The sequence below is a fragment of the Erinaceus europaeus genome, chromosome 15, assembly GCF_950295315.1.
Source record: "Erinaceus europaeus chromosome 15, mEriEur2.1, whole genome shotgun sequence".
Classification (NCBI taxonomy): Eukaryota; Metazoa; Chordata; class Mammalia; order Eulipotyphla; family Erinaceidae; genus Erinaceus; species Erinaceus europaeus.
In genome coordinates, this window is record NC_080176.1 from 430,209 (window position 1) to 565,892 (window position 135,684).

At 63.4% G+C, this 135,684-nt stretch overlaps 6 protein-coding genes and 3 long non-coding RNA genes across 25 annotated transcripts in view; 7 read left to right on the forward strand and 2 right to left on the reverse strand.

Moving 5' to 3' along the window:
* Positions 1 to 24,563: 24,563 nt before the first annotated feature.
* Positions 24,564 to 25,212, forward strand: LOC132533192 (transcription factor Maf-like). The gene is made up of 3 exons (XM_060174085.1): positions 24,564 to 24,611; positions 24,698 to 24,931; positions 25,044 to 25,212. The coding sequence occupies exons 1-3, from the start codon at positions 24,564 to 24,566 to the stop codon at positions 25,122 to 25,124; spliced, it is 363 nt and encodes a 120-aa protein (XP_060030068.1). The 3' UTR covers positions 25,125 to 25,212.
* Positions 25,213 to 25,725: 513 nt separating this feature from the next.
* LOC132532957 (uncharacterized) lies at positions 25,726 to 27,515 on the forward strand. 3 transcript variants are annotated; one of them, XR_009544862.1, is made up of 3 exons: positions 25,726 to 25,810; positions 26,194 to 26,530; positions 27,068 to 27,515. It is a non-coding gene; the product is annotated as an uncharacterized LOC132532957 (long non-coding RNA). The 3 variants fall into 3 exon arrangements; XR_009544861.1 differs by lacking the exon at positions 25,726 to 25,810 and having other exon boundaries at positions 26,080 to 26,530; positions 27,057 to 27,515; XR_009544860.1 differs by lacking the exon at positions 25,726 to 25,810 and having other exon boundaries at positions 26,080 to 26,530.
* An 867-nt stretch (positions 27,516 to 28,382) lies between these two features.
* PRM3 (protamine 3) lies at positions 28,383 to 29,112 on the forward strand. Its single transcript, XM_060172270.1, has one exon. It carries the CDS (start codon positions 28,666 to 28,668, stop codon positions 29,011 to 29,013), a length of 348 nt encoding a protein of 115 aa, XP_060028253.1. The 5' UTR covers positions 28,383 to 28,665; the 3' UTR covers positions 29,014 to 29,112.
* Positions 29,113 to 35,981: 6,869 nt separating this feature from the next.
* Positions 35,982 to 37,865, forward strand: SOCS1 (suppressor of cytokine signaling 1). 2 transcript variants are annotated; one of them, XM_060172271.1, is made up of 2 exons: positions 35,982 to 36,178; positions 36,431 to 37,865. In XM_060172271.1, the coding sequence occupies exon 2, from the start codon at positions 36,481 to 36,483 to the stop codon at positions 37,048 to 37,050; it is 570 nt and encodes a 189-aa protein (XP_060028254.1). In that variant the 5' UTR covers positions 35,982 to 36,178; positions 36,431 to 36,480; the 3' UTR covers positions 37,051 to 37,865. The 2 variants fall into 2 exon arrangements, with proteins under 2 accessions (XP_060028254.1, XP_060028255.1); XM_060172272.1 differs by lacking the exon at positions 35,982 to 36,178 and adding an exon at positions 36,269 to 36,355.
* A 13,810-nt stretch (positions 37,866 to 51,675) lies between these two features.
* On the forward strand, positions 51,676 to 52,072 carry LOC132533046 (uncharacterized). Its single transcript, XR_009544929.1, has 2 exons — positions 51,676 to 51,803; positions 51,843 to 52,072. It is a non-coding gene; the product is annotated as an uncharacterized LOC132533046 (long non-coding RNA).
* On the reverse strand, positions 52,058 to 102,745 carry CLEC16A (C-type lectin domain containing 16A). Of its 2 annotated transcripts, XM_060172379.1 has the most exons (24): positions 102,533 to 102,745; positions 94,412 to 94,540; positions 94,163 to 94,296; positions 93,490 to 93,638; positions 92,158 to 92,263; positions 91,392 to 91,515; positions 90,828 to 91,002; positions 90,061 to 90,114; positions 88,094 to 88,204; positions 83,545 to 83,794; positions 82,004 to 82,130; positions 81,701 to 81,801; positions 80,368 to 80,490; positions 79,844 to 79,953; positions 79,726 to 79,770; positions 79,210 to 79,260; positions 78,924 to 79,052; positions 76,705 to 76,825; positions 66,046 to 66,197; positions 65,188 to 65,392; positions 64,630 to 64,797; positions 56,959 to 57,072; positions 54,514 to 54,616; positions 52,995 to 53,132 (listed from the first exon to the last, which is right to left on the reverse strand). In XM_060172379.1, exons 1-23 carry the CDS (start codon positions 102,610 to 102,612, stop codon positions 54,540 to 54,542), a joined length of 2,835 nt encoding a protein of 944 aa, XP_060028362.1. In that variant the 5' UTR covers positions 102,613 to 102,745; the 3' UTR covers positions 52,995 to 53,132; positions 54,514 to 54,539. The 2 variants fall into 2 exon arrangements, with proteins under 2 accessions (XP_060028361.1, XP_060028362.1); XM_060172378.1 differs by lacking the exon at positions 54,514 to 54,616 and having other exon boundaries at positions 52,058 to 53,132.
* Positions 102,746 to 104,431: 1,686 nt separating this feature from the next.
* Positions 104,432 to 109,279, forward strand: DEXI (Dexi homolog). Its single transcript, XM_060172380.1, has 2 exons — positions 104,432 to 105,091; positions 108,875 to 109,279. The coding sequence occupies exon 1, from the start codon at positions 104,447 to 104,449 to the stop codon at positions 105,074 to 105,076; it is 630 nt and encodes a 209-aa protein (XP_060028363.1). The 5' UTR covers positions 104,432 to 104,446; the 3' UTR covers positions 105,077 to 105,091; positions 108,875 to 109,279.
* A 47-nt stretch (positions 109,280 to 109,326) lies between these two features.
* Positions 109,327 to 135,684, reverse strand: part of CIITA (class II major histocompatibility complex transactivator) — a 46,089-nt gene continuing 19,731 nt past the window's right edge. For 2 of the 13 annotated variants that reach the window (XM_060172374.1, XM_060172375.1), the window contains exons 2-20: positions 128,773 to 128,913; positions 127,803 to 127,898; positions 125,231 to 125,293; positions 125,008 to 125,076; positions 124,549 to 124,593; positions 124,135 to 124,287; positions 123,655 to 123,786; positions 122,971 to 123,144; positions 122,751 to 122,819; positions 119,584 to 121,210; positions 117,810 to 117,962; positions 117,560 to 117,616; positions 114,870 to 114,950; positions 114,510 to 114,602; positions 113,591 to 113,677; positions 112,161 to 112,244; positions 111,972 to 112,055; positions 110,790 to 110,873; positions 109,331 to 109,933 (exon numbers count right to left, since the gene is read on the reverse strand). In XM_060172374.1, the coding sequence (XP_060028357.1) occupies positions 110,798 to 110,873; positions 111,972 to 112,055; positions 112,161 to 112,244; positions 113,591 to 113,677; positions 114,510 to 114,602; positions 114,870 to 114,950; positions 117,560 to 117,616; positions 117,810 to 117,962; positions 119,584 to 121,210; positions 122,751 to 122,819; positions 122,971 to 123,144; positions 123,655 to 123,786; positions 124,135 to 124,287; positions 124,549 to 124,593; positions 125,008 to 125,076; positions 125,231 to 125,293; positions 127,803 to 127,898; positions 128,773 to 128,913 (3,284 nt within the window). In that variant the 3' untranslated portion in view covers positions 109,331 to 109,933; positions 110,790 to 110,797. The other 11 variants (XM_060172366.1, XM_060172365.1, XM_060172368.1 and 8 more) reach the window with 11 other exon arrangements.
* On the forward strand, positions 123,061 to 126,065 carry LOC132533047 (uncharacterized). The gene is made up of 3 exons (XR_009544930.1): positions 123,061 to 123,187; positions 125,075 to 125,119; positions 125,259 to 126,065. It is a non-coding gene; the product is annotated as an uncharacterized LOC132533047 (long non-coding RNA).

The following is a 135,684-nucleotide window of genomic DNA, read 5'->3' on the forward strand; positions in this document are numbered from 1 at the left end:
GCAGGTGTGACAGGCTGTGAGTGAGCTCTGCAGGTGTGACAGGCTGTGAGCGAGTTCTGCAGGTGTGACAGGCTGTGAGCGAGTTCTGCAGGTGTGACAGGCTGTGAGTGAGCTCTGCAGGTGTGACAGGCTGTGAGTGAGCTCTGCAGGTGTGACAGGCTGTGAGTGAGCTCTGCAGGTGTGACAGGCTGTGAGTGAGTTCTGCAGGTGTGACAGGCTGTGAGTGAGCTCTGCAGGTGTGACAGGCTGTGAGTGAGCTCTGCAGGTGTGACAGGCTGTGAGCGAGTTCTGCAGGTGTGACAGGCTGTGAGCGAGTTCTGCAGGTGTGACAGGCTGTGAGCGAGCTCTGCAGGTGTGACAGGCTGTGAGTGAGCTCTGCAGGTGTGACAGGCTGTGAGCGAGCTCTGCAGGTGTGACAGGCTGTGAGCGAGCTCTGCAGGTGTGACAGGCTGTGAGCGAGTTCTGCAGGTGTGACAGGCTGTGAGCGAGCTCTGCAGGTGTGACAGGCTGTGAGTGAGCTCTGCAGGTGTGACAGGCTGTGAGTGAGTTCTGCAGGTGTGACAGGCTGTGAGCGAGCTCTGCAGGTGTGACAGGCTGTGAGTGAGCTCTGCAGGTGTGACAGGCTGTGAGTGAGTTCTGCAGGTGTGACAGGCTGTGAGTGAGCTCTGCAGGTGTGACAGGCTGTGAGTGAGCTCTGCAGGTGTGACAGGCTGTGAGCGAGTTCTGCAGGTGTGACAGGCTGTGAGCGAGTTCTGCAGGTGTGACAGGCTGTGAGTGAGTTCTGCAGGTGTGACAGGCTGTGAGCGAGCTCTGCAGGTGTGACAGGCTGTGAGTGAGTTCTGCAGGTGTGACAGGCTGTGAGTGAGCTCTGCAGGTGTGACAGGCTGTGAGTGAGTTCTGCAGGTGTGACAGGCTGTGAGCGAGCTCTGCAGGTGTGACAGGCTGTGAGTGAGCTCTGCAGGTGTGACAGGCTGGGAGTGAGTTCTGCAGGTGTGACAGGCTGAGTTCTGCAGGTGTGACAGGCTGTGAGCGAGCTCTGCAGGTGTGACAGGCTGTGAGTGAGCTCTGCAGGTGTGACAGGCTGTGAGTGAGCTCTGCAGGTGTGACAGGCTGTGAGCGAGTTCTGCAGGTGTGACAGGCTGTGAGCGAGTTCTGCAGGTGTGACAGGCTGTGAGTGAGCTCTGCAGGTGTGACAGGCTGTGAGCGAGTTCTGCAGGTGTGACAGGCTGTGAGTGAGCTCTGCAGGTGTGACAGGCTGTGAGTGAGTTCTGCAGGTGTGACAGGCTGTGAGCGAGTTCTGCAGGTGTGACAGGCTGTGAGTGAGTTCTGCAGGTGTGACAGGCTGTGAGCGAGTTCTGCAGGTGTGACAGGCTGGGAGTGAGTTCTGCAGGTGTGACAGGCTGGGAGCGAGCTCTGCAGGTGTGACAGGCTGTGAGCGAGCTCTGCAGGTGTGACAGGCTGTGAGCGAGTTCTGCAGGTGTGACAGGCTGTGAGCGAGCTCTGCAGGTGTGACAGGCTGTGAGTGAGCTCTGCAGGTGTGACAGGCTGTGAGCGAGTTCTGCAGGTGTGACAGGCTGTGAGTGAGTTCTGCAGGTGTGACAGGCTGTGAGTGAGTTCTGCAGGTGTGACAGGCTGTGAGCGAGTTCTGCAGGTGTGACAGGCTGGGAGTGAGTTCTGCAGGTGTGACAGGCTGGGAGTGAGCTCTGCAGGTGTGACAGGCTGGGAGTGAGCTCTGCAGGTGTGACAGGCTGTGAGTGAGCTCTGCAGGTGTGACAGGCTGAGTTCTGCAGGTGTGACAGGCTGTGAGTGAGCTCTGCAGGTGTGACAGGCTGTGAGCGAGTTCTGCAGGTGTGACAGGCTGTGAGCGAGTTCTGCAGGTGTGACAGGCTGTGAGCGAGTTCTGCAGGTGTGACAGGCTGTGAGCGAGTTCTGCAGGTGTGACAGGCTGTGAGTGAGCTCTGCAGGTGTGACAGGCTGTGAGTGAGCTCTGCAGGTGTGACAGGCTGGGAGTGAGTTCTGCAGGTGTGACAGGCTGTGAGTGAGCTCTGCAGGTGTGACAGGCTGTGAGTGAGTTCTGCAGGTGTGACAGGCTGTGAGCGAGCTCTGCAGGTGTGACAGGCTGTGAGTGAGCTCTGCAGGTGTGACAGGCTGTGAGCGAGCTCTGCAGGTGTGACAGGCTGTGAGTGAGCTCTGCAGGTGTGACAGGCTGTGAGTGAGCTCTGCAGGTGTGACAGGCTGTGAGCGAGCTCTGCAGGTGTGACAGGCTGTGAGTGAGCTCTGCAGGTGTGACAGGCTGTGAGTGAGTTCTGCAGGTGTGACAGGCTGTGAGTGAGCTCTGCAGGTGTGACAGGCTGTGAGTGAGCTCTGCAGGTGTGACAGGCTGTGAGCGAGTTCTGCAGGTGTGACAGGCTGTGAGCGAGTTCTGCAGGTGTGACAGGCTGTGAGCGAGTTCTGCAGGTGTGACAGGCTGTGAGCGAGTTCTGCAGGTGTGACAGGCTGTGAGCGAGCTCTGCAGGTGTGACAGGCTGTGAGTGAGCTCTGCAGGTGTGACAGGCTGTGAGCGAGTTCTGCAGGTGTGACAGGCTGTGAGTGAGTTCTGCAGGTGTGACAGGCTGTGAGTGAGTTCTGCAGGTGTGACAGGCTGTGAGCGAGTTCTGCAGGTGTGACAGGCTGGGAGTGAGTTCTGCAGGTGTGACAGGCTGGGAGTGAGCTCTGCAGGTGTGACAGGCTGGGAGTGAGCTCTGCAGGTGTGACAGGCTGTGAGTGAGCTCTGCAGGTGTGACAGGCTGTGAGTGAGCTCTGCAGGTGTGACAGGCTGAGTTCTGCAGGTGTGACAGGCTGTGAGTGAGCTCTGCAGGTGTGACAGGCTGTGAGTGAGCTCTGCAGGTGTGACAGGCTGTGAGCGAGTTCTGCAGGTGTGACAGGCTGTGAGCGAGTTCTGCAGGTGTGACAGGCTGTGAGTGAGCTCTGCAGGTGTGACAGGCTGTGAGTGAGCTCTGCAGGTGTGACAGGCTGTGAGTGAGCTCTGCAGGTGTGACAGGCTGTGAGTGAGCTCTGCAGGTGTGACAGGCTGTGAGTGAGCTCTGCAGGTGTGACAGGCTGTGAGCGAGCTCTGCAGGTGTGACAGGCTGTGAGCGAGTTCTGCAGGTGTGACAGGCTGTGAGCGAGTTCTGCAGGTGTGACAGGCTGTGAGCGAGTTCTGCAGGTGTGACAGGCTGTGAGCGAGTTCTGCAGGTGTGACAGGCTGTGAGTGAGCTCTGCAGGTGTGACAGGCTGTGAGTGAGCTCTGCAGGTGTGACAGGCTGTGAGTGAGCTCTGCAGGTGTGACAGGCTGTGAGTGAGCTCTGCAGGTGTGACAGGCTGTGAGCGAGTTCTGCAGGTGTGACAGGCTGTGAGTGAGCTCTGCAGGTGTGACAGGCTGTGAGTGAGTTCTGCAGGTGTGACAGGCTGTGAGTGAGCTCTGCAGGTGTGACAGGCTGTGAGTGAGCTCTGCAGGTGTGACAGGCTGTGAGTGAGCTCTGCAGGTGTGACAGGCTGTGAGTGAGCTCTGCAGGTGTGACAGGCTGGGAGTGAGCTCTGCAGGTGTGACAGGCTGAGTTCTGCAGGTGTGACAGGCTGTGAGTGAGCTCTGCAGGTGTGACAGGCTGTGAGTGAGTTCTGCAGGTGTGACAGGCTGTGAGTGAGCTCTGCAGGTGTGACAGGCTGTGAGTGAGCTCTGCAGGTGTGACAGGCTGTGAGTGAGCTCTGCAGGTGTGACAGGCTGTGAGCGAGTTCTGCAGGTGTGACAGGCTGTGAGCGAGCTCTGCAGGTGTGACAGGCTGTGAGTGAGCTCTGCAGGTGTGACAGGCTGTGAGCGAGTTCTGCAGGTGTGACAGGCTGTGAGTGAGTTCTGCAGGTGTGACAGGCTGTGAGTGAGTTCTGCAGGTGTGACAGGCTGTGAGCGAGTTCTGCAGGTGTGACAGGCTGGGAGTGAGTTCTGCAGGTGTGACAGGCTGGGAGTGAGCTCTGCAGGTGTGACAGGCTGGGAGTGAGCTCTGCAGGTGTGACAGGCTGTGAGTGAGCTCTGCAGGTGTGACAGGCTGAGTTCTGCAGGTGTGACAGGCTGTGAGTGAGCTCTGCAGGTGTGACAGGCTGTGAGCGAGTTCTGCAGGTGTGACAGGCTGTGAGCGAGTTCTGCAGGTGTGACAGGCTGTGAGCGAGTTCTGCAGGTGTGACAGGCTGTGAGCGAGTTCTGCAGGTGTGACAGGCTGTGAGCGAGTTCTGCAGGTGTGACAGGCTGTGAGTGAGCTCTGCAGGTGTGACAGGCTGTGAGTGAGCTCTGCAGGTGTGACAGGCTGTGAGTGAGCTCTGCAGGTGTGACAGGCTGTGAGTGAGCTCTGCAGGTGTGACAGGCTGTGAGTGAGCTCTGCAGGTGTGACAGGCTGTGAGTGAGCTCTGCAGGTGTGACAGGCTGGGAGTGAGTTCTGCAGGTGTGACAGGCTGAGTTCTGCAGGTGTGACAGGCTGTGAGCGAGCTCTGCAGGTGTGACAGGCTGTGAGTGAGCTCTGCAGGTGTGACAGGCTGTGAGCGAGTTCTGCAGGTGTGACAGGCTGTGAGTGAGCTCTGCAGGTGTGACAGGCTGTGAGCGAGTTCTGCAGGTGTGACAGGCTGTGAGTGAGTTCTGCAGGTGTGACAGGCTGTGAGTGAGTTCTGCAGGTGTGACAGGCTGTGAGCGAGTTCTGCAGGTGTGACAGGCTGGGAGTGAGTTCTGCAGGTGTGACAGGCTGGGAGTGAGCTCTGCAGGTGTGACAGGCTGGGAGTGAGCTCTGCAGAATGCGAGTGTATGAGTGAGCCCTGCAGGTGATGACTGATCACACCCCCTCCCGGCACCCCCCACAGGTTGTACTTTTTGCTTCTTCTTCTTGGTCTCCTCATCCCAGGAACCACTCAAGACAAGGCTGGAAGAGGCATCTCCCAAAATTACACTTCTTGTCATCACTTTCTAAGTCATAGCTCACCATCATAGGATAATTTTTAATTGGGTGGGGGCGTGGACACCATAATGATTATGCAAATAAGACTCTCATGTCTGCGGCTTCAAAGCCCCAGGCTCAATCCCCCACACCCCCATAAACCAGAGCTGAGCAGTGCTGGGGAGGGGGATAAAATAAATTTAAATGTTTATAATAAAACATATAATTTTCACTGAAAAAATAACACTTGTAGAAAAATTAGGAATGGAATGTACAATAGGAAAATATGGGGGGAAAGGCTGAGGAGACAGCACTATGGTTCTTCAAAATGACTTCCATGCCAGGAGTCAGGTGGTGGCACAATGGGTTAAACACTGGTGGCGCAAAATCTATGGACCCTGTTTCTAGTCCCCGGCTCCCCACCTGCAGGGGAGTCACTTCACAGATGGTGAAGCAGGTCTGCAGGTGTCTGTCTTTCTCTCCCCCTCTCTGTCTTCCCCTCCTCTCTCCATTTCTCTGCCCTATCCAACAACAACAATAAAACAACAAGGGCAACAAAAGGCAATAAGTAAATGTTTTTTAAGAAATTGATTTTCATGCCTGAGCAGTGCTCTGGGGGAAAAAAAAAAAAAGGTAAGAGACACTCACATCCACAGTTAACCTTTGGGTGGATTAGGACATATGTTTTAAAATATATATGTGACCTTCAGGGGGCTGGGGGAGCTTCACAAATGGTGTGACAGGGCTGCAGGTGCCTCTGTCTCTCCCTCTCTATCTCCTCTCCTCTCAACTTACCTGTCTCGATCAAATAAAATAGGGAAAAGGTCATTAAAAATGTAAAAGTTCAAAGGGGAAAAAAGAAGCCTGCGGGGGTGAGTGGAACACTTACCCAGCCCAGTTCACGGTCAGGACCCAGGTGATAGCACAGGTGGTTCAGCCCTGCCTAGCCGCCCCCCGCCAGAGCCACTGGCCACTCTGCCAGCTCTGCCCATGAAGCCCAGGCAGCTGGGTGTGGTCTCAAAAGCAGCTTATCAACCCTCAAACCCGAGTGGTGTGGGTTGATTTCCGTGAAAATCCCTTTGGGGTGTGGTCAAGGAAGCGGGTGGCAGGGCGTACCTGAAATGGACCCCTTTCCCGAAAGGACGTGGGTTCTGTGAAAGAGGAACTGTTCTAGAAAGTGTCTGTACCGCAGACCCGTCTGCGTCTGCACAGGGGAGAAGAGGGGCACCCGCGGCCGCTGGGGCAGGTCTGTCCCCTGAGGAGTAGTGAGGGTAGCAGATTCCGCAATGCCACTGAGGGCTGAGGTCCCAGCTTCCGGGGACCAGTGTTTGGGGCGTCATGACCCTCACGGCAGGCTCCCCCCTCCCAGGTGGCACTCTGTGACAAGGCCGAGCGCGCCCAGCTGGGTCAGGGCGCATGGAGTGCCAGGCGTCTTGCAGAAGTGCACCCAGCTGGGGACCGCAGCTGCTGGGGGGGGGGGGGATAGGTGCCAGGACCCTCCCACCCCTTCTGCCCAGGTCCCCAGGATGAGCTCTAGAGGCTATGGGTGCAGGGTGCTGGGCCTTTGTGGGGGTGGAGGTACTCCATCTCTGGTCAGCCCCCAGGGACCAGGGGGAGGCGGGGGAGGCTGTGCAGATGCAGCCACTGTGGCAGGGTGGGGAGAGGCTCTTCCTGGGACCCAGGCATGACCCCCCCCCCAACCGTAGGTGCCCAGAGCAGCTGAAGGTTTCTCTCGCTCACTCAGTAAATGTACGTCCAGCCAAAGGCAGTTCTCTGAGCAGGCGCAGCCTCACCAAACCCTCGGCCTGGGTTCCAGGGCTGTTCCCACATGGAAAGGGCTATGGCCCAGCCCCAGGCCATCTACAGGGAGAGGACTCCATCCCTGATAATGAAGGGCCCTGCAGTTGGTGCAGCCAGTCAGAGCAGTGACAGCCCAGGGCCAAGCCGCTGGGGGATGCAGGCATCCTCGACAGACAGAGCAAGGTCATTCAGGAACGACCTGGCCACCCCACCGCCAGGGCTAGCAGGCTGTCTGACTGCCCGTTCCACACCCCAGTTCCAATGACAGGGAGGTGACTCCAGATGCAGAGATGAGTGAGAGAAAGGTAGCACAGCCAGCAGTGGAATAGTACACAGTCAAGAAAGAGGCCTTGCTACTGGGCAGCACAGCTGAGGACTGCCCTGGGGCTTGACCTGACCTGGTGCTACTCCCCACAGCAGGGAGCAGGGTCCCCTCAAGCCTGAGCTTCCCCCCACCGGGAGCCCCTAACACCGGCACCCCCTGGGTGGAGCCTGCAGCTCAGCTGTGCGACCTGCGGCCAGCTCCCGGGGGGGGGGGGGGGGGGGGGCGGGGGCTCCATTCTCCACCTGCAGAGGGCAGCTGGAAACCGTCTCCCAGCATGGGGCGGGCGGCTGCATGAGACCCCAGGCTCCATGCCACACCAGCGACAGCCAGAGCTGAGGGAGCTCAGGCCCTAAGCCACACGCACACACAGACAGGCACAGAGTCACGCAGCACTGAGGCGGGGGGCTCAGAGAGGGAAGCTCCCCAGTGTCCACCCCACAAGAGGGGAGCTGAGATCCGCCGGGGGGCACACCTTCTTCTCTCTGCCATGTGTGCCCACTGGGGTCCCCGGGGTGCTCTGCCCTCCCTGATGGCCCAGAGGGGAAGCCGAGGTCAGCGGGCAGGTCAAGGTCACGGTGCTGCCTGGGGTTTACAGGAACCAGCTTCTGCTGCTCGGAATGTGAAAGCAAAACCGCAGCTGGCCCCCAGGGCAGAGGACACGCAGGGCACATGCAGACTCGGAGCCGCACGTGTACAAGGAGCTCAGGGACCGGAGCCCTGACCCTCACATGGACCCTCTAGGCCAGCCGCCCCCAAACACAGCCCAGCTCCCGCCGCTGTGAACTGGTGCTTGCTGGAACCCTGCTGGGGCCCCCAGGCTCAGGGTCCACGCTGGGTGCTGGGGGCAGAGGAGTCTGGGACTCTAGATTCCTGGGGTCTGGCCTCTGCGTCCCCTCACCAATCACACCCACACTGGGTGCTGGGCACAGAGCCCCTGTGTCTGGCTCCCTGGGGCCCAGTCCCCCTGTCTCAGACTCGCCTGCCCACCTCTCCAATCATGGCATCTGGGTGCTTAACCCCCATGGGTGAGCTGTCCACTACGGCCCCTCACAGCTAAGAGGACAAGGCAGGTGCAAGTGGAAGTGGGGCTGCAGGTCTGAGCACAGCAGGGCCTCAGGGTCACAGTCCTGCCCAGCCAGGGTCTGGGCCAGGTGGGCTCAGGACCCCTCCACCCCCTGCCCCCGCCACACGCCTCTGGAGGGACGTGCAGGCAAGGCTTTCCTGAAGGGACACCCTCCACGGGGACAGTATGACATGGGGAGGGGCAGGGAGGGGGGCAGGTCACCTAGGGGCGGGCGGGAGCACCCTGCACTGCAACCCAGATCTGCAGTCACTGCAACTCACTGCCTGCAGATGTGAGGAGGTGGGCCCACAGATCCCCCCTCCCCAGACCAGCTCAAACCAGCCCAGGCCAGATCAGTGCAGACCAGTCTCAAAACAGTCCAGCCACAGAGAAGCCCTGCTCCCTGCACAGCAGAGCCCACCACCTGGCTCCACAAGGGTGTGGTGGACAGAGAACATGGCCCTGGCTTGTCCCCAGCCCTGTCCCCATGCCCTTCTTCAGAACCATATCCTCCTCCACCAGGTTCTGCAAAGACTCTCCAGCCCCAGGCTACAGGATCAAGCCCCCAGAATGTCTAGGATCAGAGCTGAGCAGAACTCTTCCAATCCTCCACACTGAATCTTCCTTTGAAGATTCACTTTTAGGGGGCTGGCGGTGGCACACCAGGTTAAGTGCACATAGTACAAAGCACAAGGACCTGCACAAGGATCCAGGTTCAAGCCCCGGCTCCCCACCTGCAGGGGGGTCGTTTCACAAGCGGTGAAGCAGGTCTGCAGATGTCTGTCTTTCTCTCCCTATCTCCCTTCCCCTCTCAATTTCTCTCTGTCCTATCCAATAAAAAATGGGGGAAATGGCCACCAGGAGCAGGATTCATTGTGTAGGCACCAAGGCCCAGCAATAATCCTGGAGGCAAATATATATTCATTTTATGAGGTGGTGGGATCAGAGTCCTGCTTAGCGTGGGGGGAGGTGGTGTTGGGGGCTCAGCTATGGCACAGGGCCCCGGGAGAGGGACATCTGCTTTGCAGCTGTGACAGGGAAGACCTTGTGACAGCCGGAAACCCAGGGAGGGTCCACTGGGGCACCATCAGCTGGACTGGGGGTCACACTAATCCTCCACCTCCTCCCTGCAAGGCATCAGTTCTGTTGAGAAGGGGCTTGGGGTCCCAACCCAGCGGATCCCCAGGAACCCCTGTCAGCCCCGGGGTTGAAGGTTGACCCCTGGAAACAACCCCTCAGGGCTCAGCTTCGTCTACTGAAAGATGTCACCTTCCAGATCCCAGAACAGGACTTTCCTGCCTTCCATAGACTGTCCCTGGACTTTTGTCCCCAAGGAAGAGGATGCAGGGACCCAAGGGGCCCAGGAGAGGTGGCTGCTCCCCCTCCCCACCCCTCTTTCCCATGCCCCTCCCCATCCCACCTCCCCATCCTCTCCACAGCTCCTGCAGGGAGAAATCTGGGGCATGTCCCCAGAAAGAGTCCAGATACGTTTTTGTTTGTTTGCCATTGGGATTTGGAGCCAGCAAGAGGAATCCCTACTCCTGGCCACCACCACCCCCCCCCTTTTTTTTCATTTTATTTGCTAGAATAGAGACTGAGAGGAAAGAGGAGGAAGAAGAAGAGGAGGAGGAAGAGGGAGCGAAGGAGGAGGAGGAGGAAGAGAAGGAGAAGGAAGAGGAAGAGGGAGGAGGAAGAGGAAGAGGAGGAGGAAGAGGAGGAGGAGGAAGAGAGAGAATTACAACCTTGCTCCACCTCTCGAAGGTGGGAACCGGGGGCTTGAACCCAGGCCCTCAGTGCCAGCCTGGCCCCTAGGTGCCCCAGTGCTGGCCCCAGCAATCCAGAAACAGGGCAGGACTTGAGGGATGGAGTGAGGGGGGCAGGTCGCCGGCTACAAGGGAGGGGCTGGGGGGCTGGCGGCTCTGGGGGTTGCTGTGCTGCCTTTGAAGCTGTAACCAGCTTCTGGGAAACAGCCAGGGCCCCAGGGGGCTTAGAGCCGGCACCCCTGCAGCAGGGCCACTCATGTTCCTTGGGGGTGGGTGGAGGTGGAAGACAGACCCTATAGGTGGTGTCCTGGAAACCAGGCTGGGACCCCACATCTCACAGCGTCCTGTCCCCCTCACCCCCACCCCCGGCAGGGCTGGGAGACCCGGGTTCGAGCTTGGACAGCCTTCTGCAGCTGTCAGAATCTGAAACCCTACAGCCAGACCCCAGGGGGTACATGTGGCTGCAGAGGAGGTGCTGGTCCCAGGTCGCCCCAACCAGGGTTCCACAGGACACCCAGGGTCCAGCCTGCAGGGAGGCTGTGCTGCCCCCCATCCAGCAGGCTAGGGAGCCACGCCACAGCCTGGAAGGGCCCTGTCCCCGGACCCTGTCCACACACGTGGGCACACCCGTCCTCGGGCCAGCCACGCTCCCGCGTCAGCCGCAGCAGGACGATGGCCACTTGCTGGGAGAAGCCAGGCTGGTGAGGGGGCAGCAGGGGCAGCAGGTGGGCGGAGCCAGGCCTCCCCCAGAGGAGCCTCGCCTGCTGTGGTCGGAACCATTCAGTGAGCCACCGGCTTCTCACACGAAGCCAGTGCACTTTTTTTTTTCTTAAGATTTTAATTACTGAGAAAGATAAGATGACAGAAAAAACAGACATCACTCTGGTACACGTGCTGCTGGGGATTGACCTCAGGATCTCACGCTTGAGAGTCCAATGCTTTATCCACTGTGCCCCCTCCCGGACCACTCCCCTCCCCCAGATCCCTGCTCAGCTCTGGCTGATGATGGTGCTGGGAACTGAAACTAGGACTAGCCTCAGGCAGGAGAGTCTCTTTGCAGAACCATCATGCTGTTTCCCCAGTCCCAGGAAAGCTGACTTAAGACAGTGTCTTTCGGGAGTCAGTTGGTAGCGCAGCGGGTTAAGCGCACGTGGCGCCAAGCGCAGGGACCGGCGTGAGGATCCCGGTTCCAGCCCCCGGCTCCCCACCTGCAGGGGAGTCGCTTCCCAGGCGGTGAAGCAGGTCTGCGGGCGTCTGTCTTTCTCTCCCCCTCTCTGTGTTCCCCTCCTCTCTCCATTTCTCTCTGTCCTATCCACCAACGACGACATCAATAACAACAACAATGACTACAATAGCAATAAAAAACAAGGACAGCAAAAGGGAAAATAAATATTAAAAAATTAAAAAGAAGAAGACAGTGACTTTCTCCCTTTGCAAAAAGCAACAGAACCCCAAAGCACCCAGCAGCTTTGGGAAGATAAAAGGTTGTCCCAGGATTTACGTTCTCTGGGTGCGCAGGGATGAGGTGGGGGCAGCTCCCCAGACCTCTGCTTGGCTTGGTGCCATGCTGCTTTGGCTGAGCAGCCAGGTGGGCCCCAGATCAGCCCTGGAAGAAAGCTCACCAGGACCCCCGTGATGTGTGTGGCCCAAGGACCTGCCACTAGGTCTGGCCCCTCTGACAGGGATCAGGCGGGATGGCCGGGGGCGGGTCTTGACTCGAGGCTGAGCGCCTTCCTGAACCCCTGGGAGCTTCCTTCACGCGCCTGCTTGCTTTCAAGAGTGTGCTGCCCTTGCCTTCTCCTCAGGCACGGGGTCCAGACTTCAATTCCTGGCCTCGTACGTGCCAGAGTGATGGTCTGGTCCTCTCTCTGCTCCATGTATGTATATATATATATATATATATATAGTGGAAAGGGCTGGACCATGGCACACCCGGTTGAGTGCACATGTTACCATGCACAAGGACCTAGGTTCGAGCCCCTGTTCCCCACCTGCAGGAGAAGGCTTCAGGAGTGGTGGAGCAGGGCTGCAGGTGTCTCTCCCTCCCCCTCCCCAGGGCAAAGCATGAGGGCTGCAGGGCCAGTGGGGACACAGCTCAGCAGCCAGAGACCAGGGCTCCCAGGTTCAGTTCTGGCATCCCCATGGCATCTGGTCATAAGCAGAGGGGCCTGGCGGGGAGGGCGGCTTGAGCAGCTCATGTGGGGCACCCGTTGTGCCAAGCATCAGCCTAGGTTTGAGCCCCTGTGCCCCACGGGGAAGTTCCAGCCTGTGGTGTCCCTGTCATTCCGAGAAAAAGTTGATCCAGGGAGTGATTTGAAGGGGAAAAAGGGAGAGGCTTAAGAGGGGTGGGGACCCGGCCCTTATCTCTGGGCTAGACCCTGCTTCCACTTTCACCTGCCTGCCAGGCGCCAGGAGCCAGGAAGCTCTCCAAGGGGGCAGATACTGCCTGCCTGGGTGTCAAGGTCACAACTCAGGCTGGGCACCTGGTGTGGCGCCTGGTGGGACAGAGGACCACCCCCCCCCCCAGTCCCCCGGCCCCGTGGCGACAGCAGTCCAGGCCCCGAGCCCTGAGAACCTCTTGATTTTATCTGTATTATTATTTTACCAGAGCCCTGCGCAGCTCTGACTGGTGGTCCCTGGGGCTCCCCCGGTGCTGAGCCATTTGCACGGGTGGGGGGAGGTGTGGTGGTGAGCACAGGCGTTTCTGAGTTCAGCCCCAGCCAGAGATGCTCTGTGACCCCCACCCCCAATACCACCATGTACAAGGGAAGTCGTTTGCAAATTCACTGTGTCATCCTCCCAGTTCTCAGAGCATCCTTTTAAAAAGGTGAATGTGGGCTGTAAATAGCCCAGTGGGACAGTGTGTCGCCCTGCCATGTGTGCGCAGGGTCTGGGTTCGAGCCCATCCCCACCCCCACCCAACACATTGACGGAAGTTTCAGTGCTGTGGTCTTGGTCTCTCTCCCTCTCTCTCCCCCTCTCACTCTTTGCCTTTTTCTGTCTCTGAGAAAGAAAGAAAGAAAAAAAAAAAATTCATCCTGGACTGGTGAAGTCCAGGCAGGAACAATGAACAAAACAAGCAAACGTATTTTTTATTTTTATTAACAAATTCCACACAGTTCCCACCACCAGAGTGTGCTGAGAGGCCCAGCTGTCCCCCAAGTCCGAGGCTCACCCCCTTCTGTGGGGCCATGGGAACCTTCCCTGCAGCAGGGAGCAGGGCCCAGCGGGGGCTGACAGGACTGGCCTGGGGGAATGCTGGCCAGCCACCCCCCCCCCGCCCCACCCTCCCCATGCCTGGAACCCTCTGGAAACCTGCCCATAGCCTCTCCCCTCCCGACAGCTTGTCCTCACCCCACCAGTAGGGCACCCTGCGTCCTCATGCCACTGTCTGTCTGTCTTTGGCACTGTGGTGCTGGGGATTGAACCCAGGGCCTCACACATGCAAAGCATGCACTCTGCCAATGAACTACTCCCCCTCTCCCCCTCCCTCCCCCTCCTTCCCTCTCTCCCCGTCTGTGTCTCCTCCCTCTCTTCTCCCCTTTCAAAGCCAAACTGTCCCTAACAAAGTGAATCCCAGCAAACCCCAGCCAGACCATGCCAAGCAGGGCCCAGCCAGAACCAGCCAGACCCCTTCCCCGCCTCTCCCTCCGGTCTCTCCCTCTCCCTCTCTCCCTCCCTCCTCCCCTTTCTCCCTCCCTCTCTCCCTCCCCCTCCCCTCTCCCTCTCTCTCCTTCTCCCTCCCTCTCTCCTTCTCTCCCCTCTCTCTTCTCCCTCCCTCATTCCTCTCCCCCTCCTTCTCCTCTCCTCCCCTCTCTCCTTCTCTCCCCCCTCCTCCTCCTCTCCCCCCTCTCCCCTCTCTCTCTCTCTCCCTCTCTCTCTCCCTCTCTCCCCTCTCCCTCTCTCTTCTCCCTCCCTCATTCCTCTCCCCCTCCTTCTCCCTCTCTCTCCCCTCCCTCTCTCCTCCCCCCTCCCTTCCTCCTTCTCTCTCCCTCTCTCCCTCCCCCTCTCCCTCCCCCTCACTCCATCTCTCCCTCTCTCTACCTCTCTCTCTCTCTCTCTCTCTCCCCCCTCCTCCCTCCCCCCATCTGCCTGTCTATCTGTGACACACACACATCTCCCTCACAATGGGGGGTGTCCCAGGGCCAGGGCCAGCTGCTCCCAGGGATCAAGGCTTCCTCACGGGGTGCCCACGATACCAGTGGGCCACACACCCGATGGCAAGGGCACATGATGCTGGGCCACCTGTAGACACCCGGCAAACACAGGCCAGCCCTGTGCAGGCTAAGCTGCTCACAGAGACAGCCCACAGGCAGAGCACCTGCCTCCACACAGGGCCCAGCATCGTGCTCCAGGGTCCTGGGTTCAACTCCCTGCACCTCCATCAGCCAGAGCTCAGCAAGGCACTGGGCTCTCTCTCCTTCTTTCATTAAGTGATAATAATAAAAAAGAGAAAAACAGATGCCCAGCCCACTAACCTCCAACTGCCCATCTGGCAGAAGGTCAAGCCAGTCAGGAAAGTGTCACAGCCCAGAGGAACTGAGTTCAGCTAAAAGCAATGGCCAAGCCCACAGACTCTGAGGACAGTGAGGAGGGGACAGGACAGACAGGAGGGGACAGGACAGACAGGAGGGCACAGGACAGACAGGAGGGCACAGGACAGACAGGAGGGCACAGGACAGACAGGAGGGGACAGGGCAGTGAGGAGGGGACAGGACAGACAGGAGGGGATAGGACAGACAGGAGGGCACAGGACAGACAGGAGGGGACAGGGCAGTGAGGAGGGGACAGGGCAGTGAGGAGGGGACAGGACAGACAGGAGGGGATGGGGCAGATAGGAGGGGACAGGACAGACAGGAGGGGACAGGACAGACAGGAGGGGACAGGGCAGTGAGGAGGGGACAGGACAGACAGGAGGGGATAGGACAGACAGGAGGGCACAGGACAGACAGGAGGGGACAGGGCAGTGAGGAGGGGACAGGGCAGTGAGGAGGGGACAGGACAGACAGGAGGGGATGGGGCAGACAGGAGGGGACAGGACAGACAGGAGGGGACAGGACAGACAGGAGGGCACAGGACAGACAGGAGGGGACAGGACAGACAGGAGGGGACAGGGCAGTGAGGAGGGGACAGGACAGACAGGAGGATACAGGACAGTGAGGATGAGACAGGCCCCGACTGACCTGCAATGGAGGCTCTGGGGGAAGAGGAAGAGCCCAGAGCCTGGAGTCTGGGTCCCTGTGACACCCTAGGGCCTGTGTCTCTTAGGTGTCAGGTGGCCGAGTGACTTTCCGTGTAACAGAAGAGGGAGGGGCCGGGGACAGAGCACAGTGGCATGAGTACCAGACTTTACTGCCTGAGGCTGTGAGGTCCAGGTTCAATCCCCAGCACCACCGTCAGAGCAGAGTAGAGCTCTGGGCTCTATCTCCCCTTATCTGTTTCAAATTAAAAGCTAAAACAAGACAGTGGAAGAAATGGAGAGTGAGGCACCCTCACTCTCCATTTGCACCTGGTTAAGCACACAGACCAAGTGCACAGGATGAGGGTTCAAGGCCCAGGCCCCCATCTGCAGGGGAAGCTTCACGAATGGTGGAGCATGTCTGCAGGTGTCTGTCTCTCCCTCCGTCTCCACTTCCCTCTTGATTTGTCTCTATCCAATAAATAAAAAGAAAAACGAAGGGAGGGAGGGAGGGAGGGGGTAGGCAGTGGTGAACCTGGTTGAGCACACCATAAGCAAGGACCCAGGTTCGAGCCCTCTCTCCACCTGCAGAGGGCAAGTTTCTCGGGCTGTAAAGCAGAGCTGCAGGTGTCTGTCTGTCTCTCTCCCTCCGTATTCCCATTCCCTCTCAATTTCTCTTTTTATCCCAAATAAGATAAAATAGCAAAGTTTATTAAAATAAGACCTCACAGCCACAGGGGCTCAAGGCACAAGGAACTGCTCAGATCACACTCTGATTATTACTTCCTCTTGTCCCCTTTATTTGCTTCCTGATGGTGGAGATAACTCATTCAACTCTAAAGAAAGGAAAGACAGCAGTGACCAAAGCAGGAACCACTGCCCCTCACTTTCTCTCAGACAACTGGGAGGACACTGCCTTCAACTCCATCCACTGCCCCTCACTCTCTCTCAGACAACTGGGGGGACACTGCCTTCAACGCCATCCACTGCCCCTCACTCTCTCTCAGACAACTGGGGGGGGGGACACTGCCTTCAACTCCATCCACTGCCCCTCACTTTCTCTCAGACAACTGGGGGGACACTGCCTTCAACTCCATCCACTGCCCCTCACTTTCTCTCAGACAACTGGGGGGGGGGGACACTGCCTTCAACTCCATCCACTGCCCCTCACTTTCTCTCAGACAACTGGGGGACACTGCCTTCAACTCCATCCACTGCCCCTCACTTTCTCTCAGACAACTGGGGGGACACTGCCTTCAACGCCATCCACTGCCCCTCACTTTCTCTCAGACAACTGGGGGGGGGGGACACTGCCTTCAACGCCATCCACTGCCCCTCACTTTCTCTCAGACAACTGGGGGACACTGCCTTCAACTCCATCCACTGCCCCTCACTTTCTCTCAGACAACTGGGGGGACACTGCCTTCAACGCCATCCACTGCCCCTCACTTTCTCTCAGACAACTGGGGGAAAACTGCCTTCAACTCCATCCACTGCCCCTCACTTTCTCTCAGACAACTGGGGGACACTGCCTTCAACGCCATCCACTGCCCCTCACTTTCTCTCAGACAACTGGGGGACACTGCCTTCAACTCCATCCACTGCCCCTCACTCTCTCTCAGACAACTAGGGGGACACTGCCTTCAACGCCATCCACTGTCCCTCACTTTCTCTCAGACAACTGGGAGGACACTGCCTTCAACGCCATCCACTGTCCTCACTTTCTCTCAGACAACTGGGGGGGGGACACTGCCTTCAACTCCATCCACTGCCCCTCACTTTCAGACAACTGGGAGGACACTGCCTTCAACGCCATCCACTGCCCTCACTCTCTCTCAGACAACTGGGGGGACACTGCCTTCAACTCCATCCACTGCCCCTCACTTTCTCTCAGACAACTGGGGGGGGGACACTGCCTTCAACTCCATCCACTGCCCCTCACTTTCTCTCAGACAACTGGGGGGACACTGCCTTCAACTCCATCCACTGCCCCTCACTTTCTCTCAGACAACTGGGGGGGGACACTGCCTTCAACTCCATCCACTGCCCCTCACTTTCTCTCAGACAACTGGGGGGGACACTGCCTTCAACTCCATCCACTGCCCCTCACTCTCTCTTAGACAACTGGGGGGGGGGGACACTGCCTTCAACGCCATCCACTGGCCCTCACTTTCTCTCAGACAACTGGGGGACACTGCCTTCAACTCCATCCACTGCCCCTCACTCTCTCTCAGACAACTGGGGGACACTGCCTTCAACTCCATCCACTGCCCCTCACTTTCTCTCAGACAACTGGGGGGACACTGCCTTCAACTCCATCCACTGCCCCTCACTTTCTCTCAGACAACTGGGGGGACACTGCCTTCAACTCCATCCACTGCCCCTCACTCTCTCTCAGACAACTGGGGGGACACTGCCTTCAACGCCATCCACTGCCCCTCACTCTCTCTTAGACAACTGGGGGGGGACACTGCCTTCAACTCCATCCACTGCCCCTCACTCTCTCTCAGACAACTGGGGGGACACTGCCTTCAACGCCATCCACTGCCCCTCACTTTCTCTCAGACAACTGGGGGACACTGCCTTCAACTCCATCCACTGCCCCTCACTCTCTCTCAGACAACTGGGGGGACACTGCCTTCAACTCCATCCACTGCCCCTCACTCTCTCTCAGACAACTGGGGGGACACTGCCTTCAACGCCATCCACTACCCCTCACTTTCTCTCAGACAACTGGGGGGACACTGCCTTCAACGCCATCCACTGCCCCTCACTCTCTCTCAGACAACTGGGGGGGGGGACACTGCCTTCAACTCCATCCACTGCCCCTCACTTTCTCTCAGACAACTGGGGGACACTGCCTTCAACTCCATCCACTGCCCCTCACTTTCTCTCAGACAACTGGGGGGGGGACACTGCCTTCAACGCCATCCACTGCCCCTCACTCTCTCTCAGACAACTGGGGGGACACTGCCTTCAACTCCATCCACTGCCCCTCACTTTCTCTCAGACAACTGGGGGGGGGGACACTGCCTTCAACTCCATCCACTGCCCCTCACTTTCTCTCAGACAACTGGGGGGACACTGCCTTCAACGCCATCCACTGCCCCTCACTCTCTCTCAGACAACTGGGGGGACACTGCCTTCAACGCCATCCACTGCCCCTCACTTTCTCTCAGACAACTGGGGGGGGACACTGCCTTCAACGCCATCCACTGCCCCTCACTTTCTCTCAGACAACTGGGGGGGGACACTGCCTTCAACGCCATCCACTGCCCCTCACTTTCTCTCAGACAACTGGGGGGGGACACTGCCTTCAACGCCATCCACTGCCCCTCACTCTCTCTCAGACAACTGGGGGGACACTGCCTTCAACGCCATCCACTGCCCCTCACTCTCTCTTAGACAACTGGGGGGGGACACTGCCTTCAACGCCATCCACTGCCCCTCACTTTCTCTCAGACAACTGGGGGGGGGGACACTGCCTTCAACTCCATCCACTGCCCCTCACTTTCTCTCAGACAACTGGGGGGACACTGCCTTCAACTCCATCCACTGCCCCTCACTTTCTCTCAGACAACTGGGGGGACACTGCCTTCAACGCCATCCACTGCCCCTCACTTTCTCTCAGACAACTGGGGGAAAACTGCCTTCAACTCCATCCACTGCCCCTCACTTTCTCTCAGACAACTGGGGGGACACTGCCTTCAACGCCATCCACTGCCCCTCACTTTCTCTCAGACAACTGGGGGACACTGCCTTCAACTCCATCCACTGCCCCTCACTCTCTCTCAGACAACTAGGGGGACACTGCCTTCAACGCCATCCACTGTCCCTCACTTTCTCTCAGACAACTGGGAGGACACTGCCTTCAACGCCATCCACTGTCCCTCACTTTCTCTCAGACAACTGGGGGGGGGACACTGCCTTCAACTCCATCCACTGCCCCTCACTTTCTCTCAGACAACTGGGAGGACACTGCCTTCAACGCCATCCACTGCCCCTCACTCTCTCTCAGACAACTGGGGGGACACTGCCTTCAACTCCATCCACTGCCCCTCACTTTCTCTCAGACAACTGGGGGGGGGACACTGCCTTCAACTCCATCCACTGCCCCTCACTTTCTCTCAGACAACTGGGGGGACACTGCCTTCAACTCCATCCACTGCCCCTCACTTTCTCTCAGACAACTGGGGGGGGACACTGCCTTCAACTCCATCCACTGCCCCTCACTTTCTCTCAGACAACTGGGGGGGGACACTGCCTTCAACTCCATCCACTGCCCCTCACTCTCTCTTAGACAACTGGGGGGGGGGGACACTGCCTTCAACGCCATCCACTGGCCCTCACTTTCTCTCAGACAACTGGGGGGACACTGCCTTCAACGCCATCCACTGCCCCTCACTCTCTCTCAGACAACTGGGGGGACACTGCCTTCAACTCCATCCACTGCCCCTCACTTTCTCTCAGACAACTGGGGGGACACTGCCTTCAACTCCATCCACTGCCCCTCACTTTCTCTCAGACAACTGGGGGGACACTGCCTTCAACTCCATCCACTGCCCCTCACTCTCTCTCAGACAACTGGGGGGACACTGCCTTCAACGCCATCCACTGCCCCTCACTCTCTCTTAGACAACTGGGGGGGGGGACACTGCCTTCAACTCCATCCACTGCCCCTCACTCTCTCTCAGACAACTGGGGGGACACTGCCTTCAACGCCATCCACTGCCCCTCACTTTCTCTCAGACAACTGGGGGGACACTGCCTTCAACTCCATCCACTGCCCCTCACTCTCTCTCAGACAACTGGGGGGACACTGCCTTCAACTCCATCCACTGCCCCTCACTCTCTCTCAGACAACTGGGGGGACACTGCCTTCAACGCCATCCACTACCCCTCACTTTCTCTCAGACAACTGGGGGGACACTGCCTTCAACGCCATCCACTGCCCCTCACTCTCTCTCAGACAACTGGGGGGGGGGGACACTGCCTTCAACTCCATCCACTGCCCCTCACTTTCTCTCAGACAACTGGGGGACACTGCCTTCAACTCCATCCACTGCCCCTCACTTTCTCTCAGACAACTGGGGGGGGGACACTGCCTTCAACGCCATCCACTGCCCCTCACTCTCTCTCAGACAACTGGGGGGACACTGCCTTCAACTCCATCCACTGCCCCTCACTTTCTCTCAGACAACTGGGGGGGGGGGACACTGCCTTCAACTCCATCCACTGCCCCTCACTCTCAGACAACTGGGGGGACACTGCCTTCAACGCCATCCACTGCCCCTCACTCTCTCTCAGACAACTGGGGGGACACTGCCTTCAACGCCATCCACTGCCCCTCACTTTCTCTCAGACAACTGGGGGGGGACACTGCCTTCAACGCCATCCACTGCCCCTCACTTTCTCTCAGACAACTGGGGGGGGACACTGCCTTCAACGCCATCCACTGCCCCTCACTTTCTCTCAGACAACTGGGGGGGGACACTGCCTTCAACGCCATCCACTGCCCCTCACTCTCTCTCAGACAACTGGGGGGACACTGCCTTCAACGCCATCCACTGCCCCTCACTCTCTCTCAGACAACTGGGGGGACACTGCCTTCAACTCCATCCACTGCCCCTCACTTTCTCTCAGACAACTGGGGGGGGGGGACACTGCCTTCAACTCCATCCACTGCCCCTCACTTTCTCTCAGACAACTGGGGGGGGACACTGCCTTCAACGCCATCCACTGCCCCTCACTCTCTCTTAGACAACTGGGGGGGGGGCATTGTCTTCAACTTCATTTTATGTTTTTTTTTCACCGCTGCCAGGATCACGCCCCGGCCTCCCACAGAAGGCCTGCACTCCAGAGCTGAGCCCCCCACCCCCAACCCCAGGGTCCCAGGACCTCTCAGGGTCTAGGAGGACCCCCCCCCACCCCACCGCCAGTGTCACTGACAGCCCAAGGATGCCCTGCAGATAACCCCTACCATATGCTCCAGTGCCCTGAGCTGAGAGAGACGTCTTGAGGGCCCACCCGGGCTGTGGAGGACAGCCTGCAGACAGATTCTCCTGCCTGAGGCGCCAAGGCCAAGGATTGTCCCCAGCTCCACCATCAGACCAGGCAGGCAGCGCAGGGTAAAACAAAGCCCAGTAAGCACTGTCCCTTCTGTCAGGGAGGCCGGGGCTCAAGCTCACACAGCCTTGGCCTCTCCGCTGACATCCCCCAGCTCCAGCGGGCTGTGGGTGGCATTGTGACATCACACCTGGTGACTTGGCCTCAGGGGACAGTTCTGCTGCTGCTTATGCCACTGAAGAGTGCCCAGGGCCTAGTGCTCCCCTAGCCCCGTCCCCGTCCCGGGCCCTGGCACCTGCAGGGTGTGGGTGTGGGGAACACCACCATTCAAGGGGCTTCCACTAATGGCCGTCGGGCACCGCAGCCCCAGGACCCCGATTCCCAGCAGCTGACACACCACAGGGCTACAGGCCTCTCCTGCCCGGCCTCTGCTGAGCCTGGTCCCACCCACAGCTGCTTCCTGCTGGGGTCTCCCAGCTCCTGGCAGGGGGCAACAGCCCCCCCCCCCCCAAATCTCATGCCATTTGTAGCCTGATGCAGCTAGAAGGTGACCCACAGGCTCGTGGGCCCCTGGGAGACACCAGACCAGCTCGTGGGAGCAGACACAGAGAGGCACTGCAGGGCCAAGGCCGACACAAGCAGGGGCTGGTGGGCACACACCTGGTAGAGTGCATACATTGTCATGAGCAAGGACTAGGTTCAGGGCTAGGGTGACAGCTCATTAGTTCTGCTAAAGACTCCTGCCTTGGGCTCCCAGGTCCCAAGCTTAATCCCTAACTCCACCATCAGCCAGAACAGAGCCAGGCTCTGGTCTTTCTGAATTTTTCTCTCTAAATACAAGTTTAAAAAAAAAAAAAAAAACCCTGAAAATTCCCTTTAAAAAAAAAAAATCCAGGTTCAAGGCCTCCCACCTTCAGGAAGGAAGATGGAGGTGGCCTGGTGACAGGAAGCTTCACCTAGCAGCCAGGGAGTTGGGGAGGTGGCTCAGCATGAGAGCACAGGGCTTGCAAGCCTGAGTTGGATCCCTGGCACCGGTGATGCCTGAGCAATGCTCTGGTTTTCTTTCTTTTTAATTTATTTCATTCTGTTGCCCTTGTTTTTTATTATTGTTATTGCTGTCATCATTGTTGGATAGGACAGAGAGAAGTGGAGAGAGGAGGGGAAGACAGAGAGGGGGAGAGAGAGACAGACACCTGCAGACCTGCGTCACCGCCTGTGAAGCGACTCCCCTGCAGGTGGGGAGCCGGGGGCTCGAACCGGGATCCTGATTCCGGTCCCTGCGCTTTGTGCCACCTGCGCTCAACCCGCTGCGCTACGGCCCCACTCCCTGCCCTAGTATTCTTTTTTTTTTTTTTTTTTTTCTACCAGAGCACTGTTCAGCTCTGGCTTATGGTGGTGCGGGGGATTGAACCTGGGACTTTGGAGCCTCAGGCAGGAGAGTCTGTTTACATAACCAATTATGCTATCTACCCTCCAGCATATGCCCTGGTTTTCTAATAAAAATACAAAGAATGCGGTAGTTGGGTGGTAGTGCAGCAGGTTAAACGCAGGTGGCCCAAAGCGCAAGGACCGGTGTAAGGATCCTGGTTCGAGCCCCCGGCTTCACAGGTGGTGAAGCAGGTCTGCAGGTGTCTTTCTCTCCCCCTCCTCTCTCCACTTCTCTGTCCTATCGAACAATAACGACATCAATAATAACTACAACAAGGGCAACAAAAGGGAATAAACTAAAAAAATATAATTTAAAAAATATATACAAAGAATGCATCTCTCTCTTGGTCATATAGCAGTCTCAGTGCCCAGAATGGTGTCTGGTACATAACATGCTCATTTAAAACCCAAATGAAGGCAGGGAAGATGGCACAGGGGTTCTGCCAAAGACTCTCCTGCCTGAGGCTCTAAGGCCCCAGGTTCAATCCCCAGCACCATCATCAGCCAAAGCTGAGCACGGCTCTGGGGAAAATTAATACTAGAACCCAAATGAATGTGTGGTCTAGCCGGGCCCCGACATCTGGTGTCAGGTCACCGGGCCCCATGTCTGCCCCCTTCTCAGCCTTCTCCCAGTCACACTGCTCCCGTGTGGCTGGTCACTCCTGACTCTTTAGAGAGAGGACAACCACACACTGATGTGAGACTGTATCAACAGCAGGGGAGAAACACACATTTTATTAACACACCAGGAGAGCCGGAGTCCCCCCTGGCACCTGGGATGCCAGGCTCCTCTTGCTCCCCAGCCCAGTGCCCTACTCACTGCACCACCCACCATATGTATGAGGATTTTGCTGATGAGACAAAATGGTCCATGTGCTGCCAGGGACTGAACTCGGGCCCTCAGGCTCTATCCACTGGTCACCTCCCAACAACTTTTTAAAAAATTTATTGAGAGATTAATGTTTTACATTCCACAGTAAATATAGTAGTTTGTACATACATAACATTCCCCAGTTTTCCATATAACAATACAACCCCCACTAGGTCCTCTGTCATCCTTCTTCTGTATTCTCCCCACCCACCACCCACCCAGAGTCTTTAACTTTGGTGCGATACGCCAACTTTTTTAAAAAATATATTTTATCCCCTTTTGTTGCCCTTGTTTTATTGTAGTTATTGTTATTGATGTTGTCGTTGTTGGATAGGACAGAGAGAAATGGAGAGAGGAGGGGAAGACAGAGGGGGAGAGAAAAAGACACCTGCAGACCTGCTTCACCGCCTGGGAAGCGACTCCCCTGCAGGTGGGGAGCCGGGGGCTTGAACTGGGATCCTTACGCCGGTCCTTGCGCTTTGTGCCACCTGCGCTTAAACCGCTGTGCTACCGCCCGACTCCCTCCAGCTACTTTTTAAAAGAATATTTTATATATATATATATATATATATATATATACATGTTAACTGCCACCAAGGTTATCACTGGATCTTGGTGCCTTCACAATGAACCTACTATGCCCAGTGGTCATTTATTTAATTAATTAATTAATTTTAATATTTATTTATTTATTCCCTTTTGTTGCCGTTGTTTTATTGTTGTAGTTGTTGATGTCGTTGTTGGATAGGACAGAGAGAAATGGAGAGAGGAGAGGAAGACAAAGAAGGGGAGAGAAAGACAGACACCTGCAGTCCAGTTTCACCGCCCGTGAAGCGACTCCCCTGCAGGTGGGGAGCCGGGGGCTCGAACCGGGATCCTTACACTGGTCCTTGTGCTTAGCGCCACCTGCGCTTAACCCGCTGTGCTACCACCCGACTCCCTTATTTTCTTTTTAAAAACTTATGACGAGAATTTGAGAGGAGATGGGGAGAAAGAGAGACCTGCTGACCTGCTCCACCGTTCATGAAGCAAGCAGGTGGAGAGGGGGACTCGAACCCGGGTCCTTGCAGGGGTGCCACCACCCCATCCCCAAGAATTCACTTGGCGGCCCTGAGGATGACATTGCCTCCGCGGGTCACTCTGCTGAATGAAAGGCCACTCGAGGTGGGGCGGCCGCTGCCTCTGCCCCGCCCGGCCCTCCCGGCCCCGCCCGGCCGCCGCCCTCTCTGTGAGGCGGGAGACCCTCACAGTGCCCGGGCGGGGCCCCCGTCTATAAGAGCGGCGGGCGGCCGGGCCCCAGCCACCACCAAGTTCCACCTGCTCACAGGCCGGCCGACTCCCCGGACCCCTGCCAGCGGCTCCCAGCATGGCCAGGTACCGCTGCTGTCGCAGCCAGAGCCGCAGCCGCTGCTCCCGGCGCCGCTACCGCCGCCGGCGCTGCCGCAGGAGGAGGAGGAGGAGCTGCAGGAGGCGCAGGAGGAGAGGTGAGTCACCCAGGCCCTGCCCAGTGCCCGCCGCCCGCTGCCCGCCGCCCGCCACCTGCTGCCCGTCAGCCCTCGCCCGGCCTGCCTCTCACTCTCCATCCCTCCCCCGCAGCGTGCTGCCGCTACAGGTACCGCCGGTACTGACCGGATGCTGCCCACCGGCCGCCTCCCCGAAGACCCTCAGTCAGCATGAGCATGCCACCACCCCGCCCCCCACCGTGCAGCCAACAGGAGCCTGCTAGCCAACAATGCCGCCTGTCACAATAAATGTTGAAAAAACACCCTCTCTCGCCTGTGCTTGCGGACGGGGCAGGGACGGGGCAGGGACGGGGCGGGCACGACAGGATGGGACGGGAAAGTGGGCACAGGGGACAGGATGGGGCAGGGGGCAGTGGGCAGAGGACAGGGTAGGGGACAGTGGGCACAGGGGGCAGGATGGGACAGGGGACAGTGGGCACAGGGGGCAGGATGGGACAGGGGACAGTGGGCACAGGGGACAGGATGGGACAGGGGACAGTGGGCAGAGGACAGGACAGGGGACAGTGGGCACAGGGGACAGGAAGGGACAGGGGTCAACGGGCACAGGGGATAGGATGGGACAGGGCAGTGGGAAGGGGACAGTGGGGACAGGACAAGGGACAGTGCACTGGGTGGGCACAGGGGATGGGGCGGGAGGGACAGAGGGCACAGGGGACAGTGGGCTCTGCGGACAGGGTAGGGGGACACAGGACTAGAGCCTGTTGCCCGCTGTCCTGGGGGACTTGGTGGGGGGACAGGAGCTCCCCCCTACAGCAGAACCCCCGGAGCCAGTCACAGCACCCCTGCCCAGGACAGTCAGGCTGGGCCTGCCCTGCTGACCCCTCCACTCGGGCTCCACAGGTGCTGACAGGTGTGGGGAGGGAGACCGGGCAGGAGGCAGGGTCAGTCTGACCACTGGGTCAGTACTCTTGCTGGCCCCATGCTGCCCCTCAGGGCTGTCCCTGCTGAGCTCCCCAGGCTGGCCTTCTACACCCAGTGACCCTCTAGGGCACTCAAGACCACACCCGGGACCCTCCCACTAGAGAAGCAGGTCCCCCAGCCCAGATGACCAGGGGCTGACTGTGCCCTCAGACCCACAGCCCTGGTGCCCTGGCTACTGGACCGACCACCTCCCCGGGCCGGTGTCCCATTGCACAGGCTCCAGAGGCAGGTCTGGGGAAGGCCTGAGTCTCTCTCCCAGGGTGGCCGTGAGCAAGCCAACACCTGAGCCTGTGTCCCCACAGAGACGGTGTGACACCCAGGCGCCCAGTCCAGCAGAGCTACACAGGTCGGTGAGACGGCTCAGCTGGACAGTGAGTGAAACCCAGGTTCGAGCCCAGCCCCTGCCGCACAGGGACAAGCTTCGGGGATGGGGACTGTCTATGGGTGCCCTCCCTCTCCCAACTTTTTCCCCAGAGCCCAGCTGAGCTCTAATTGATGGTTGTGCCAGGGACTGAACCTTGGGGCCTGGGAGCCTCAGGCAGGGGAGTCCCAGTGCTGTGTCCCATGCTCTGCAGTTCTCTATCTGAAGCCCTGGTGATGACAGAAGAAACCCTCAAGGCCAGTCAAATCTGTGGACAGGTGAGCAGTGCCTATCCCCCCCCCATCCCCCCCCACACAGGAGGCTGAAGCCCAGGCCGCAGCAGAGCCCCACAGCTGGAGAAATAAAAATACAGGGCAGACGCATGAGGGCGGCCGGGGGTCTGCTCAAATCCCCCTTGTCCCCCGAGACTCGCTCCCCACAAGCCAGGGCATGCGATGGAGCCGGGACCTCGAGGCAAGGCCTGCCCTCTGCTACTGCCAAGGTTTGAGTTCTGCTTGAACCAGAGCCGGGGACTGAACCTGGGGCTTTGGAGCTCCAGGCAGGAGAGTCTTTAGCAGGACCCTGTGCTGCCTGCCTGGCCTTTAAATGAATTTAAGACGATTCGACTTTTTATTCATGTATTTCCCCAGCCTGCCCAGCTCTGGCACGCACGGTGGTGGGGACCAATCCCGGGACCTCAGCCGGCAACCCAGAGCTTGGTCCATGAGGCAGAGGGCCGGGGGCGCAGGGTGGGGACAATGGGGGGGTGCGGCCGCCGGGTCACAGTGGGCCCCCCTTTAAAAGCGGGTGCCCAGGGCCCCCCTGCAGACGGCCCCACGTCACCGGGAGAGCAGCGGGCCTGAGCACCCACGGCCCAGACAGCAACATGGTGGCCCAGCACGTGCGGGCCCGGCAGAGTCCCCAGCAGACGACGGGGCAGCAGGGCCAGGCTCAGGAGGAGCCGCGGGGTGACCGCAGGGCCCGCCGTCCCCGCCCCCGACCCCGCAGGAGGCCCTATCGCAGCTACTCTGGGGCCCGGCGCCGTGGCCGCCCAGGCAGACGCAGGAGGCTACGCAGGGCCGGGGGGCCACTCCGGCGGCTGCAGAGGAGGGCGGCCAGGGTGTCCTGAAGCCGTGTCCGGAGCAGACGTCACCGCTGAAGCCGCAGGCCCTGCACCCCCTCCAGTGCACGGCCACCCCCATCAAAAGTCATGAAATAAAATGGGCAAAAGTCATGAAAATAAAAGCTCGATCAGAAACATCACAGCATAGCCGTGTCTGTCAGCACATGTGGGAGGCAGGGCCCCAGGTCGCCCAGGATGATGTAGGACGCTGTGGGGGCAGTAAGGGGACCCAGGTCACCCAGGACGCTGTGGGGGGCTAGGAGGCGGGAGGCAACTCCAGGTCACCTCAGGGTGCTGTGGGGGTGGAGGGAGGGAGGGGAGACCAGGCTGTGAGGAGAGGGACAGACCATGTGAGCATATCCAGGGTTCTATTGTGAGTCTGGTCCCTAGGTGATGTCTGGCAAGAGTTCAGGCCGAGCCTCCCCCAAGTCAGCCCCTGAGTCACTGGGGAGCCAGCCAGCCCCAGCCTGTGGGCCTTCAGGATGCTGGACACCTGAACAGAAGAGTCCACAGAAGAGACATCCCAGCACTGAGAGAGGGGAGAGGTGCTCTGTCTCCCTGTCTCTCCCGTGGCGTCTCTCCCTGTCTCTGTATGGGTGCTGTGGCTGGGTCACAGTGGAGACACTGTGCTGAGAGCAGGCCACATAGAGCCACCCAGCCAGTGTCAGGACCCGGAGGGCAGGGCTGTCCCCTGCTCCCGTGTCCAGGCCTGCTGTGGGTGGTCCCTCGTGAAGGCCGCCAGACCCCTAGCTCACCCCCTTCACCATCACTGAGGGAGCTGAGGCCACACTGAAGGCAAAGTCCCAGCTGTCCCCTCCCATGGGGGCAGGGGGTGGTCAGGCACAGTAGGAGGGTCACCTAGAGAGAGGGCAGGCAGGCACTTGAGTCTGCAAGGCCAGTGTGAGGAGGACTCGCCCCAGGCCTGCCACCTAGAGAGAGGGCAGGCAGGCACTTGAGTCTGCAAGGCCAGTGTGAGGACTCCTCGCCCCAGGCCTGCCACCTAGAGAGAGGGCAGGCGGGCACTTGAGTCTGCAAGGCCAGTGTGAGGAGGACTCGCCCCAGGCCTGCCACCCTTGGGCTCAGACAGGAAGAAGCATGTCGGGGGACAGCCCATAGCACCCCACCCGGCATCAGCACCCAAAGACCTCTGTAACCCACCCCAGAGGGCCACCACACGGCCTCCTCCACTGCTCCCTGGCCACGGCAGGCTGAGGCGGGTGGCCCTCTGTGACATCAGCGCTGCCCCTGCAGTCCCCCACAGCCCCCATCCGGCAGAGAGCAGCGAGCGTCATGGGTTCCCGCTGTGCCAAGCTGGGCACGGGGCCTGGCCGCAGCCACGTGTCCTCCATGAAGAAGCTGGTGGCCTGCGTGAGTCAGGACAACTTCTCCCTGTCCTCGGGCGGCGAGGAGGAGGAGGAGGAGGAGGAGGAGGAGGAGGAAGAGGAGGAGGCAGCGGTGGCGGCGGAGCCCGAGGCGGGGGAGGAGCAGGAGGACGGAGACGAAGAGGAGGAGGAGGACGAGGGGGATGAGGAGGAAGAGGAGGAGGACGAGGAGGAGCTTCCCCTGCAGGGCAAGCTGCTGCTGATGGAGCCGGAGCGGCAGGGGGCGCCCCCAGAAGCCAAGCCCGGGCCCCCGTAGAGCCCCTGACCCCCACACAGGCTGGCGGAGGCCCCAGAGTGTTCCCGGGAGGACTTTGCCAATTGTCACTACACAATAAACCCCTGGAGGACTCGCCCACTCTCCTGCCTGGGGCACCTGGGCCCATTGGGGGGGTCTGAGCAGACAGCTCACCATGGCTGGGGGCCACTGACCCTCCTGGGCCCCTGAGCTAAGCGTGAATTCCTGTGCTGTCAACAGGATTTGTTTCTAGTAGTAGGAGTAGTAGATTTATTTATTTTTACCTCCAGGATTCTTGCTGGGGCTCGGAGCCTGCACTACCAATCCATGTTCTCCTGGAGGCCATGTTCCCCATTTTTTGCCCTTATTATTGTTGTTGTCATTGCTGCTGCTGCTGTTGGATAAGACAGAAAGAAATGGAGAGAGGAGGGGAAGACAGAGAGGGGGAGAGAAAGACAGACACCTGCAGACCTGCTTCACCGCTTGTGAAGAGACGCCCCTGCAGGTGGGGAGCCGGGGGCTCGAACCAGGATCCTTACGCCGGTCCCTGCGCTTTGAGCCACGTGCGCTTAACCCGCTGCACTACCGCCTGACAACCAGTCAACAGGGTTTATTTAAGGAGGGAGGGGAAGAGGGCTAGGTGAGAGGGAGGGAAGGGGGGACTGAGCCTCAGGCCCGGGTCTGCAGCAAGTCCTGTGCTCTCTCTGCTGAGCCCCATGGCCTCCTCTATTTTGATTTCTGTTTCTTTCCTTAGCTCCGGCTGACAGGCTGGGCTGGACCCAGGACCTGGGAGCCCCAAGTGGGAGTCTGGAGTGAAGGCTCTGTGCCTCCCAGGATGTTCCCCTGAGGAGCACTGGGGGTGGGGGACAGAGGGAGCCCCTGTCCCGAGACTCACGCCAAGGCCTTGGGACTGTGCACAGGGGATCCCCCCCACCCCATGAGTCTCTCTCAGGACTGTCCCCCTCAGCTCCCTGTCACTGTAGCATCACTCAGACTGGGCCGGGGGAGGCGGGACACAGAGGGAACCAAGGGTCAGAGAGGGGAGGGGAGGCCAAGTGCGGCAGACAGCCCAGACAGCCGGCCGGACTGGCGCCCCGGGTACAACCCCTGTGCCAGCACCGCCAGTAGCCAGAGCCGAGCGGGGCTCCTGCTGAGTGAAGGGGCTGGGGGGCGGTTTCTCCAGGAGAGCACACCCCGTCCTGAGGGTGAACACCCTGGTTCCAGCACCTGCCAGGTGGCCGACTGGTGTGTCGCCTCTCTCCGTCACACTGTGTTTCTTAAATTATGCCGGTCAGCCAGCAGGTGTGGAGCCCAGGGATGCTCTGGTCACCACATGCAGACAGTACACTCACACTCACACTCACTCACACTCACACTCCTGCTGGTCACAGGCTCCATCTCACTTGCCCCACTGGCAGCCCCGGAGGTGGCTCAGTGGCTAGAGCAGGGGACTTGCTGCCTGAGGTCCTTGTCCTGGCCTGGCCTGAGCCAGAGCCACTCGGAGCCCCCCCCCCCCCGCCCTTCACTGTTTCTTGTGAAATAGATCTGAAAAGATGGTTCTGCCCACTGTCCCAGTCCACAACCCCAGGCGGTGTGGCTCTCAGTTGGCGAGGGCCCCCGCGCTGCCCATAGAGGGAGGAGTCTTGGGTGATCCCAGGGTGACCCTCCAGTGACCCCAGGCAACCCCTGGGTGATCCTGCAGCCCCCCAGCAGGGTGGGGACAGGCTGTGTCCTCAGAGATTCCCCTGTGTCACAATGGGCCGGGCTGTACAAGTGGTCGGGGCTCGGGGCCGGCGTGTGTAGGGAGCAGGAGGCCTTAGCCCATCCGGCACGGCTGCCATGGACACCAAGACTCAGATGCTGCCCGGCACCCAGCTACATGGCCCCTGCAGCTGCCCCCACTGCCAGAAATGCTGCGGCCACCAGGGCCCTGGGCCCACCACCACACCGCACGGCCCGGCGGTCCGTGGCGCAGAAGCAGACCCCACGGCACAGCCCGGAAGAGGAAGGCCGGCAGGAGGCGTGGACAGGGTGAGCGGGCCCAGGGGCGGGGGCAGGACTGACAGGAGCCGGGCAGAGGGTGGCTGGGTGGTGGGTGTCTGATGCATGGTGGAGGGGTGAGGGAGGGAGGGTTGGAGGAGGGATGGAGCGAGCTGGAAGCCACTGCGCTGGCGGGGTGGGTGGGGGCCTGTGCGGGGCTCATGGGTCACACACTGGCTGGGCCAGGTGGAAGTGAGGGAGGGCAGGGTGGGGGGCCGGGGTTAGTCAGGAATGCTGAGGTGGCTGCCAGCCAGTGGGGAGGATGGACGGACAGATGGAGTGACTGAGTGGACGGTGAACAGATTTGGCCTGGGAAGAGGAGGGTGCCCACACGCACTGAAGACTCGGCACAAAGCATGGCCGCACTGGCTGCTGGTGTGACCGCAGGAGGGGTAACATCAGGGGATCTAGGTCTCACCGCCTCCCCTGCACTCCCTGCCCCCTGCCGCAGGATGGAAGCAGCTGGCCGAGAGGACACCCCAAATTCCTGTGGAGACCACGTATGTGGGCGGCGTCACACATGGACACGAGGCCACTGTGGCTCCCAGGCGGTGCTTATGGCCTGTGTCCTCATTTCAGGGCTCTCTTGCGGCGGGGGGGCGGGGGCTCTGTCTGGACGCACAGGGTGGGTCATGGCGGGCCTCAGTTAGCGACTGGCCAAGTGCAAGGACAGGCTGGTGGACACAGTAGGGCTTCCTCTGTCCCTCTGCCCACAGTTCAGCCACACACGGCAAAGCAGGGCGGCACTCTGCCAAGTAGGGTCACGGGGACAGCACCCTGCTGCCTCGGAAGGAAGGGGCCCTTAGGTGTGGCTGGCAGGGGTAAGGGGCAAGAGGGGCAAGGCCCAGCCAAGGCTACCAGGAAGGGGGGCCAGGACACGCCCAGAGTCGGCATGAGGACAGAACCCCAGAGACCGCCAGATAGCACGGCGGTCTGGCAGAAGTAGCTGGGGGCAGGGGGGTGAATGGAGCCCTGGCAGGCCAGTCCTTCTGGCCCCTCTGGCCCCACACTCCGCCACGCGGCCTTGGGGTCACAGTGAGCATTGGCGAGGCATGGGGGGGTGGCATCTGCAGGCAGGAGAGGAGCCCAGGAACCACATGGCCGGAGAGGGCTCTCACTCCACCACTCAAGGACCTGGGTTTGAGTCCCTGGCCGTCACAGGGGCGTCCCAAGCAGGAAACCAAGGGCAACTCTGTGAGCAAGGCAGTGTCTCCTCCGCAGATGAGGGTGTGTGAGCTGCGGGCAGCTGGGGCAGTGTTGAGGGTGTCTGGGCCTGCAGGACCCCCTCGGCTGAGCCCCCCAGAAGCCCTCCTGCTCCCAAGCAAAGGTCCCCACCCACCCCTCTGCACTCCGGTCCCCCCACCAGGTGCACCACAGACACACAAGCCAGCGCCCAGCAGAAGGCAGCACGCGGCGGGCACCCACGGGCTCCAGGCTCCCCCAAACAGGCCGCGTGTGAAGCTCTGTGTTCACGCCCCAGCACCACATGGGAGCACCACAGAGGGTACAGGGGGAGCTCTGCGGGGTCTAAGACATGCTGGATACAGACAGGAGGGGTCAGCCCCTCAGTCAGCCTCAGTCACTCCCGGTGCAAGGGACGTCGGGGAGCACTCGGCTCATGCGTGGGAGCACCACGAGCTCCACGCACTTAGAGACGGAGGCAGAGACCCCGGCCCGAAGCCCCCTGAAGTGGAGGCGGCCCTGGTCAGCTCACGTACAGCAGTGCAACGCCGAGCTGAGCCGTCCCACCAGCCCCACAAGGCTTTGGGAGGAGCAGCTTGGGGAAGGGGACTGCTTCGCAGGGAGACGCGTCACTGTGGAAGGCCACAGGCTGAGGGCACCTGGGGGGCGGGACCCCATTGTGCTCTAAGGCTTTCTAGGGGTAAGTGAGCAGAGATTCCTGGCGGGAAAGGAGGCGGTGCCCCAGGAGTGGCGTCTGGCAGGGGCAGGGGGCTGCCCACTCTAGAGAGGAGGCTGGACGCCGGACACGGACCGCCAGAGACAGAGCAGCTGGCAGAGTGCACAGGCCACCCTGCATGAGGACTTGGGTTCGAGCCTCCGGCCCCACTACAGGGGGAAAGCCTCACGAATGCAGAAGCTGGTCTGCAGATGTCTCTGTCTCCCCCACTTCTCTCAATGTCTCTTGTCCTGTCACATCAAAAAAAGTTAAAAACCTCACCAAGGCTGCGCATGCTATCACCAAGGCTGTGGTGGGTGGGCAGGCTCTCCTCCGGGCCAGGGGGCTCCTCTCTCAGTCTCCCCCACGTGTTCTGCAGAACGTAGTCACTTCCTCCAGGAGGCCCCCTGATGCTGCAGACCCGGGACTGCCCACAGTCTTCCTCCTGTACACCCCCAAACTCACCAGCCCCCCAGGAGAGTGGAGCCAGTGGCCCCGGCTGTCAGGAGCATGGACCTGTGACTCAGTGGCCTCCTCACCTGCTGTTTGAAAGCCCTCAAGCCAGGCCACCACCTCCTGGAGGCCTCCCTGACTGTCCTCTCATGCCTCCCAGCCCACACACTCCTTGAACCCTTTCTCCCACTTCTTGGCTCCCGGCTTTGACAGGCAGCTGTGGTGGGGTCACCTCCTTGTGCCCCCCCCCCCCGCTCCCCCTCAGGACTGGCAGGATCCACACCACAGCTTCTTCCAGATGCAAACGGAAGGTTCCAGACACAGCACCTCCCATGCTGTGACTGGGGAAACTGAGGCAGCCGGCCCCTGAGCTGCACCCCCAGCAGAGTCGCCAGCTGTAAAGAGATAGTGACGGGCTCTGCGGCCCCCTGGGACGGGTGCGGGTGCGGGCGTGGGAGGCGGCTGTGTCTGGCACTGTGCTGTGGAGTCTGCCCCGGCCTCCCCACCGACACCCAGCTCTTTCTTTTTCCCTTTTGGCATTTGGATTTGGTTTCATTTTGAAGCCGGGACGTCAGAAAATGAAACCGAAGCTGTCCTGGTGGCCCGTGGTGACAACTCACGTGTCCTGACTCATGGGCTGGGGTGGCGGAGAGCCTGGACCCGTGGCCGTGGGGGAGGGGGCAGGCCCAGGCCTCCAGACGGGTCTGCGGGTCCGGGACACAAAGCGTCTCGGGCATCTGCCCCTTTTCCCCAAACTGCAGACTGAACGGTGTGGTGAGGGCAGCTTTCAGCTCAGTGGATGGAGCGGAGGCTCTGGGCTGTGCTTCCTGGGTGCCGTGAGCCCCCACACGGGAGACCCCAGCCTCACTCTCTCTTGCTGTGGCCAGGACAGTGAGGCCAGCACTCATCTCAAGCCCCCCCCCCCCCCGGGGCTCAGTGACAGCAAGGGCCCAAGGGAAGGGTCCAATGGGCCTGGGGTGGGGAGGCTGCCCGAGGGTGTGGGGCTGTGGCCAGGAGCTGTTTGGCGTCCCTCTGCCCAGGGTGGTCCAGGAGAGCCAGCTGGGAAGAACCCCAGCCCTGGCTAGGCCCAGGAGGGAAGGAATGGGGGGGGGGTGCATGTGCAGAGGAAGGGGGACTCTGCGTCTCTCTCTCCTCTCATGCTAATAAGCGAATGATTATTTTTTTGCCTCCAGGGTTACTGCTGGGTCTCGGTGCCTGCATCACAAACCCACTGCTCCTGGAGGCCACTTCCCCCATTTTGCTGCCCTTGTTGTTGGACAGGACAGAGAGAGATCTAGAGAGGACAGGAAGACGAGGCGGAGGGTGGGGGTGGGGAGACGGACACCTGCAGACCTGCTTCACCACTTGTGAAGAGGCCCCCCCCTGCAGGTGGGGAGCAGGGGCTCGAACCGGGATCATTACACCCGTTGGTCAGTGCACTTAACCCGCTGCACTACCACCCGTCCCCCACGAATGAGTTTGTTTTTTTTTTTAATTTATTGATGAGAAAGATAGGAGAGAAAGAACCAGACATCACTCTGGTACATGTGCTGCCGGGGATCGAACTCAGGACCTCATGGTTGAGAATCCAGTGCTTTATCCACTGTGCCACCTCCCGGACCACACACGAATGAGATTTTTAAAAATATTTATTTATTCCTTTTTGTTGCCCTTTGTTGTTTTATTGTTGTAGTTATTATTTCTGTTGTTACTGATGTCGTTGTTGTTGGACAGGACAGAGAGAAATGGAGAGAGGAGGGGAAGACAGAGAGGGGGAGAGAAAGACAGACACCTGCAGACCTGCTTCACCGCCTGGGAAGCGACTCCCCTGCAGGTGGGGAGCCGGGGGCTCGAACCGGGGTCCTTAGCCGGTCCTTGTGCTTTTGCACCGCCTGCGCTTAGCCCGCGGCGCCACCGCCCGACTCCCACGAATGAGATTTTTTAAGAAGCAGGGCGGAGGGGTGGCTCGCCAGCTCGGAAGGCTGAGGCTGAGGCTGGAGAGGGAGCACACGCAGCATTTTCACTGATGCATTTTGGACAGAGACCGGGAATCGAGAGGGACGGGGAGACAGGGAGAGAGACCCCTGAGCTCCCCGCGCAGGAGGGGGAGCCGGGCTGGGCCCCGGGTCCTTCTGCAGCCCGTGTGCACGGTCCCCTTCGCGCCCCCACCCCGACGCGCGTGCACGGCCGCAGGTGCCGAGCTGCAGGCGGACAACGTGCAGCGGCCGAGCCCCCGGCTGCCCCCAGCCCTGCGCGGCCCCCCGGCTTCCCGGGAACTCGGCCGCGGGCGCCTCCGGGCGGGCGTGGAGATTCCCGCGAAGCCTGCGGTCAGGCCGCCGCTTCCTGGGAAGCCCGGAGGGCGGGGGTGGAGCGGGGAGGAGACAGCTGCGGGCGGCACCCAGACAGCCGCGGCCCGGGACGGCCGTGAGGCTGCGGGGACGGGGGCCCGGCCCGGGGGAAGCGACCGGGCAGGCCGTGCTCCGGGGCGTGCGGGGCCCTGCGGGCGGGGGGCGGGCGGGGGGGGACCCGCGCCAAGGCGGAAAGAGAAACTGAAAGCGGGGCGTGGCGGGGGCGTGACCGCGGGGGCGTGGCCATGGAGGCGTGGCCAGAGGGGGCGTGGCCCGGGGCGTGGTCGCGTCGCACCGCCCGCCTATAAAGGCCGTGCGCAGGGGCGGGCGCCGAGCAGAGCGAGCTGCGGCCCGTGCAGCGGCAGGGCTCGCGGCCCCGGAGCATGCGCGACAGCTGCCCCGGAGTCCCCCGCCGCCCCGCCCGCGGCGCCCCGCGCCCCGCCGCCAGGTGAGCCCACCGGGCGGACGAGGAGGCGGCGGGCAGGGCAGGGCAGGGCGGGGGCGGGGCCGGCGCAGGCCACTAGGGCAGCCCGGCAGGAGCGCGCGGCGCCGCTCTCGGTCCGCTTGGCGCGGCCGCCCGGAACAGGCGCCCTGCCCGGCGTGGCCAGCAGGCGGCGGGCGCCGGGTGCCGGGCGAGCGGGGCGGGTGCGGACCGCCGTGGGGCGCCGCCCGCCGCCGCGCTGACCGCCTCTCCCCGCAGCGCACCCCCGGACGCTATGGCTCACCCCTCCGGCCGGCCCCGCGTGTAGGATGGTGGCGCACAACCCGGTGGCAACCGACCATGCGGCGTCCACGGCAGCCGCGCGCCCCGGCCCGGCCCCGCCGCCCGCGCCCGGCGACACGCACTTCCGCACGTTCCGCTCGCACGCCGAGTACCGGCGCATCACCCGCGCCAGCGCGCTGCTGGACGCCTGCGGCTTCTACTGGGGGCCGCTGAGCGTGCACGGGGCGCACGAGCGTCTGCGCGCCGAGCCCGTGGGCACCTTCCTGGTGCGCGACAGCCGCCAGCGCAACTGCTTCTTCGCGCTCAGCGTGCGCATGGCCGCGGGCCCCACGAGCATCCGCGTGCACTTCCAGGCCGGCCGCTTCCAGCTGGACGGCAGCCGCGAGAGCTTCGACTGCCTGTTCGAGCTGCTGGAGCACTACGTGGCGGCGCCGCGCCGCATGCTGGGGGCCCCGCTGCGCCAGCGCCGGGTGCGGCCGCTGCAGGAGCTGTGCCGCCAGCGCATCGTGGCCGCGGCCGGCCGCCACAACCTGGCGCGCATCCCGCTCAACCCGGTGCTGCGCGACTACCTGAGCTCCTTTCCCTTCCAGATCTGAGCGGGCCTCGCGCGGGTGCCCCTCCTCCTGGCCTGGCGTCCCCCTCCTGGCCTGGGCGCGGGTGCCCCCCTCTCCTGGCCTGGGTGTCCCTCCTGGCCTGGTGTCCCCCTCCTGGCCTGGGCTCGGGGTGCCCCTCCTCCTGGCCTGGTGTCCCCCTCCTGGCCTGGGCGCGGGGTGCCCCTCCTGGCCTGGTGTCCCTCTCCCGGCCTGGTGTCCCTCTCCTGGCCTGGGTGTCCCTCCTGGCCTGGTGTCCCTCTCCTGGCCTGGGTGTCCCTCCTGGCCTGGTGTGTCCCTCCTGGCCTGGTGTCCCCCTCCTGGCCTGGTGTCCCTCTCCTGGCCTGGTGTCCCTCTCCTGGCCTGGGTGTCCCTCCTGGCCTGGTGTCCCCCTCCTGGCCTGGGCGCGGGTGCCCCTCCTGGCCTGGTGTCCCTCTCCTGGCCTGGGTGTCCCCTTCCTGGGCCTGGGGAGCCCTGGGTGCCCCTCCTCCTGGCCTGGGCGCCTCTACCCCCTGGGCCTGAAGAGCCCTGGGTCACCCCCACCTCTGTGGTTCCTCTACTCCCGGCCCCCTCCCCGAGCCTGGTGGCCCACCTGGGCCTCAGGAGGGGCAGACAGCCGTACCCCCCTTGTTGTAGCAGCTTAGCTGTATTCCGGGCCAGCCCGGCGCCTACCTCTTCATGTTTCTTCATGTTTACATTCGTCCAGAATCTTTGCACAGACCAGGGGTTTGGGGGAGGGTCTCTGGCGCCTATTTTTCTGCTGTGCAGAAACCTATTTTATATTTTTTACACCAGTTTTGGTAATAAACTTTATTATGAAAGTTGTTTTTTAAAGAAAAACATCTGGAAGAGTGTGTGCTCTGGCCCAGGGTTCTGGAGTCTGAAGGGGGACTGGGTGCTGGCTTGGGTACCTGGAGCCCTTCTTCTGGGGCAGGAAGCCAGCGGGCGCTCGGTGCCTGATGCACAGCTGCCCCACGCGGTGGACAGCAGGCGGGCCGAGCCCAGCTGTGGTCGCCCCTTCCGCGCCAGAGCCTGTTTTGGCTGTCCACCCAGAGTGAGACGGATGACAGAGCAAACTTCTTTCATTCTGTGACCACAACAACTTCCAGGAAGAGGCGGGGGAGTGGGGTCCACAGAGTTTTTGGAAGGAGCTGGGTGGCACATTCTGAAACTGGGGGGGGGGACCCCACGCTTTCTGGGGCACAGGAGGCGCTCTGGTCTGGCGGCCTGGGGCCTGCGGGAGCCATGCTGGGAGGACTGACCACTTAGGGCCGGGTGCCGTGCCTGCAGCTGTGTCGTTTCAGGGTACTGGGGTGCAGGCACCCAGAAGCCAGGCCGCCAGGCCTCCAGAGGTGCTGGGCCAGGGGAGGCGGTGGCATCTTGTCCGGGCCTCCCAGGGCCCAGTGCTCTTCTCTTCTGGGAAGCCCCTGGCTGCCCTGCCCCCCCCTCCTGCCTCCAGCGGGGGAACCCCACAGAGGTGCCGGGCTCCCCTGCCGCTGTGGGTTAGAGGCCTGGTCCCATGTCAGGTGGGGACAGGGAGGCGTCCAGGCACTCAGCCAGGGGTGGAGCTGGCTCTCCATGCTGTCCCATGCTCCAGGCTGCCAGGGCTGTGCTGACAGCTAGGCCGACAGGTGCGGCACTGAGCACAGCACCCAGGCCCTCAGCTCTGGGGCCCACCCACAGGCACTGTGCACAGCACCCAGGCCTCCTGAGCCCAGAAAAGAGCATCCCCTGGCCAGAGGAACCAACTAGGAGACAGCTGGCAAGACTCGGGCCTCTGATTCCTGCCTCAAAGTTGGAAAATGACAGCTTTATGAGGCCTCACACACGCCCGTCCCAGAAGCCAGCCCTGAGCCCCTCCCCGAGTCTGGCCACACTGGCCTGGCCCCTTGGGAGCACCTCCCACAGGGGCTGGAATCTCACAGGGAGAGGAGTTGGGGCACCCTGAGTGCCTCCTCTCCCCTGTGGCTCGCCACCACCCAGATTCTGTCTCCCCATGTCAATACAAGAGAATGGGAAGTGGAGGGGTACGGTATCCTGGGAGGCACGCTAGCAGGAGGGCAGGGCGGGTGAGTGCCTCGTTCAGCGTGGAGCTGCCCCCAGGAGGGTCACAGGCACCGCTGCATAGAAGTGGCTACTGAGATGCACGTCTGTCCACCCTCAGAGCAGGGCCAGGCCAGGGTGATGCCCGGACACCGGGCCTACCAGGATGTGGGCCCGAGCAGAGTGGCGCTGCTCCCCCCACACCCGAAGCTGGGAAGGGCCCAAGTGGGCACAGTCTGGCCCCCCAGCAGGTTACGCCGACCTCCCAGCAAGCAAACAGAGCTGAGGCACCCAGGGAGACCCACCTGGAGTGACCCCTCAACGTGCTCCCTGCAGTAAGGGCTCCCCAAGACCCCTGGGTGACCTCTTGGATGCCCCCCCAGCCGGCGCCCCCGCCCGTAGATGCTTCCAAAGAACAAGCCTCATCTTCAGCCAAACAAAACAGGGAGCCTGCTGCCAGACAGACACTTGCCCCACACTCACCACGGCCCCGCGGCCTCACCTGTCCTGGCTGCTTCCAGCGGCTTGGGCCCCCATCCAGGTGGGCCTCTGGGTCTCGAGCTGTCAAAGTGCTGGGCCCGTCCAGTGTCCACACTGCTTGGGCTGTCCAGTGTCCAGGTCCCTGAGGTCAGGTCTGTCCAGTGTCCACACCGCCTGGGCCATCCAGTGTCCAGGTCCCTGGGGTCAGGCCCATCCAGTGTCCATACCGCCTGGGCCATCCAGTGTCCAGGCGCCTGAGGTCAGGTCCGTCCAGTGTCCACACCGCCTGGGCCGTCCAGTGTCCAGGTCCCTGAGGTCAGGTCTGTCCAGTGTCCACACCACCTGGGCTGTCCAGTGTCCAGGCGCCTGAGGTCAGGCCCGTCCAGTGTCCACACCGCTAGACTATCCAGTGTCCAGGTCCCTGAGGTCAGGTCCGTCCAGTGCCCACACCACTAGACTATCCAGTGTCCAGGTCCCTGAGGTCAGGCCCGACCAGTGTCCACACCACTAGACTATCCAGTGTCCAGGCACCTGAGGTCAGGCCCGTCCAGTGTCCACACCGCCTGCGCCATCCAGCGTTCACACCGCTAGACTACCCAGTGTCCAGGCGCCTGAGGTCAGCCTTGGGTCCACGTAGGCCTCAGCGTCCAGCCCCGGCCAGGTGAAGGAGCCCCAGGCCCAGCTGCGCAGACGACTGAGCATGGAGGGGTCGCGTGCAGGTCTCAGGCCCGGGACCGGCCATCCGGGTGCCTGCATGGTTGGGGTCTGAGCTGTGCACACACCTGCGTGTCGCCCACCCTGACCACACCCACTCCCGGGAGCACGTGCAGATGACATCATGGCGCCCACCTGCCCCACAGAGTGCCCCGCCCCTCCTGGCCCGGCAGCAGGGTCCTAGTGCTCCCCTTTCCCAAAGGCGGGGCTCAGGGCTGCCATACCTGCCCCCCAGGCAGAAACCAGGGGTGGGAGATAACTCGGGGGGCGGGTGTCCACCCCATGCCAGAGCCCCAGCACCATGTGGGTGGTGTCACAGCACCAGGGAGAACTCTAGGGCTGTGGTCTCTCTCCCTCTCCCTCTCTCTCTTCCAAAGCAGGATTTGAACCAGACTTGAAACCAGTCTCCAACATGCGACCCTCACCCCTCTTTAAACATGTCTTTATTCCTGTGGGAGACAGACCACTGCTCTGCTCTAGGGCAGGGAGGTGCTGGGGACTGAACCTGCAGCCTAACACCTAGCTGCCTTCCTGTCCAGTGAAACCCTCCCCTTCACGCCCGGCCCCTCTGTGCCCCTCAGCAAAGCTTTCGCTGTTCCTGGCTTCCACTTCGCTTGACCAACTCCTGGCAGCTGTCACCTCCCCCAGGAGGCCCTCTGTGACTTTGCCCCCTGACACCCCCCAGGGGCTTTGCTGAAGCCATGTCAGGGTGTGTGTTGCTGCCTTCTGGACTTGGTTTCCCCGGCTGTTCAGCATGGCCAGCACTGGCAGGGGACAGTCGTCCGCAGATGCCCAGACAGAGCTCTCAAGCTACACCAGGGGTCAGAGGAGACGGGTGCCTGGGGAGAGGCAGCCCTGCGTGGCCCAGAAGCCCCTCTGCCAGTCAGCCTGGTGCAGCATGTCCCCAGCGGGAAGGATCTGGGGGAAGGCAGCAAAAGGAAGGCATTGGGGACGGCTGGTGAGGGGAGCCAGCGACAGAAGGCATGGGAGAGGAGACAGGAAGGGCCATAGAGGCAGAGGCAATGGACAGAAGAGAGACAAAGAGGAGTGTCAGGGGAGAAGGGATAGTCCAGAGGTGAAGAGCACTCGGTGGGTGGCAGAAAGGGGCAGAAAGGGACACTGGGGGTGGTTTTGGGGGGCTTGGCTTGGGGGGCCTGGGCTCCTGGCTGGGAGGACTCTGGGCCCATGGCTGGGGGGGCTCTGGGGTCCCGTCCTGGGGTCTCTGGGGTCCTGTCCTGGGGGGCTCTGGGGTCTTGTCCTGGGGGGCTCTGGGGTCCCGTCCTGGGGGCTCTGGGGTCCCGTCCTGGGGGGCTCTGGGGTCTTGTCCTGGGGGGCTCTGGGGTCCCGTCCTGGGGGCTCTGGGGTCCTGTCCTGGGGGGCTCTGGGGTCCCGTCCTGGGGTCTCTGGGGTCCTGTCCTGGGGGGCTCTGGGGTCCTGTCCTGGGGGGCTCTGGGGTCCTGTCCTGGGGGCTCTGGGGTCCTGTCCTGGGGGCTCTGGGGTCCCGTCCTGGGGGGCTCTGGGGTCTTGTCCTGGGGGGCTCTGGGGTCCCGTCCTGGGGGCTCTGGGGTCCCGTCCTGGGGGGCTCTGGGGTCTTGTCCTGGGGGGCTCTGGGGTCCCGTCCTGGGGGCTCTGGGGTCCCGTCCTGGGGGGCTCTGGGGTCTTGTCCTGGGGGGCTCTGGGGTCCCGTCCTGGGGGCTCTGGGGTCCTGTCCTGGGGGGCTCTGGGGTCCCGTCCTGGGGTCTCTGGGGTCCTGTCCTGGGGGGCTCTGGGGTCCTGTCCTGGGGGCTCTGGGGTCCTGTCCTGGGGGCTCTGGGGTCCCGTCCTGGGGGGCTCTGGGGTCTTGTCCTGGGGGGCTCTGGGGTCCCGTCCTGGGGGGCTCTGGGGTCTTGTCCTGGGGGGCTCTGGGGTCCCGTCCTGGGGGCTCTGGGGTCCCGTCCTGGGGGGCTCTGGGGTCTTGTCCTGGGGGGCTCTGGGGTCCTGTCCTGGGGGCTCTGGGGTCCCGTCCGGGGGGCTCTGGGGTCCCGTCCTGGGGAGCTCTGGGGTCCCGTCCTGGGGGGCTCTGGGGTCCCGTCCTGGGGGCTCTGGGGTCCCGTCCTGGGGGGCTTGGGGTCCCGTCCTGGGGGGCTCTGGGGTCCTGTCCTGGGGGGCTCTGGGGTCCTGTCCTGGGGGCTCTGGGGTCCCGTCCTGGGGGCTCTGGGGTCCTGTCCTGGGGGGCTCTGGGGTCCTGTCCTGGGGGCTCTGTGGTCCCGTCCTGGGGGGCTCTGGGGTCCTGTCCTGGGGGGCTCTGTGGTCCTGTCCTGGGGGGCTCTGGGGTCCTGTCCTGGGGGGCTCTGTGGTCCCGTCCTGGGGGGCTCTGGGGTCCTGTCCTGGGGGCTCTGGGGTCCTGGATAATGGGCTCTAGGCCCAGTGACCCCTGCCTGGCTTTGTCAGTGACTCTCCTGTGCAGGCAGGAGCCTGTCAGGCCACCCCCAGCTCCTCCTCCAGCCCCAGAGAACAGAAAGTAAAAGCCCAGGCGCCAGCCGGCCTTCCGGCCTGTCATCTGCTTTCTCAGAAACCAGCCTCTGCACCAGCTGCAGCCAGGTCTTCCGGCCTCCCCGGGGTCAGCACAGGCCACAGGTGGGGCAGCCAGAGGATGTGAAGCACACCCGCTGTGGAGGCTCAGGCTTGGCAGACCACTGGGAGGGTGGCCTGTGGTGGGAGGGAAACGGGCAGGTGTGTGTGTGTATGTGTGTGTGTGGTGATGGTGGGTGCATTCAAGGGAGGCTCCCTGGAGGAGGCACCAATTAGCCCTCTGCAGGAGGGATGCATGGGCCAGGCTGCCATGCCCCACATCTGCCCTGAAGCCTGGGGAGGGGCAGTGGCCAACATCATGCAGCTTGTGGGCAGATCAGGGGCTTGAGGCCCAGGCTGCCCTCACAGAGCAGTGTGTCCCTCCACTTTGGGAAAGAAAGTCCCCATTGGACAAAGCCCTCGCAGGGCACCCAAGAACCCAGCTTTGAACCCGGGGTCACCACACCAGAGTGTCTGCAGGGACCTTCAGAAGCAGGGCCACACTGTCTCCTCCTCTCCATCTCTCCGTCTCTAACCCCCACCCAGGGGAAAGAGGAAAGGGCACTGGAAACGGGGGCATAAAGGGACAGGACAGGGGACAGAGCCAGGCAGGGAGGGGACAGCGAGGGACGGGGAGAGAGAGGACAGAGAGGGATGGGGAGAGAGGGGACAGAGAGGGACGGGGAGAGAGAGGACAGAGAGGGACGGGGAGAGAGGGGACAGAGAGGGACGGGGAGAGAGGGGACAGAGAGGGACAGGGAGAGAGGGGACAGAGAGGGACGGGGAGAGAGGGGACAGAGAGGGACGGGGAGAGAGGGGACAGAGAGGGACGGGGAGAGAGGGGACAGAGAGGGACGGGGAGAGAGGGGACAGAGAGGGACGGGGAGAGAGGGGACAGAGAGGGACGGGGAGAGAGGGGACAGAGAGGGACGGGGAGAGAGGGGACAGAGAGGGACGGGGAGAGAGGGGACAGAGGGACGGGGAGAGAGGGGACAGAGAGGGACGGGGAGAGAGGGGACAGAGATGGACGGGGAGAGAGGGGACAGAGGGACGGGGAGAGAGGGGACAGAGAGGGACGGGGAGAGAGGGGACAGAGATGGACGGGGAGAGAGGGGACAGAGGGACGGGGAGAGAGGGGACAGAGAGGGACGGGGAGAGAGGGGACAGAGAGGGACGGGGAGAGAGGGGACAGAGGGACGGGGAGAGAGGGGACAGAGAGGGACGGGGAGAGAGGGGACAGAGAGGGACGGGGAGAGAGGGGACAGAGAGGGATGGGGAGAGAGGGGACAGAGAGGGCCGGGGAGAGAGGGGACAGAGAGGGATGGGGAGAGAGGGGACAGAGAGGGACGGGGAGAGAGGGGACAGAGAGGGACGGGGAGAGAGGGGACAGAGAGGGACGGGGAGAGAGGGGACAGAGGGACGGGGAGAGAGGGGACAGAGAGGGACGGGGAGAGAGGGGACAGAGAGGGACAGGGAGAGAGGGGACAGAGGGACGGGGAGAGAGGGGACAGAGAGGGACGGGGAGAGAGGGGACAGAGATGGACAGGGAGAGAGGGGACAGAGGGACGGGGAGAGAGGGGACAGAGAGGGACGGGGAGAGAGGGGACAGAGAGGGACGGGGAGAGAGGGGACAGAGAGGGACGGGGAGAGAGGGGACAGAGAGGGACGGGGAGAGAGGGGACAGAGAGGGACGGGGAGAGAGGGGACAGAGAGGGATGGGGAGAGAGGGGACAGAGAGGGACGGGGAGAGAGGGGACAGAGAGGGACGGGGAGAGAGGGGACAGAGAGGGACGGGGAGAGAGGGGACAGAGAGGGACGGGGAGAGAGGGGACAGAGGGACGGGGAGAGAGGGGACAGAGAGGGACGGGGAGAGAGGGGACAGAGAGGGACGGGGAGAGAGGGGACAGAGGGACGGGGAGAGAGGGGACAGAGATGGACGGGGAGAGAGGGGACAGAGAGGGACGGGGAGAGAGGGGACAGAGGGACGGGGAGAGAGGGGACAGAGAGGGCCGGGGAGAGAGGGGACAGAGAGGGACGGGGAGAGAGGGGACAGAGGGACGGGGAGAGAGGGGACAGAGAGGGACGGGGAGAGAGGGGACAGAGAGGGACGGGGAGAGAGGGGACAGAGGGGGACAGGGCAGGGAGGGGACAGAGAGGGACAGGGAGAGAGGGGACAGAGGGACAGGGCAGGGAGGGGACAGAGAGGGACAGGGAGAGAGGGGACAGAGGGACAGGGCAGGGAGGGGACAGAGAGGGACGGGGCAGGGAGGGGACAGAGGGACAGGGCAGGGAGGGGACAGAGGGGGACAGGGAAGGGAGGGGACAGAGGGGGACAGGGCAGGGAGTGGATAGAGAGAAACGGGGGAGAGAGGGGACAGAGAGGGACGGGGAGAGAGGGGACAGAGAGGGACTGGGCAGGGAGGGGACAGACAGTGACAGGGCAGGGAGGGGTAAGAGAGGGACGTGGAGAGAGGGAACAGAGTTGGACAGGGGAGAGAGGGGACAGAGAGGGACGGGGGAGAGAGGACAGAGGGACAGGGATGGGAGGGGACAGAGAGAAATGGGGGAGAGAGGGGACAGAGAGGGACAGTGAAGAGAGGGACAGGGGGCTGAGAGGGTCAGGAGACACAGAGACAGGGACAGGAGACAGAAAGATGGGAAAGAGGGACAGGGAACTGAGAGGGACAGGGGACTTAGAGGTACAGGGGACAGAAGGACACATAGGGACAGGGGGCAGAAGGGACGGGACAGAGAGGGACAGGGGACAGAAGGACACAGAGGGACAGGGGGCAGAAGGGTCGGGGGCAGAGAGGGACAGGGGACAGAAGGACACAGAGGGACAGGGGGCAGAAGGACCCATAGGGACAGGGGCAGAAGGGGCGGGGGCACAGAGGGACAGGGAGAGAGAGACAAAGAGGGACAGGGGGCACTGAGGACCAGGGGATGGGGGGCAGGTGGCAGCTGTGGCCAGGCAGAGTGGGGGGGTGTCTTCAGGGAAGTGGTGAGGCCACAGTTCCAGGAAGCGTGGCTGAAACTTGTCTGTGGTGTCCTTGTCTGGGATCCGCAGGGGGGTGGGGGGGACTGCCTGTCACCCCTGGTCCCCACACTGGCTGAGGCTGAGGTGGCATTCAGCCCCCCCACGGGCCATGGGAGCACCACCCTCTCCCCCAGGTGCCCCCTAGACACTGGTGCACGGGGGTGGGGGGGGGAACACCGGTGGGCCTAGCTGATCAGTGGTTTTCAAAGCAGGAAAAGTCACTGATTTTTTGTGTTTTTGCCGCGGAGATCGACACTGGGGCTCGGGGGTGACAGGAGGACCCCTGTTCCGGAGTCCACTAGTCCTTCTCTGTCTGTGTTTGCCGGAGACAGAGGGAGACACCTGCAGCCCTGCGCCACCATTTAGGGAGCTTCCCTGCAGGTGGGGAGCGGGAGCTCGAACCCAGGTTCTTGCTCAGTGTGATATGTGCACTCCACCCAGTGTGTGGCCTGCAGGTCAGCAGATCTGCTGGGGGGTGGGGGCTGATGGCACCCCCTTCCCAGGCCCTGGGCTCCAGGAACCCACTGCTACGGCTGGAAACTGCAAAGCAGGGGCTGTAAATCAGGTTGCCGGGGACTGGTGGCCGCCTGAGGGGCATGCGGGGGGGTGGGGGTGGGGGTGGGGGGGCTTCAGACGGTGCCCCCTTCACTCTGCAGAGGGCTATGCAGGGGCGAGGCTCAGGGCTGTCACAAGACCCCCTCCCCAACATCTAAAACAAAAAGCAGGTGGGAGGGAGGGGGAGCAGGCGGGGAGCTGGGGCAGGTCAGCGGGCAGGGGGAGGGCTCAGGCCTGAGGGCAGTGGCCCCACAGCCTGTGACAGCCACCTCTGTTCTCTCTCCTGAGTGAGGGAGTGAGGGTGTGAGTGAATGAGGGAGGGAGTGAGGGCGTGAACAATGCAAGCCCAGCCTGTCCCCCAGGATGGGGTGAAAGGTCACACACCCCGGGGGCCCCCAGACCCGGGCCGTCCCCCTCCTCGCCGGGGACAGCCCCCCAGCCTCGCTGATGCATGTCACAGTGGGGAAACTGAGGCAGGGAAGGGCAGGGAAGCCCCCCAGGGACGGGGGGGGGGTTTGTAGGGTGGGGTGGGACCCCCATGAGAGCGCCCCCTTCACCCACTCTCCAGAGGGGACCGGGCCCAGAGGCTTAAGGGGCAGTGTGGGGACTGGAACCTGGACCTCCAGATGTGGCTGGGGTGTAGAGACAGGGAGGATGTGGGGGGTGGTGAAGCTGGGCGCCCCCACCCCCCACAGGAAGAGGCGGAGAGAAAGTGAAAGCCCAGGACAGCTGTGGTGACAGGGACGCGGCCAGACACTAGCGGGGGACACGGGTTCAGCCACCATCGTGGGAGACTGGGAGACTGCGGGATTCAGCACACACACACCCCCTGCCTAGGAAACTGGGGTTCAGTCCTTCCCCCCGCTGACAAAAATAATTCTCTATGAATGAGAGGGAGAGGGGAGGGGAAAGAGGGGGAGAGAGGAGGGAGAGGAGAGGGGAGGGAGAGAAAGAGAGAGGGGAGGGGAGGGGAGGGGAAAGAGGGGGAGAGAGGAGGGAGAGGAGAGGGGAGGGAGCGAGAGAGGGGAGGGGAGGGGAGGGGAAAGAGGGGGAGAGAGGAGGGAGAGGAGAGGGGAGAGGAGGGGAGGGGAAGAGAGGGGAGGAGAGGGGAGGAGAGGGGAGGAGAGGGGAGGAGAGGGGAGGAGAGGGGAGGAGAGGGGAGGAGAGGAGAGGGGAGGAGAGGGGAGGGACGGTCAGTCCCGGAGGTGCAGTGGGTAAGGCACTCGGGTCCTGAGTCCAGTCCAGGAAGCATGTGTACCAGAGTGATGTCTGCTTCTCTCTCTCTTTTTGTCTTTTTCATTAATAAAGAGACAGAGAGGGGGAGTTGGATGGTGGCGCAGTGGGTGAAGCGCACGTGGCACAAAAGGCAAGGACCTGCATAAGGATCCCGGTTCGAGCCCCCGGCTCCCCACCTGCAGGGGAGTCGCTTCCCAGGCGGTGAAGCAGGTCTGCAGGTGTCTGTCTTTCTCTCCCAGGTGTCTGTCTTCCCCACCTCTCTCCATTTCTCTCTGTCCTATCCGACAATGACGACATCAATAACAATGATAACAGCAACAATAAAAAAAAACCAAGGGCGACAAAAGGGAAAATAAAAGAGGAGAGCAGGAAGGACAGTGAGCGAGGCCCGGGGCAGGTGTGGGCACCAGGGCAGGTGCTGCCTGTGGGGGCTCCAGCCAGGCCCCCAGCCCCTAGGACCCCGCCCCGCCCCCAGTCGGCACCCCAGGTGGCCGCCAGAACAGCAGCGGCAGCGAGGGAGGTAACAGGAAACCGGGGACGTGCTGTCCCCAGACTACCGAGAACCGGCGGGGGGACAGGGACAGGCTGTGCCTGGCGGGTGACCACACGGGGGGAGGGGCCTGGGGGGCGTCCAGGGCGCTGCTGCCCCCACCGAGGCCCAGCGGCTCCCAGTCACTGAAGGAGGCTCTCCGTGTCCCCGCGAGGGGCTGCCCCACAGCTGTCCTCCCCGTCCCGGCCCCCACGCTCATGGCCAGTCCCGGGCCCCATGCTTCTCCCCAGGCACAGTGGAGTGTGTGGAGCTCAGCCAGGGATAGCAGCCCCAGGGCCCAGTCGGGACACTAAGGGGGGCTGGGGTCCAGTGGGGGCGGGGAGGCTCCGTGCCTTTTTGTCTGGAATGTCTGGAATGGTCTTTCCAAGGACTCACCGGAGGAGGGCTGGGTGCAGGCACGAGGGTCTTGGGCGCCTGGGGAGTGGTCTGCCCCCGCCCCCGCTGAGCCCCCATGCGTGAGGGACCCAGAGGGCTGAGTCCAGAGGCCTCCTGTGTCTGGGCTCCTGAGAGCAGGTGTGGGGAGGGCTCAGCGGGGAGGGGGCCTGCTTGCCGCCCAGGGTCCAGAGCTCCGGTGCTCAGTCGTCTGCAATAAATAAAATCAGGCAAGTCTAGGCCAGGAGCTGGCACAGCACTTCTGCAGAGACTCTCCTGCCTGAGGCTCTGAGGGCCCAGGTTCAATCCTCAGCACCACCACCAGCCAGAGCTGACAGGGCTCTGGGGAAGGAAACAAACTAAATATGTGAAGAAATATTTTATTTTTAGTTTGTTTTTTTTATTTATTATTGGATAGATAAAAATTGAGAGAGAAGGGATAGATAGGGGAGAGAGACAGAGAGACACCTGCGGCCCTACTCACCGCTTGTGAAGCTTTCCCCATGCAGGTGGGGCCCGGGGGCTTGAACCCGGGTCCTTGTGCGCTGTGATGCGTGCTCTTAGCCGGCCATGCCAAGAAGTATTTGAAAAGAGCCTATCGAGTGACCTGTGCTCCGTAAGCGGGTTGTGGTGGTGACACGCGGAACATCCGTCACTCGGGGCCGTGAGGCCACCTGGACAGCGCCTGACCCGGGTCCGAACCCGGCCCCCACCACGTGGAGGAGGCTGTCTTTCCCTCTCTCACTTTCTTTGTTCTTTCTTTCATCCATTTTTTTTGATTGTTGCAGTTATTATTGTTGTTGTTGGCTAGGACAGAGAGAAATGGAGAGAGGAGGGGAAGACAGAGAGGGGGAGAGACAGACAGACACCTGCAGACCTGCTTCACCGCCTGGGAAGCGACTCCCCTGCAGTTGGGGAGCCGGGGGCTCAAACTGGGATCCTTATGGTGGTCCCTGCGCTTTGCGCCACCTGCGCTTAACCTTTACCACCCGACTCCGTCACTTTCTTTTTCTATTGGAAAAAGTCAGCCTGGAGCAGGGAGGTCCCAGTAGTGACAAAAATACAAACCACATTTTATTCAGAGCTGTGCAACAAACCCAGGGCCTCACACACCCAAGACCCCACTTGGGGGTTGCAGGCGTTCTCTCCTTTGGGGGGGGGGGAGATGTCACAGCATGGATTTCTGCTTTGAGAGAGAGAGAGAAGATGTCACAGCATGGATCTCTGCTGAGAGAGAGAGAGGAGATGCCACGGCATGGACCTCTGCTTTGAGAAGGGGGGGGGGAGAGAGAGAGAGAGAGAGGGGAGATGCCACGGCATGGACCTCTGCTTTGAGGGGGGGGGAGAGAGAGAGAGAGAGAGAGGAGATGCCACGGCATGGACCTCTGCTTTGAGAAGGGGGGGGGAGAGAGAGAGAGAGAGAGGAGATGCCACGGCATGGACCTCTGCTTTGAGAGAGTGAGAGAGAGAGAGAGAGGGGAGATGCCACGGCATGGACCTCTGCTTTGAGGGGGGGGGAGAGAGAGAGAGAGAGAGAAGAGATGCCACGGCATGGACCTCTGCTTTGAGAAGGGGGGGGAGAGAGAGAGAGAGAGAGAGGGGAGATGCCACGGCATGGACCTCTGCTTTGAGAAGGGGGGGGGGAGAGAGAGAGAGAGAGAGGGGAGATGCCACGGCATGGACCTCTGCTTTGAGAAGGGGGGGGGAGAGAGAGAGAGAGAGAGGGGAGATGCCACGGCATGGACCTCTGCTTTGAGAAGGGGGGGGAGAGAGAGAGAGGGGAGATGCCACGGCATGGACCTCTGCTTTGAGAAGGGGGGGGGAGAGAGAGACAGAGAGAGGGGAGATGCCACGGCATGGACCTCTGCTTTGAGAAGGGGGGGGGGAGAGAGAGAGAGAGAGAGGGGAGATGCCACGGCATGGACCTCTGCTTTGAGAAGGGGGGGGAGAGAGAGAGAGAGAGAGGGGAGATGCCACGGCATGGACCTCTGCTTTGAGAAGGGGGGGGGAGAGAGAGAGAGGGGAGATGCCACGGCATGGACCTCTGCTTTGAGAGGGGGGAGAGAGAGAGAGAGAGAGAGAGGAGATGCCACGGCATGAACCTCTGCTTTGAGAAGGGGGGGGGAGAGAGAGAGAGAGAGAGGAGATGCCACGGCATGGACCTCTGCTTTGAGAAGGGGGGGGAGAGAGAGAGAGAGAGAGGAGATGCCACGGCATGGACCTCTGCTTTGAGAAGGGGGGGGGAGAGAGAGAGAGAGAGGGGAGATGCCACGGCATGGACCTCTGCTTTGAGAGGGGGGGGGAGAGAGAGAGAGAGAGAGAGGAGATGCCATGGCATGGACCTCTGCTTTGAGAAGGGGGGGGGAGAGAGAGAGAGAGAGAGGGGAGATGCCACGGCATGGACCTCTGCTTTGAGAAGGGGGGGGGGAGAGAGAGAGAGAGGGGAGATGCCACGGCATGGACCTCTGCTTTGGGGGGGGGGAGAGAGAGAGAGGGGGGAGATGCCACGGCATGGACCTCTGCTTTGAGAGAGGGAGAGAGAGAGAGAGAGAGAGAGGAGATGCCACGGCATGGACCTCTGCTTTGAGAAGGGGGGGAGAGAGAGAGAGAGAGGAGATGCCACGGCATGGACCTCTGCTTTGAGAGAGGGAGAGAGAGAGAGAGAGAGAGGAGATGCCACGGCATGGACCTCTGCTTTGAGAAGGGGGGGGAGAGAGAGAGAGAGAGAGGGGAGATGCCACGGCATGGACCTCTGCTTTGAGAGAGTGAGAGAGAGGGAGGGAGGAGGTGCCACGGCATGGACCTCTGCTTTGAGAAGGGGGGGAGAGAGAGAGAGAGGGGAGATGCCACGGCATGGACCTCTGCTTTGAGAGAGGGAGAGAGAGAGAGAGAGAGAGAGAGAGAGAGGGGAGATGCCACGGCATGGACCTCTGCTTTGAGAGGGAGAGATGCCATGGCACACCTACCCACCGCCCACAGGGCTCCCCTGCCAGCCAGGCCCCTGCACACCCCAAGCTTGGGGCAGTGTCCCAGTGGTCATGTCAGTGTCCTTCTGCACCCCCCCCCCCAAGTGCTTCCAGAAGCTTCTGCAGACCTTGGCCTGAGGGTGGACCCCTGCCTGATCCCAGTGCCCCTGGGGGCCCCCTGCCGGCCGCCACCACCCCATCCCCCCAAGACCTGCGGCCAGAGAGACTGCCGAGGGGGGCACTCTCGGCACCCCCGGTGTTGGGGACCCCCAGCATCCCGAGCACGGCTGGGCAGTGACACAGCTGGCTGCCGGCCCTGGGTTCGAGGGCTCCAGGTGATTCTGCCGAGCACCGGCCAGCCGCCCTCCCTGGTTTCAGGGACAGCGGGGACCCGGGGGTCAGTAAGGATGGCGGGACAGAGGGACAAGAAAAGGGTTTGGGGTGGCAGGGACAGGAGATCAGGAGAGGGGCAGGGGACAGCGGGACCCAGCCGCAGCGTGGAGCACACAGTCCTGGTGACGTGGCGGTTTATTGCCAAGTTCAGCTTCACAGGAGCCTGGGTCCCAGTGCCCAGCTCTGGGGGGAGGACAGGACAGCGTCCCGAGGCCAGCGGCCTGGACAGCGGCTATTGCATCTGCCCCTCCCCCAGACAAGAGTGTGAAGACCTGTTTGGGGGTGGGGGTGACTTCAGGGGTGTCTGTGGGGGGCAAGGCAGGGCACCCCCAACTCCCTCATTGCCCCGCGTGGCCTCCGCCATGGGAAGCCCAGCTCTGCCCCCACGGGCCGCGGGAGGTCCTGGGGCAGCCCTCCCACCGCGTCCTACACAGTTCAGCAGCATCCAGGTGTCCCGGTCCCTCCTGTGAACGTGGTGGTGGGGGTGCTGTGGGGGCAGGGGGGCCACATGGCCCTGGGAGGCAGACCTGAGGCTGGCTGTGACCCCCCCAGGCACACCTCAGGGCTGGGGCTGAATATCCTGGAGGTCACTGTGACAGAGGGACAGACAGACGGCAAGGAGGAAGAGGCAGAGCCCTGCCCACTTCTGCTCACACGACCTGACCCCGGGTCAGTCCCCCAGGGAACAGTGACGCTTGCCCTCATGGACACCTACACTTCACACCTGCCCCGTGTGGGGACCGAGTACAGGGTGCTGCGCTGAGTCCTTCCCAGGTGCTGCTGGCCTGCTCAGGGCAGTGACAGAGCAGGGGTGCTGGTGGTATCTGGGTGTCTGGGCCCAGCTGGGCTTGGAGAAGGGGTGCTAGGGGGCCTCAGGGCTGCACAGGCTCCTGGAGCTGTAGGCCAGTGCTGGGGGTGTCTCCCGCGGGGTCTCCCGGGGCATTCTCAGGGGTGTCTCCAGGGGGGCCGCTGGTGAGGCTTCGGAGGCTGCAGGGGTCCACGGGCAGCACGAGGGTCAGGGCGTCCAGGCTCAGGGCGTCAGCCGCGGGGGCACAGAGCAGGGAGATGGGGGGCTGCGGGGCGGGTGTGAGGCTGGGGGCCAGGCCAGGCTCCGGGGGGGCCCTGGGCGGGGTCCTGCAGGGGTCCGGCGGCTCCGTGAGGCTGGATGGGGGCGGCGTGGCCAGGGGGTCATCTGGGGGGAGAGCAGAGAGCACACTTGGCTGGGGCTCAGCTAAGCACCCAGGGTCCTGGGGGGCGTGGGGGACCTGCCCCCAGAGACGGCACACGGGGGTCCCCTGGTGTGAAGGGCAGGGAGATGGGGCCTGTGCAGTGTCGGGGGGCTGGGGGGGCGAGCACAGAGGGGCGGCCCAGGTTCTGTGGGAGTGGGGGTCTCAGAAGGACCCACCTGGGAGCTGGTCACTCCAGCCACCCAGAGCTGGCGCTGGTGCCACCGGCCTAAGGCAGGGGCACAGGAGGTTACAAAGGGGAACGCTAATAGAATGAAATAAACTGAGGGCTGCGGCCCGCAGAGCCAAACTCAGCCTCTCTCGCGGCATGCTCCCCAAGTGCTGAGGCAGGCAGCACCCCGAAAGGCACTGAGGCGGGAGGTACCTTGAGGAAGGGTCCAGGCTGTGCTGGTGAACAGCCCTTCTCCCCCTCCCTCAGCCTCTTCTTCCTCTTCCTCTACTCCTCTCCTCTCCTCTCCTCATCTCTTCCTTTCACTCCTCTCCCCTCTTCCTCTCCTCTCCACTCCTCTCCTCTCCTCATCTCTTCCTTTCACTCCTCTCTCCTCCTCCTCTCCTCTCCTCTCCTCTCCTCTCCTCTCCTCTCCTCTCCTCTCCTCATCTCTTCCTTTCACTCCTCTCCCCTCTTCCTCTCCTCCCTCCCTTCTATCCTCCCCACCCTCCTCTCCCTCCCACCCTCTCTCCCTCCCCAGGTGCTGCACCTCTCAGGGACCCTGACCGAGGCCCCAGCAGGTGCGTGTCTGTTTCCCTTGAGTCGGGAGCCACAGCAGAGCAGCAAAGCCCAGAGCAACGGAACAGCACCAGAGCAACGGGAGGTGGATGGGAGGACGGACAGACAGATGGAAACGGGGTGGGCCCAGGAGGCCACGCGCTCAGACACGCGTGCACGGGAAGACCTGGCAAGTTCTCTGATGTCCCTCCCAGCACCCGCTCTCAGGGGGAGCTAGCGCCCTCGCAGACCACACCCGTGGGTGGGCTCAGGCCCCTCTGCTTTGAGGAGCGCTGGGGCGGGGGGGGGGGGCGGGGGGCACCCTCGGGAACGGCTCTGGGGGCTCAGCCCTTAGGCTGGGGGTCTGGGTCTGAGTCTGGCAGGAGCACAGGCTCAAGCCGTGCACGGGGGTGGGGGGTGTGTGTGCAGAGGGTGCCGCCCAGGCTGCTACTGGGCCTGAGGGGGAGGGGACTCTAGCGCCTGGGAGGAGGGGGTCTGCAGGGAGCCGAGTTCCAGGGGCAGGGGGTCACGGTCAGGCTCAGGCTGGGTGGGGCCCACTTCCTGGGGGGGTGTCAGGCCGAGTGGGGTGGGCACCCTCCCGGGGTGCTGGGGAGACCTGCCTGCAGAGGCGCTGGCGGGCTGGCCGCTAAACCCAGTGGCTGCCGTGACTGTCGGCTTCCGACAGGCTGAACACGCGCGGCCGTCCTTTCCCGCCAGTCCTGACTAGAGGGAAACAGGACAGTCAGACAGCGTCCAGGGGGACATGGGGACAGGGACCGGACAGACACACGCCTGGACACAGCCAGGGGAGAGGGCAGCAGCCACGCCAAGCAGGGACCCGGGATGCACCCAGAGGGGCAGCTGGGCGCTGGGGGAAAGAGCCGGTGTCTCGCAGGCTTGTGCCCCAAGGATGTGCCTGTCAGCCTGGGTGCTGAGTGCGGGCATCTGGGAAGCCGGGTCACCCTTCACCCTGCCCCCCACCCCAGGCACCTGGAGGCAGTGGGAGCTGAGAGCAGCTGGGGGGCAGGAATGGGGTCGGCACGGGGCAGGAAGACGGGCAGTGCAGTGGGGGAGGCAGGAGCCAGAGATGCACCTGTGAAACACACACACACACACACACTCACACACACTCACATACTCTCTCTCACACTCACTCACACACACTCTCACACACACACACACTCACACTGTCTCACATTCACACACACATTCTCTCACACACACACTCACACTCACACACTGTCTCACACTCACACTCTCTCATACACTCAGTCTCACACTCACACATACTCTCTCATACACTCAGTCTCACACTCAGTCTCACACTCACACATACTCTCACACTCACACATACTCTCTCACACTCACAGTCTCTCACACACACACTCTCCACTCTCTCACACACACTCACACACTGTCTCACACTCACACATACTCTCTCACACACACACTCTCACACTCAGTTTCACACTCACACACACACTCTCACATACATACTCTCTCATACACTCAGTCTCACACTCACACATACTCTCTCACACTCACACACACACTCTCACACACACTGTCTCACACTCACACATACTCTCTCACACACACACTCTCACACTCAGTCTCACACTCACACATACTCTCTCACACTCACAGTCTCACACTCACACATACTCTCACAAACACACACTGTCTCACACTCACACATACTCTCTCACACTCACACACACTCTCAGACACACACTCTCAGACACACACTCTCAGACACACTCTCACACATACTCTCACACACACACTCTCACACACACACTCTCACACACACATACAAATTCTCACACACACACTCTCACACACACTGTCTCACACTCACACACACTCTCTCACACTCAGTCTCACACTCACACATACTCTCTCACACTCACAGTCTCACACTCACACATACTCTCTCACAAACACACACTGTCTCACACTCACACATACTCTCTCACACTCACACACACTCTCAGACACACACTCTCAGACACACACTCTCAGACACACACTCTCACACACACTCTCACACATACTCACACACACACACTCACACACACACTCTCACACACACACTCTCACACATACATACTCACAAATTCTCACACACACACACTCTCTCACACATACACACACACACACTCTCACACACTGTCTCACACATACTCTCACACACACACTCTCACACACATACTCTCACACACACACTCTCACACATACATACTCACATATTCTCACACACACACACTCACACACACACACACACACTCTCACACACACACACACACACTCTCACACACATACTCTCACACACACTGTCTCACACACTCTCACACACACACACTCACACACATACTCTCACACATACATACTCACACATTCTCACACACACACACACTCACACACTCTCTCACACATACACACACACACACTCTCACACACATACTCTCACACACACTGTCTCACTCACACATACTCTCACACACACACACTCACACACACACACATACTCTCACACACTCTCACACATTCTCTCTCACATACACACTCACATACACACACTGTCTCACATTCTCTGTCTCTCTCTCACACACACACTGGGTAGGGACAGGAGCCTCAGTGCCCAGAGGCTGGAGGTGGCCTGGTGACCACCCAGCTGGGGTCTGGGCAGAGGGTGGGGGGACATGCGCTCTGCTGGGAGGAGCGGAGGGTGAGCCACTGAGCCCTGAGGTGTCCCTGTGTCACTGGCCGGTCCTGGACTCTGCAGGGGTGCAGGCTCAAGGCAGGGTGGCCACTGGGGAGGGAGCAGGGCTTGCAGCCGGGGTGGGGTGCTCCTGTCCCCCCCAGCCTCAGCGGAGCCCACGCCCAGGTCAGGGCGGAAGCTGGCTGAAGAGAAAGCGACGCCGGGGACACCTCTGGGGCCCCTCATGGAGCCTGGCCGTGGAAGTGATGGGGAGCAGCCCCCACCCTGGAGCTGGGGCAGACAAGGACACCTGTGCCCCCCACACACACACATGCGGGCCAGGGCCCCGCACGTCCCGTACCTGAGGGGCTGTGGGTGGCCGAGGGCGTGGAGGAGCCACTGGCGCTCCCGCTGGCCGAAGGCGGGGACGGCGAGGATGCGGCTGAGCTGCTGACGCACTGGGCCACCGCGAAGCCTGCAGGACAGGTGGGTGGGGGCAGTGAGGAGCCGGGTGAGGACCAGCGGGCGAGGGTAGCCGCCAAGCCACCCAGACCCACCCTCGCCGCCTCCAGAAAGTGCTGGGGCCTTGCTCTCAGCCTGCACTGTGCACCTCAGGGTGGGGTGGGTGGGGTGGCCCAGGGAGGTAAGCGGGGGCTGCCTCCCCTCACTGTTTCTCAACAGAGAGAGACAGAGACAGACACAACAGCACTGAAGCTGAAGTTGGGTTGTGCACCCTCCAGGGGCTGGGAGGGGGGCTCAGTGAGCAGAGCGCAGGCCCTGGAGTCCATGCCTGGCACCCACCCAAGCCCTCCCAGCTCCCCTAGGCCCCGGAGATCTGGGAGTGCACCTAGGTAGGGGTGACAGAGAGGGAGAGAGACAGAGACGCCTGCAGCCCTGCTTCACCACTTGCAAAGCTTTCCCTCTGCAGGTGGGGACTGGGGGCTCGAACCCAGGTCCTTGCACACTGTAACATGTGCGCTCAGCCAGGTGCACCACCACCCGGCTCCCCAATTGCCTTTCTTTCTCAAGTCCCCCACCCACCCCCGGCCTGGGTCCGAGACCCAGCAGCGGCCAGCGGGTAGCCGGCTCTCGGGCCTTCCTCCCGCCTCAGGGAACGTCTCTTCCACCTGTCCCGTGTGGAGCCCTGGCCTGTTTCGGTGGGAACAACCGAGAGGCTTAAGGTCCATCAGGGCTCAGTGCAGACAGCAGGCCAGGACCCGCACCCAGGGCTGGGGTGTGTGTGGGGGGCTGCCCGCAGTCAGAGCTGCCCTGCAGGTCCATCAGGGCTCAGTGCAGACAGCAGGCCAGGACCCGCACCCAGGGCTGGGGTGTGTGTGGGGGGCTGCCCGCAGTCAGAGCTGCCCTGCAGGTCCATCAGGGCTCAGTGCAGAGACAGCAGGCCAGGACCCGCACCCAGGGCTGGGGTGTGTGTGGGGGGCTGCCCGCAGTCAGAGCTGCCCTGCACACGGACCACTCGGCCATGCGCTAGGGCCGGCGGCTTCTGAGCAGAGCTGGAGGTGCAAGGGGTGGGGTGGGATGGGCGCAGGACTGGGGACGCTCTCCGGGACCCTGAGCTGGATCCTGGGCAGGGACGCCCGACTGTCTTGCCTCCTTCCTCTTCTTCCAGGGCTGTCGCTGGGGCTCAGAGCCAGCACAACAAATCCACCACCTGGCTGTCTGTCGTTCCGTCCCTTTCCCTCCCTCCCTCCCTCCGTTTTTTGACAGGACAGAGAAATTGTGTATTTGGGGAGCGAGAGACAGAGGAACCGTAACCTGCAGACCTGCCTCACCACTGTGAAGCTTCCTCACTGCACACGGGGAGCAGGGCCCGAACTTGGGGCCATGTGCACTCAACTGGGTGCTCACATGCCCAGCTGCCTTGAAATAAATATTTTAAAACCAACAAATGAGAAAATGGGGAGACTGAGGGAGCCTCTGGGGTGGAAGCGGCAGCAACCCAGGGCTGAAAACCCCCTAAGGCCTGACCCTCCAGCCCCTCAGGGCACCCCACCACTTCCTGAAAGGATTTCAGGAGGCTCACTTTCTGCAGCCTGAAGGCCAGGCTCCTGTGCCTGTGCTGAGGGCAGGGGTGGAGGGGGGCAGGATCCTGATGCTGAGGGCAGGGGTGAAGGGAGGCAGGGCCCTGATGCTGAGGGCAGGGGTGAAGGGAGGCAGGGCCCTGATGCTGAGGGCAGGGGTGAAGGGAGGCAGGGCCCTGATGCTGAGGGCAGGGGTGGAGGGGGGCAGGATCCTGATGCTGAGGGCAGGGGTGGAGGGAGGCAGGGCCCTAATGCTGAGGGCAGGGGTGGAGGGAGGCAGGGCCCTGATGCTGAGGGCAGGGGTGGAGGAGGGCAGGATCCTGATGCTGAGGGCAGGGGTGGAGGGGGGCAGGATCCTGATGCTGAGGGCAGGGGTGGAGGGAGGCAGGGCCCTGATGCTGAGGGCAGGGGTGGAGGGGGGCAGGGCCCTGATGCTGAGGGCAGGGGTGGAGGGGGGCAGGATCCTGATGCTGAGGGCAGGGGTGGAGGGAGGCAGGGCCCTAATGCTGAGGGCAGGGGTGGAGGGAGGCAGGGCCCTGATGCTGAGGGCAGGGGTGGAGGAGGGCAGGATCCTGATGCTGAGGGCAGGGGTGGAGGGGGGCAGGATCCTGATGCTGAGGGCAGGGGTGGAGGGAGGCAGGGCCCTGATGCTGAGGGCAGGGGTGGAGGGGGGCAGGGCCCTGATGCTGAGGGCAGGGGTGGAGGGAGGCAGGGCCCTAATGCTGAGGGCAGGGGTGGAGGGAGGCAGGGCCCTGATGCTGAGGGCAGGGGTGGAGGGGGGCAGGGCCCTGATGCTGAGGGCAGGGGTGGAGCGGCAGGGCCCTGAGGGGCAGGGCTGAGGCGCGGAGGGCCTTCCACAGAGGGCAGGCTTGCAGGGCCCTCCTCACAACACTGCTCTGGCAGCCACACCACTGCCCACACATTCAGAGGCCTTATTCTGGGGGCGGGGGTCTGTCCGGCTGTCTGTCCAGTGACAGCTTCTTCTGGAGTCTGAGCTGGAGGCCCAACAGCCTTCGGGGATGGGGAGAGAGTGTCCGCGCCTCTGGAACTCAGGGCCGCCCGCAAGATCACCTGCCCCCATTACCGTCCGCACAGCAGGAATCAGAGGGTCCCACCAGGGTGCCAGCCTCTGCCCACGTGTGGGCGTGGCTAAGCGGCAGGGGCGTCACCTAGAGGCTCGGGGGCGCCGCCCCTGCCTGTGGCTGTGCCTGGCCCTGGGTCCCGGGCAGGGCCTACCTCAGAAACACACCCCCCCCCCCACGGAGCTGTGTCCCTGTGTGTCACAAGTGGGTGACGAGGGAGGTGACACTGTGTGCAGAGGGCAGGCATCCCCCGAGGCCCCCAGCCCCCAGCCACAACCAGAGCCCCCGGCGAGAAACAAGCCACAGCACCACGCTGGGCCTGGCACGGGGAAGGGCGTCCTCTCTTCCTTTCCCAAAGGGCGGCACCCCCACAGGAGGCTTGGGGGCCAGAGGCAGGGGGCCACCCTCCCCCCCCCCCCCCCCGCAGGCCGATGCTCCTGGCCCCCTCCCGCCTCTTTTAGGATGGTTAACATTTCACCAGGAAGGGGCTGGTCTCCTTTAGTCAGGAGACTGCACAGGCTTTGTGATGCCCCTTCCCAGTATACACGTGGCTGAAGAAGAAAGGACAGCTTCCAAGGCCGGGGGCCGGGGGCCGGGGGCCGGGTGCCGGGTGCCGGGCCTCGAGCAGCCCTCACCTGGGAGGAAGCCCTAGAGCGCCGTCTCACAGAAGCCCGAGACGGCCCGAGACACGGCTCACCCGGCAAGGCAGGTGCGGCCCAAGTTCAAGCCCCCGCAGCACAGGGGAGCTCCTGGCAGTGGAGTCTCTCTCTCTCTCCATCTCTCAAAGCCGGCCTTGAGGTAAAAGCTCACGCTCGAGGCCCCAGCTGCACAGAACAGACAAACCCGGGAGGCAGATGAGTGTGGGCACCTGCAGAGCCCAGGTGTGGCCCCAGGATGCCCAGTCAGACGCCTCCATCTCCACAACACCCCCCACCCCCTTAAGAGAGGTGCAGGTGCAGGAAAGACAGCACAGCAGTTCTGCAACAGACTCTCCTGCCTGAGGCTGAGGTCCCAGGCTCAACCCCCAGCACCATCACCAGCCAGAGCTCAGCAAGGCTCTGGAGAAAAGAGACGGGGAGTGGAGCGAGAGGGAAAGAAACTAGAGGAAACACAGCTGGTTTGGGGGGCCTAGAGCCCGAGTCCCGGAGCCTGCACTGTCCCCAGCAGCCTCAGCTAAGAGGGCAAGGAGAGGGGTAAGGGCACTGAGGGACAGTGTGAGAGGGCTGCAAAGGCTTGGACCCGAACCCTGGCGGGGGTTCACTGCTGCCAGCCCTGGGGCTTCTGGGGGCTGGGGGCCCATGGGGGCCCTGCCCTCACACTGCAGCAGCTGAGTGCCGGTGACTAGAGCCATCTCACTGGACACGAGACTAGAAAGAAAAGCTTTAGGCCCTTCTAGAATGCAAGGAGGGCAACCTTCCTGGGGAGCAGAGCCGGATGGCGTGGGGACACCTGCCCTGTCCCTCCTGGGCTCTGTGGCATGAGGAGTGGCCCCAAGCCTCCTTCTGTCTGTCTGTCTCCCTAGGCTTTTATCTGTCCGTGATACTATCCCAAACCACCAGCCTCTGGCTTCTGAGACACATGCTTCCCCAGGAAGGCTGGGAGGTTTCCCCTCCTTGCTCTGCACCCTGCTGCCCACAGCCCTGGCCAGTCCTGTCCCCTTATCCAGTGCCCCCTGGGCCCAACCCCCCATCCAGCACTCCTCGGGTCCAGACCCCTTGTCCAGCACCCCGCAGGCCCAACCCACTGTCCAGCAACCCCCTGGGCCCAGCCCCCCATCCAGTGCCCCCTGTGAGCCCAGCCCCCCTGTGCAGCACCCCTCCAGTGCCCACCGGCCCCCCACCCCAGGGTCTGCCCCTCCCCCAGCCATTCAGCCCCCAAGTGGCCAAGGGGTGGTGGTCCAGACCCCCTCAGAGCCGGGCCCCTGGATGGGGTGGGGGGGGGGCTCCCTGCCCCGGGATCTGGCAGGGCAATGCCTTGCAGGGTCCTCCACGGCAAAGTGAGGTGCAGACGCAAGCTGGCTTCAGGAGGCAGCTTTGTGTGCCTGTGTGACAGTGACAGCTTGCACTGTGTGGCCCCCATACAGGGGCCACCTCCAGGCCCACTGCAATGGGCTGGGGACAGGGGATGCACTTGTCACCAGCCTGGAGCTTCCTCTTCTGCTGGAATTCACCAAAAAGCTCCCAGGGTCAAATTCCTCCTCCCCTGGTGGGGGTGGGGTGGGGTGGGGGCTGAGAGCACCGGGCTTAGCAGCTTCGTGGGAATCAGGACCTGGCTCCCTGCCTGACCCCTTATCTGGCCCCGGGGCTGATGACATCTGGTGGCAGCTGTCCTTGGCCAGCAGCTTCTCCTCTCTGGGGGCTGAGGCGTCCCCCTGTGGCCTCCTCCAGGCCCCATGGCACCCATAGAGAAGCCTTCAGGATCCTTCCCCAACTCACAGCCCTCTGTGCACTTGCCCACCTTCTGGAAGGTTCCTTCAGGCCCCTGACTGGCACTGAGCCGGGGCGGCGGCGGAGGGTGTGTGTGTTAAGACTTGCTGATTCCACACACCAACTGTTCTGACCCCAACAGGAGTTTGGGACAATCAGCATGTGGAGCGACTGACAAGGGACTGTACTGAGCAAGGACTTGGGGCGGCTATGCCCTGACCGCAGCGTGCTCCTGCTGGTTTGGGCTCTGGACTTATCTCTACACGGTGGTCTTGGTGGCTTGGCTGCAGACTTTGGACTTTTGCCTACTTTCTCAACTAGATTTCTTCCCTCACGATCACAGTGACTTCACGAGTGAGCCACTCTTTTGATTCAGCCCTTCCACAGGGCCGCGTGTTGATTGCTGCGACTAACCACCGCTCTTCCCTGTGCCGTCCACCTATGATGGCCCCACATCCAGTTCCTCTCTTCGCTCCACCCCTCCTCTCGTGTGGCAGTGGGTGCAGGCTGCACCCACCCAGCTCGGCTACGGGGTGGGACGTGGGAGGAAGCCGGGGGTGCTGGACAGGAGGACGAGCAGGCAGGCAGGTGTCCGGGACCGTGGGCAGGGCTGGGGCCATCACAGGCAGTCAGGAGACTATGTGGGCAGTGGGGCTGAGGACAGGGCTGGAGGCAGAGGATGGGTGGGGACAGCTGCGCAGGGACAGTGAGCTGGTCTCCCCGTGCCCAGCATCCTGAGACCCACACAGTGGACAGAGGCCGGGGGGTTGCCACTGAAGCCTATCCTTGCCCTGTACCCCCAAGTTGGCCTGGGGTTACTCCCAGCCAGCGGCTACTCCCCGCCGGAGGTCAGCACAGAGCTGTTGTCCTAGGCCCGGGGCAGGGTGGGCTGCGGAGGTCAGCCCGGGCATCAGCTGCCAGGCGCCTGCCTCCCGCAGCACAGCTAGGCCGTGCCCACGCGGGACAGGTGCTCAGCACTATGGGGTTTGCCCAGAGTCCACCGGGGCTGCCCCTCCGTGCTGGAGCCCCGAGGCACCGGAGAAAGCTCACGACAGTGGAGCAGTGCTATGATGCCTCCTCCCTTTTGCCTAGAACCCAGAAAAACTGCTGGCCAGGAGGGGTGGGGCCCTGGGCTGCAAGAAGGGTGTGCGGGGTAGTGGCCCGGGCCCCCCGACTTGGCACAGAGCACAGGGAGGCTCCCTGCTGAACGAAAGTCACCAGAAGGTCCCGGGACACCAAGGAAGCTGCCGCCCGAGAGTGAGGCAACTCAATTCTTAGGAATCCACTCCCGCTCCCTGGCGTGCCCCCAGAGTGTCCGCCCCAGGAGCGCTGGCTCTGCCTGGCGTGTCACACGCAAGAGGGGTTTCCCAGGCGGGCAGCTCCCAGAGTCTGGTGGGCAGCTGTGACCCCACCCCGGGGAGCACCTGCCCACCCAAGCCGTGGAGCCCCAGAGACCCTCTCAGGGAAGGCTGAGGGGCAGGGCGCCGCCAGCTTCATGTCTGAGCCTGCTCCCATGGAGTAGGGCGAGTGGTGCAGCTTCCAGAACCTTCTGAGGAAGGGCCTCCGGTGCAGCCACAGCCCTCGCTGCCAGAGACGCAGCTGAGGTGGCGTCAGTGACAGGGGCCTCGGGGGGCTGTGGCCCCCAGGTGTGGGGGGGCTGCAGCTGTGCCTACTGAGCCGGGCTGGGGGCTGGGGCTGTGTCACACGGGGTCATGAGAGGGCGGGGAAGGCCGTGGCAGCAGGTGCTCACAGACACACACAAGAGCCCGGAGGCTTGGGTCTGAGTGGAGTGGTCAGGTGCTAGCAGCAGCCCAGGCTCCCACCCTAGAGAGGGGAAAGGGACACCACAGGCAGGGGAGACCCCCCACTCCTGTCCTCACTGCATACCCCATACCTGTCATGACCCTGGGGGCAGCCCGGCACCCTACACTGACGACTGGAAATGCCCAGGAGACCCTGCACAGTGGTTTCTGGGGCGCCTGCACGTCCCGTCCCCATCTCCTGCTGATAATGACACTATCCAGACCAGGGCCTCAGGCAGTAGGCGGCAGGCGAGCTGGGGGGGCAGGACAAGGCAGGCGCCAGCTCTGATGCTCCCCCACACAGGCACCGCCTTAGTGACCTGGGGTTGGAGCCCAGGGCCACGTGCAGCTCAGCGTGTGCTCTTGGCGACGGGCTGCCTGCCCTGCATTTTGCCGCCTCTAAAGGCCTCACAGTGTGCAGCCCCACAGAGGAGGTGCCTGCCCGAGGACGCGTGGCCACTGCCCAGCGTGGAATCCCGGGTAGAAAGGGTCATCTGGGGGGGGGCAGGACACATGTCCAGCCATGAGGGCAAACTGACCAACCCTGGAGAAGTGGACTTCCTACTCCAGTTCCTCTGGGGCAGGTGTGGTAAAAGTGGGGAGAGAAGCTTCCAGAGAGAAGGGCTGGCTGCTGGTACGAGGGCTTTCCTGCTGCGTCTTGTGAGGGTGTCACCTGGACTCACCTGGTACCTTGTCCACGGAGGCGAACACGGAGCGCTGCACGGTGGGGTCACTGCAGCCACGCCGGCCGTGCTCGTAGAAGCGGAAGGGCAGGTGCTGTGTGGGTGCAGAGGCGGCCAGGCCAAAGCCCAGCACCTCCGTAGCCGGCTGCGGCGGCAGGTCCAGCAGGGCTGCGGACAGGGAGGGCAGGGCGCTCAGACTCCCGCCCCACACCCGCTGCGGGTGGGCCCGGGCTGCAGGACGCCGCACGTGCCAGGGCCCGGGCTGTGCTTGTGGCCAAGGGCAGCACACCCTCAGCTTCCCAGGGAAACACTTAGCTTCTGCGCCAAGCGGCGGGAAACTGCTTTACATTAAAAAAAAAAAAACTCCTCTGAATGAAAGTAGTTCTCCACAGCATGGGAGGGCCGGGCGCTGACCATCAGGCTGTGTCCCATGTGGCTCCCCAGGCCCCCAGAAGCCCCCAAACCCAGCACTGAGCAGGGGCAGCCAGCACCAGCCTCTCCCCAGGGCCCGCTCAGAGGCCAGCACGCGCCCCAGGCTCCTGAGCCCTTTCTCCCTACCTGCTATCCTCTGCATCTTGACGCGCCGGGCCTGGATGCGGCCCTTGGCCAGCCGCTGCTTGGCGATGATGCAGCGGATGTGGTCGGAGAAGACGAAGGTGGCTTGCAGGATGGGGAAGGGTCGTGAGTGTGGGCTGGACGCCGGCCGGTGGACGGTGATGTGCAGCGCACGGCTGTCATCTTCCACGCCGGTCACCTGCATGTCCTGGGGGAGGGCGTGGGTTCAGACGCAGGTGTGACCGCTTTCCCCCGGCTTCTCCCTGAGGGGCCACCTCTGCCTCGGGAGTTTCTGTCTCTGAAGGTGCTGGGCCCCAGAAGGGAAGGAGGGTCACTTGGTGCCTCTGAGGGCTGAAAGGGGCGGGTCCCCACCTGCAGGGGCTGGGGGCAGAGCTTCACAAGCTGGGGAGCAGGGCTGCTGGTGTCCTTCCTTCTCCCCCCACCCCGGTTTCCTTTTTCCATTTCTACCTCTGTAAAAAGTAAAAAAATAAAAGACATAGATCTGAGTGGCTGGAGAGGTGCCTCAGAACAGAATGCAGGTCTTGGTCTTGGGGGTGTGTGGTCCTGGGTTCGCCCCTGGAACTGCACTCACCACAGCAGGGCTCTGGTGCTCTCTCAGTGTAGTAAACAGTGAGAAGCAGAGACCCCCGGGAGGCTTCCCTGTGGAGAGCCCCCTATCTGCAGCAGACCCCCAACACCCCCCAAGGACCAGCCCCCCTATCTGCAGCAGCCCCCAACACCCCCAACCTCCCAGAAGCCTCTGCCCCCCAGCAGCCCCTGCCCTCCTAGAACCACCCCAGAGGCCTCTGCCCCTGCCCCCCAAAACCACCCCAGCAGCCCCTGCCTCCCAGGACCCCCTACCTGCAGTAGCCCTGCGAACTTGACGACACCCCAGCCCAGTCGGGCCACGTCGGGCTCCACCAGGCTCATCTGGTAGATGTCCACTGCCAGGAAGCGCTGTACCAGCCCACCGTCCTTGGTGATGACCGTGCAGGCCATGAGGTCACTGTTATCTGGGGAGGGCAGAGCTGGTGAGCACCACTGCACAGGAGTGGCGCAGTGGTCAGCGCCCAGCTGAGGCTTCTGTCCACCCCCCAACAGCCCTGGACATGCCCCTGGCTGGGATGCTGCTGACAGATGGCTCCTGGGAGCTGCCAGAGAGCACCAGGGCAAGATGCTGGACAACCGCCTCACTACAGCTCTGGGCCAGCTGGCATGGGGTCTTGGGCAGGGGCCCCTCCTGACATGGCTGCTGTCATGGAGTTGTCTGGAGCGCTGAGTGGGACGGGGACAAGGACTGGGGAGGGGCAGGGGAGGGGATGCAGGGCTGGAGCACTCAGTCCAGAGCCCAGGGCTCCTCCTTGGGGACCTCCCACCTGCTGTTCCTCACTGGCCACCTCCAGGCACAGAGCACAAGAAGAAAGGGGAGGGTCCTCTGAGACACAGAGTGACAGAGTGGGTGTCATCAGGGAGCTCACAGGCCTCCCCGGGAGTCAGGGGGCTGTGTGTGTGTGGGCGGGGTGGGTGGGAGGTTAGGAGCAGGGCAGATTATGGGGAGGCTGGACTGAGGGGAGGTGCTGTCTGCTAGCCCAGGGAAGTTCTCTTCAAAAGCACAGTGAGTGGGGGTCGGGCGGTAGTGTAGTGGGGGGGTAAGCGCACATGGCGCAAGGCACAAGGACCAGCCTGGGGATCCTAGTTCGAGCCCTCGGCAGGAAGCAGGTCTGCAGTTGTCTATCTTTCTCTCCCCCCTCCGAATTTCTCTCTGTCCTTTCCAGCAACAACAGCAGCAACGACAATGATAATAATGACAACAAGGGCAACAGAATGGGAAATGGCCGTCAGGAGGAGTGGGTCTGCAGTGCAGGCTCCGAGCCCCAGCAATAACCCCGGAGCCAAAAGAGCAGAGGCGGCACCGGCATAATCGCTCGCTCAGACAGCACGCCGCTTTGCCGTGTGGGTGACCTGGGTTCGAGCTTGCCCCCCCGCCAGTCTCTCTCTGCTCTCTGTGAACAGGTAAACGGACAAATCTTCATAGCAGCACCCAGCAAGTGGGAGCAAAGGTGTGGTGCTTCTTGTGAGGGTGCAGGGGCAGAGGGTGAGGCAGTGAGCAGGTGGCAGGCTGCCGAGGGCCCCGGGCGCTGACCCCCTGCCAAAGCCCTCTGTCCTCTCCTGCCCTGCCCAGCAGATGCTCTGCGGCACCTGTCTTCCCACAGCTGCCGAGGGCGGCAGCAGCAGGCTGGGGACACAGGCAGGGCCACACCCCTTTGCCGGGACCACAGAGGGGCCAGGAGGCGGTGGGCAGCACCCGAGGGAGCCTGCGTGCAGTGTGAGCGCCACCGCATGACTGTGACACTGGCAGGGAAATACAGGAGCCCCCCCTCTTAAAGCTGGGTGCTGGGTGCTGCTCCTGCTCCAGAGGCTCCCTGAGGCCGCAACACACGGTCCAGTGACGCAGCAGCTACAGCCCAGGACTTGCATCACCCAACGCAGCCTTCGGCCGGGACCCAACGTCAGCACTGTCCAGAGCCCACTGTGGGCGAGTGGCCGCACACACGGGTCAGCTCGGGGCCTCCTGCCTCCAGGCACCCACAGGTGGGGGCCCAGCTGGGTGACAGCCCCCAGGCACCCACAGGTATGGAGGGGGGTGGGGGCCCAGCTGGGTGACTGTCCCCAGGCGCCCACAGGTAAGGAGGGGGCCCAGCTGGGTGACTGTCCCCAGGCGCCCACAGGTAAGGAGGGGGCCCAGCTGGGTGACTGTCCACAGGCGCCCACAGGTAAGGAGGGGGCCCAGCTGGGTGACAGCCCCCAGGCGCCCACAGGTATGGAGGAGGCCCAGCTGGGTGACTGTCCCCCAGGCTCCCACAGGTATGGAGGGGGCCCAGCTGGGTGACTGTCCCCAGGCGCCCACAGGTATGGAGGAGGCCCAGCTGGGTGACTGCCCCCAGGAGCCCACAGGTATGGAGGGGGCCCAGCTGGGTGACAGCCCCCAGGCGCCCACAGGTATGGAGGAGGCCCAGCTGGGTGACTGTCCCCCAGGCTCCCACAGGTATGGAGGGGGCCCAGCTGGGTGACTGTCCCCAGGCGCCCACAGGTATGGAGGAGGCCCAGCTGGGTGACTGTCCCCCAGGCTCCCACAGGTATGGAGGGGGCCCAGCTGGGTGACTGTCCCCAGGCGCCCACAGGTATGGAGGGGGCCCAGCTGGGTGACAGCCCCCAGGCGCCCACAGGTATGGAGGGGGCCCAGCTGGGTGACTGCCCCCAGGAGCCCACAGGTAAGGGGAGGGGGCCCAGCTGGGTGACTGTCCCCAGGAGCCCACAGGTATGGAGGGGGCCCAGCTGGGTGACTGTCCCCAGGCACCCACAGGTAAGGAGGGGGCCCAGCTGGGTGCCAGCCCCCAGGCGCCCACAGGTGGGGCAGTGCCAGATGTTCCAGTGGGGGTTTTCCCAAGCACTTCCTTTTTCTGGAATCCAGTGCACAGGTCAGATGACACGTCACTGATTTCTACAAACGGACCAGGATGATCAGTGACATCTTTGTGCCCCTCCACCCCGGAAAGATCAGGAGGCTTCTTAGCAGAGCAGTGAGAAGCTGTCTCTTCTTGTCCCCACAGGCCCCTCCTCCTGCCAGCCACAGGGTCTGACGCCCACTCACTGCCCGCAGCCCCCGCAGCCAGTCCCCAGTGAACAGACTTCCCAGGAGTGCCACATGCCCTTTATCGAGTGGCACACGTCATCTGATATGCAGGGGTCAGGTGACCACTCTTATCTCGTGCGTGAGCTCAGCAAGTTGCATGACTTCCTGACAGGCGGCTTGGCGTGAGTAAGCCACTAAGTCTGAGGCAGCAGAATGGAATCCCCAAGATTTCCAAGAAAAGATCTGAGGGCCCGGCGCTCCTCCACGCCACGGCCACGCCGGCAGCCTGGGGGTCTTCAGGGGAGGTCACCGGCCCAGGGGCTCCCTGCTGCCTCTGTGGCAGGCACTGGGAGTAGGGGGCTGCTCCCCTGCTCACTGTCCCACCGAGAGCTGGGAGGGCATAGCACTGGGGTAGGGGGGAAGGCCTCCTCTTGGGACCCCCACCCACCCAAAGGGGCCTTCACTGAGGCTCAGCAACACACGGCCTGGTGGTGGGGGCCACGGCTCAGCAGCTACAGCCCAGGACTTGTGTGCCTGTGTGGCCCTGGGTTCGATCCCTGAGCTGGAGCGCTGCTCTGGTCTTCCTCATGAAATACGCTTTTAAAAATAAATGCACAAAACAAGCAAAACAGAAGCCACCTCCCTCTGGCATGAGGGCCAGCCTTCCAGAGATGGTCAGAGGGAACAGGGGCACTGTGAAAGCGGCCTGTCAGTCAGCCAGGGAGGGCAGGCTGGCTCCCATGACAGCCACAGCTCCGCTTTCACTGAGGGCACGCTGGGCTGGGGCTGAGGGGGGCTGGGCTTCCTGGGGGTGGCTGTGAGGCGGCCTACAGGCTCCTTCCACCACTGCAGGCCTGTGCCCTGGGCGAGTGAGGAGGGGGCCACCCTCAGGGGCCTCAGGGTGGGTGAGGGAGGCCACTCTCAGGGGCCTCAGGGTGGGTGAGGAGGGGGCCACCCTCAGGGGTCTCAGGGTGGGTGAGGAGGGGGCCACCCTCAGGGGCCTCAGGGTGGGTGAGGAAGGGGCCACCCTCAGGGTGGGTGAGGAGGGGGCCACCCTCAGGGGTCTCAGGGTGGGTGAGGAGGGGGCCACCCTCAGGGTGGGTGAGGAGGGGGCCACCCTCAGGGGCCTCAGGGCGGGTGAGGAGGGGGCCACCCTCAGGGGTCTCAGGGCGGGTGAGGAGGGGGCCACCCTCAGGGGTCTCAGGGTGGGTGAGGAGGGGGCCACCCTCAGGGGCCTCAGGGTGGGTGAGGAAGGGGCCACCCTCAGGGTGGGTGAGGAGGGGGCCACCCTCAGGGGTCTCAGGGCGGGTGAGGAGGGGGCCACCCTCAGGGGTCTCAGGGCGGGTGAGGAGGGGGCCACCCTCAGGGGTCTCAGGGCGGGTGAGGAGGGGGCCACCCTCAGGGGTCTCAGGGTGGGTGAGGAGGGGGCCACTCTCGAGCACATGCAGGTCAACCACAGGGTCAACCTTAGAATGGCAACACAGGAATGTGCAAAAGACATGAAGACGATGACTCTCAGGTACACACACTCCCATATTCACAGCAGCCTGGGTGGGGCAGCCCAAATGCCTGCCGGCAGGTGAGTGACTAAAGGGGAGGTGGGACACACTCCAGGGAGTACTACTCAGCCACGAACAGAGACAATACTGTGTCTGTCCTTCGGGACAGACTGGATGGATCTGGAAGTGACGGTGTTGAGTGAAGCAAAGGAGGTGAGGGGCAACTCCAAGATGGACAATTCAGTCATGTGGAATACAGGGAACCTGGCAGAGGAACTCGCAGCCGTCTCCTGACACCACGTGAAGGGCCAGTCGTGGCAGAGCAGAGCCGGCCGCAGGCAGCCCCCATCACCCTGAGAACCACCATTAAGGCACTCGTGGACTCACGCGTGCCTCGACATCACAGCTGCCCACTCCTGCCGACCGCCCAACTCTGCTGGTGCAGTTGTGACAGGGTGCTGGGGGTCCCCAAGGCCGCACCTGACGTGGGCCCCTCCCCACCCAGGCCGCACGCTGACCAACAGCACCCAGCCTGGACAGAGTAGCTGAGACATCTGCTGTTAAAATGTGAGAAATCTGGGCAGCGGGCTAAGCGCAGGTGGCGCAAAGCTCAAGGACCGGCGTGAGGATCCCGGTTCGAGCCCCCGGCTCCCCACCTGCAGGGGAGTCGCTTCACAGGCGGTGAGGCAGGTCTGCGGGTGTCTGTCTTTCTCTCCCCCTCTCTGTCTTCCCCTCCTCTCTCCATTTCTCTCTGTCCTATCCAACAACGACCTCAGTAACAACAATAACTACAACAAATAAAAAACAAGGACAACAAAAGGGAAATAAATAAAAAATTTTAAAATGTGAGAAATCTGCACACCCACTCCAGTTCAAAGCCAAGCAAACCACAACGCCCCGTCTTACTCTCAGACTCGGGGGAGGGTCTGGCCCCTCCTGGGCCCCAAGTTCAATCCCCTGCACACCTGAGTGTGAACACACATGCTTGAGGTCATTCTCTGAAAGGGAAACTTCAAAAGCAGGATCTGGTGAGGCCGGAGCTTGAGGCTGTGGGGCAGTGGGGGCAGGCACCTTGCTGGGGCTCAGGGCACCACGCTGCAGGGCCCTCAACTGGGGCCAGAAGGCAGCCTCCCTGGACATTAAAGATTCAACCAAAAAAGCCAAAATAAATAGGGCAGGGAGCAAAATTAATTGAGCACAGCTTCTGAAATCTCTTCTGATGCATCCTGCTCTAATTAAAGATTAACAAACAGCGGCTGCTACAGGCATCCAGAGAGGCTTGGGGCTCAGGGCTTCGGGGGCTGCCTGCCGGGCACAGGGCCTGACACACGCCTGTCACAGCAGCCACCCACCAGGACCTCAGCTGCAGAGTCCTCGTGGGGCAACTTGGCATGAGGGAAGGGAGGCTTCCCTCTGGGCAAGCCCCTGAGCCTGCAGGGCCTGTGGAGGTGTGCGTGCGTGCGTCTGTGGTGGGGAGGGAGGGAACCTGAAGCAGGCAGGAATTCACAGGTCCAGGAAAGCTCATTACCAATCATTTAAAATCTTTTCATGGGGAGCTGGGTGGTAGTGCAGCAGGTTAAGCGCAGGTGGCGCAAAGCGCAAGGACCGGCTAAGGGTCCCGTTTTGAGCCCCTGGCTCCCCACCTGCAGGGGAAGTCGCTTCACAGGCGGTGAAGCAGGTCTGCAGGTGTCTGTCTTTCTCTCCCCTGTCTTCCCCTCCTCTCTCCATTTCTCTATGTCCTGTCCAACAACGACAACAATAACTACAACAGTAAAACAACAGGGGCAACAAAAGGGAATAAATATTTAAAAATAAGATAAAAAAATAAAATCTTTTCATGCACAGTCAGGGAGACAGCAGTCATTCTACAAGACTCTCCTGTCTGAGGCTCTGAGGGCTCAGGTTCAGTCCCCAGCACCAGTCAGCCAGAGCTCAGCAGGGCTCTGTGCTCTCTCTCCTATTTTTAACAGCCTAAGGAGGGTGCTGGGCAGTGGTGCACCCGGATGAATGCAGTTGTCCGTCCCCCTGCACAAGGACCCGGGTTCAAGCCCCTGGTCCCCACCTGCATGCGGGAAGCTTCACAGGTGCGGGAGCAGGGCTGCAGGTCCCCATCTTCCCTCTCCTCTAGATCTCCCTACGTTCTATCCTAAAAAAATATCAGAAGTGAAATAAAAGCCCGGCAAGACAGCATAACGGTCCTGCAAAAGGACTCTCCGGCCCAAGGCTGTGGGGTCCCAGGTGCCATCCCCAGCCAGAGCTGAGCGGGTCTCTCTCGTTACAGTAAAGGCTCCTTTCCGTGCAGCGCAGGGGCTGAAGCCAGGACCTCCCCAGCACGGCGGGTCTCTGGTAAGGGTGGGGGGGCACTGCTCCCCCAGCCCCAAATTCCAGGTGCTGCAGGCAGTGCCGGGGCTGGGAGCCAGGTCTTTCTCTCATCAGAGGGTGTGCTCCACAGGGAGCTGTGCCTGGCCCAGGGGACACCACCGCTGAGGCAGTCTCAGGGTGCTCCCCGCGCTCCAGTCCGGCCTCCCCACAGCACCTCAGCCTCCAGTGCTCATTCTGGAAGGGGGTCTCTGCCATCCAGTGCCACACCCAGCATGTGGGAGCTCCACAGAGGACACTGCCTTGGTGAGCACCCGCACCCTCTCAGGCGCCCTTGGGTACTGGCCAGTTGGTACGGGAGGGCGTGCCCGTAGCCACAGCGTGCAGGTGACCTCGTTCTGGCTGAACTGAGTGGGGCACGGCTGCAAGTGATTTTTAAAGTGCTTATCTCTGTTCCTCTGTGATGAAATGCCTGCAGTCAGCTGTGCCTGCTGCGGCCTCCCCTGCCCGCCCAGCGCTCTGCCCACCCTCTCCTGCACCTCGGACCCCGCCTCCCTGCCTTCAAACAGGCCACGGAGAGTGACTGAGGACCCAAAGTGGGGGGCAAGGCGGGAGAAGGGGGTGATGGAGGCAGAGGGGGAAGGGGAGGGGAGGGGGAGGGTGGAGGAGAGAAGAGGGGGGAAGGGGAAGAGGTGGAGAAAGAGGAGATGGAAGTGGAAGGAGGGGAGAAAAGGAAGGAGTGGGAGATGGTGGGGAAGACAGTGGAGGGGGAGGAGTTAGAGGATGGGGAGGGGAGGAGAGGGAGGGAAGAGGGAGGAGGAGTGGGGAGGGGAGGAGGGGGAGCGAAGCCACTGATGCAGCCAGCCTGTCCCCCCCCCCCCCCCCCGCACAGGTACCTCACAGGTGCGGGACGGGGAGCAGAGCTGAAAGGTGCTTTTTTGTGGTCACCCACGGGGGAGGGGGCAACTTTTCCTGGGGAGGTGCTGGCGGCCCCTTCATCTGGGCCCAACTTCCCTCTGGGGGGGGCTGTGCCCCGCTGCCCCTCAGTGACCCAGATGCCATTTCCTGGGGGGTGGGTCTGGCTGCAGAGTCCACTCCACACAGGGCTCTGCCGTGAGCTGCCCAGCAGAGGCGGTGACAGGAGGCACTTAGGGGGCCAGGCCAGGAGTGTAGGGGTTGGGTATTTTCTACAGGCCTCAGAGGCAAAGGGCCATGCGGTCAGTTCCCTGGAGGGAAACTGGTTCTGTGGCCAGAGGTGGAGACCGGGCCCGCGACCCAGGACAGGGAAGGGAGCTGGGGGGTCCCGGGTCTGGGTTGTCCCCGTGCTGGGGCAGCTGGTCTCTCAGGCTGGGCAGCCCGGGCAGCCTCTTGGGCCTAGAACTCAAGACTCTGAGCCCTGCAGCCCGGCCCCAGCCAAGGAGTCCGTCAGAACTCTCGGAGACACTGGTGCCCTGAAGCAGTGAGGGACAGGGACACCCCTGCAGGGAGGGCTCAGCCTCGTCCTGCCTCCCCCTCCCCTTCAGTCACAGCCGGAGGGCTGGACGCCAGCTCCAGCGCAGGGCGGTTGAGAGTGGAGTTTAGAGAAGGGGAAGGACCAATGAGCTCCTGAGAGCTGAGGGAGCAGGCCCAGCAGACAGGTGCCCAACGCGAATCCAGGCGGGCAGGAGGAGCCCAGCCGTGCCGCTTGCTCCGTGGGACTTGCGCACAGAGCCTCTGCTCGGCAAGACCGGCAGCGGAATGCCAACCACGTCCAGTCCCTCACGGCGCCCAGGCGTCACCTCCCATCCTCTACTTCATTTCTGGGGGCAGTGACATTTTTGAGTGACATTGAGGCCCAGGGAAGCGGCCTCAATGGTGTTAATGCTGCTTTTCCCCGATCTGTCTAGGCCAGGGCCCAGGGTCCTAGTAGGGGAGGCACATTAGCCTTTAGATAAAATAACGTGGGGTAGCTCAGTGGTCGACATGAAGACGACATATACCTTTCAGAAATCGAGGGCCCCGTGTGGCATTAAGATTCGGGGGAGGGGGGGGGGCGCTTAACCAAATCGGCTACTAGGCTTCAGTGTGCGGGCCTACGGGCGCCTCTGTGGCCAGGCTTTCGGGGGAGGGGAGCCAGGTGGCCAGGGCAGGGGTGCTGGGCTGGGCAAAGGCAGCCAAGGCAGGGCCCTGCCGGGCAGCTCAGATGCAGTGGTGGGTGGACTGGACCGGATGCCCCTTAAGGGCCAGGCTGGAGGTCAGGCCCAGAGCCTCCGCAGCACACCAGGCCCCACGCCTCTTGGTGCCACCTGAGGGCCTCACACCCGAGGCCGGGCCCCCAGAGCCAGCAGCCATTCTCCTCAAGCCTGTGTGGCCTCTGCCCCCTTTCCACGAGCCCAGAGACGGGCAGGGGGGCGTGGGCAGCTGTTGGAGCCTTTCATGAGGACGCCTCTGGGCACTGCCGCTAAGCCAGCACACGTGCGGGTGCACACCCTCCGACGTGGACACATACACGCACGCGCGCGCACGCCCAGCGCCCCTCCTCAGCAGCCAGGTGGAGACAGACAGACCGCCGTTACCTCCTTAGCGGCCAACCTCCCAGAAAGTCCAGGAAGTGACCTCAACTAGCGGCCTAACCAATCACGGCGCCAAGGCCGCTCCTCTCCACCTGCTCCAGTAGGCCGTCCACGAGGGGGTGTTCCGGCACACACCTGGGGGTGCAGTCGCTCCCCTCCCCTCCTTCCTAATCCGGTCAGGGCAGGTCCGTGGCTCTTGCAGCCAATCAGAGAGGGCCTGCCAGAAATCCCCTGCGAGAGGCCTCGCAAGATGGAGTGGGGTGGGGGCAGCTCGCTCTGCCCAGAAAGGGAGGGAAGAGGAGGACAGCAGGCCTGAAGAGGGACAGGCAGGACAGCCTAGGGAGTCACTTGGGGGGCTCCCCTGTCGGCCGGCCGTGTGGCCTGGGGGACTTGTCACTGGAGGGGCCTTGGCTGTGCAGCCTGGGGGGTGTCTGCAGCAGGGCTTGCACCACGTGGTGGCGTGGGGGACCAAACCTGGACTTTGGGGCCTCAGGCACCGGGGTCTCTTTGCATGACCATGAGGCCATCCTCACCAGCCCCTACATGTCCTTTTTTTTTCCCCCTCCAGGGTTACTACTGGGCTCGGTGCCTGCACCATGAACCCACCGCTCCTGGAGGCCATTTTTTCCCTTTTGTTGCCCTTGCTGTTGTAGCCTCGTTATGGTTATTATTATTGCCATTGTTGATGTTGTCGTTGTTGGATAGGACAGAGAGACATGGAGCGAGGAGGGGAAGACAGAGAGGGGGAGAGAAAGACAGACACCTGCAGACCTGCTGCACCGCCTGTGAAGCGACTCCCCTGCAGGTGGGGAGCCGGGGGCTCGTTATGCCACTCCCGACCCCCTCCACATTTCCTTTTACGGCAATTTTACTTTACGGCCTCTAGATATCCAGTTAACTCCTCGTTCACTAGAGACACCTGCAGCCCTGCTTCACCACGTGTGAAGCTCCTGCGGAGGGCCGGGGGGGGGGGGGAGGGCGGGGGCTTGAACTGGACCCTGCATGTGGCAACCAGTGGCTCAACCACCACTGGCAGTTACTTTTTTTTAAAATAAATTTTTTATATTTATTTATCTTCCCTTTTGCTGCCCTTGGTTCTTTTAATGGTTGCTGTAGTTATTATTTGTTGTTATCGAAGTTGTCGTTGGATAGGACAGAGAGAAACGGAGAGAGGTGGGGAAGACAGAGGGGGAAAGTCGGACACCCACAGACCCGCTTCACCCCTGCAAGTGGGGAGCCGGGGGCTCAAACCGGGGTCCTCAAGCTGGTCCTTGCCAAAGCACTTAACCCGCCGCGCTTTCTTTTCTATCTGAAAGGGCTGAGGGAACTACAGGAGAGGGTCACAGCTGCGGCCCTCTCACTCTCGTGGGGGAAGCAGGGGCTTGAACTCAGGTCCCCGTGCACCACTCACCGTCCTCGGGACCTCCCACCCCAGCCCCAGCACTGCCTGTGGTGTCCCGTGCGGCGGCAGGGCTCGAACCCAGGGCCTCCGGCAAGGGGCCCGTGCCCCACTCACTGAGATCCAGCACGTCGTCCGTCCTGATCAGGTCCTCCTCCCGCGTGAGGGGCAGCTGGGTCTCGGGCTCCCCGCGCAGCTGCAGCGACAGCGCCCGCAGCATGAACAGCACCCGGATGGCCTGGGGGGACAGGGACGGCCGGTCACTGCCCCGCGCCCGCCCCGTGCCCGCCCGTGGCCGCCTCTCCCGGAGGGAGGGAGAGGGGCAGCTCTGCACAGCCAAGCCGCCAGCACCAGCGCCAGCACCAGCACCAGGTTCCCAGCGGCCGCCCACCCGGGCCTGGGCCACAGTCCTCGCCCTGGGACCGGGCACCGGGGCACCGGAAGGGCGGCCCCTCGGGACTGGGCCCAGCAGACACCGGCTCCCTCCCTGCCTCCCCCCACTCTCGGCACTCCCGCCTCCTGCCCTGGCAGCACCAGGAGGCAGCACCGTCCTGATGACACTGAGGGGGGAGAGGAGCCAGAGGAAGAGAAAGGGGGAGGGGGAGAGGGAGAGGAAGGGGGACAGAGGGAGGGGGAACGGAGGTGGGGAGGAGAGGGGAGAGGGAGGGGTAGGGAGGGGCAGGGAGGGGGAGACGGAGGGGGGAAGGGAAGGGGAGAGGGGAGGAGGGAGGGGAAGGGGAGAGGAGAGGGGGAGGGGAAGGGGAGGGGAGAGGGGGAGATGGAGGGGGAGACGGAGAGGGGGAGGAGAGGGGGACAGAGGGAGAGGGAGGGCTAGGGAGGGGTGGGGAGGGGGAGGGGAGAGGGGGAGAGGGAGGGGGAGAGAGGGAGGGGAGGGGGAGGAGGAGAGAGGGGGAGAGAGGGAGGGGAGGGGAGAGGGAGGGGGAGAGAGGAAGGGGGAGGGAAAGGGAAGGAGACAGAGGGAGAGAGGAAGGGGAGAGGGAGTGAGTGGAGAGGAGGAGGGAGAGAGGAAGGGAGGAGAGTGGGGAGGAGAGGGAGAGAAGGGGAGAGGGGGAGAGGGGAGAGGGGGCACCACCGCCCCCCACAGGTGCAGCCTGGGCGGCAGAGGGCCTGTGGGCACGAGGCAGCGGCTGAGACTGAGACCCCCGCCCCAGGTTGTGGCCAGATGTCCCCGCAGGGAGGAGGCTGCAGAGCCCAGCTCCTCCACTACAGGCCTTGCCCACAACGGAGAAGCTGAGAGGGGAGGGCGTGGGGGGAGGGCCATGAAGGAGGGCTCTGAGGGGGACTGAGGGGGGCTCTGGGGGAAGTCTGAGGGGGTCTGAGGGGAACTCTGAGGGGAACTGAGGGGGTCTGAGGGGACTCTGAGGGGGGCTGAGAGGGTCTGAGGGGGTCTGAGGGGGGCTGAGAGGGTCTGAGGGAACTCTGAGGGGGATTGAGAGGCTCTGAGGGATTCTGAGGGGGCTCTGAGGGGGGCTGAGAGGGTCTGAGGGGGACTGAGGGGGTCTGAGGGAGGGGTCTGAGGGGTTCTGAGGGGGCACTGAGGGGGGACTGGGGGACTGAGGGGGACTGAGGGGTAACTGAGAGGGTCTGAGGGAGACTGAGGGAGGGGTCTGAGGGAAACTGAGAGGGGCTCTGAGGGGGACTGAGGAGGTGTGTGAGGGGGACTGAGGGGGGCTGAGGGGGGCTCTGAGGGGGTCTGAAGGGGACTGATGGATCTGAGGGGGACTGAGAGGTCTGAGGGATACTGAGGGGGACTGAGGGAGGCTGAGGGGGGCTCTGAGGGGGACTGAGGGAGTGTGAGGGGGACTGAGGGAGGGGTCTGAAGGGGACTGAGGGGGACTGAGGGAGGGGTCTGAGGGGTCTGCAGCCAGCAAGCGCTCCTGCTCGGAGGCCGGAGGCGGATTTTCCAGGAAATGGCTGCGCGCTTTCTAAGAAAGGAGGCAAATGGAGCGGAGATAAAGTACCACGAAGGCTCCGTCAGGAAAGGAAGCGAGCGAGATAAGGAAGCCGGTTCCGGGAACCGGAACCGAGACCCAGACCAGCGGGTCCCCAGTCACTCGGGGCTCGGCCTCCCGGGGCCACTTCGCGCCCCCAAACCCAGGCCCCGCCCTTCCCTCCACGGCCCCGCCCCGAGACCACGCCCACAGCCCCGCCTCGCAGGCCCCGCCCCTCCTGGCCCAGCCCTGAACACAAGGCCACGCCCACAGCCACGCCCCGAAGGCCCCGCCCCGCCCCGAACCCAAGACCACGCCCACGTCCCGCCCCTCCGGCCCCGCCCCGCAGGGTCCCCTGGAGCCGGCCACGTGGAGGCCTCTCACCCGCCGCGTCTTCTCCACGTCCCCGCAGGGCAGCCGCTTCAGGAAGTCAATGCCCGTCAGAGGGGTGCCCGTGGGGGGCAGCAGGATGGAGGCATCCATCATCAGGTATTCCACGTTCATGGGCTTCATCTGGAGAGAGGGCGCAGGGGGCTCGCAGTGCCCGCCGGTGCAGGGAGCCTCAGGAGACCCCGTCCCGCAGAGCGCCCCCCCGGCCGTCCGCACAGCCCTGCCCCGGGGCGCCCGGCCTGCGGGGGAGCTGTGCGGGCATATGCCTGCCCTCACTCACCGTCATGCTCCTGTACTCGTCTTCAAACATGTCCAGAAAGATCTCTTCCCCCTGAGCAACAGGCAGGGGCGGGAGGGTCACTCGGCAGCCCGCAGCCCCACCGGCCGCTCTGGGGCTGTCTGCTCCCCACCCGCCAGCTCCCGTGGGCAGGGGCAGGGGCACACACGCTCGGTGGCACCAGTGCCCAGCTGGCCTGTCCACTCCTGCAAAGCCACGCGAGCGTGACTACGATCTGAACGCGTGGCCCGCAGGGCGTGGGGCACCCGCGTCAGCAGCATCTTAAGTTTCAGGGAGCTGGTCAGGCATGCCCGTGCCCGCAGCTGCCCACTGCCCCAGAGGCCAGCCAGCCTGCACTCGGCCGGGCAGCCGCTCTCAGGAGGGCTCAGGACACAGGCCTGGCTCAGACTCCACCGAGGCCACCAGGGCCAGAGGAGGGGGCTGGGACACATGACCCTGAGTGCCAGGCTGGATGCTGGGGGCCCCTCTGGAGGACACCCCAGGCCACTGCCCACTCACCTTGTAGAAGTGCCGCAGCAGGTGGACACTCTCTTCTCTGGCGCCCTAGAGAGAGGGGGCTGGTTGAGGGGACAGACCCCATGGGGGAGGGGACGGGCCACGTGGGGGGCAGGGTCACCTCCAGGCAGGCCAGGTGCACATCCTTGATAATGCAGCCCTCGCCCGTCACCACCTGCTGCCTCAGGAGCAGGCAGCTCAGTTCCAGCGTCGCCAGGCGGATCTTGGCATCTGCAGACACAGGGGTCAGCCCCGCTCCCAGGGGGACACAGGGGTCAGCCCCACTCCGGGTGGACACAGGGGTCAGCCCCACTCCCAGGGGGACACAGGGGTCAGCTCCACTCCAGGGGGACACAGGGGTCAGCCCCGCTCCAGGGGGACACAGGGGTCAGCCCCGCTCCAGGGGGACACAGGGGTCAGCCTCGCTCTCAGGGGGACACGGGTCAGCCCCACTCCAGGTGGACACAGGGGTCAGCCTCGCTCTCAGGGGGACACAGGGGTCAGCCCCGCTCCAGGTGGACACGGGTCAGCCTCGCTCCCTGGGGGACACAGGGGTCAGCCTCGCTCCAGGGGGACACAGGGGTCAGCCCCGCTCCAGGTGGACACGGGTCAGACGTGAGCCGTGGAGGCCCCACCCCCACACACCTGGCTGGGCAGCACTGCCCATGATGCGGATGAGGCTCTCGGCCAGCAGGTGGTTGTAGGCCGTCTTCTCGGCCTCGTTGGGTACTGGGAGCTGGACCCGCCGTAGCTTCTCGGGGTCCATGCCTGGGGAGGGTGGGGGGCAGCTGTGAGGAGCAGTTGGGGGCCACTCAGCCAGCGGCCCCACGCCACCCTCACCTGGCTGCGGGGTTCCTGCACCCCAACTTCCCCAGGCTCTCCCCGAGAAAGTCTAAAGCTCATGTCTGAGGCGTGACAACCCCACCATGCCACCATCTCTCAGTGTCCCCGGCCCCTGCACCCACCCCTTTACCGCCCCTGCCTCACAAAGAACCCTCAGCAAAGCAGAGCACAGCCGGCACCGGGGCGCCCACAGAAAGACGCCAGTAACAAAGCACCCCCACGGAAACATAGCTCCGAGTCCTCAGGACAGCAGCTGCAGCCCTGCTGGGGTTCCCTCCCCTCCCTGGGGTGGCAGAGCAGTCAGAAGGCCAGCAGGCAGCTCTGTCAGTACTTCCTTTATGTGGAGACTGTCCTGCAGGGAGTCTGTGAAGAGGCCGTGCTGGGGGCCTGGAAAGGTTGCGAGGGAGCCAGGCCGCTTGGCCCGCTGCCTGGCCACCACCCACAGCCCTGAGCTCGGGGCACCCAACCGGGCCAGTCTCCAGAGGGCCCCCAGTTCCTGCGCTGCGGGCCTCCTGCCCAGGTTTCCTGCAAAGCCCAGGGCCTGCGCCGGCAGCGGCACCCCCAGCCACGGAGGGCCACAGTGAGGGCCCTGAACCTCCCGGATGCCCTTTGAGGCCCCGTCCATGCTAAGAAGCTCCCCGCACCCCGCCACCTGGTGTCTCCCCCAACAGCCTGACCAGGCTCCCCTGCAAAGCAGACTGGAGAGTTAGCCAGCTCTCCACCTACGGCCGGACCTGGACACACCACAGCCAGCCAGCCTCCCGGGCTCCCTCTGCCCTCGGGCTGCCAGTCCAGCCACGCTCCGCTCCTCGGCCTTCAAGGCCTGCAAGGCCTGGTCCCTGGCCGGGAGATGCTTGCCCTGCTGCCCGAGCATTTGCAGAGCCGGCCCCTTCCCTCCCCAGCCCCGCTCTGCTTTCGCCTGGCCCTCTGGGCAGCCCTGCACTGCCTGGCTATGACCACCTGCTCAGACTGCTCCCAAGACCACCGGAGCCGGAGCCTGGGGGTCAGACACGCAGCCGAGGGCATCTGCGGAGGGTCACCGTGCGATGCGGGGGGGCAGGGGTGCCTGCAGGTCAGAGCTTCAGTCCCGCCCCGTGGCCAGGAGGTCCTGGGGGCTGCCGCCGGGGTGGACTACCTCTGTTGTGCGACATGGCGTAGAGCAGGCAGAGCACGAAGAGTGCGTGGTAGTCGTCCTCCGGGCTGTCCAGGGCGTGGTGCACCATGTCCAGGAAGGGCCTGACAGAGAGCAAGGTCAGCCCCTCCCGCCGCCCAAGAGAGCCCATTCACGCCCGCTCCCCACACTGAGCTGAGGAGCACTGTCGCCTTAGCACAAGGTGTGACCGTGGCTTTCTGAGAGGGGCCGTCCCCATCACCCAAGGACAGACGGGCTGCGGCAGAGGAGCCGCCTCCTGGCCCCAGGACGCCTTACAGCCCCCACCTGCTCCAGGGAGGCCCATCCAGCCCGCCGGCCGCACTCTTCTCCTCATCTGTGGTGTTCTGCTCCTGCAGGGTGGGGCCGGCTGCCAGCTCCAGCTTGCTGCGCTCCATGATCACCATCTCGATCTCTGCCGGACAGGAAGGGCTGAGGCCTGACCCAGCCACACACTGGGCTGGGGTACCGAGGGCCACACCGCCCTATGCAGTGAGGCCACAAGGGAGCATGCCCTGGGTGCTGAGATGAGACATCCCACAGCCCTGCCCACCCTCCATGGGCTCCCTGGGTGCTGTGCCTGGTGCTGAGAGAGGAGACACCCCACAGCCCTGCCTCACCCTCCATGGGCTCCCTGGGTGCTGTGCAGGGTGCTGAGAGAGGAAAGACCCCACAGCCCTGCCCACCCTCCATGGGCTCCCTGGGTGCTGTGCCTGGTGCTGAGAGAGGAGAGACCCCACAGCCCTGCCCACCCTCCATGTGCTCCCTGGGTGCTGTGCCTGGTGCTGAGAGAGGAGACACCCCACAGCCCTGCCCACCCTCCATGGGGCTCCCTGGGTGCTGTGCAGGGTGCTGAGAGAGGAGAGACCCCCACAGCCCTGCTGACCCTCCATGGGCTCCCTGGGTGCTGTGCAGGGTGCTGAGAGAGGAGAGACCCCACAGCCCTGCCCACCCTCCATGGGCTCCCTGGGTGCTGTGCAGGGTGCTGAGAGAGGAGAGACCCCACAGCCCTGCCCACCCTCCATGGGCTCCCTGGGTGCTGTGCAGGGTGCTGAGAGAGGAGACACCCCACAGCCCTGCCCACCCTCCATGGGCTCCCTGGGTGCTGTGCCTGGTGCTGAGAGAGGAGAGACCCCACAGCCCTGCCCACCCTCCATGTGCTCCCTGGGTGCTGTGCCTGGTGCTGAGAGAGGAGACACTCCACAGCCCTGCCCACCCTCCATGGGCTACCTGGGTGCTGTGCAGGGTGCTGAGAGAGGAGAGACCCCACAGCCCTGCCCACCCTCCATGGGCTCCCTGGGTGCTGTGCAGGGTGCTGAGAGAGGAGAGACCCCACAGCCCTGCCCACCCTCCATGGGCTCCCTGGGTGCTGTGCAGGGTGCTGAGAGAGGAGAGACCCCACAGCCCTGCCCACCCTCCATGGGCTCCCTGGGTGCTGAGGAGAGACCCTACAGCCCTGCCCACCCTGTTTGGGCTCCCATGTGGTGAGGGAGCACACCGTGAGCCCTTCATGTACCTGGGGCACCTCCCGCCTCGACAGTGCCCCTATGCTGCTCTGGCTCTGGCTCTATGAACATAACTGCTGGCATTACAAGTCGCTCCCAGCAGCAGGAACAGCCCTGCTGTGGAGATGGAGGCCCTGGGAGAGCTTGGGGAATGGGCCCCTCCCCTGGACTGACCAAGAGCCCTGCCATTGCGGGGACACTGGAAGCGGGACCCAGGGGCCCGTGGGGAATGGACAATGGTCGAGGGGTGGGGGTGGAGGACCAGAGAGAAGCCTTCCTGGGCTGAGGGCTCCTGGGTCCCCTCCGTCCAGTTCTGTCCCCCACCTTCGCTGTCACCGCTGGCCTTCACACCCTTAGGGCCGCCCTCTGGCGCCCTGGCCTTGTCTGCGTCCTCAGGCTCCTCGGGGGTGGGGGTGGGGGCGGGGGCGGGTGGGCGCTCTTCCTCCTCCTCCTCGCCCAGGTTCTTGTAGTTGGGCCTCCGCTGCTGCCGCCTCCGACCCTTATGCTTGTTTATCTCCAGCGAGCGCTCGAGGGTCTCTGTGGGTTTCACGAAGCCACGAACGCCGGGCTTGGCCTGGGGAACGGCAGGCACAGCTCAGACACGGCCCTCCTCAGTGGGCGGTTGTGCCCAGAGACCCCACCTACCAGCCGGCGGTCAGTGCCCCTGGGAGGCGCCCCTCTGTGCCCCCTGGTCTCTGTCACCCACGGGTGAGGCTGAGCAGGGCGGGTGACTGGCCGGGGTGAGAGTCAGACGCTGCGCCAGAGCCCAGGCTCATGTTGAGTCCGTCTTTATCTGGTCTTTACAGGCCAGCTGTCTCAGGTGTGGACATGGGGTGCTGGCCACTGGGGGCAGGACTCAGACTGGACCCCTGCTTTCCAGAGCTCACAGGCAGTGCTACTGCCATCACTACCTTTCAAGACAGAGTCTCAAAACACCGCTGCCATCACTACTGTGCCACCCACCCTCTGAACACCTCACAGCCACGGCTGCTCTCTGGAGCCTGCAGGTTCACACCACAGCAGCGACTGCAGCGTTCTCAAGGGGCAGATTCGTCACAGCGACCCCCACAACTCACCGTGACGACGTGAGACTAGCACCTGCGTCCTGTCCCCTTGGGACTGTTCGTCCACAGACACCACGGAAAGGCAGCACCAGGCACAGGACACAGGCTTTCATGGCCCCCACACCGTGTGACAGTGGCGTCCCACAGAGCCACTCAGGTGCTGCTCACACAATACCCCCGCCCCCCATCTTTTCCTGGAGCCATGCAGCACTGGGCAGCTGAGGGCCCCAGGGCGGACAGGGCGCTTCCTCTGACTACCTCGCAGCCCTGTGGACAGAGCATGTGCAGAGCAATGAGGGGTGGTGCTTCGTAATGGTTCTGCCAACGTTCTCCTGCCAAAGACTCTGAGGCCCCATGTTCGACCCCCAGCACCACCACCAGCCACAGCTGAGCAGGGATGGTGGGGGGTGGGGAAGACACAGTGATTGAAGCCTCAGACAAACGGACCCTGGCCCGCCCCACCGAGATCAGGAGCACAAACTCTCAGGATGGAAGGCTAGGTCTCCCGTGGGGCTCTGAAAGCTGTGAGAACTGGCTGAGGGAAGTGAAGCTGGGCAGGGTGCAGGGAGGGAGGGAGGGAGCTAGATGCCCGCTGACCCCTGTCCCAATGTCCCCGCTGCAGATGGCTGGTCTCTGGATGCAGCAGGGCCAGCGGGCACTGAGGTCCCTCAGAGCTGGGCCCAGGGTCACAGCTGCCGCCACACACCAGAAAGGAACCCTGCAAAATGAATTCTAAAACTTCCGGGGGGGGGGGGGTGTGCTCCCTGGGGGACTTCAGACCCTTGAGACTCAGCCCTGGGGGCAGCCAAGGAGGGCAGGCAGGGCCAGGTGAGGTGACCTGGGTGACGGCCCTGCCTGCCTCCAGGCCACAGAGACAGCAGCCCCCACTCGAGCTCAGGCTCAGCTCCAGGCCACTCAGCAGGCAACACTCTGCACACAAGCACCTCAGATTTCACTTTCCTTTTTTCTTCCTTTCTTTTTCCTTTTCTTTCTTTCTTTCTTTCTTTTTTTTTTTTTTTACCAGAGCACTGCTCAGCTCTGGCTCATGGTGGTGTGGGGGATTGAACCTGTGACTTGGGAGCCTCAGGCCTAACAGTCTGTCTGCATAACCATTATGCTATCTACCCCCCCCCCTTTTCTTTCTATGTTGGGGGAAAGAAGCCCGACCGCCCCCTCCTCCCACCACACACTGACAGCGTCAAAGCCCCACTGAGGTAGGCATGCTGGCTAGGTACAGCAGAGGGCCCGTCCCCTCCTCCCCCAAGGCTCCCCGGCTGCCAACTCAGCAGGTGCCGACGGGGAGCCCCAGAAGGGCTCAGCACGCATTGGGCACAGGGCCTCCAGTCAGAGCATCCCACAGACAGCAAGAGATGGCACGGGGCAGGGGCGGCACTGTGAGGCCATGACCGTGTCCGCCGTGGGGGGGCCTGGCCAGTGACTGATGCTGGGATGAGCCGGGCAGCCCCCCAGCACCAGCCCCACAGGCAGAGGGCCACACGGCCGGGCGGGATGGCACCCTCCGAGCACCCTGCTGCCCTCAGAGTGAGCTGGTCCACAGCCGAGCCAGCCAGCCTGCTCTGTCCCAGCTGGCAGCAGCCAGGCCCAGGGTGCCATCAGGCTCCCGAAGGGGTGAAGGACGGCCCAGCAGGGTGCAGGGCTGAGCTCCCTGTGTGACAGCCTCTGAGATGAGCAAGTCTGAGGGGCGGCCAGTTTCACTCAGGGTGGAGGAGCTCGGGGCAGCCCTGAAGCACCCAGAGGAACCCTACGGAATGCCCTCCCCCCACCCAAGCCCCGCCTGAGCAGATGAGGGGCGCAGGGCCACGCCAAGAGCGGTCCTGTCCTGGGCGTCACGGGGGCACAGTGAGGTAGTGGCAACAAGGCAGGCATCTCCAGGACAAGGTCCCCCGCCCGCCGTCACTGCCCCACTGTTCTTGTGTGTCACTGAGCACAGGGACTCAGGAGGCTGCGCCCAGTGGGAGAGTATCCCTCCTGAAAAGGGAGCCCCCCGGGCTCCCACTGACTCTGTGCCCAGACTGTCCCGGGGAGACACGGCCACCCTGCCCTAGAGTCGAGAGAGGCCCTCAGAGGGTCAGACACTGCCCAGGACAAGGCTGTGCTCCCACCCGGCCCTGAGCGGCAGACGAGACAGCTCCCTGCCCCAGGCTCCTGTGCTCTCAGTCTGGTTTTGGGGAAGGTCTGCTGGGAAGGAAGAAGCCGTGCCAGTAACTCATCTACAGGTGCCAGGAAGCGAAAAAGACCGAGCGGCTGAAAACGAGTCCAGCCAACCACATCCGAGGTGGCAGGAAGCCAGGGAGCCACTGCTCTCGCTCAGAGGGAAGGAAGCTGTGTGCTCCCAGGACCTAGCCTCTGTGTCACCCGGCCCTGGGAGCCCAGCACCCAGCACCTCCACTCTGGCCCGGGGACGGCGGCCCAGACGTGAGGGTGACACCACACTAAGAGTCTCACTTCCAGTCCCGGCATGGGCCACTACCCACGGCAGGCGCAGGACCCCTGCCCCAGAGAGCTCCAGGAGAGAGAAGACACCCCAGTGTCCTGCCATGGGGCTGCAGCAGGTGGCTGCCCCAGTGCCGACCCCACACACCCGCGTCTATCCTGATGCTCGCTCACGGGAGGCAGTGGCGGGTCCAGGGGTCATTCTCTGCTTGCTTTCCATCTACCCACCCCCCTCCCTTCCTTTCTTTCAGTAGAGACAAAAGGGAGAGAGTGAAGGAGACCACAGCACCTAAGCTTCCTTCAGCGCAGGGATGGGCTTGAACCCAGCCCTGCACACAGCAGAGCAGAGCACTGCTCCAGGCAGCTGTCTCGCCAGCCCTGTGTGTGTGCATGTGACAGCCCCTGGGCACCACGCCTGACGTCAGCGGTGACGCCTGAGAGGAAGGAAGTCTCGACGCTGCCCCGAGGGCTGCAGAGCACAGGGCAGCTGTGCAGAGCCCCAGATATCACAGTCCACGGGGCTCCCGGGCGGCCAAGTCTGGGCTCTTGTGTGGAGTTCCCTGTGCTCTCCAGTCACAGCTCAAATGTGTGCAGGCAGTTAAGGAACAAGCAAGGGGGCCATGCTGGCAGCCTGGAGCCCAGCACATCGGAGCAGGAGGGAGGAGGAAGGCAGGACACTCAGAGCCCGGGAGGCCTCAGGAACGGTCAGTGTCTTCCTTCAGTACAGTACACACACACACACACACACACACACACACTCACTCACAGGGACACACACACAGGCAAACACACAGACACAAACACACTCACAGGGACGAACACATGCAAACACACACACACTCACAGGGACACACACAGGCAAACACACAGACACAAACACACTCACAGGGACGCACACACGCAAACACACACACACTCACAGGGACACACACACACACAGGCAAACACACACACACTCAATCACAGGGACACACACAAACACACACACACATGGTTCCGTGTCCTCTCAGGACAGGAGGAGAAGCCAGACCACAGCACCCACCTGAGCACCCAGCAGCCAGGGGACCAGGGCTGTGCTGACGGGGTCACAAGCTCAGGGGTGGCCGCCCAGCACTCCCACTGCCCTCACGGGGCTCCCTGCCCAGTCTCCGAGCAACCCCTCCCAGGCCAGCCCCTGTCGCAAACAGCACCCTTCAGCAAAGTCCCTCTCAGCCCCAACCCCAGGCTCCTCACTCAGGACTAGCCTGCGACCCTCAACCCAGACCCCCAGGCGTCACGTGGCTGCTCCACGGGGCAGCCTCTGGCCGGAGACACACACGCCCTCTGGGAGCTGCGGCCCTCCTGACCCGACTCACACTTCTCTGCACGTCCTGCTCGGTCTTGCCGAAGGTCTGGGACAGGTCACCATTGAGGATGACTTCCGCCAAGGAGTTCACCAGGGGCGCGTGGTGGATGATGAGGAAGACCTGGGGAGCAGGTGGTGGATGTGCCACGTGAGTGGGTATGCCGCGTGAGTGGATACCCGGCCGGCCAGCAGGCACAGCCCTGAGAGGCCGAGGGAAGGTGGCGTCCGGGGAGCCGGGTCCGCCCGTCCCGCTGGGCTGCTCCTTCCCTCGGGCCATCTGCTGCCCGCCCGCTCACCCCTGCTGGCCTTCTGGGGGACAAGTGCACCTGCGTGAGACCGGCCCGGGCGGAGCCAGATCCAGCTGCGGGGAAGCCAGCACGCCACTCCCAGGCCCCCTGGACCCCTGGGTGGATCCCGGTGTGCCCCCAAGGCCTGACCCGGCACCCAGCGAGGCAGGAGAGGAGCAGAAGGCTGGCCGCTCCTGTTCCAGCAGGGACGTGGCTGGCAGGGCTGCAGGGAGCTGCCCGGCTGTGAGTTCTGGCGCCCGGAGCCCACGGGCACTAGGAGGCGTGACTGACACCAGGAGCCGAGACAGATGGGGCTTGGGGGCTGCTGCCTGCAGGCGCGATTCTCTCGGGAGAGTCTAGTCCTGCCAGCCCATGACGACGCCCCGGTTGGTTCTCCTCGTTAGGAAGCAACTGGCCCAGTGCCGCTTTCAGCAAGAGGGAGGTCCTGTCCCCGTGCGGCCAGCGCATACCGAGGCCAGGTCCCCTTGCCCATGAGTGACCTGGAGGGACACTTTCCAGGGCTGAAGTGCGGGCGTGGCAGGCTGCCCTGGCTGGAGGTTTTCTGGGGGGCACTGCAATGACACTGACAGAACAGGGCATCCGGCACTCTGTCCCCCACCAGCCACGTGCTTTCCGTGGGCACTGAAACAAGCACTGAGTGACAGGGCAGGTGGCAGAGCTCCTGCGAGGGGAGTGGCCAGGTGCCTAGTTTTGCGCCCACTGAGCAAAACTGAGGCATCCTGCGTCGGGCTGCCCTCGGGCTCCTGGAACCCCCAGCAGGAACCCACACGGCCCATCCTTACAGTGACAGGCTCCGAGCAGACGGAGCCCCGAGAGCAAAGTGGCGGCTGGAAGGCAGGCAGGCCCCGGGGGACTGCTCCAGAGTGCAGGGCCGGTCTGAGGGCCCACTTCTCCGCAAGCACATGCCCCACACCTGCCCCACACCTGCCCTACACCTGCGGCAGCGAGTGTAAGGACACAGCCCCAGCATCGGGGCTGCTGGCAACAAGAGGCTTTGCAGATGACAGAGCTGGGTTGCCATGGCATTCCCCCTCCTTGTAAATGGCACGTCACCACGAGGAAACACAGGGCGGGACGGGGGAGGCAGACTAATCAGCTCAAGACACGAGTCTGGGAATGGAGGCCACCACCCGAGACGCCTTCCGGAAGGTGCTCTGGGAGCGAGAAGCAGGGCCGCATCTCTAACAACAGCCTGGCTGGTGGGCCTTTGTGAAGCCGGGAAGGCTGTGTGTTGGCACACCGGGTCCTGCGCTCGGACCAAGTTCAGGATGTCACACACGTGTAGGCGTGAGGCCCTGAGGCTGTGGGTTTCACTGGTACAGGATGGAGCAGTGCCCCGGTCTGTCTCTCTCATCCCTTCTCTCTTCTCAGACAGAAAGTAAACGATCTTAAATGCCACGTACAAGAGCCAGGCGGGTGACATTTCCAGGGGAAGCTTGTGTGCTGAGTAAGCACCAAGCCCGTGGGCCGGGCCCGTCTTCCCTCTGGTCCTTACCCTCCACTGCCAGGGCGGCGCCATGGCGCCACCGCTCGGCGTCTGGCAAAGGTGGCTCCCCTCTCCACTTCCTACTTGACTGCAACTCAGGGACAGTCTGCTCAGGCAGTGCGGTCTGTGAGACCCTGGCAGCTCTCGGGAGGGGCCTGAGGGTGGGGCAGATGCCGCACATACCTGGGAGAGAAGGTAGAGAGACACCGGCAGGCTGATTTTCGGCCGTTCTCCTCCCTGGTAAAGGTTGGGGAGACAGACAGGGAGACAGAGAGAGAGAGAGACAGATGTCCAGGTCACACGGTCAGTGGCATGAGAGGTGTGGCGCCAAAGCCAGCTACCTGGAAGAGGACCGTCCCCGACACCCACGGCCGTTTAGGGCTGGAGAGACAGCACAGGGATCCTGCAACTGACCCTCCTGACTGAAGCCCCGGGGCTCAGGGTTCGATCCCCAGCGCCACCCTCGGCCAGAGCTCAGCAGGGCTCTGGGGGGAGGGGAGCCAGCCCACCATTCTGCAAAGCCTACACTCTAAGCCCACGCCGCAGGGCTGTGCGCCTCCACCCAAGAAGTCTTTCCTGAGGGGTGAAGGAGAGGCCGGGCAGAGAGCAGAGGCAGCCTCTCGACGGCCAGCGGCACCGGGTCCTGGGCCACGCACCAGGTGGGCCGGCAGGCAGCCAGTGCTCAGGCAAGGGTGCCGGAAGCCGGCGGAGGCCCGGGGCGGCAGGGCTGCAGACATCCAGGCGGGCCTGTGGAGCTGAGTGCTGCGCCTTGCAGGCCCTGCGCCCCTGCCTCCCAGAGCTGCCCAGAGAACCACCCATCCTGGCCCCGGAAATGACCACGGCGGCTGGCACAAGGCTGCACAGGCGGCTCCCCGCAGGAGGCCCGTCTGGATGAGCCCCTTCGCCCTATCCCCTGCCCTGGGGAGACCCAGCCGAGGGGCCGCGCCCACCTTGTCAGGGTGCTCGAGTGAGTGCACGTACAGCGGCAGGAACAGGCTGTCCAGCAGGTGCTCCGTGAGCACGTCATTGAGGAAGTCGCAGCGGATGATGAGGATGTCGTTGAGGTAGTGCAGGTGGTCCAAGTGCTCCGCCACCAGGTCGCTCAGCTTGCCCCGGTTCCGGTGTCTGCGTGTGCGGGGGGTGTGAGCGGTGGCCGGGGGCTCTGCCCATGGCTCTGGCGTGGCCCAGAGGATGCTGGGCCGGCCCACCTCGAGCTGCCCCCCAAGGAGAGCCCGCTTCCGGCGGTCACTCGCAGGCTCTGCCTGCACGGCTCTCCCAGGCAGACCTCGCGATGCCCTGGAGCGGCACGCGCCGGCCTGCATTCACTTTCAAGAGCGGGGTCATGGTCCCCCCTTCCTGCACGGGGCCCGCCACCCTGCTGTCACTGCCACTGCCAGCCTCCCCCGTCCCCTGATGTGCCCGGCATGGTGGAGGGGCCTCTGTAGGAGGGCTGCGGCCTGGTCCTCCTGGCCAGCCCTGTCCCCGACCCCGACCCCGACCCCAGGGCCACTCACTCCTCGTCTGTCTGCACACAGTTGTCCAGCTCGATCACATGGCTGCCAATGAACCAGACCAGGTTGGAGAAGTACGGCACGGCCGTCTTGTCCCGGATGTAGTGCAGCATGGCCTGGTTGTCCACTGGGGCATTCAAAGGACAAGGAGGTGGTCAGCCATCAGAGGTGGGTGGGGCGGGGCAGGGCAGGCAGGGGCTAGTGACACAAAGGTCCAGGGAAGAGGCGGTTCTCGGGGTGAGCAGGGTCAGGGAGCCATCGGCAGGCAGGGCCTGACTTGACCAGGGGCCGCACCCTCAAGCAAGCTGCCTGCGCTCATGTGGAAGGGTCAGTTAAGAAAGCAGAAAAGCAGAGGTTAATAACTTACATGACACTGGAAGAGTAAGGAGCACGGGAATCGCCATTGAAGGAGAGGCAAAAAAACAGACAACAGTTAACAGGGTTAGAGCCAGGAGAGAGGCAGCTGCAGGCAGAGCTGGAGAGCTGGGGCAGGGGTGAGGGTGACAGGATGGAGCTGGAGAGTGGGGCTGGGGCAAGGGCGGGGAGGGAGTCCTGGTCGGCCTGGCGGTAACCCGAGAGCACAAGGTGCCCTGCTGCCCCACGCCCACCGCAGACACTGCCACCCACCGTGCCCGTGCGACCCTGCAGACACCCCAGACAGCAAGAGGCCGCCGGCCTCCCTCAGGACTGAGCCCCCTGCGCGGTGAGAGCAGAAGCCCGGGAGTGTGAGCCCAGGCGTGTCCTGCCTGGTGGCTGTCAGCCAGCTCACCTTTGTAGACATTGAGCGTGATGGTCCTCACGGCGATCCGCACCATGCTTTCGGGGTGGTTGAAGAACTTGATGGCTTCGGTGTACAGGGCGAAGTCGTTTGTGTGCTGCCGGGCAGAGGCAGTGGCAGTGAGCTCTCACGGGGGCCGGGCCTGCAGCTCCACCTCTGGGCCCGTCGGGACCTCGGCCAGAGGCAGAGACAGGACAGCGTCCCGGTGGGAAACTCCAGGCAGCCAGCTTGTTGGGGGGGGGGGGGCTGGGCGGGACAAGGCACAGCCAGCACGGGGCTCAAGCTCTCCCTCCTCCGCCCTACGTCTCTGTCCGATCCATCAGAGGAGCCCCAGGAGGGTCTCAGGTGCAGGGAGGGTGGGCGCAAGCTGAGGCTGGCAGTGCAGCGAAAGCTGCCATCACGTGTCACTGCTCTCGGCCTCTCACCGTGCCCTCCACTAGGACACGCCAGACCCATGCTGTTGGGAGGGGCTGGGGACACGGCCGCCCAGAAGCCAGAGGCGGGTGCTGGGGCCACGGGCAGTGGCAAGGCCTAGACAGTGGTGCTCTGCTGCCCTCTGCCGGTGGGGAGGAAGCCTGGGGGTGGCTTCCGGGAGCTGAGCTCAGACAGGGTTGTCTGAGCGCTGAGTCGGGCCCCTCTGTGGTGCACATGGAGAGGGAGCTGACCATGCGTCGTGTCCCCTTCTAGAAGTTTCACCCCGGCTGCTCCCTGGAGCCCCCCAGCCAGCCACACCGCAAGGGAGGCAGACTTTGGGAGAGTGCTGACACCTGCCCCATGGCTCTGGGCACCTCCACGGGCACCTATTCAACACACTGGGCACCCAGGCTCTCTCCCAACTGCCCCGCCTGTGTTCGGCAGTGGCGTGGCTTCCCAAGGACAGCTCCGGCCACACCCAGGAGGGACGGGTGGGCTGCCCAGGCTTGAGGCTGTTGGGGTGCTGGCCTGGGTGACGCTTGTCCGAGCCCTGTCTCTGTCGGCTCAGGGTCCCGGGCCCTCAGACCCCTGCCCAGAGAAGATGGCAGCCTGGATCTCAGCCAACCCCAGGAGCCTCCAACCCCACTCTGCCTTCAGCACCTGTGTGCGCAGGACACCCAGGCTGCCCCCCGACCTTGCCTCTCAGGGAGGAAGTGTGACACCACTCTCACCTGTGAGGGTGAGGGGACATCAGTGGGGCCTGAGCTGGGGAAGAAGTCTTCCCAGGACTCGTACGGGACACGGAAGGGCAGTGAGCTCATCGGGCCCCTGGCAGTGGTGTGGGAACACGCGGTGTCTGGAGCTGCGGCAGCCCTCGCGTGGCTGTGCCGGCCGGGGGCTCCCGCTCACCTCGTTGTAGAAGAAGTGGACAGTGTGCTTGTTGAGCTTCAGGGACAGCGTCTTCAGGAACGAGATGTAGTAGGCCATGATCTCCTCATCAGAGAAGTCAAACTTGTGGACGATGATGGAGTTGACGTAGTTGTTGGAGAGCAGGTAGTCTGGGGGGGGGGGGCGAGGGGGACACGGTCAGCCCCGAGAGCCCAAGAAGGTGCCGAAGCAGGGAGAGACAGTGTAGCTGGAACATTCCAGCAGCCAACCCTATGCCTGCTGTGCCCACAGCGAGGAGGCCCCCGGAGTCCCGAGTCAGGGCGGTGCTCGGGCTAGGCCTTCCCTCTGGGAGTCTGAGGAGCCACAGCAAAGGTCGGCACCTCGGGGAAACCTCGAAGGCTGGCCACCGCCACCTGTCCCTGGGCCGGCAGCACCACCTAGTGGGGGACCTGGGACGGAGGGGCCACTTCCCGGCAGATGCCTCGGCCTGCTCCCACTCTGCATGTCTCAGGCACCGCCAGCACCTGCGGGAGGCTCAGCGGCCCCTGCTCTGCCCGCGGACACCCACCCCCACACCCAGAGAGGTGGCTGGCGTCTCCTCTGAATGAGGATGCCCCCGGTCCCCCCCTCGCGAGCCCCTACCGCCCCACCGCCCAGCCGGCACCAGGGTGGGCGTGGGCATCTGGGCCCTTACAGAGAGAGGTCTCGTGGCCGATGTTCTCGAAGAGGATGTTGAGGGTCTGCAGCAGCTGCACGCACACGTAGCGGCCCGACTTCTGCCGCAGGATGTTCAGGAAGAAGACGAACATGTTCTTCTCCAGGAAGAAGCTGTGGAGAGGGGCCGTCAGGGCGTGCCCACGCCACATGCTCACAGGCAGACACGCACACACCCTCACACCGTCTCTCCCTTCTCTCTCTCACACACACACTCAGAAACTCTTACTCAAATACTGAGCTGTCATTCTGATCTCCCCAGATCAGGATTTCTGTGATGGAGCGGATGGTCTCGACCAGCAGGTTCCGGTTCTGCTCCGTGACTGTGGTGTTTTTGGTCAAAACGTGGTACAGGTACCTGAGGGGGAACGGGAAGACCATCGGCTGAGACGAGAGCGCACATTCCACCAGGATGTCCGCGGCTCAACGGCCGGCCAGCGAGGGGGACACCCAGGAGTCGGCCCACAGCTCCAGCTGGAGGCCCAGCCACTCCAGGCCTCTCCAGCTCCTGCCTTCTGGGTTTTACCTTTTTTTCTTCTTCCACTTACTCATTCATTTGTTCGTTTACATTTGTGGAGGGAGACAACTCTGCTGAGAACACAGTGACTAGAGGACCGTCTGCATGGTCACGGCTCCAGGTTTCTGGTTTGCCAGGTGGGGCAGGGAGGGAACCCAGAGTCTCACATGCCAGATGGCACTCTCCCACTGAGCCTCTGCCCACGGGCAGGCCAGGCGTCCCTCACACACTTCCTGCTCTTTGCGGGACAGATGGTGGGAGTCTGTCCTCATGTGATCTGCCCCTTGCTGTGCTCAGTGAGGACACCACACCTGTCACTGTCCCTGGGGCGTAAGCTTTGTCTCTGTCCCCTTGAAGAAACCCTTCCTTGCCCCAGAGTCACGGGGAAATGCTGCTTTCTTATTACAAACTGATGCTCTGCCCTGCAGGCTTATCATCGGTGCACAGTAAAACTACCGTGACTCTTACTGGAAAGAGAGATTTTACACTCTGCTCCATCGCGGACTTACACACCTGGAGCCAGCGTGACCGTGTGTGTGTATGTGTGTGTGTGTGACTGTGTGTGTGACTGTATGTGTGAGACTGTGTGTGTGTGTGTGTGTGTGACTATGTGTGTAACTGTGAGTGTGTGTATGTAATCGTGTGTGTGAGACTGTGTAACTGTGTGTGACTGGCTGTATGTGAGTATGTGACAACTGCGTGTGTGTAAGACTGTGTGACTGTGTGAAAGTGACTTTGAGTAGCTGTGTGTGTGTGGCTGTGTCTATGTGTGAGTGTGTGACTGTGTGTAACTGTGTGTGTAAGTGACTGTGTGTAAATGACTGTGGTGACTGAGTGTGACTGTGTGTGTAACTGTGTGTGAGTGTGAGACTGTGTGCGTGACTATGTAACTGTGTGTGTGTGACTATGTGACGACTGTGTCAGTGTGTGCGTGAGTGTGTGTGTGTGGGGTCAAACTCGCGTTCCCCATGTAGACGTCAGCTGACTCACATCGTTCACAGTAAGTCCTCGCTCTTCAGAGCGCTTCAGCTTCAGCTTCAGCATCACCTTGGCCAGGAGCCCAGGGACACGGAGGAGGCCCCGTCCGGGGACTGCGGCCCCACCGGCCCGGCTGTCTACACCCACTCCCACACCTTGCCGCCTGCAGCTCTGGGGTGACGGGAGCCCCCGCCTCGTCCCTCCCACACTCTCATTATTCTCAGCCGTTATTTTTGTCCTGTGCATTTCCACCTCGGTTTAAAAGTCACCTTTTCAGTTTCCACTGAGATTCCCTCTTGGGCCGCCCTCGATCTGCAGCTGTGCCAGATCCCCGGCGGTCACGGCCTGCGCCCGCCTCCCCCCAGATCTCTTCTGATGATCCCTAACCGGTGGTGTTTGCGGCGCGGGGACAGAAAGGGCGGCAGTCTGTCTCCACAGTGGGACAGACGGGGCTTAGCATCTGAACGCCCGTTTGATTCCAGGGCTCTGCGAGATCAAGTCCTCAGGGACCCCAGGGCCATGGTCTAACAGGCGGGAGTGGAGGCTGCAGGACAGCCCAGATAGCGCCCGCCTCCCGGCTTCCCTCCCCTCTGCCTGGGCAACACTCGCCACTCTGGAGGAAGGGGCTTGCAGGGCCGCACCGACACTGCCTCCACCCAGGCTGCATGCCCGAGGGTTCAAGTGTGCTCCCACCACAGCCCCCCGGCTTCGCCTGCTATCAAGTCACGGCCTGGGAGCGGGCACGGCCGCCCGGTACCCACAGGCCCCGGCCCCATGAAGCGAGGGCACCCAGCTCGCAGAGCTCGAGGAGGCATGTCTGGAGGAGGCATGTCTGGAGGCCTGGGAATGGGAATGGGTGCAGGCTTTCAGCAGTCCTGGGCTGGCCCTCCTACCTGTCTGAGGGGCGTGGCAGAAGCCGCAGAGGGACCAGGGGCACAGCGCCAAGACCTGCACCGAGGATGCATGTCACACCAGGTCCACACGTTATCTGATGTGGATCGTGGCGCTCTGGGGACGCACCTGCGGGCAGGCGGGCTCTGGAACTCTCCCCCAAGGAGTGCGCGAGGGAGAAGTGGGGCGCCAAGCGTGGCGGCCTAGCACCGCTATAACAGATCGTCTGCCCACACTCCACCCAGGCCAAGGGCAGAATCGGCTCAGGGGACAAGAGGGAGGCGTTGAGGGCAGCTTCCCCGGACACAGGCACCCAGCCCCGCCCCGGCCGCACCCCAGCAGACCGTGGGGACTGACCCTGGCAACTGCTCCAGGTCCTAAACTCCACGGGTTCCCGGGGCCGGCCATGCCAGAACCGGGCAGTGTCAGCGAGCTGCCTGGGCCCTGCACCGAGGCCTCGGGGTCCCCACGGGAGAGCTGCCCTCCAGCGGGACAGAGGGCACTAGCACGAGGCCCGACACCCCTCTTCGGGGAGCCGCACGGTGGGGCAGCCGCCTGGATCCCAGCCCAGGACACCCAGCCCTGCACAGCATCGGGGACAGCAGGCCGCCCTCCGTCAGGACCTCGGGGAAAGCTCCTGGGAAGGGTCTGCGTCCCTGCGGGGGCTCCCTGGGGCACGAGCCATGCCAGCCCCGGGTACCAGAGAGCCACAGCGGCCTCGGCCAAGTGACCGCAAGGGGGGACACGCCCAGGAGCTAGGCGCCAAGAGACTGAGACCTCTGAAGCCGGGCGCGTCCTGGCGGTGCAGGTGACGGTCCACCACCCGGCCTGGGCGGACGGCGCACGGTGCCTGCCCACACTCGCACTCGGTACTCAGCGCACGGCGTCTGCCCACACTCGCACTCGGTACTCACAGCGCACGGCGTCTGCCCACACTCGCACTCGGCACTCAGCGCACGGCGTCTGCCCACACTCGCACTCGGTACTCACAGCGCACAGCGTCTGCCCACACTCGCGCTCGGTACTCACAGCGCACGGTGTCTGCCCACACTCGCGCTCGGTACTCACAGCGCACGGTGTCTGCCCACACTCGCGCTCGGTACTCACAGCGCACGGTGTCTGCCCACACTCGCGCTCGGTACTCACAGCGCACGGTGTCTGCCCACACTCGCGCTCGGTACTCACAGCGCACGGTGTCTGCCCACACTCGCGCTCGGTACTCACAGCGCACGGTGTCTGCCCACACTCGCGCTCGGTACTCACAGCGCACGGTGTCTGCCCACACTCGCGCTCGGTACTCACAGCGCACGGTGTCTGCCCACACTCGCGCTCGGTACTCACAGCGCACGGTGTCTGCCCACACTCGCGCTCGGTACTCACAGCGCACGGTGTCTGCCCACACTCGCGCTCGGTACTCACAGCGCACGGTGTCTGCCCACACTCGCGCTCGGTACTCACAGCGCACGGTGTCTGCCCACACTCGCGCTCGGTACTCACAGCGCACGGTGTCTGCCCACACTCGCGCTCGGTACTCACAGCGCACGGTGTCTGCCCACACTCGCGCTCGGTACTCACAGCGCACGGCGTCTGCCCACACTCGCGCTCGGTACTCACAGCGCACGGCGTCTGCCCACACTCGCGCTCGGTACTCACAGCGCACGGCGTCTGCCCACACTCGCGCTCGGTACTCACAGCGCACGGCGTCTGCCCACACTCGCGCTCGGTACTCACAGCGCACGGCGTCTGCCCACACTCGCGCTCGGTACTCACAGCGCACGGTGTCTGCCCACATTCGCGCTCGGTACTCACAGCGCACGGTGTCTGCCCACATTCGCGCTCGGTACTCACAGCGCACGGTGTCTGCCCACACTCGCACTCGGTACTCACAGCGCACGGTGTCTGCCCACACTCGCGCTCGGTACTCACAGCGCACGGTGTCTGCCCACACTCGCGCTCGGTACTCACAGTGCACGGTGTCTGCCCACACTCGCACTCGGTACTCACAGCGCACGGCGTCTGCCCACACTCGCGCTCGGTACTCACAGCGCACGGTGTCTGCCCACACTCGCACTCGGTACTCACAGCGCACGGTGTCTGCCCACACTCGCACTCGGTACTCACAGTACACAGTGTCTGCCCACACTCGGTACTCACAGCGCACGGTGTCTGCCCACACTCGCACTCGGTACTCACAGTACACAGTGTCTGCCCACACTCGGTACTCACAGCGCACGGTGTCTGCCCACACTCGCACTCGGTACTCACAGCGCACGGTGTCTGCCCACACTCGCACTCGGTACTCACAGCGCACGGTGTCTGCCCACACTCGCACTCGGTACTCACAGCGCACGGTGTCTGCCCACACTCGCACTCGGTACTCACAGCGCACGGCGTCTGCCCACACTCGCACTCGGTACTCACAGCGCACGGCGTCTGCCCACACTCGCACTCGGTACTCACAGCGCACGGTGTCTGCCCACACTCGCGCTCGGTACTCACAGCGCACGGTGTCTGCCCACACTCGCACTCGGTACTCACAGTACACGGCGTCTGCCCACACTCGCACTCGGTACTCACAGCGCACGGTGTCTGCCCACACTCGCGCTCGGTACTCACAGCGCACGGTGTCTGCCCACACTCGCACTCGGTACTCACAGTACACGGCGTCTGCCCACACTCGCACTCGGTACTCACAGCGCACGGTGTCTGCCCACACTCGCGCTCGGTACTCACAGCGCACGGTGTCTGCCCACACTCGCGCTCGGTACTCACAGCGCACGGTGTCTGCCCACACTCGCACTCGGTACTCACAGCGCACGGTGTCTGCCCACACTCGCGCTCGGTACTCACAGCGCACGGTGTCTGCCCACACTCGCACTCGGCACTCAGCGCACGGCGTCTGCCCACACTCGCACTCGGTACTCACAGCGCACGGTGTCTGCCCACACTCGCACTCGGTACTCACAGCGCACGGTGTCTGCCCACACTTGCACTCGGTACTCAGCGCACGGCGTCTGCCCACACTCGCACTCGGTACTCACAGTACACGGTGTCTGCCCACACTCGCACTCGGTACTCACAGCGCACGGTGTCTGCCCACACTCGCACTCGGTACTCACAGCGCACGGTGTCTGCCCACACTCGCGCTCGGTACTCACAGTGCACGGTGTCTGCCCACACTCGCGCTCGGTACTCACAGCGCACGGTGTCTGCCCACACTCGCGCTCGGTACTCACAGCGCACGGTGTCTGCCCACACTCGCGCTCGGTACTCACAGCGCACGGTGTCTGCCCACACTCGCGCTCGGTACTCACAGCGCACGGTGTCTGCCCACACTCGCGCTCGGTACTCACAGCGCACGGCGTCTGCCCACACTCGCGCTCGGTACTCACAGCGCACGGCGTCTGCCCACACTCGCGCTCGGTACTCACAGCGCACGGCGTCTGCCCACACTCGCGCTCGGTACTCACAGCGCACGGCGTCTGCCCACACTCGCGCTCGGTACTCACAGCGCACGGCGTCTGCCCACACTCGCGCTCGGTACTCACAGCGCACGGCGTCTGCCCACACTCGCGCTCGGTACTCACAGCGCACGGTGTCTGCCCACACTCGCACTCGGTACTCACAGCGCACGGTGTCTGCCCACACTCGCGCTCGGTACTCACAGCGCACGGTGTCTGCCCACACTCGCACTCGGCACTCAGCGCACGGCGTCTGCCCACACTCGCACTCGGTACTCACAGCGCACGGTGTCTGCCCACACTCGCACTCGGTACTCACAACGCACGGTGTCTGCCCACACTTGCACTCGGTACTCAGCGCACGGCGTCTGCCCACACTCGCACTCGGTACTCACAGTACACGGTGTCTGCCCACACTCGCACTCGGTACTCACAGCGCACGGTGTCTGCCCACACTCGCACTCGGTACTCACAGCGCACGGTGTCTGCCCACACTCGCGCTCGGTACTCACAGTGCACGGTGTCTGCCCACACTCGCGCTCGGTACTCACAGCGCACGGTGTCTGCCCACACTCGCGCTCGGTACTCACAGCGCACGGTGTCTGCCCACACTCGCGCTCGGTACTCACAGCGCACGGTGTCTGCCCACACTCGCGCTCGGTACTCACAGCGCACGGTGTCTGCCCACACTCGCGCTCGGTACTCACAGCGCACGGCGTCTGCCCACACTCGCGCTCGGTACTCACAGCGCACGGCGTCTGCCCACACTCGCGCTCGGTACTCACAGCGCACGGCGTCTGCCCACACTCGCGCTCGGTACTCACAGCGCACGGCGTCTGCCCACACTCGCGCTCGGTACTCACAGCGCACGGCGTCTGCCCACACTCGCGCTCGGTACTCACAGCGCACGGTGTCTGCCCACATTCGCGCTCGGTACTCACAGCGCACGGTGTCTGCCCACATTCGCGCTCGGTACTCACAGCGCACGGTGTCTGCCCACATTCGCGCTCGGTACTCACAGCGCACGGTGTCTGCCCACATTCGCGCTCGGTACTCACAGCGCACGGTGTCTGCCCACATTCGCGCTCGGTACTCACAGCGCACGGTGTCTGCCCACACTCGCACTCGGTACTCACAGCGCACGGTGTCTGCCCACACTCGCGCTCGGTACTCACAGCGCACGGTGTCTGCCCACACTCGCGCTCGGTACTCACAGTGCACGGTGTCTGCCCACACTCGCACTCGGTACTCACAGTACACAGTGTCTGCCCACACTCGGTACTCACAGCGCACGGTGTCTGCCCACACTCGCACTCGGTACTCACAGTACACAGTGTCTGCCCACACTCGCACTCGGTACTCACAGCGCACGGTGTCTGCCCACACTCGGTACTCACAGCGCACGGTGTCTGCCCACACTCGCACTCGGTACTCACAGCGCACGGTGTCTGCCCACACTCGCACTCGGTACTCACAGCGCACGGTGTCTGCCCACACTCGCACTCGGTACTCACAGCGCACGGTGTCTGCCCACACTCGCGCTCGGTACTCAGCACCCAGGCATGACTCCCTGCACAACCGGCTGGACTCGGACAGAAGCAGCACTCGGTGCTCAGTACACCAGCGGGACCGGCCCTGCTTCAGCACCAGACAGGAGAGTGGGCAGGGCCGGACTGGCACCCTCCGCCCGCCCACGGGATTCCCGCACTCCGACCCGCCCAGGACCGTCCCCAGGCGCAGCCTCCTCTGTGGTCCCGGGTGGCCGCCCGCCAGGTCTCTGCCCCAAGGCCCCTCAGGAGGAGGCGGGGGGGCAGGAGGTCGGGGTGCAGGAGGGGCCCAGCACCGGGGCCTCACTCGCCCCTTGGGATTCGAACCCTGGGCCAGGAGCGGAGGAGCGAGGTCACAGGTCAGGGTCCCTGCCCTCCCCAGCCCACGTCTGGTTCCGGCTCCCTGGACAGCCCCCACCCCCACGTCCACCTGTCCTGCCGGCCCTCCCACCAGTCCCCGTCCCTCTGTCCCCCATCTCCCCTCACCCCATCCTCGTCCCCTCCTCCCCATGCCCGTCACTCTGTCCCTCTGTCCCCAGTCCCTCTGTCCCCGTCCCTCTGTCCCCGTCCCTCTGTCCCCATCCCTCTGTCCCCATCCCTCTGTCCCCAGTCCCTCTGTCCCCGTCCCTCTGTCCCCGTCCCTCAGTCCCTCTGTCCCCCAGTCCCTCTGTCCCCAGCCTGTCTGTCCCCGTCCCTCTGTCCCCAGTCCCTCTGTCCCTGTCCGTCTGTCCCCCCGTCCCTCTGTCCCCAGTCCCTCTGTCCCCGTCCGTCTGTCCCCGTCCCTCTGTCCCCCAGTCCCTCTGTCCCTCTGTCCTGTCCCTCTGTCCCCGTCCCTCTGTCCCCGTCCCTCTGTCCCCGTCCCTCTGTCCCCGTCCCTCTGTCCCCGTCCCTCTGTCCCCAGTCCCTCTGTCCCCGTCCCTCTGTCCCCGTCCCTCTGTCCCCGACCCCGCGCTCACTTGAGGTGGTCCAGGGAGTGGATGTTGCGGGAGGACCTGCCGTGGCCGCCGCCCACCCAGCTCCGCGAGCGCCCGAACATGGCGGCGTCCGCGAGTCCGCGTCGCCTCACGGGTTCATGGTCGCGTCCCGGCGACACAGCCAGGCCACAGCGCGACCGCGGGAACCGCCGCACCTTCCTCGGCCGCAGCCGCGCACTGACAGGCAGCCGGAACCGCCGCTCCGCCGCCGCGCCTGACGGCCGCCGCCGCGAGGCACGCCGGGAGCTGCAGTCCACGCACGGGGCGCCCGCCGTGGAGCGGCCGGCGGGACTACGAGGCCCGGCATGCACCGCGCCTGACGGCCGCCGCCGCGAGGCACGCCGGGAGCTGCAGTCCACGCACGGGGCGCCCGCCGTGGAGCGGCCGGCGGGACTACGAGGCCCGGCATGCACCGCGCCTGACGGCCGGGAGGGCGGGGTCCCGGCAACAGCTGGTCTCTCCGCTCGCCGCGCTCTCGGTCTCCGGTGCGTGAAGCCGCGTCATCTCGCAGCCTCGCGCGCGCGGGGCCACGCGGTTATTCTCCCCCACGACCCCCCGGGGCCGAGCCGGAGATGGCGACTGCGGAGGCCGTGGGGTGAGCGGAGGGCCCGGGTTCCAGCCCGGGCCCCGCAGCCCTCGCGGGAGACCTGACCGGACACCTGCGTTTCGGGGAGCAAACCCCAAACACGCTGCGTCTCCGGGGCGGGCCCCGCCGGCTAGGCCGCCTCTGCGCGGCGCATTAAGGCGACAGCACGCTGTCGGTGGCCGTTGTGCTTATTACAGGGAGGAGAAAGCGGCAGGAACGGCCAGTTTTCCGCGTGGACAGGCGCTGCGTGTGGCCCCGCCGTCGCCCGCCGCACCCGCGGCCCCCATCAGCTGCCGGCTCCCGACCCAGGCGCGGGGCGGCGCGCTTTCCCGGCTCCTCCCGGCGTCGTCACCGCGGAGACCCACGGCGACCGGCGCGGAGTCCCGGGGGCGGGGGGAGGCAGTAGACTCCCGCCGAAACCCGCGGTCCAGGTGCCCGGGGCGGCCCGGCCGTGGACTCGGGCCCCAGGTTCGAGCTCCGGAGCCCGTAAGCCAAAGCGGAGCGAGCAACGGGAAGGGTCCCTACGGCGGCGCCCCTGCAGCCGGGGCCAGTGGGAAGAGCAGGAGGCTCGGCCGGGACACGCCTGGCTGTGAAGTGCGACGGGCCCGCCCCGCCCCGCCCCGCCCCGCCCGGGGATCCGCAGAACGCGGGGAGCGGCCGCACGACTGCGCCTGACAGCTCCGCAGCCCCGGGGGTGGGCCGGGGCATCTGGAGGAGCCAATGAGCGGCGCGGGTCATCGGGTGGAAGACCAATAAGCGAGATGGGCGGGGCGTCCGGAGGGCAGCTGGGCGTGGGGGCGGGCCAGTGGGCGGGACGGAGTGGCGGGAGGCAGGACCAATAAGCGAGATGGGCGGGGCGTCCGGAGGGCAGCTCGGCGTGGGGGGCGGGCCAGTGGGCGGGGCGGAGCGGCGGAGGCAGGGCCGATAGGCGAGAGGGTGCAATACGCCAATTCCATTTCAGGTTCTACTTGTGTTTTGTTTTCTGATCTTGTTTTTCAACGTGGCGTATTGCACCAAAGTTAAAGACTCGGGTGGGTGGGTGGGGAGAATACAGGTCCATGAAGGATGACAGAGGACCTGGTGGGGGTTGTATTGTTAAATGGGAATCTGGGGAATGTTATGCATGTACAAACTATTGTATTTACTGTTGAATATAAAACATTAATTCCCCAATAAAGAAATAAATTTTAAAAAATAAAAAAAAAATAAAAGCTTCAAAAAAAAAAGAGCGGGGTGGGGCATGTGTAGGGCGGGCCAATGAACGGCCCGGGGGCGGGGCTGGGAGGGGCGGGGCGCCGCAGGGAGGGCCAATGAGCGGGGTGGGCCTGGGCGCGGCGGCGCTGCGATCGCATCATGGACGTGGGGCGGGCACGGCGGGAGGGACTGCGGGGCCGGGCGGGAGCCGCGGCGGCGGGAGCGGGCCGTGGGCGCTGAGGCTCGGGGCGGGCGGTCCTCGCGGGCAGCTCCGTGGGAGCGGGGGCGCCGGGCCTGCAGCCGACCCGCGGCCTGGATGGCGGGGCTGCCCGGGAGCCTCAGAGGCTGAGCCCGCACGCGCGGGGCTGGACGCGGGGCCGGACGCGGGGCCGGGGCGCGGGGACGCGGGGCCGGAACGCAGGGACGCGGGGCCGGGGCGCAGGGACGCGGGGCCAGGGCGCGGGGCGGGGACGCGGGGCAGGGACGCGGGGACGCGGGGCAGGGACGCGGGGCCGGGGCGCGGGCCCGACCGGCCGCCTATGTTCTACGCGGGGCTGTTCTTCGTGAACGCGCTCATCCTGTACTACGCCTTCCTCATGGAGTACATCGCGCTCAACGTGGGGCTCGTCTTCCTGCCCGACGACCTGGACCAGGCGCTCGCCGACCTGGGCGTGCTGTCCGACCCGGGCTCCGGCCCCCACGACGCGGACGCCGAGCTGGACGCGCTGGACGGCTTCCTGGACTAGCCGGCCGGCGCCATGGTCCGTGAGTGGCGGCGGCGGGGACCCCCGTGACCTTGGAGGGGCGGGGGCGCGAGTGTCCGGGGCGCTGACCGCTCGGCTGCCTGCGGGGCCCGGGGGCTGCGGGTGACCCCCGCCCGCGCCGGCCCCAGGGAGCAGGGGGTCCCCGAAGACCCTGTGCGGCGCTCCCGGTGCCCCCTCGCCGGCCACTCCCGGGCGGAACCCGCGCTGAGCTGAAGCCGCGCGGCCGGTGCGGGGTCTCGGACACGGACACCAGGGCCCTGGCCACGCCGGGCGCCCATCGCAGCCGAGGGACGAGCTCTGGCCACGGGCGTCCGGGGGGCACGGAGCTGCCGGGCTCCGCAGGGCCGTGGCTGGCGGTGGGTCCGCTCGGCCTGGACGGCAGAGCGGCGGCTGATTCGGGGGCGCCCGGGGTCGGGAGCCTGCGGTGACCCGTCCACTCGGGGCCGCAGCCTGGGCTCCCCTGGCGTGGTGGCCAGTGGCCGCCGAGGGCTGGGCGAGGCCGCCGGAACGCAGGGCCTGGCAGGCCGAGTCTCCAGCTCAACCTCGGGCCAGGCCCGGGAGGGGTGAGGGGTGAGGGGTGGGGTGGCCAGCTGAGGTGGGTGCCGCAGTCGGGGAGCAGTGCAGCCCCTCAGCCTGCTGCCGCCCAGCCCCAGCTGACGGTGGGGAGGGGGATGTGGGCACCCTGAGCCCTGCAGGCTGGGGACCCCGCGGGGGAGCTCGGGGACCGGGGACGCGGCTCAGCCTGCTGACGTCCAGGGCTTGCTGGGGACCCCGCCGGGAGCTCGGGGACGCGGCTCAGCCTGCTGACGTCCAGGGCTTGCTGGGGACCCCGCCGGGAGCTCGGGGACGCGGCTCAGCCTGCTGACGTCCAGGGCTTGCGTGCCTGGGACCCTAGGCTGCCCGCTGCCGGAGCAGAGGGCCGCATCCCCACAGGAAAACAGCTGCAGGCTGGGCGGCCCTTGGCCGCAGCTTGGAGGCCCCAGGCTCAGGTCTTGACATCCCCACAAGGCAGAGCTGAGCAGGGCTCTGGTCAGACCAAATACATGTGGGGGGTCGGGGCAGGCGGTGGCGCACTTGATTGAGCACAGGTTCCAGTGTGCAAGGACCCGGGTTCAAGCCCCTGGCCCCCACCTGCAGGGGAACGCTTCACAGGTGGTGAAGCAGGGCTGCAGGTGTCTGTCTGTCTCTGTCTCCTCCTTCCTCTCAATTTCTAGCTAGCTCTATCCAATAAACGAAGATAATAAAAACTTTAAAAAACAAAGGGTGGGGGGGCCAGGCAGTAGGGCACCTAGTTCAGCGCACACACTACAGCGCACAAGGACCCGGGTTCAAGCCCCTGGCCCCCACCTGCAGGGGGAAGCTTCACAGGTGGTGAAGCAGGGCTGCAGGTGTCTCTGTCTCTCTCCATCTCTGTGTCCCCTCAATTTGTCTCTGTCTCTATCCAATAATAAATTAAAAAGGGGGGGAGGTGGGGGCCGGGCGCCCTGCCCTGAGCCCATGTGGAGCGAGGGTGCTTGGGCCTGCACCCTTTCTCCTCTCGGTCCTTCTACAACTATTTGGAGAGAAGTTCCCTGAAAACCTTCGCCTGCAGTCACCGACCGCTGCCATCGGGACCCCCTTTGCTCACATCTGTGACGTGTGCACACTGGCTGCAGGGGTTCTGGAACGTTTGGAACTGAGCGGCGGACTTGGCGCTCCTGTGCCCTGCAGGTGTCGGGAGAAGGGACGTCCATCCACACACCCTCAGTACAGCCTGACCAGCCCAGGCCGGCCCCGGGACCCGTGTTACAGCCCCACCTCTGCGCCCGGAGGGTCAGCTTGGGTCCGCGTGACAGTCCCTCCTGAGACGACCAGGTGAAGAAGTGGGTGCCTGTCCTCAGCAGCCACGGGCTGCCCAGCACCTGGCCAAGGGGGTGTCCGCCGGGCCCCCCACCATGTCCTCGCTGCCTCCCCGTCGCGGCTGCTCCCCTCTCTTCCCATTTATGTCACTACAAAGGAAGCCATTGCTCTGGGCACAGAAGAGTGAAGCCAGAGGCAGGAACCCTGGCCGGACGGCACCACCGGCAATGGCTCGGTCCCGAGAGCCCGACATTGGGCCCTGCCCACAGCCTTCACCCACGGCAGACCCGCCAGCGTGCCCCGCATGCATGGGTGGCGACACCCACGGGCCTGGTTTCCCTTTCTGTTGACGGTGCAGCAGCAGAGCTGGCCGAGGGCTGGCGGGCAAGACGCCATGCTGACGGGAGGGCACGGCTGGTTCCTAGTGAGTGGTGGTGCCGCTCAGGCCCGATCCCGGGGGCTGTGCGCGTTGGGCCAGCTGCCAAGGGACAGCCAGCATGGTCAGCTCTGCAGAGCCTGGGAGAGGGCAGGCCCTGGTGGTGCTGGGCCTCAGCTGTCACCCATGGGAGGGACGCTCCCTTCCCGGGATTCCTGCCTGGCCGGGGATAAAAATAGCCACCTGCTGTCTCATGCCCAGAGCAGCCAGGATGGCCTCCCCAGTGAGGCTCCAGGAAGGGGCGCTGAGGTGCGGAAGTGCTCGTGCCTCACCCTGGCACCCAGCTACGAGGTGGTGGCATTGGGCCTCCCGTGAGGACAGACCGGCCCTGCCGCGCGGCTGCCGCTCGCTCTCCCTTCCAGAGGGCCGGGCCTGGGGCTGCCACTAGATGGGCGGTCTGTGGGCCTGTGGTGTTGCCTCCTATTTATGTCAGATGACTTTTACTTCTGGTTTCTTTTTTTTTTTCCCCAGAATTTATTTATTCACGAGAAAGATAGGAGGAAAGAACCAGACAGACATCGCTCTGGTACATGTGCTGCCGGGGATCAAACTCAGGACCTCATGGTTGAGAATCCAATGCTTTATCCAGTACGCCACCTCCCAGACCACTTTTTAAATTTAATTTATTTTTACTTCTGGTTAGTGATTGTGCCAACAGACTCCTGCCTGAGGTGCTGAGGTCCCCAGGTTCAGTCCCAGCATCAGCCAGAGCTGAGCGGGGCTAGGGACGAGGAGTGACAGTGAAAAGGGCACACTGGGCTGGAAGACGGTCTGCCCAGTGGAGTACCTGCCTGACCGAGTGTGAGTGTGAGGTGAGCGCCCACACCACAGAGTGAGCACCTAAGGCACTCCGTGGATGGTGACAGTGCCAGGCATTCTCCGCCTCAGATAAAAGGAACGAAGACTTTGCCTGGGGGCCCTGGGGCTGTCAGTGCTAGAGGCCGCAGGCCTGGGGCTTGTCCCCCCCCCCCCCCAAGAGGCTTCTGGACGAGACCATAAGCCTCACAGGCAACGGGCATCTTGCCAGAAGAGCCCACCTGCTGCGGTCAGGGACGTCCTGGATGGACTCAGACTCGCCCCTCCCCAGCCCCAAGGGAGACTCCAGGAGGCCCAGGCCCGCCGTGCCCCGCCACCCTCCCTGCACCCGGGGGCCTGCTCCCGCCCGCCTGCCGTCCAGTGTGCTGTGTGCTCCCAGAGGCTGTGTCCCAAAGGCAGGGTGGCCCTGGTGGGGAGGGAGAGGGCTGCTGGGGGACAGCCCCGAGGCTGGGCATCAGTCTGCTTCCTGCTGTGAGGGGCCAATGGGACCAGTCCCTGAGGGTGGTCAGACGGGACGCCCTGCCACTGTCCCCTGGCTGCAGACTCGGGTGCTGCTCAGTCCCTGGCATCGCGGGGGCACGTGCAGGGGGCGGGAGACATCCCCACGACAACCCTGGAGGGAGGCCCCCCTGCTGCTCTGTGGGTGCCGGCCAGCGCCGCCCACAGTGACGCCTCTTCCTTCCTGCCAGGCCTGCGCCCTCGAGAGCTTTGTGCAGCCTGGTGGTTCCCGCCCAGCCCTGCAGGGCAGCACAGACTGACCCCTGGGGGCCGCCCGCCGCCGCCGCCGCCGCCGCCGCCGCCGCCCAGTGACTTCGCCTTCGCACCTGACCCTCGCCACAGCTGCAGGATGGGTGTTTACAGGAACGCGGCTGGCATCGCCCGCCCACTGTGCCCACTTGCCTCAAACCTCACACCTGGGAGCATGGCCTGGCCCGCAGGGACTTGGAGGTGGAGGGGCCTGGCCGGAGCCCTGCTGTCCCCCTCAGGCTACTCCTCTCAGCAGAGGCTTCCGGGAAGTGTAGCGGTGAAAACGCTGGATAAGCCTGTAAAGCAATACTTAGGGGCTGACTTCTCCCATTAAAACGCGTATGCCAGCCAGTGCCCACCTTCCCTCCGGGCTCAGGTCAGGCGTCACCACACCCCAGGGGCCCCTCTCCCCAGCCTGCCCCGCTCCCCCGGTGGATCTCCCGCTCAGTCAGGTCCAGCTCTGGCCTCAGCAAACCAGTCAGTGCAAAACAGCAAGCCCAGGATTGTGGACCTTGGGGCGGGCTCTGTGTCCCACAGAACCATGTCCACAGGAGCTTGGGGCGGCCCTGTCCAGCCTGTGTCCACGGGGCCTTGGGGCGGCCCTGCCCAGCCTGTGTCCATGGGGCCTTGGGGCGGATCTGCCCAGCCTGTGTCATGGGGGAGGCACAGGCAACCCCAGGCTGCCCAGAGAGAAGATGATGAGGTGGGCAGCCCTCCTGTCCTCTGGTGTGGCTCCCTGGTCTCGAGTGTCCTGTCTGGGCCCCTCAGGGCTCTGGGAAACCACAGCCTCCACAGGCCCTCACATCTGAGGGGCTGGGGTCTGTCCTCTGGTGGGCCGTGGGTCCGTGCACCCTGCAGGGGCTGCCCTGAGACCGCGGGCTGAGCCTGGTGCCGGGCTCCTGTGGTGTGGCATGAAGAGTCTGCGAGTGGCTGGTTCCAGGTCCAAGCACGCAGTGTCCTTGGGGAGGGCACTGGGGGAGGCCAGGTGACAGGTCAGGAGGCTGGGAGCGGACAGCTGACCCTCAGGGAGGAGACCCTGACCCTCGGAGGAGATGGGACAGCTGACCCTCAGGGAGGGGACAGGACAGCTGACCCTCAGGGAGGAGACAGGGGACAGCTGACCCTCAGGGAGGAGACAGGACAGCTGACCCTCGGGGAGGGGACAGGGGACAGCTGACCCTCAGGGAGGGGACAGGACAGCTGACCCTCAGGGAGGAGACAGGGGACAGCTGACCCTCAGGGAGGAGACAGGACAGCTGACCCTCGGGGAGGGGACAGGGGACAGCTGACCCTCAGGGAGGGGACAGGACAGCTGACCCTCAGGGAGGAGACAGGGGACAGCTGACCCTCAGGGAGGAGACAGGACAGCTGACCCTCAGGGAGAGACAGGACAGCTGACCCTCAGGGAGGGGACAGGACAGCTGACCCTCAGGGAGGGGACAGGACAGCTGACCCTCAGGGGGAGACAGGACAGCTGACCCTCAGGGAGGGGACAGGACAGCTGACCCTCAGGGAGGGGACCGGACAGCTGACCCTCAGGGAGGGGACCGGACAGCTGACCCTCAGGGAGGGGACAGGACAGCTGACCCTCAGGCGTGTCTGGGAGGTGGGTGGAAGGCTTGTGGGCCATAGAGCGTTGGGGACAGCTCAGTGAGAGTTCATAAAGCGAGTTCCTGTTTGGACCCTCCTGGCCATGAGCCTCCAGGCAGAGTGAGGAGTAGCTGGGAGTCCTAGGAGGAAGATACCCTGTCCATCCTCGACTCCAGGCCAGACCGGGGAAGACCCTCGGGGCCAGTGGGAGCTGGGAAGGTGGGATTGGGGCACAGGCTGCGGGGACTCTGCCAGGCACCCGGTTACCTGTGGGGTCATCTCAGGCTGATCCTTGAGTCTAGCTGCTGCAGGTGCTCCTGGACACCAAAGGGGATGGTGGGCGTCCACATCCTGTGGCGGGGCACGAGGCTGGCTGAGGGCAGGCGGGCCCGGCGACCCCAACCCCTCCTGTCCCAGCCCGGGGCCTGGGATGTCCCGCAGGGCAGGCAGCCCAGCCATTTTCCCAGGCCAGGTCCTGCTCCTGCCGTGCTCTCAGGACAGCTGCAGGCCGCTCCGCCGTGCTCTCGCCCTCGCCCACGGGCAGCCCTGAGCTGCCCCCTGTCCCTTTACCGCTCTGCCTGCTGACCAGAGCCCTCTCGGCTCTCGCTGTCGCCTCACACACGCACCGACCCTCTCCGTCAGAGCACACGGGGCTCACCAAGGAGGGGCTGAGTGAGGAGAGTGGACCCCGAGGCCCGTGCTGACCTGGCAACAAATGGGGGGCCGGCCAACTTGGCCTCACTCACTGTCAGTGTCACTGTTGAAGGCCCTGCCCAGAGGCCGCCGGGAGAGACTGAGAGGAGACGGCGTAGCAGGGAGGCCCTGGTGATCCCAGGCCGTGGGGTGTGTGTGGACAAGCAAGCTAAGTGTACGGTCGCTCACCCAGGCCCTGGTCTGGCCTGAGCCTCGACTTACTTGGCTGCACATGTGTCTGTCACCTCTGGAGGGAGGGAGGCCAAGCCAGCAGGGAGAAGGCCAGAGAGTGGCCCTGTGTGGCTGGGGGGAACCTGGGCTAAGCAGGGAGCTGTCCAGGTGAGCTATTTTGCTGTCTCATTCAAGCCTTTATTATTATTTTACTTGGTAGGTCAGAGAGAAACAGAGGGGGAGACAGGGTGAAGGAATCTGCAGCCCTGCCCCACTGCCCATGAAGCCCCCCGGCAGGAGGGGACTGGAGGTTTGAACCTGGGTCCTTGCACACTGTGACGTGTGCTCAAGTGGGTGGACCATGTGGCTCTAATTTAAGTCTTTAAATCTCATAATAAAACTGGGACAATATTGTAAGTCCCGTTTCACAGAAGGAGAAAATGGAGACCAGACAGGATGTCACTGTGGGGGTGGTGACAGGAAGGCAAGAGCTTGGGCCCACACTCTCCCCCGCCCACCGGGGCCCCTCACGCCAGCGTCTCCAGCCGGCCCACCCGCCCGCCCGCCTGGCCTGGCCCCACTCACGCCAAGGTCTCCAGGTGTGGGCTCTTCTTCAGGCCTGCGGCCAGCTGCTGGGCCCCAGCAGCCGTGAACTTGTTGTACTGGACGCTGGGGGGGAGAAGGCCGTCCTCAGGCCCCTGCAGCCCAGGCCACCAGAGGCCCGCCCTTCCCGGGGTCCCCGGTGCCCCCAGCCCTGCCTCCGACCCCGCTCACTCCAGCACCCGCAGGGCTGTCATGTCTGGAAGCACGAGCGCCAGCCTCTGGGCCCCCTCGTCACAGATGTAGTTGTTGTACAAGCTGCCGGGAAAAGAGTCGGGCTGGGGCCAGGGCGGCACCGCCAGCTGGACAACGGCCCCACTGCATAGAGGGGCAGACTGAGGCCCAGAGTATGAGGCCGCTCCCTGAGTCAGGATCGCGTCTGAGGAAGCAGCACAGCCCCCCACAGTCACACCCCACCTTGACTCCCAGCCCTACACCGGGGCCTGCGTGCTGTTGACTTTTCTGGCTGGGACACTGGGCAGGTGAGCGAACGCTCTGGGACGGATGCACCTAGGGGCCACGCCCAGGGCCAGGTGTGGTTACTTCAGCCATGGGGAGCCAGCAGGCCCAGCGTCACCACCGGCCTGGGCCCCAGTGCTGCGCTCACCCCACCGGGACCGCCGGGGGCAGGGCTGGACCTGACCACAGCCATCAGGACCCCGGACTGAGCGGCTACCACCACGGAGACCCCGAACAGGAAGCTTCCCAGTGCTGGGGCAGGGCTGGGTGTCTCTCCTGCTGTTTTGCGTCCTCTACTCTGAGAGAGAAACTGCCCGGAGCTGGAGGGTGGGTCACGCAGGCACGAAGGCCCAGCAGGGAAAACCACACACACTAACCCAGAGACTGGACTCAAAGCAGCAGGCTGTGTCCAGGGCTTTGCGATCTCTCCCTGGGGGTGGCAGGAGGGGTGGGGTCTCACGGCCTGCGCCCTACCTCCCCAGGGGTGGGGGCTAAACTAAACCCTCCTCTGTCCTCTGTCCTCTGACTGGACAGACAGCATGGCCTCCTAAGCCCTGGCGTGAGGTCGCCTACAGTTCCCGCTCGAATACCCGCCTACCTCAAGGGCCTCCCTGCACCCAGGGCCCCCACCCCAGCCCTCCCTCCAGCCTCCCCACGTCTAGTCCCAGGCCACCACAGGCTGTGAGCTTCAGCTCAGGGGGCCTGGGGACTGAGAAGGGAGTGCCTGGGGGGCCAGGAGTAACCTCCTTTAGTCCAGCGACAGGGGTGCAATGCCCATGTCTGCCAACAGAGGGTGGCGCCGGCCTGAGAGAGAGACAGCAGGCAGCCCTGGGTTCCAGAGCATCTGTCCCACTATCCCAGGAGAGGAGGACCCAGTCCCCAGCCCCCAGCCCCCTGCCCCCTGCCTCTTACCCCCAGCCCCCTACCCCCATCCCCCTGCCCCCAGCCCCTTACCCCCTACCCCCAGACCCCAGCCCCCTGCCCTCAGCCCCTTACCCCCTACCCCCAGACCCCAGCCCCCTACCCCCAGCCCCCTGCCCCCAGCCCCTTACCCCCTACCCCCTACCCCCAGCCCCCTGCCCCCAGCCCCCTACCCCCAGCCCCCAGCCCCCTGCCCCCAGCCTGGCTGATGGGGCCCCACGCACCTCAACCGGACAAGGGAGGCAGCCAGGGACGGCAGGGCAGCAGCCAGCTTGCAGGCGCCAGTGTCTGAGATGCTGTTCTGGGACAGGCTGTGGGGCCACCGAGGGCTCAGTGCCACCTCCCCACCCATCTGTTCCCCACCCCCGGCAGGGTCAGGGGCAGCAGAGGGACACGGGAGCTCAGGGGACAGAGTGTAGGACTTTGCACCACCTCATCTCCGGCATCACGGCTGTCAGGAGGTGTGCTGCTCTCTCATGCACATAAGAATCTTTACAAAAATGCGCTTTACTAAAAAGAGCTCTCTGGCTGTGGGCATGCCTTGTCACAAGCAGGGCCAGGGTTCGAGCCCAGGGCCACATGGGAAGTGCCAGCTCCAGGGACATCGGGCTGAGCTCACCCCGTCAGAATGAGACTTCCCAGGAGTGGGGTGATCACACGCCAGACCCCAGCTCCCTGAAATTAAACAATTAAATGTGGAAGCAGGGTCCCCGGGCCCAGAAGTAGGGTGCCCAGGAGGAGGGTCCCTGGGAGGAGGGTCCCCAGGGCCCAGGAGGAGAGTCCCGGGAAGAGGGTCCCTGGGAGGAGGGTCCCCGGGAGAAGGGTCCCCGGGAGGAGGGTCCCCAGTAGGAGGGTCCCTGGGAGGAGGGTCCCCAGGCCCTGGAGGAGGGTCCCCAGGAGGAAGGTCCCCGGAAGGAGGGTCCCCAGGCCCGGGAGGAGGACTCCACAAAGCGACCTTCTCAGGCTGCTTGAGCTGTAGCACACAGTGCTGAGTGTGCCGGCTGGGTGCCGAGCTGGTGCGGGGCACAGGGTGGCTGAGTGATGGATGGCGGGTGACTAAAACAAATGGGTCCTGGGGAGGAGGGGCAGCGGGGTGGGGGCACAGCCTCGGGGTGGGGGGGATGGGGCTGGGGAGACACGCACTTGAGCGTCTGCAGGGCCTTCAGCCTGGGGAAGGTTGCTGCCAGCAGCGCCACCCCCTTGTCCCCGACCTTGTTCTCACTCAGTGAATCCAGGCTGCAGGTGGAATCAGAAGGGGGGTGTCCATCAGCTCCCCCGGCCCGTAGCGGTCCCAGCCCCCACCATGGACACCCTAGCCCTGGAGACCCAGCATGGGGGAGTGGGGACAGCCAGCAGCCTGCTGGGGCTCTGGGGACCTTGCCGGCCAATTTGGAGACTCTCGGCCCCTCATCCCCCGGGGCTTGCTGGGAGCGGCGGCCTCAGGAGAGGAGCGTTTCAAAGGCCGCAGGAGGACCAGCCTTCCTGCACTGCCGGAGTACTCACTCCAGGTGCTGCAGGGAGGAGAAGGCCTCGAGGAGCTGCACCAGGCCGGGGAAAGCTGTGGGACCACAGGCAGGCCCCAGCCTAGAACACAGAGCAGGAGTCAGACCCCAGCAGGCAGGGCCTCACCCCTTCCTGCCGTCCCTGCACCCCAGCACCCACTCAGACTCCACCAAACATCCCGAGTGCCTGGCAGGGGCCGTCCTCATCCCCCCAAGCCCCTACACGGCCTTCCCCAGAACCCCAGTCCAGATCAGCACGGAGACACGGACACAAGTGTAAGAGGGTGGTGGGGAGGTGGCGGGTGAGTGGGGGCCCTACACAGCCCCTGCACCGGGCAGCTGGCTGAGGCCTTCGGGGGGTGGGGGGCTGGCCCAGTGGCTGCCAAGACACCTCCACAACAGCTCTTTCTGTCCTTCCTTCCTTCCTCGGAACTCTCTGGGCCTGGGCCTGCAGGTGGCTCACCACAGTCCCCAGTGCTCCCACCCACCGCGGCTCCTCAGAGCACAGTTCCGACGGAGAGCAAGGGGCTTTTTCAGGCTGAAAATAATCAGGGTGGCCTGGCCTACACAGCTCACTCACACGCATTTCCTCTTTTCAGCAGCATTTTTACCTCCGTGCAGACATGGTGCCCTGTCTCCGCTCAGAACATGAAAACACTTGACTCTTTCTGGGTGACGGGTGGGAGGGGGAGCCGTGGGCTCACTGGACCTCAGCAGGCCTCAGTCTCCTCATCTGGGAAGTGGGGGCCCGTGTGAGGAGCCAAGCCTGAACCAGGTGCATCTCACACGTCAGGCATCAGGCGGGGCCCAGGGGCGGGCAGCTTCCTGGAGAGCCTGGGAGGGCTTGCACGGCCGCCGGGGCTCTGGGCAGCAGCAGCAGCTGTCTGTACCCCATCACCTCCTGGGAGGCCCCGTGGCCCCAGGGGCCTGAGGAGTCTCCGCGCCTGACCCTGGCCTTGACCCCCAGCGGCCCTGTGCCCCCTGGTCCTGCTGGCCGAGCTTTCTGCCTGCTGGAATGCGGACTTCCACAGCTCCAGGCACCCAGCAGCCGTGGCTCCCCTGCTGTGCAGCGACTAGTGGGGAGACAGCTCAGGGGCAGAGCACAGGACTAGAGCACGGGGCTCCAGGGGACCCCAGGGACGTGGACTCAAGGGCAGTGCTCTGCTCTCTCACATAGGTGATCTTACTTCTTGAGGTTTTTCGTGTGGGTTGTTTTGTTTTTGTATTATCCTTACTGATTGGATAGAGACAGACAGAACTCGAGAGGGAAGGGGGAGGGAGACAGAGAGACAACTGAAGCCCTGCTTCACCACTCGTGAAGCTCTCCCCTGCAGGTGGGGACTGGGGGCTTGAATCCGGGTCCTTGTGCACTGTAGCATGTGCACCATCACTGGGCCCCAAGGTGATTTTATAAAAAAAAATTAAGGGAGTTGGGTGGTGGCGCAGCAGGTTAAGCGCACGTGGCGCAAAGCGCAAGAACCGGTGTAAGGATCCCGGTTTGAGCCCCCGGCTCCCCACCTGCAGGGGAGTCGCTTCACAGGCGGTGAAGCAGGTCTGCAGGTGTCTGTCTTTCTCTCCCCCTCTCTGTCTTCCCCTGCCCTCTCCATTTCTCTCTGTCCTATCCAAAAACAATGACATCAATAACCACAACACTGTTAAACAAGGGCAACAAAAGGGAAAATAAATAAATACTAAATTTTAAAAAATTTCTTTTTCTTTTTTTTTTTTTGCCCTTGTTGTTTTTTATTGTTGTTGTTATTGATGTTGTCATTGTTAGATAGGACAGAAAGAAATGGAGAGAGGAGGGGAAGACAGAGAGGGGGAGAGAGAGATAGACACCTGCAGACCTGCTTCACCGCCTGTGAAGCGACTCCCCTGCAGGTGGGGAGCCGGGGGCTCGAACTGGGATCCTTACGCTGGTCCTTGTGCTTTGAGCCACATATGCTTAATCTGCTGTGCTACCACCTGCCTCCCAAGGTGATTTTTTTTTTTTTAAATAGCTACAAAGGCAGAGAGAGTGAAAGACCACAGCACTGACATTTCTTTCAGTGTTACGAGGGGGCCAGGCTTGAACCTGGATCATGCACATGGTGAAGCAGCATACTATGCAAGTGAGCTATTTCGCTGGCCACAGGTGTTTTATTTATTTATTTGCTCCAAAGCCTTGTTTAGCTCTGCCTGACGGTGGTGCAGGGGATTGAACCTGGGACCTCAGAGCCTCAGGCAGGAGATTTTCTTTGAAGAAGCCCTGTGCGGTCTCCCCAGCCTGCATGTCCTCCCTGCTGGCTCACCTGTTTCTGTATCCAGCTTAAAGCCCCCCTCCAGGATGCTCCCAACTGCTGGGACTGCTTCTGGTTTCCTGCCACCTGGCACAGCAGGCGGCCATCAGTGCCCAGGCTGCCCGCTGGGCTGGGTGAGGGGTGTGGACACAGTCAGCCCAGAGCACAGGTGGGCAGCTGCCTTCGAGTGAGAGGCAAGACACTGCGTGACCCTGGGGAGCTCTGCCGTGTGCGCGGCCAGGGTTCAGCCCAGCCCCACACTGAAGGAGTCTTGGCCTGTGGCATCTGTCTCCAAAAATGTTATCCCAGAGCAGTGAGGGCCCGGGCAATGCAATGACTGATTCCGGAGCCTGGGGCCTTTCTGGACACATGTCCAGCTGAGGCTGAAGAGGACGGCCCTCCCTCCACTTACGCAAACTCCAGCTTCCTCAGGTCCCTCACGGCAGGAAGCTCCCTGGCTGTCCTCGCCCTGAAGAGAACGGGCCTGTCAGTGGGGCTGTGTGCTCCTGTGGGCCCTCTGTAAAGAGGGATGCCAGGCAGAACGTCCCAGGCATGTCTGCGCCCTGCTGGGGAGACTCAGTGGCCACTCCTGCCCCCGCCCCCCACCTTGCTGAGGTCAGTGGGCTCCAGGGCTGACTCGAGGGCCGGACAGGTCCCCTCACCTCTGCACCAGGTGGCCCAGGTCCTCCACGTCCTTCGGGGACTGGGCCTGGAAGGGCTCGATGGTGAACTTCTCTTCAGCCGCCCGCAGCAGCCTGGCCTCCCCGCGCTGCTGCAGAGACTCCCAGAGCCCCAGCATGTCCCTCACAGAGGCCCTGCAGAGGGAGGCCTCAGAGTCGGGCGGCCAGGACCCCCCTTTGTCCTCCCTCAGCCCAGCCCACACCCAGAAAGCCTCCGTGCCCCTCACCCACTGGGCGGCCCCTTTCTGCCTTTGCTCCCCGGAAGCTCAGTGCTGGCTTCTTGCTTGACACACCCAGCAGAGTGGAGTCTCACAGCTTGGTGAGGGGTGTGTGGGGGTCTCCCAGGGGCCGGCTGGAGTGATGAAGCCGACTGCAGGAGCTCCGTTCAGGGGTCGGCGCTGGGAGCCGTGGGGAAGGGGCGGACCGGGCTCATCTCAGTTCTGGGAGACCCACTGTTGCCGGGAAGTGGGAGAGGAGGGGAGGAGGTGCCTCTGATCCGGCCAGGAAGACAAGCAAACGGGGCTGGTGGGCATGGGGAGCAGCCCGCCTTCTAGCTTCAGCCCTGGGGAGGGCTTGGGCCGCACAATGGGGCAGTATTACAGAGGTTTCTGGGCCCTCAAGCATGAGGGTGTCTGCTGGGCGAGCTAGTCTGGACGGGGTCCTGGCCAGGACAGGCCTTGGGGTGTCAGTACAGGGAGGCTGGCTGTTCTGACCTGGCCGGGGGCAAGCTGCTGCTGTCCCAAAGTCTGGGCCCTCTCTTCCTCTCAGGAGGTTACCCTCCCCGCCACTCCCCCGTGGCCCAGCACAGACTGCCCCTCCGTGTCCAGGGCTGCCCAGCACAGACTGCCCCCCATGCCCAGGGCCACCCAGCACAGACTGTCCCCCATGCCCAGGGCCACCCAACAGACTGCCCCCTATGCTCAGGGTCACCCAGCACAGACTGCCCCCCCATGCCCAGAGTCACCCAGCACAGACTGCCCCTCCGTGTCCAGGGCCGCCCAGCACAGACTGCCCCCCATGCCCAGGGCCGCCCAGCACAGACTGCCCCCCCATGCCCAGGGTCAGCCAGCACAGACTGCCCCCCATGCCCAGGGCCGCCCAGCACAGACTGCCCCCCCATGCCCAGAGTCACCCAGCACAGACTGCCCCTCCGTGTCCAGGGCCGCCCAGCACAGACTGCCCCCCCATGCCCAGGGTCAGCCAGCACAGACTGCCCCCCCATGCCCAGAGTCACCCAGCACAGACTGCCCCTCCGTGTCCAGGGCCGCCCAGCACAGACTGCCCCCCATGCCCAGGGTCGCCCAGCACAGACTGCCCCCCATGCCCAGAGTCACCCAGCACAGACTGCCCCTCCGTGTCCAGGGCCGCCCAGCACAGAATGGCTTCCCTGCCCAGGGTCGCCCAGCACAGACTGCCCCTCCGTGTCCAGGGCCGCCCAGCACAGACTGCCCCCCCATGCCCAGGGCCACCCAGCACAGACTGCCCCCATGCCCAGGGCCACCCAACAGACTGCCCCCCATGCCCAGGGCCGCCCAGCACAGAATGGCTTCCCTGCCCAGGGTCGCCCAGCACAGACTGCCCCTCCGTGTCCAGGGCCGCCCAGCACAGACTGCCCCCCCATGCCCAGGGCCACCCAGCACAGACTGCCCCCCATGCCCAGGGCCACCCAGCACAGACTGCCCCCCATGCCCAGGGCCACCCAGCACAGACTGCCCCCTCCCGCCCCAGGGCCAGCCCACCCCAGCCCTGCACCCACCTGAACTGGGTGACGCAGCTGAGCCCCACAAGATCGGCCAGGCCAGGCGGCCCCACGCTGGTGTTGCGCAGGTCCAGGGAGAAGTCCCGCTCGGCTGTCTCCAGGGCACGGCCCAGCAGGTGCACGTCGGCGGGCAGCAGGCGGGTGCCCAGGAAGGAGAGGCGGGCGGGCAGTCCCCGCACCACATGCTGCCAGAGGCCCGTGTCCCCCGCCTCGTGGGCGCAGTGCAGCAGCTCCACCAGCCGCCTCGGCTGCAGGCTGCCTGGCTGCAGCCGCCTCAGGTAACGTGAGAGCACCCTCTGCTTCCGCACCCTCAGGGAGGCGGGCACCTGCCCCGCCAGGGCGCCCAGGCCGCGAGCCGGGGGCTGGAAGGTCAGCCCGGCCAGGAAGCGGGGCACGGCCTCCAGCCAGTTGTCATAGGGCCGCTTCTTCCTGGGCGTCAGGGCCAAGTACTGTGGCAGCTCCTTGTCCCGGACCTCGGTGCTCAGGGCCAGCCAGGTGGCCGCCAGGAAGCACTGCAGCAGGAGGCCGGGGAAGGCCAGCTGGGCGCCGGTTTCCGGGGGGCCCTCGGCGGGCTGCAGCAAGCCCGCGGCCAGCGCCCACACCCTCGAATCGGCCGACAGCCGGTCCTCACGCAGGCTGCCCCGGTGCCCACGGCCCAGCTCCCAGGCCAGCCTGGCCAGCTCGACCAGGGCCCCGGCGGGAGCGTCCTGGACGGCTGGGCCCAGCAGGCCCACATAGAGTGCGGTGAGGGTGCCGGGAAGCTCAGCCTCGCGCCCCGGCTCTCGGTGGGCCCGAAGCAGCTGGCACAACGCCTGGCACACGGCGGGACGGTGGCAGTGGGCCAGCAGGAAGGGCTGGGCCCGCAGCAGCGCGCCCGCACGCTCCCCGTCCTCGGGCCGGCCCGCACCCTGGAAATACCGCTCCACAAAGGCGGTGGCCTGCTCCGTGGAGAAGCCCGCCAGCTCCCACAAGCCGTCAGTCTTACTGAGGCAGGGCACCAGGCGGGCCCTGGGCCGTGCGGTCAGCAGCAGCGAGCAGCCGGGCAGCAGCCTGCGCTGGAGGAGGCCGACCAGCAGCCCCGTGGGCGCACGGACCTCGGAGGGCGAGGGGCCGGACGCGTGTGGCGGACCCTCCGGGCCCTCCAGCTCCTCCAGGCCGTCCAGCAGCAGCAGCACGCGCTGCGGCCTGCGTGCCACGTGGCGGAAGACTTCGGCGTCCAGCGGCCCCTGGCTGGCGAGGCCCAGAAGGTCCCGCAGGTCGTGGGGCCCCCCTTGCGGGTCCAGGTGGCGGCACGGCAGTCGGAAGACGAAGTCGAAGTGGGGCAGCCGGCCGAGGGCCCAGGCTCGGCTCAGCGCCCGCAGGCAGTGGCTCTTGCCCTGGCCCGGCCCGCCCAGCACGCCCAGCACCCTCGGGTGCCAGTCAGCGGCCAGCACCTCGGCCAGGCCGCCGGGGGCCAGCTGCCGTTCCGCCCAGGCCGAGGTGGCCAGCTCCCGCTCCTGGCTCTTGCTGCTGACCCTCTCCAGCCGCGCCTTCAGCAGGGGCACCTCCAACTGGGTGGCCTCCGGGCCTTCAGGCTCTGCCTGGTACTGTGCCTTCAGTGCCTGGCAGAACCGCTCCACACTCTCTGTGGGGGCGAGGGGTGAGGGAGTGAGCAGGGGCGGGGTGAAGGGGTGAGAGGTGGGGGTGAGGGGTGAGGGAGTGAGCAGGGGAGGGATGAAGGAGTGAGAGGTGGGGGTGAGGGGTGAGGGAGTGAGCAGGGGAGGGATGAAGGGGTGAGAGGTGGGGATGAGGGGTGAGGGAGGATTAGAGGGAGAGGAGGAAATGTGGGGGGGAGGGGAGAGGCGCTAGGGAGCAGGGGGTTGAGGTTAAGGGGTGTGAGGAGTGGGTGGTGCAGGGGTGCAGGGGTGCAGGGGCAGGAACACCCCCCACTGGTTCTGTCAGCTGTTTGCCTCCCCTCCTCCTCCTCCCCTCCACCATCCTGAATCTCTCCACTGCCCCACCTTCAACCCCGTCCGTCCAGGAGGGAGGTGATGGAGGGGCGGTAAGGGCTAAGGGAGGCGCCAGGAGGCACTTGTTAGAGCAGACACCTTACAATGCACAAGGACCCGGATTCAAGCCCGGCTCCCCAACCGCAGGGGAAGCTGCAGGTCTCTCTCTGTTTAACTTCCACTCTCAATTCTGACATTTATTTGTTTTTAAAAAGAGCTAAGAGAGTGATGGGGCCAGGAAACAGCTCCATGGGCAGAGCTCATGGCTCCTGAGCAAGGGGCCCTGGTGGGTGGGGTGGGCACCCACAGGTGACTCCCTTCGCGGCTGAGCTGTGTGGTGGTGTCTCCTCTGAGCAGACGAGGTCGGGGCCACTCTGCAAGTCCCGCAGGAGTGGCCCCGCTGCAGTAGAGGGCCTAGAAAGCAGGCCGTCGAGCTGGGACCAACCCCAGCCGCCCTCAGCCTGCTGACTTTGCAACCGGACAGGTGTTCCCTGCAGATTTCTGGGACTGAGACCTGCAGATCTGCCCTTTCTCTGCCTGTGTTGAAAAACCATCTTCTTCCCTCTGTGACGTTCTGAAATCACCCTGTCCTACGCTCCCGCGCTGCCGGGGAACGGACCCAGGGCCTGGTGGACGGGCCAACCCCCGAGCGGCCTCTAGGCTTCATCCCTCAGGGGCAGGAGGTACCCGGAGGGGCCTCACAGCTGGCTCCATCGTCGTCGTAGGGGGAGTACACCTGGAGCTCCTCCCAGGACAGCAAGACGGCTGTGCCAGGGAGCTCCGAGGGGTCGCCCACACAGAGACGAGATTTACTTCTAGGACTCAGCCGTGGGGTTGGGGGCCCCCGACATGGCTCAGCTGCGGCAGCAGCCCTGGGGACTGAAGCCAGGGCCTCCGTGCTCCGTGCTCTGCCCCGCCCCAGGACCCACCTTCCTCCTCGAGTTGGTTTCTGCCCACTCCTCCCCATCGCTTCACTGCATCACCCACTCCTCACCCTCGTCCTCTCAGCCTGACCTGGAAGGCCCCAAACATTCAGTGCAGGGCTGAGCTGCACTTGGAGACGTGGGAGGGCGGAACGACTGAGTGGGTGAATGAGCCCGGGTAACCAAGGGCAGCGGAGCCCGCTTCCTGCACCCGGCACCCAGCACCCAGCACCCGAGGGCCTGCCTCACTCACCAGGCCACTTGGGAAGCTTGCTAGAGCCCTCAGGAGCCCGCGGGTCCTGGGTGGGGGACGTGGCGTCTTCTGGAGATGAAGTCGGCAGCAAAGTTAGGTGGGGGCACCAGCCATCCCTCCCCCGGAGTGAGCGGTGCTCTGGCACCAAGGGCCCAGGTGACACCCTCTCGAGGTGGTGTCAGGGTCTGCTGCCCACTACCGACCGCAGATGCACACTTACCTGCTGTGTCTGCCCGGGAGGTCAGGGCCGGCTCCGGCAGGGCAGGGAGGTCAGCTGCGGACGGGGCAAAGGGGCTGGTAGAGCCCTGCCGGTCCGGGGACCTCGGGGACGTCAAGAGGCCGTGCACAGCGGGGCTGCCGGCAGGGGGCATGGGGCCGGCCTGCGGAGTCTCACCTGTGTGAGAAGAGGAGGAACGCTTCGGGGCAAGCCCACTAAGGTCAGTCCCTAGTGGGTCTAGGGGAGTCGGGGGGCTTCCAGAGAGTGGAGCCGAGGAACGAGGCTCCCCTACTGCAGGTGGGTACGGTGTCAGGGTGCTTGGGGCAGGGGCCTGCACAACACCTCTGGGGGCCTCACACCAAGGTGGGCACTTTGGAGGGCCAGGAGACTGGCCGTCGGACACACCCTAGAGTGAGGAAGTCCGCCCCCATGCCCAACACCCTCCCCCCCACCGCTGTGTGGTTTAACACTGAATAAAGCTCCATTTCAAAGTTGAGGGCTTTAAAGCCAGAAACCAACCTTGAAAAATTCAGCTTATTTACATACTGGAGGGCAAGTTGGGGCTCCGTGGAACAGGCCTGGCAGGGCTCTGCTCCTCAGCTCTGATGCAGGGAGGGGCACGGGGGGCATTGGAAGGAGCTGCGGATGCCACCAGGTGCCCATGGGGAAGACATCCCACACACTCACCCTGGCAGATGACAATGCTGCTGGTGTCGGGCCCCGCAGAGATGAGCCAGAGCCCCTGGGGCAGGGCGCCGAGGCTCTGGACGGGCCCCGAGGGCAGACTCAGGCAGCCCAGCACGGCACTTGGGGCGGGCACTGCGACAGATTCAACAGGCTCATCTTACGAGCTTCCTTTCTACTGTTTTATATCTTAAAATACTCGTTACTTATTTGCAGAGTAACTGTAATGACTGAACACACTGGCTAAAGCATCTGGTCACACCTGTGACAAGAGGGACACACTTGCTCTGCCTCAGGCGCTGCAGGGGTGAGGCAGCCCTGCCTACAGGCCCTCTCTACCCGCCCCACTCCCTCCTCCCAGACAGGTGCCCCCATGCTTCCCGGGCCTGAGAATGGTCCCCAAGTCAGTGGTGACACAGGAGAGGGGCCCCTGTCCCTGACCCTCACTCAGGGGGTGAAGCCCATCTCCAACCCCCCACTTACCATCTGCCGGCATTGCTGCCCCCAGGGTGGTCTGGCTGGCTGTGGGCTCCGGGGACAGCATGCCCGGCGGGGATGGGCAGGGCTGAGTCCAGGCATCTGTGACTGGCCCCATCAGGAAAGTGCCGGTCACCACGGGCACAGCAGGGGCCTCGGCTGTGAGGGGGGCTCATCAGAGTGCCGTCTGGGGCGGGGGGGGGGCGGGCTGGGGGTATTCTTGTCCACCCGGGGGATCTGGCTTGCTCAGCTCAATGCCAGCAGCCCCCGCCCAGAGGTGGATGACCACAGGCAGGCAGAAGTGACCCCTGTAGCTTGCGCCGGCCAGTCACAGAGCCTGGAGCCTCGGAGCACCCTCAAGAGCAGGGAGGGGCTGGCAGCCCATGTCCTTCACCCCGTCAGGCTGCCCAACCTGCTCACCCAGCTTCCTGTGCTTGGGGTCCTCGGGTGGCTCCTCGGGGAAGGCTGCAGAGAGGGCAGAAGCTCAGCCCCTGGAGAAGGGGGTTCCCCGGTGGAGAGCAGCCTGGGAAGAAGCCTGGCCCTCCCTCCCTGGTCCTGCCCAGGCGCCCCACCACGGTGCACAGAGCCACTCTCAAGTAAAGGAAAACAAGAGCCCCACCGGGAGCCCCTTGGCAGCAAGTGGCATGTGGACAGAGAGTGAGGGGCTCCCCTGTGGGGCTGGGGTGGCACTCAGGGCCCTCCCACAGGATGACAGCTACAGGCGACAGAGACGCAGGCCTCAGCCAGCCAGGCACCTCACACCGGTGTCTCCTGAGCTAGCAGGGGCCATGCCGAGGGGAGCAGGGGTGGGGACAGCCCTCCCCGGGAAGCGGCTGGGAGCCGTGTGACGGTGTGGACCCCCGGCCAGGTCTCACTCACATCTCTTCTGACTTCTCCACCCCGAATCCTCTGGCGCCTCCATGCTCTCTCTGATTATTTCCTCCAGTCCTGTTTGGAGCCAGAGCAAGACAGTATCAGGTGCAGCAGTGAGGTGAGGGGCACGGCCAGCATCCCGAGGTGGGAAGGGATCTGACCACCCGGGGATGGTGGCCAGCGGGCGTTCCAGGGTGTCCCCAGGTGGAGCCAAGAGCCCGCAACTCACTGAGACTGTCTCTGCTTGGCCCCTCCAGCTGCAGGTCCTCAAATACGTACTGGTCCAGTCCCGCTGCCCAGACAAGGAGAGAAGCAGGAGCTCTGGGAGTGCTCCTGGGGGCCCTGGACAGCCGCAGCCCCTCCACTGGGGAGCCCTGGCCCAGCAGCCCTGATGCACAGCTGCATACACACAGGTCTCCCGCCAGCCGCTCCCTCACACCCACCTTTCAGTCCAAGTCTTAGCAACCGCCCCCCACCTCAGCTACTCCCCCTTCTGTGGTTAGAATCAAGACTCCAGTCCTAGAAAGACAGAGGCTCGGTGTTTCCGCCCTGCCCTCGCTTTCTCCAGCGTGTCTCTGACTGTCTTCAGGGCTCCACACCTCACCACCGAGGCCGTCTGCTTCTTCTGCTGCGGACAGGAGCTGGAGTGCCCACTCACAGGCCAGTCTGTTCCCAGCGCCCCGCCCGCTCACAATGCTGATGGTGTTGGGGCAGAATGAATGAAATACAAGTGGCTGCGCCTGGCCAGCAAGGGGTGAGACGCCGTCGATCACCTGAGGGCTTCAGCCACACACGGCACGGCGTGACTAAAGCAAACGGACTTGCAGTAGATATTAAGCGCTGAGGCCAGGCGGCGGCACACCTGGTTAAGTGTCTCTCTCCCTCTCTCCCCCCCCTCCTCTCAATATATCTCTGCTCTATCAAATAAAGAAAAAAGTTAAGGGATTCAGGCGGTCACGCCTCTGGCTAAGTGCACACACTACGGTGCGCAAGGACCGGGCCCTCCTCAGGGGAAGCTTCACGAGAGACGAAGCAGGGCCGCAGGTGTCCATCTCCCCCCCTATCTCCCCCTCAATTCCAGGGCTGCAGGTGTCCATCTCTCCCCCTATCTCCCCCTCAATTCCAGGGCCGCAGGTGTCCATCTCCCCCTATCTCCCCCTCAATTCCAGGGCCGCAGGTGTCCATCTCTCCCCCTATCTCCCCCTCAATTCCAGGGCCGCAGGTGTCCATCTCTCCCCCTATCTCCCCCTCAATTCCAGAGCTGCAGGTGTCCATCTCCCCCTATCTCCCCCTCAATTCCAGAGCTGCAGGTGTCCATCTCTCCCCCTATCTCCCCCTCAATTCCAGGGCCGCAGGTGTCCATCTCCCCCTATCTCCCCCCTCAATTCCAGGGCCGCAGGTGTCCATCTCCCCCTATCTCCCCCCTCAATTCCAGGGCCGCAGGTGTCCATCTCCCCCTATCTCCCCCTCAATTCCAGAGCCGCAGGTGTCCATCTCCCCCTATCTCCCCCCTCAATTCCAGGGCCGCAGGTGTCCATCTCCCCCTATCTCCCCCCTCAATTCCAGGGCCGCAGGTGTCCATCTCCCCCTATCTCCCCCTCAATTCCAGAGCCGCAGGTGTCCATCTCCCCCTATCTCCCCCTCAATTCCAGGGCTGCAGGTGTCCATCTCCCCCCCTATCTCCCCCTCAATTCCAGGGCCGCAGGTGTCCATCTCCCCCTATCTCCCCCTCAATTCCAGAGCTGCAGGTGTCCATCTCTCCCCCTATCTCCCCCTCAATTCCAGGGCCGCAGGTGTCCATCTTCCCCTATCTCCCCCTCAATTCCAGGGCCGCAGGTGTCCATCTCTCCCCCTATCTCCCCCTCAATTCCAGGGCTGCAGGTGTCCATCTCTCCCCCTATCTCCCCCCTCAATTCCTGCCTCTAATAATAAATAAAAATAAATAAAAATGAAAAAATAGTAACATACTGTTTCTTTATTTATTCATTTCCCCTTTTTGTTTTACTGTTGTGGTTATTACTGTTGTTGTTATTGATGTCTTCATAGTTGGATAGGACAGAGAGAAATGGAGACATATGAGGGAGACGGGGGGGTGAAAGGTAGACACCTGCAGATCTGCTTCACCGCTTGTGAAGCAACTCCTCTCCAGGTGGGGAGCCAGAGCCTTGAACCAGGATCCTTACGCTGGTCCTTGTGCTTTGCACCACCTGCGCTTAACCACTGCACTAACTACTGCCCTACTCCCAACCAGATTGCTTCTGCGACTACCTCAGTGGTGAGTGCAGACAGCGGTACACGGACACACCTGGTGTGAACTATCCCCCTGAAATCTCCACCTTTTTTCTTTCTGTTGGGGGCTAATAGATACAGTAAGTATAGTTGCTGATACCTGGGTAAAATTTCTGGATTTTTTGCAAAACACTCCCACCCCAGTCTCGGTCCTCCTCCACCATCACCAGGGCCTGAAAGCCCCCCTCCACTTCCCAACCTTAGAATGCACTGAACTCGTGGTAAGTCATTGAGAACAAAATCATAATTGAAAGCCACAATCATCAGAGAGGTTTGACTTAGGAGTGGGCTGGGGGTGAAAGCGAGAAAGGCACTAGGTACTTTGTGGGGAGGGAGGACGAGGCAAGATGTGGCAATGGAGGGAGAGGGAGAGCGAGCTTTGGGTCACCTAGAATGCCCTGGAAGGCTCTAACGGCACTGGAGTCCTCAGTGGCCGCCTCTCCACATCCCCGCTCTGAGGGACGGCTGAGCCACACAGAGGAGAGACCCTCGCCACAGAACGCCTCCCTCACCGATGTTGGCGTAGGCTTCAGGGTTCTCCTCATCGTGTTCCATGTCACACAGCAAACTGCTGAGTTGCTCGCAGTTGATGGTGTCCAGGTCGGACTCTGAAAGGAAAGCCCTGGGCTGAGACAGGAGGCCAGGGAGGCAGCAGGGAGCTGGCAGCCTCGGTGCTGACCACTCTGCAGGGAGGAGGGTGGGGGCAGCGGGGAGCGGGCAGCCGCGGTGCTGACCACTGTGCAGGGAGGAGGGTGGGGGGGTAGCGGGGAGCAGACAGCCACAGTGCGGACCACTGTGCAGGGAGGAGGGTGGGGGGCAGCGGGGAGCGGGCAGCCGCGGTGCTGACCACTGTGCAGGGAGGAGGGTGGGGGGGTAGCGGGGAGCAGACAGCCACAGTGCGGACCACTGTGCAGGGAGGAGGGTGGGGGCAGCGGGGAGTGGGCAACCGTGGTGCTGACCACTCTGCAGGGAGGAGGTGGGGGCAGCGGGGAGCGGGCAGCCGTGGTGCTGACCACTGTGCAGGGAGGAGGGTAGGGGCAGCGGGAAGCGGGCAGCCGCGGTGCTGACCACTGTGCAGGGAGGAGGGTGGGGGCAGCGGGGAGCGGGCAGCCGTGGTGCTGACCACTCTGCAGGGAGGAGGGTAGGGGCAGCGGGAAGCGGGCAGCCGCGGTGCTGACCACTGTGCAGGGAGGAGGGTGGGGGCAGCGGGGAGCGGGCAGCCGCGGTGCTGACCACTCTGCAGGGAGGAGGGTGGGGGGCAGCGGGGAGCGGGCAGCCGCGGTGCTGACCACTGTGCAGGGAGGAGGGGGGCAGCGGGGAGCGGGCAGCCGCGGTGCTGACCACTGTGCAGGGAGGAGGGGGGGCAGCGGGGAGCGGGCAGCCGCGGTGCTGACCACTGTGCAGGGAGGAGGGGGGGCAGCGGGGAGCGGGCAGCCGCAGTGCTGACCATTCTGCAGGGAGGAGGGTGGGGGACAGGCCTACCTGAACAGAGGTCGTCCTCAAGGGCCAGCTCCAGGGGATCACAGAGGCAGGAGAGTGGCCACAGGTCGGCGCTGCCTGTGAGGAGGCCCAGGTAGCCTCTCTCCAGGGGCGCAGGCTCCATGATGGAGCACTGTGCACTGCCTGCAAGGACACAGCTCAGTCAGGAGAGTCAGCACGGGACAGGAGACTCAGGGGAGGCTCGGCATGGGGGGCTCCAGCACAGCCAGAGGAGGAGGGTGAGGGGGCTACGACCAGGAGAGTGGCGGCACAGACACCTGCTGTATACCAGACACAGGCAGCAGGGACACACAGACACCTGCTGTATACCATACACAGGGACACACAGACACCTGCCGTATACCAGGCACAGGGCAGCAGGGACACACAGACACCTGCCGTATACCAGACACAGGGCAGCAGGGACTCACAGACACCTGCCATATACCAGACACAGGGACACACAGAAACCTGCCGTATACCAGGCACAGGGACACACAAATACCTGCTGTATACCAGACACAGGGCAGCAGGGACTCACAGACACCTGCCGTATACCAGACACAGGGACACACAGACACCTGCCGTATACCAGACACAGGGACACACAGACACCTGCCGTATACCAGGCACAGGGCAGCAGGGACACACAGACACCTGCCGTATACCAGACACAGGGACACACAGACACCTGCCGTATACCAGGCACAGGGCAGCAGGGACACACAGACACCTGCCGTATACCAGACACAGGGCAGCAGGGACACACAGACACCTGCCGTATACCAGACACAGGGCAGCAGGGACTCACAGACACCTGCCGTATACCAGACACAGGGACACACAGACACCTGCCGTATACCAGACACAGGGACACATAGACACCTGCCGTATACCAGACACAGGGACACACAGACACCTGCTATATACCAGACACAGGGACACACAGACACCTGCTGTATACCAGACACAGGGCAGCAGGGACACACAGACACCTGCTGTATACCAGACACAGGGCAGCAGGGACTCACAGACACCTGCCGTATACCAGGCACAGGGCAGCAGGGACACACAGACACCTGCCGTATACCAGGCACAGGGACACACAGACACCTGCTGTATACCAGACACAGGGACACACAGACACCTGCTGTATACCAGACACAGGGCAGCAGGGACACACAGACACCTGCTGTATACCAGACACAGGGCAGCAGGGACACACAGACACCTGCCGTATACCAGACACAGGGACACACAGACACCTGCCGTATACCAGACACAGGGACACACAGACACCTGCTGTATACCAGACACAGGGACACACAGACACCTGCCGTATACCAGACACAGGGCAGCAGGGACACACAGACACCTGCGGTATACCAGACACAGGGACACACAGACACCTGCCGTATACCAGACACAGGGACACAGACACCTGCCGTATACCAGACACAGGGCAGCAGGGACTCACAGACACCTGCCGTATACCAGACACAGGGCAGCAGGGACACACAGACACCTGCCGTATACCAGACACAGGGCAGCAGGGACACACAGACACCTGCCGTATACCAGACACAGGGCAGCAGGGACTCACAGACACCTGCCGTATACCAGACACAGGGACACACAGACACCTGCTGTATACCAGACACAGGGACACACAGACACCTGCCGTATACCAGACACAGGGCAGCAGGGACACGCAGACACCTGCCGTATACCAGACACAGGGCAGCAGGGACACGCAGACACCTGCCGTATACCAGACACAGGGACACACAGACACCTGCCGTATACCAGACACAGGGACATGCAGACACCTGCCGTATACCAGACACAGGGCAGCAGGGACTCTGGAAGCCGTACTGAAGGTGGGGCCCCCACCCTTCCTGAAGCAGCACCTGCACTGGGCAGGGAGGGAGATGTCCAACTTGTCAGCTGACCTGACACCTTGCCTGCCGCCCCACCCCATTGTCACAGTCACTGAGAGCCTGACTTGTAGCCGTCATCGCCTCTCAAGTCTCTGAGGAGATTCTTTGCCTGGGGTTGGACCCGCAGGCAGGTGCAAGTCTCCCATGAGTGGGGCTCCTGGTTCGGTCCCCAGCACAGCGCGTTCACAGTGGTTTTCTGGTGTTCTTTCACACAACTACATGTTGGAAATTCAGACAAGATGGCCGATCATTTAATGAGGCCGGCACCCTGCTCCGGTACATGTGGCACCGTGACGGAACACGGGCCCTCGCGCGTGCTGACCAGGTGCCCTCACCGGCCTGTGTGCAGAGGGACACGGCACCCGGCGGCCATGGACTCAGACCCAGTGCGCTTTGCTCTGGGGGAATTTGGGGGCCTGGGAGGGGCGACCTCGCTCAAGTACCCCCCCGGCCGCCCTAAGTGCTCCTCCTGCCAGCCAGGGTTTTCCCTGAAAATCGTCCCTGGCCTCCAGGCCCAGGGTCAGAGAGGGGCTGGAGCAGGGCCACCACATCCGGGCGGGGGCGTCGCAGGCTGTGTAGTCACAGCCCACCTGCCCTGCCCTGAGCCGCTGGCTCTGGAGAACAGCTCACACGCTGGAGAGGAGAAGGCTGCTCTGGAACCCGCCTGCCAAGTGCCCCTCCCGACCCTGCAGCTTGGGCACCTCATTTATTAACTGACAGACAAGAGAGGGGAGGGAAGAAGGGAGAGAGAGTGAGAGGAGAGAGAGGGCGGAGGAAGTGAGAGGAGAGAGAGAGGAGAGAGAGATTCGAGAAAGAGAGAGTGAGAGAAGAAAGTGAGAGGAGAGGAGAAAGTGAGAGGAGAGAGAGGTGTAAAAGAGGAGAGAAAAAGAGAGAGAGAAAGAGGAGAGGGAGGAGTGAGAGGTGAAAGTGAGAGAAGGGGAGAGAGAGGGAGGAGAGGAGAAAGTAAGAGAAGAGAGAGGAGAGAGAGGGAAAAGAAGGGGGAGAGAGAGGGAGGAGAGAAGAAGAGAAAGTGAGAGGAGAGAGAGGTGTGAGAGAGGAGAGAAAGAGAGAGAGGAAAGTGAGAGGAAAGAGGAGAGAAAGAAAGAGGAGAGAGAAAGAGGAGAGGGAGGAGTGAGAGGAGGGGAGAGAGGAGAGAGAGGAGAAAGTGAGAGGAGAGAGGGGGAGAGAGAGGGAAGAGAGAGAAGAGAAAGTGAGAGAAGAGAGAGGAGAGAGGGGAGAAGAGGGAGAGAGAGAGAGGAGAAAGTGAGAGGAGAGAGGGGAAAGGGGGAGAGAGGGGGGAGAGAGAGAGAGGGGAGGAGGAGAGAGAGGAGGAAGTGAGGGGGAGAGAGAGGGAGAGAGAAAGAGAGAGGGGAGGAGGAGAGAGAGGAGGAAGTGAGGGGGAGAGAGGGGGAAAGAGAGAGAGGGGAGGAGAGAGAGGAGGAAGTGAGGGGGAGAGAGAGGGAGAGAGGAGAAAGTGAGAGTAGAGAGACGAGAGAGGGGAGGGGGGAGAGGGGAAGAGGGAGGGAGGAGAGAGAGGAGGAAGTGAGAGGAGAGAGGGAGACACGCGGAGCATCACTCTGGACGTGCAGGGCCAAGGCTCAAAGCCGGCCCTCACAGCTGCCCAGCACGTACCCTCCTCAGCTGAGTCAAGTTGTTTCCTCTGTGACGTCAGGGAACTCCTGGCGGGGGCCCAGCATCTGGGAAGGACCCTGAGGCACCGACCGCTCTGACTTGCATCCACACAAGCATGACAGACACGAGAGACAGACAGAGTCGCTTCTCCTCTGTGGGGCTGACCAAGCGCAGCCCTCCCTCCCTCCCTCCCTGACCGAGTCACCGCAGGGAAGCCAAGCTCTCATTCAGGCGACCCCACGGCCCCCGTCTGGATGAGAAAGCCCCCTGCGGCACAAGCTGGGAGGACCCTCATCACCTCCACCAAGAAGTCGCCCAGGAGGACAGTCACAAACGCCCAGCACCTGTCCTGCCCCGACACGCAGTGGGAGGACACAGGGCTGGCAGCCCGCTGCCTCTCTGCCCCACCCTTCACTCAAGCTCCCAGAGGCCCCGGAGCAGCCACAGCACCCTGGGGAGGCAGCTGGCTGGGTACGGACACAGAGGCCAGATCAGGAGGGAGACCTGAGGACCCATGTCTACCCCCAGCCCATCCAGGACGGTGGCACTGAGGCCATCAGCGGTCACACGGGGCTCCATCGTAACACTGGGCACAAGGAGGCCGTGGCCAAGGGAGTCCACTGTGCTGAGGAGCCTCAGCTGGGACTGGCCACCTGGGCCCCTGAAGACCATGGCGCCCCTGCTCACGCCAAGACCGGCTTAAACCTTGTCTACGATGTTTCCTGTCTCGGGGTGCCTGAGAAGGGCTCCTGAAGGCGCTGTGGGGGGAGTTCTAGGAGCTCCATCAGCCATCACCACATCAGCCGTCCTGCCCATGCCGATCAGGGCCCTGGGGAGCCAGGCGTCCGTCTGTCCGCCTCACCCACTGCCGGCCTCCAGCAGGCCCTGCCCGGGGACAGGCCTCCCTGCCAGCCGCAGCAAAGGAGAATGTGAGTTCACAGGTGGCCCGGCTCCAGGCACCAACAGCTGCCCTCCACTCCACTCCTGTCTGCTCAGACTGGGGAAGAGGAGGGACCAGGGCAAGTGCCCGACCCCCAAGGTCCCAGAGCCCCACTGCACCACTGGCCCACCCCTCCCCGGAGGTGCCTGCGCTGGGAGGCGGCCCGGGTGGCCAGGGGTCTCCTGCGGCTCTGCCAGTGTGATGTGTGACGGTCCCTTCCTCCTCTCTCTCCTGAGCCAGCACCTGCCGCATCTTTCTGCCACCAGAAGTCCCTCGGGCTCCCTCCCCTCCTCACTTCATGACTGGCGGCTCAGGAGAGACTGAGAGACGCCCCAATAAGACTTCACCCCCCAAGGAGTCACGTGTCCCGGCTGGTCCACACTCGGGGCGAGCACTGGGCGGGCACTGTGGCGAGACCCATCTGGCGCTCTGGCCGCAGCGGCTCCCAACGGTGGATCTGTGGCTTCCCCGTTTGATTCTGGGGCGCCATCTCAGATACGGACACCGCAGCTCAGAGCCTCCCCCGGAGCCCCGGCCCTCCCATGTGGCGCCAGGGTCTGAGCCTGGCACACCCCTCTCACTGAGCTATCACTGCCCCTGGAGGTTCCGTTCTACCCACAGGCAGGTGATGGCATCTTCCTGGTGATGACACCTGCTTTCTGCCCAGAGAGGCAGAGTGGATGTGTGAGGCTGGGGGGACACTGAGGCTCCTGCGTGTCCTCCGCAGCGTGTAGGGAGGCATGAGAAGGACTCCCCACTTGTCCCCATTCGTTTCAGGGAAGCAACAGGATGTGTCTCAGGGACCTGAGCATTTCCCACCACCCAGCAGGGTCCTGGCTCCACCCGGAGGGCAAGGGCGAGGGCGCTGAGAACTTGGGGAGTCCAGGCCCTCACCCGCAGTCTCTCTCCTTGCTGGCCCGAGCCCCCACACCATCCTGTTCCCCCACTTCATGCCAGGCTCTTTCTCCCAGCAACTCCCAGGCAGCCTCAGCTCAGCACTTCTCCAAATCTGCACTTGCTGGTGGGCCCAAGTCCTTGCTGCCTCCTGCGCCCGCCCTCCGTGGGCTGTGGGGACATGGGGAGGGCAGAGCACTGGCGGGACAGAGTGCAGGCGGGGCTCAGGGCTGGGGCTCACATGGGCGCACCACATTCAGCCTCCAGGCCTCCCTGAGCTGACACCCGGCCATCAGGAAGAGCTCCGGCCCTGGAGCTGCAAGGTGAGGCGGCAGGGGGCTTAAGAGCACACCTGGTGGGAGTCGGCGGTGGCGCAGCGGGTTAAACGCAGGTGGCACAAAGCCAAAGGACCTGTGTCAGGATCCCAGTTCGAGCCCCCGGCTCCCCACCTGCAGGGGAGTCACCTCACAGGCGGTGGAGCAGGTCTGCAGGTGTCTGTCTTTCTCTCCCCCTGTCTTTCCCTCCTCTCTCCACTTCTCTCTGTCCTATCCAACAACAACGACGACACCACCAACAATAACTACAACAATAAAATGACAAGGGCAACAAAAGGGAATAACTAAATAAATATTAAAAACAGAAGAGCACACCTGGTGCAGCCTGGGAAGGGAGGCCCAGCACTGGCAGCCGGGCAGCGGGCGGGGCCCTGGGGGCAACTCAGGATGCGGACACCTCACCGCCCAGCAGACGGCCTCCCTGCACCCACAGCCCCTCGGTGCTCAGACCTGCACCCACAGCCCCTCCTGTCACACGGAGCCCACCAGAGGATGCCCCCTGCTGTGGTGACTGTGTGGTCCTGGGTGTCCACTGCCGAGGGAGTGGCCTTTACAGATCACTGAAATGATGTGGGGGAGAGAAGAACCAGAGTGGGGGCCGGGAGATAGCTCGCCAGGTAGAGGGCACACCTTACCAGGTGTAAGAGTCTGGGTCTGGGCCCCCAGCCCCACGTGTGAACACCTTGCCAAGAGGAAGGACCGAGGCAGGGCTGTGCGTCTCTCCCTCTCCGCCTAGAGACCTTACAAAGGAGAGTGGGGCGAGGAGAGGACACATGCACTCCACCAGGAGGGGTGGGTCTTGCAGGCAGAGCAAGAGGCCCAGGGAGCACTGCAGATGTCTTGTGGAGGCAGTGGGCCGGAAGTGCTGAGGCTGGGGTCTGGGGTCTGGGGGCTAGTCTGGCGGCTGGGGCTGGGGCTGAGGGCTGAGAGCTGGGGGCTGAGGGCTGAGGGGCTAGGGCTGAAGACTGAGGGCTGAGAGCTGGGGCTGGGGGCTGGTTTGAGAGCTGGGGCTAGGGGCTGGGGCTGAGGGCTGAGAGCTGAGGGCTGAGGCTGAGGCTGGGGGGGCTGGGTGTGAGGCTGGGGGCTATGGCTGGGGCTGGGGGCCGGGGGCTGAGGCTGGGTCTGGGTTCTTGGGGCTGGGTCTGGGGTATGGGGGCTGGGGCTGGAGTCTGGG

Excerpts from the sequence above, each read along its gene's own strand:
- DEXI (XM_060172380.1), top strand. The coding sequence starts at position 104,447 with ATGAGCGGGGTGGGCCTGGGCGCGGCGGCGCTGCGATCGCATCATGGA.
- PRM3 (XM_060172270.1), top strand. The coding sequence starts at position 28,666 with ATGGGTTCCCGCTGTGCCAAGCTGGGCACGGGGCCTGGCCGCAGCCAC.
- SOCS1 (XM_060172271.1), top strand. The coding sequence starts at position 36,481 with ATGGTGGCGCACAACCCGGTGGCAACCGACCATGCGGCGTCCACGGCA.
- LOC132533192 (XM_060174085.1), top strand. The coding sequence starts at position 24,564 with ATGACATTGCCTCCGCGGGTCACTCTGCTGAATGAAAGGCCACTCGAG. Across the intron at positions 24,612-24,697 it reads TGAATGAAAGGCCACTCGAG|TGCCCGGGCGGGGCCCCCGT; the intron begins GTGGGGCGGCCG and ends AGACCCTCACAG. Across the intron at positions 24,932-25,043 it reads CAGGAGGCGCAGGAGGAGAG|CGTGCTGCCGCTACAGGTAC; the intron begins GTGAGTCACCCA and ends CCTCCCCCGCAG.
- CLEC16A (XM_060172378.1), bottom strand. The coding sequence starts at position 102,612 with ATGTTCGGGCGCTCGCGGAGCTGGGTGGGCGGCGGCCACGGCAGGTCC. Across the intron at positions 81,802-82,003 it reads GATGGGCCTCCCTGGAGCAG|GCCCTTCCTGGACATGGTGC; the intron begins GTGGGGGCTGTA and ends GCTCTCTGTCAG. Across the intron at positions 79,053-79,209 it reads ACGAGTACAGGAGCATGACG|ATGAAGCCCATGAACGTGGA; the intron begins GTGAGTGAGGGC and ends CCCTCTCTCCAG.